General features: G+C 35.1%; 1 pseudogene; it reads left to right on the top strand.

The window, feature by feature from the left end:
* The first annotated feature begins 41,129 nt into the window (after positions 1-41,129).
* Positions 41,130-41,627, top strand: LOC125936335 (60S ribosomal protein L26-like; annotated as a pseudogene).
* Positions 41,628-144,179: the final 102,552 nt, after the last annotated feature.

Raw genomic sequence — 144,179 nt, 5'->3', positions numbered from 1 at the left:
TTTATTTAGCAGATTAATGGATGAAAGAAGCTAATATATAAAGCTTTTAAGTAAAATTAAGATACTGGCCAACTTAAGGCTATGAATATAAAACTTTTTCACGATAACATGTAGTTTTTGTGCCCTGTGTGTTATCTTTCCCCAATGCACATTCTAAGGAATAAAACATTAATATCTTATAGAATTCTTTTTGCCCATGATACAGCATAATGTTACAAAAAACTAAGTTTATTATAAAATATTTTTTTATAAAGCTCTACCCTCTTCCATTCTGGGTTCTAATAGTCTACTGTGTATCTATTAAAAACATAATACATCATAAATCAACATTATGATTTAAAGGAGTTTGGGAAGAAGTCAAAATTTTTATTATATTTCACAAATCAAAACAAATCTCTTTACTTTTTGGAATTTTTAGAAACATACCTTTGTTGTATCAAATGAAAGATAACTTCATAGTAATTCTAAACAAAGGGGTAGCATCCTGAATATCTTCAAGTTCCTATGCAATTTGGTATATTAGAACATTTGTAACCATATATGGCTGGTAAATATTCAAGACAATCATTGAGAAAAATGAATTCAAAACTGGACTGTGGAGGGAATAAGGCTGTTTATTACTGTCAAATTTCAAGTCATTACCTACAGCTTAGCCAAACTAGCACTTTGCCATATTTGTTCTTTCTTGTTGCAAGCTTCAGGAATCAGGTGAGTTTACTCATTCTTTTAAGAGGTTGCTACTAACTTTATAAGCTTTCAGATTTTATTCTCTATTTATTTTGTCTCTTCTGACTCCTAAAGCAGTATAATAAGCATGATCTAAAAGGCACAAAATTATTAAAGCTTAACCCTCCTAAACTATGGTTGTCAAGGTGATGTTTATTATTACTAGAAAATGTTTTGGTGTTATTGCAATTTATTTTAATTTAGACCATGATAAGAAAGGGATTCTTCTTTCTAAGTATCTCTTTTATTAATCCATTTGACTCTATCTTAGCCATTACCAATATAATATGAGATACTCTCCATTTATTCCAATAAAATAGCTGCCTAAATAGTTTCCCTCCATCTCCGCAAATATCTACACGGTTTTTGGATAATTAATCCTTACAGAATTTTTTTTTCTGAGCAATGCCTCAATATATAGCTTTGGTTATTATTTAAATGTATAAAAATAGATATTTAAAAGAATGAGACAAGCTAAATAGTAGCTCTATTTTTTTTCTTTTCTTCTAATATATCAGCTTGCATACCTTACTTTGTAGACCACTGCAACAAAGTGGATTCTGTTGTTAGTACAGTACTTTATTTTAAAAATAATCACGCTGCTTACTTCACTGAAATCTTTCAATACTAGTCTACTTCTCTTAGAATAAAAGGTTTAAATGCCTAACATGGCTTTAAAACCCTGAATTTTTTGATTGGTCCAAACTCTTCAGCATTGTCTACTATCACTCTACACCTTTCAGTCATTCTACCAGTGGCTTCTATCCATTTCTTGACCCTTTCATGTTCTCACCTGCCACAAAATATATCCCGCACAAGGGAATCACATCCATCTGCAGACTGCAGAATGGGTTGAGAAGAGGCTTCCATGAAGACCAGGAGACTGGTTAGGGGATGTTATTATAATGCTGGAATCAGATGGTATTGGCCTGAACTGCAATATTTGAAGGGAATGGAGAGAAGGTAAGTTTGGGAAATATTTAGGGTTTGGAGGTGTCAGAAGTTGATAGTGGGCTGAATATGGGTTGTGAAGTGAGCGTTGATTTAAGAGTGATTTTCTAATTCTAGGCTTGGGGATTTTTATTGGGGAAACAGATTTGGGGAAAAAAAGACCATGGTTAATTTTGGACATGCTGATTTTAAGATTTTTATGGCAACAATCAACTGTGTGTGAAATACAGAGGAGAGGCAAGTCCAGATATTTGGATTTTTTAACAATCAGCAGGTGATAATTGGAATTATACAAACAGATACAATTATTCCATTTGAATATTTCAAATGGCAAAAGAAGAAAGAAAGGGACATCGACTGTGGACAGATAAGAAAATGAAGAGCTTACACATGAAATTGCGGGAAGGTCTAAAAGATATGAGAAAAAGAGTGAAAAGTGTAAAAATCCTCAACAGTATGGTGCATGAAAGCCAAAGGAAGTGCCTTTTCCAAAGGTTGATGATAAGGTAAGAACTAAATATTACTGCAAGGTCAAGTAACTTTAAAATTGAGAATAGGACTTTGTTGTGACCATGGTGAGACCAGGGGCAAGAGGGTTATGGGAAAGCCCCCTGCAACCTGATATGTGCTTGTGTATGTGTTTTATATATATAATTTTTATCAAAATATAATTAAATATATATAATAATTTGACAGAAATTTACCTACCTAAATAGATGAAAAATTAGGAAAATCAAAATAGATGTAGAAAAACAAGATACAGGTGGAGTAAACCTAATGAACAAAAATTTGCAAAAATCTTTTGCTTTTGATGACATGGGCCACAAATTTGGTTCTGAGTTTCCAGAAAGCAAAAATAGACAAAAAAAATATGATAAGGTATAAGACACAATGAGTTCATTAGGTAAAAACATAAAAGAGGCTCAGGGGAAATATATATAAATAAATAGCACATATATAAATAATTAATATATATTATTTTAAATACAGACATATTTACATTTTACATATATATGATATATAATAAACCTAATTAATTATTTTAATTAATTTTTTGGTTCAGAGACTTGAGGTGTTACAGCATGATAAACCATGAAAAAATATTTCTTTTCCTTACAATATTCCTCACTGCTAAACACAAACTGAAAAAGCAATTTTATAACAACAGGCCAAATATTTTAGTGCAAGTTTGCACCATCCTCATTTTGACATTCCCTAAAGGTAAAATTTAAAATATATAGATAAATTAATGCACCTCGTATATTTTAAGCAATTCTTTTTGACATTTTCTGTCTCTCCTGAGACTTTCACAAAAAGTGGGTAGCTGAGATTTCAGATTATGTGCTTTGGCAAGAATCAGGAGTACAGGTTGCAAGTTTTCTGATTAGGAGTAGATTTATACAAATTAGTGGCAAATAGAAAGGGAGGCGAGGCCGGCATATTCCTCTACAAACTCAGGAGTCTAACCATTTGTAAATGACTGACTAGTCTGATTCATTATAGAATTGTATGCAAAGACCATTTGTGGACAGAATAGTCTTCAGAAATAATTATGGGTGATTGAAATCCCAACAGTCTATGTCGTAGAATTTGCCCATACTATCTGCCGTCTCAAGTTTTTCATAGTGGGTATTTTCTACTGCTCAGGATTCCCAAACCATGCAATTTCCTGCTAAAGGTGAGCAGATACATTTCTTAGAAAGTGCTCATCATAGACTTACTTGTCTATGACTTAAACTATTTTATAGAATTGCAATCAAATATTTAAGTCAATAACTTTGAAGGTAATGTTTGTCAAACTGTCGATGTCATTACTGAGTCACTATTTGGGAATCCTTATGTAGCCAATTGCCCCATGATGTCATTCCTGTATGTGACAATAAAATTATATCATAAGCTTGGAGAAAATAGGTTTATTCTTAGTGATAGGCTGGTATGCCTCTAGTTTATCTAAAATAAATTTTGTGTAATCAAGGCAAAAATTAAACACAGGCAGGTTTCCAAAATACATAACCATTCATACCACCTAACATTACTATTTGATTTGTCAGGATACTAGGCCTATAGATATTGACACTCAGGTGATATTAAAGTATAGGTCTTATAAAAGCACCATTAACCAGCATTGTAAAAATGGTTCATAGACTATAGACATAACCAGTTGTATTACATCCAGTTGTAATGGGAAAAATTCAATAAATTTTTCAAAATCTTACATTTATTCCTGACATATGTCTTTAACAGGTGAAAGAGAAAGTAACGGAGTTTAACAATGAAATGCCCATACTGAAAACCTGCTGACTCTTCATGAAAAACATAGGCTTCAGCATTTTAAGTTATATTTATTGAATATCCATATGTTTCAACCATCTGGAACAGATTCATGACAATGAATCAATCAAAATCTCATGTAATTTTATTAGTATTTTCAACAAGCAACTCATTTGAACAAGACACTGCACTCATTCACTCATTGATTCATTAATTCATCTATTCCATAAATAGACGGCTAAGTTTCTTACTTTGGGTCAGTGACTGGGCTGGGTGAAGTTATGGAGATACAGCAGTTAAAAGAAACTTTTCCTTAGCTCTACTGGAGCTTACAGTCTACTAAATTATTTAACTTAAAGATTTTTAGGTAATTTTTATGTGACAGGTATTGTGCTATAATTTATAAACATAAATTGCTTTGTAACTCTCTTAGTAAATCCTTCAATGGATATTATGTTTTGTGCATATTTTCTTGTTCAACATATTGAGATGCAGAGAATCTGAGTATAATTTGCTGAATTCACATAGTTTGCAAATGTCAGGGCTGGGGTTTAAACCTGAGTAGTAAGATTCTAGAGTGTTTACATTTGGTCAATTGTTATGTGCATGAGTTGAGGGCAAATCAAACAGAGCCCGTAACTCTGAAATATTCCCCTGAAACATTTTTGAGGGCAAATGATGTAACAACATACTGTAGAATTTGAAAAAGATTATTTAACGTTGTACCTCTAGATCTGGGAATTTTTTGCACTGCAACTTTAAGGATGTTGTTTAATCTTTTCAAGTTTTAACTCCATCTCCTATTAAAATTTGATAGTAAAATGTCCAAAGCAGGGTTTCTGTAGGTATGCAGTGAAATTCTAATTCAATTCTATTTAAATATCTTAAGACAAAGTAGTTCTAATTATGTTTTAACTATTCTAATTCTAATTATTATTGTAATTATTTTCTCCTTGGGAAAAAGCTATATTGGCATGGGGTCTGAAGAGGATTGGACATCTAGGTTAAAACAAACAAACAGGGGCGCCTGGGTGGCTCAGTCGGTTGGGTGACCTACTTCGGCTCAGGTCATGATCTCGCAGTTTGTGAGTTCGAGCCCCGCGTGGGGCTGTGAGCTGACAGCTCAGAGCCTGGAGCCTGCTTCGGATTCTGTGTCTCCCACCTCTCCCTAACCCTCCCCTGCTCATGCTCTGTGTCTGTCTCTCAATAATAAATAAACATAAAAATAATTTTAATAAAAACAAACAAACAAAGACACTAACGGAGGAAATTGGAAGCTACCTAAGACAAAACTTCTAACTTCTTATTTTGCTTAAGGATGGACCTGCAAATGATGATTAAATGGTCCAGGCCATTGTTAACAGATGTCTATAAAATTTTCAATTGAATTACTCTTTAGTCCAACTTGAAGTAATTTGGATATCTGGAGTTTTCTCCTGGGATATATATATTTCTATGCTTTTTTGATATTTGGAGTGGCTTTCTCACTAGGATGATGTAATATCAGTCTTCTGTGCAGTTCAGAGATCTATAACATACCTGAAAGCATTTTTAACTCTGCAGGACCAATTAAAGATGAAAGGGGATGAAGGGAGAAACTCTCATTGAAATATAAATATTTCATCTTTATTAATTCTTAAAGCAGGTAACATGAGTTTTTTAAAAAATGGTGAATTATGATATGTAAAATCTCAGTATTTCTGGTGTGAATATTTTCCCTACAGCTGGTAACTTCTAAAATTAAAAAAAAAAGTCTATGCCAGAAAATTTGTCATTTATGTTCTGAATCTTAACTGAGATGAATCAGTTTGGGATATCTTTTCAATTAGTTTAATGCAGTTAGGATTATCTCAGATTGGAAAGCTTTTGTAAGCAAGTGTCTTTGAACAATTATCTTTGCAGAAACATACTGAAAATGTTTACAGAAAGCAATAAAACACTAATATACATTCCCAGTGTTATATTCCGTTATCTTCCTACAATTGCTCACTCTCTCGTTTTATTATTAAAATTCTATAAAGGACATAACAATAACCATAACAAAAATACAAAAGCTCACAACACTAAGCTATAAAACTGATAATCAACATAATTTGAGAAATTGGAATGATGCTCTAATAAAGGTACCTGGTTTTAAAAAGAGAAAAAACCACAAATCTGTGTTTTATCTCACAAGCTGCCCAGAAATCTCTTGAAACTCTCACCATCCTGAAATAATATTGTAAATTACATTTTCCATTTGCAGACTCAGAAACCTGTGTTCTGCGGCTCTAGAAAATGGAGCAGCTATTCATTTCTGAGCCAGGTGGAGGATTGGTGCCCCCTCGTCCTCCTGCCGCCATCTGTTCATAGATACTCAGTTCTCAGAAAACAATTTGGCAGGGCACAGGGATCAAGTAAGGGCTGAATTTAAAGTTTTCCTTTTGTGTTGTGGCTCCTACAAATAGTAGGCTTTGTTACATAGGCAAGACAGAACAAAAGTCTATATTATTTCATGTACAGAACTGTAGTTTTCTAGATAGTGTAAATATGTTTGGAGTACTCTTCTCAAATTTTTGATCATCCCACTATTAAAAGGTGACTACATTTTATTATATGCATATTTATTTATAAACCTTATAGGTATGACTTTATTATATTATTTACATTATGAAATGCAGAAAATGTGAATTCAAGATCTAAACAAAATTTAAAAATTTGTTACATTGTCTAATGGTATAAAACTATTCAATAATTATAGTGAGAGAAATTTGATTAAACTTATTTTGTAATTTGACAATACTGATTGGATGCTCTGTGATATAATGGCTCTAATGTCTGGTTCTGTTAACTTAATTTCTGTGATTTACTATCTGTCATAATTGAAAATGATAGTCCATAAAGAGACATGGATCTAAAGGAAAATAATATTTCAGCCATGCTACTTAATAATTTAGATTATTGTTCTTTTTATCTATTGTGCAAAATTTTATGTAAAAATCTGTTTGGAAAACTTCTGTAATAATGTCAAGAAGCTTTTTTTTACAAAGCAAGGAAAACACATTACATTTTTACATTTTTAAAAGGTTTAAACACTGGGGTAAACTTCATTAGAAGGACCTTCAGGGGATAATTTTGAATAGATTAGAATCTTTTACCTGTTGGATGTGCAGATATGACTTTTTTAAATGATACAGTTGCTTAGTTTTTGGTAACAGAATCAGTTAACACAGAAAGATTGTCAAGCATTTGCAAACTCTGCACAGGATGGGTTTCTTTTTAAAAACTTACTTTCTTATTTGTGATAAAAATGTCACTTGAGTTAAAATAGTAGTTTCGGTGTTTTTATTTGCAAATATAACTTCTAGGAGTTAAAAAAGCACTGGCTGAAAAATGAGAGTATGTCAAAAGGACACAGAAGCCAACCTGACAGAGTTGAAGGAGTGGAATGTTTCCAGAGCTGGAACAATTTGAGTGACAAAATAAATAATGATAGCATTGGATTACAACCCATAGAATACATAAACATTCATGAGTTCATATGGATATAGACACAAAATTGAAAAGAAATAAATAAGAGGGAAGAAACACCTCTTCCTTATTTAAGAATTACAATTAATAATAAAAAAGGAATGTGGGAAGTCAAAAATTATCATTATGAGTGCCACACAATGAAAATTGCTGCAAGCAAGATCCACTGATAGACTAAAATCAGTAAGCAAAAATGGGAGGAGAAAAAGGATATATGTAGTCTCAAGGTAAATAAAGTAATATTTATCAAAAAGAAAATTGTTAACAATATAGTAGAAAAACTTGGTAGATACTATCTTAACTAGTTGGTCAAAGTAAACATCACCAGTAATAAAACACACTGACATTACATGCCACTGAAATACTGCACTAAAAAGGATATGACATTACTTCTGTTGTATACTTGACAAAAGTTCATGATATCATTCTAATCACAAGGAAACATCAGGCTAACCCAAATTGACTAATTTTCATAAAAAGTGCTGGGGTCATGAAAAGCGAGGAAAGACGGAAGAACTGTCACAGACTAGAGGTGACTAAGGCAACACGGAAACTCAACACAACATGATCCTGGATTAAATGCTGGCACAGAAAAAGTATGGCGAAAATGATTAAATTCAAATAAGATCTGTAGTTTAGTTAATACTATTGTGCTAATGTTTAACTCATTGTTTTGATAGTTTTACTACGATTATTTATCCTACATGTATACAAATATGGCTGAAAGGGATAAGAATTTCAGGTAAACTGGTGACTGTGTAAAGTAGTAACTAAGTAGAAGCTCTGTATAGATGTCTATCAAAAGTGACCACAACTGGGGTACCTGGGTGGCTCAGTTGGTTGTTTGACTTTTGATTTCAGCTGAGGTCATGATCTTGCAGTTCATGAGTTTGAGCCCCATGTCTGCTTGGGATTCTCTCTTCCTCTCTCTCTGTCCTTCCCCCACTTGTTCTCTCTAAACAAATGAATGAACAAACAAACAAACAAACTTAAAAGAAAAGTGACCCTGACCAAAGAGCTCTCAACTTATAACCAGTTTGATCCCAGGCACCATTACTCTACTCTTCCTGACAGTGAATTCTCTGCCATGTAAGCATCCATTCAGGTTTAAAGGCTTAACAACCATTCCTGGTTGTTAAAAGGATTTAAATGCTACTATTCTGGGAACCAATGGCCAATCCTAAATTCCTTTATCCATCTTCTCCCATCTTTAAAGATCTCTGCTCAGCAGGGAGCAATAGCCATGTTAGAGACCTTATCAGATAAGACCAATACTGCAGGTGTGAGCAATTATGCTCACAAATATTCCTGTTCCTATATATCCTTCCACTGCTATGCAAAGCCTTCAGGATAGCAGTGGGAAGAAATCCCAAGAATATCTTCATTTTGGAAAATGATGGAAACTTCACATTACAGAGGGAGCTTGAGGCTACAGTTTAAATCTCCTTTTTTAAATTAAACGTCTCTAGAGTATTTACGTGACATACCTAAGGTGGTGTAAGTGATTAGTAATAGACTTCCTCTAAGGACTGGGTCACTAGATTTTCTTGACACTACTAGCCCCTCCCTGCTAAAGAGCAAGTAAATTTCCTTTTGATTCCATGTTTATATTCAATCTATTCTCTTCCTTCTTTTTCTTTTCCTCCTCAGCATCTCACATGGTTTTCCTTAGGACAGCAATTCTTACAGTGTGGTGCTCACTTCAGGGGGCCTGTCAGGTCAAAACTACTTTCCTAACAATGCTAAGATGTCTTTTTCATTCATTCTTTCATGAGTGTCCAAGGAGTTATCCAGAGGCTGCATAGTGTACAAAACTGAAACACAGAGAATGCAGAAGCAGATATGAGAATTTAGAGAATCCAGAAACTTGACATTAAAGAAATTTCCAAAAATGTAAAATAATGTCACCACTTTCAGGGTTATTATTTTAGAAAATTCAGGCATTTTGCATTAAAGTGGTTTCTTTTTATTACTATGTAATGACTTATAGTGCTAATTTCAAGTGAATTTCCATGTAAATATTTTTAAAGTGCCTCAGTTTTAATTCCTAATGCGGTAAATATCAATACATATAACTGATATAAACAAAAGGTCTCTGGAGTCTTCAATACATTTAAGAATAAATGCTAGATGAAAAAGCTTAACATCACTTCCCTTAGGTAGTTATTTCCCACTTACCCCCAGAAGGAAAAGGCACATGGAAATGTGTCACAGTCATAGAAGAAACATGGCAAGTAATAAAAGGCATTTATTGATATAACTTTTAAAACAAATGTTTATTTATTTTGAGAGAGAGAAAGAGAGAGCGTGAGTGGGGGAGGGGAGAGAGCGAGAATCCCGAGCAGGCTCCATCCATGCTGTCAGCACAGAGCCCGACACGGGCTCGATCTCACAAACCGTGAGATCATGACCTGAGCCGAAACCAAGAGTTGGATGTTTAACTGACTGAGCCACCCAGACACTCCTAATATAACTTTCAATATTGTCTCACTCACTATATTTAAAGTCATTTTGTATTATTTCCTATACAATATCGTCAGCACTAGCCTATATTTTGTTACTTTGGGCAAGGTGTTTAACATAACTGGATCTGAAACATCCTATTCTGTAAATGGATAACCCTGTTGATTTCAAAGTTTTTTTTAGTAAATATTAAATAAAATAATGAATGCAAATAATACATGCCTGAGACATAACAAATGCTTGAAGTAAAAATCTGGATGACCAGGTAGTGGTCAGAGAAAACAGTAATAGCAGGGGTGTTAATGGACATGTAGTGGCAGCAGCACCAATTATTGTATGGTTGTGACAGATCTTATATGTTCAGCTCAAAAACTTGTTACATGTGTGTTTAACCACCTTATCATCACCCAGGTTAAGATACATTTTTGTTGTGTTGGCTTTGTGTATTCTTTAAAAATTGCGACATTTTGCAACAATATCAAACTCCAGAAATAGCAGTGTTGTAAAACAAATTACAGTGCTCAGTTTGGTAAATTAATGCAAACAAAGTGGTAAAAGTACATAATACGTAACATATTAAACAAATATTTAGCTTTATTTGCACAGCTAAGGCCTTCAAGTCCATCAGATCTTGATTCAAAAGTTAGTTAAAAAGTTAGCTTCTGATCTGCCTTGGTAAAATTTTAACTCTTGCTCTTATTTTTTATATAACTGTTCCCTTAATTTTTTTTTTGTCTTAACTTAAATCTATTTAATGTTTTATGTAATTGACTTATCTGCCTTGCTCATTAGTTGTAGCTGCAAGCAAGCAGACAAGAAAAAGATGTAAAAGGCATCCAAGTTAGTAGGAAGAAGTAAAACTGTCACTTATTTGCAGATGAGAAGATACTATAATAAAAAACCCTAAAGACTCCACCAAAAAGCTATTAGAAGTAATAAATGAATTTAGTAAAGTTGTAGGAAACAAAATTAACATACAGGAGTTTGTATATTAATGAAACAGCAGTATGAGAAATTAAGGGGAAAAAATCCCATTTACAATTTTACCAAAAAGAACAAAATGCCTAGGAATAAATTTAACCAAGGAGGTGAAACACTTGTATTCTAAAAACTATAAGACATTGATGAAAAAAACTGAGGGTGACACAAACAAATGGAAAGATACACCATGCTCATGGATTGCAGCAATTAATATTGTTAAAAATGTACATTCTACCCAAAGCAATCTACAGATTCTATGCAATAACAATAACTTTTGTCACAGAAGAATAAATAATTCTAAGACTTTTATGGGACACCAAAGACTCTAAATAGCCAAAGCAATCTTGAGAAAGAAGAGCAAAGCTGAACGTATCACATTCCCAGGTTCTAAGGCACACTACAAGCCTGTAGTAATCAAAACAGTATGGTACTGGCACAAAAATAGATACACAGATTAATGGAACAAAATAAGAGAGCCCACGAAAAAACTCATGATTCTATGGTCAATTAATCTATAACAAAGGAAGGCAAGAATATACAATAGGGAAAAGACTATCTCTACAGTAAATAAATGGTCCTGGGAAAACTGGATAGTTACATGCAAAAGAATGAAACTGGACCAGCTTTTTATACCAAACACAGAAACACACTCAAAATGAATTTAGGACCTAAATGTGAGACCTGAAACCATAAAACAAAGGAAACTTAGGCAGTAGTCTCTTAGACAGTGGCATTAGCAACATATTTATAGATATGTCTCTCCAGGCAAGGGAAACAAAAGCAAACATAAATGATTGAGCTTACACCAATATAAAAAGCTTTTGCACAGCAAAGGAAACCATCAACACAACAAAAAGGCAATCTACTGAATGGGAGAAGATATTTGCAAATGATACATTCAATAAAGACTTAATATCCAAAATACATAAAGATTTTATACAACTAAACCCCCCAACCCCCCCAAATAAGCCAACTTAAAAATGAGCAGAGGAAAAAAAATCTAAAAAAAAAAATGTTTACTTATTTTTGAAAGAAAATGAGGGCATGAGTTGAGGAGGGGCAGAGAGATGGAGAGAATCCCAAGCAGGCTACGCGCAGTCAGCACAGAGCCTGATGCGGGGCTCCAACTCACAAACTGTGAGATCAAGACCTGAGTGGAAACCAACAGTTCAATGCTTAACCAACTGCACCACCCAGGTTCTGCCTAAAGGGTCTTTTTAAAAAGAAGACCTATGAATGGCCAGCAGTGATGCTGAGGAGCATCACTCACCATCAAGGAAATACAAATCAAAACCACAATGAGATATCACCTCACACCAGACAAAATGGCTAGTATCAAAAAGATAAGAAATAAGTATTGGTGAAGATGTGGAGAAAAGGGACCTTGTGCATTGCTGGTAGGAATGTAAATTGTTACAATCACTGTGAAAACAGTATGAAGCCTCCTCAAAAAATTAAAAATAGAAATACCATATGATCCAGTAGTTCCCCTACTAGGTATTTACCCAAAGAAAAGGAAAACACTAATTTGAAAAGTTATATGCATACCTATCCTATGTTTATTGCAGTGTTATTTATAATAGCCAATATATGGAAGCAAGCTAACTTTCCATTCATATATAACATATATATATATTTCCATATATAACATATATATATTTCCATATATAACATATAACATATATATATATGTTACTCAACCATAAAAAAGAATGAGAGCTTGCCATTTACAATAACATGGATAGACCCAAAGGGTGTTGGTTATGCTAAGTGAAATAAGTCAGAGAGAGAAAGACAAGTACAGTATGATTTCACTTACATGTGGAATCTAAAAAAAACAAAACAAATGAGTAAACAAAAAACCAGAAATAGACTCATAAATACAGAGAATAAACTGGTGGTTGCCAGGGGGCAGGAGAGATGGGCAAAATAGGTGGAAAGGATTAAGAGGCACAAACTTCCAGTTATAAAATAAAGTCACAGAAATAAAGGGAATATACAATATAGGGAATATAGTCAACAACAATAAAAATGATGTATTATGTAAGTGACTTATCTGTCTTGCTTATTGTATGTCTTCTCCACTAGAATACCAATTAAAGAAAGAGTGGTTAATTCATGCTTTTGTGCTCAGTTCCTAGAAGATACTGTGAGATAGCAATTTGCCCATTCAAAATTTGTTAAGTATTGAAAGCCTGGTAGGTTTTAAAAATATGGATAATGTAAATGCAAAATTATGACATTACAGTTAATATTAAAATATGAATGCTGATAAAAAAATAAAGGTAATAAAATAAGAGTTGACAGTTTTCTTTCTTTTTATATTTTTGTTTGTTCTGGTCTTCTAATGCTATTTATTCAGTAAATTAAAATCAAGAGAAAGCAGTAATGAGAATATGAGAAGGAAGGCATGCAACATGATTTATCCTAGTTGTTATATGACCTTAGAATGACTGGTGACAAAAAAGACAAAAAGCCAATTTGATAATTAATCCATAGTGGTTGATCAGATATTACCAGCCATATGGTAATAATTTCTCCATGCTTCAAATGCCAATATTTCCACTGACCTTTTGGAAATATGTATTTTTTTCAACCATAAGTAAATATCTAATGAGAAGAACTTCCCATTTTATGGAATTGTTGCTGAATCCTCTTACAGACTATGTGAAACAAAATGTGCTATGTCGGGAATTTCCAAAAATGAATACGGAGGACAGATAATTTAGTAAAATAGAACTGCTCTAAGATGATGAATGATGACTCATATGAGGCTTTGATACACAATAGGAATCTATTCAACAGTAGCGAATGGAGAAAATCATGGTGAGCAAAAACATGAGACTTATCTCAAGGAATAGATGCTATTGTACAACTCCAACCGTTCATTTTCACTTAAGGATACAGACCCAAAGTCATCCTATCCTACAATTTTGGTTTTTTCCACAGAAGATAGAAACCTATGCTTTTATGTAAAGCGTTGCAAATTTCTAAATTTTAACCTTTAACATTTATTTAAAAATTTTTTAAGTTTATTTATTATTGAGAGACAGAGAGACACAGAACATGAGCAGGGGAGGGGCAGAGAGAGAGGGAGAGACACAGAATCCGAAGCAGGCTCCAGGCTCTGAGCTGTCAGCATACAGCCGAACCCGACATGGGGCTCAAACCCACAAACTGCAAGATCATAACCTGAGCCAAAGTAGGTCGCCCAACCAACTGAGCCACCCAGGGGCCCCAACATTTAATTTAAATGTAAAGTCAGGTGTAGTCAACAATTTGTTGGGAGAAAACATCCTAAAGCTGAAATGTGGTCACAGCTACCAGTTTCGACTTCTCCCATTTATCAGTGTTTACTCACAAACCCAGGTACATACCAAATGTCCATTCTGGTGAGCACAAGCTCAAAACACAGAGCACACATTTCTATATACAGTTGTATTCAGTTACTGAGTAATATATTCACACACTTGAATTATGATTTCAGAAGAGATTTTTAATTTTTTGCTTTCATTGTTCTTTACTTGAAAGGAGCTCCTAAAAGGTTAATTTTCACTGCCTCCAGTATCTCTGTCAAACAATGAATGATAGATACATTTGCTCTTAAAAGAAATCCTTTTTTTTTTTAAGTGAAGGAAACTACTATCATATTTTTTTCTGATGTCCAACTTTTGTCACATCTTTAGCGTATGCTTACAACTTTGAATTAACTTAACCCCACTTTCTTTGTATGTCTTTAGGGGACATCAAGAAAAAATGAATTATGTATCTTACATGTACACTTAATTTTACTTGGAAACACCCATTGCCATCACTCAGTCTATCGGATTCTTTTCCTTTTAACAACAGAGCCAATTTTCCAGCATCTTAATCATTTTCACTGCTTCTTCCTGGATGGTCTCCAAATTATCTGCATCCTTAAATTTGTAGAGCTTGTAAAAAAGTCTAATCTATAGAGATAATTAAAGCAAGAATTAAGTATTGCTAAGTTCTCTTTTGACAGTGATTGTGAAAGTCCGTATTTCATAAAAATGATGTAAAATGCAGTAATTTTTCACTATCATGCACTTGCCCTCTACCTTTAGAGTTATTATCTATTTAAAATAATTGGATAATTTGGACTAGCAGGAGGTCAGGATATAGTGTTCATGAGAAATGGAGGTATGAGTGGGGCAAATTGTGTCTAACAATAAGAGAACTTTCATGCGACAGAGGGAATCCACTCCACTGCAGTCACATGTTGATGCTTTTATTCTTGCTTCAACATTTTTTAGGTATGATTACTCAGACTAGGCACCTGCGGTGAAAACTTTTTGCCTCTCAAAGTGTTCCACTTGGTTTTAGGTAATTTGAAGTGTCAGAAAGCTGTTCCTTAATTTTCTTCTTGCCAATAGCACCCAGTGAATGAGGAGCAGAGTTAGGATTTGAACCCAGGGCTTTACTTTAGAACCCAAAGTTGTATGAAAATACTACAGTTCCATAGACATCTTTTCCACTTGCCATAATAAATGGGCCAAAAATTAAATAGTTCACATCATCTCAGGCGGACTTCTTACATGTTCGAGTCATATAAATGTTGAGAAATTCCAGGATTTCTGGCCGAATCTCACAACAGTGTAGTATCAGTGTACCCATAAAAATCAGAGAACTACTTGGAAAATCACAGAATAGTATCTAGAGACAATTTACTGACATACTGAATAGGTTTAATTAAAAGGAGTATCTTTTTTCCTCCCTTTGGTAAGCCAGGAGGCATAAAATAGGTGAATAGTTCAAAGCATGATATTTAATTTGCTTAAATTTGTTTCTACACTATATGCTACAAGAATAAAGACATAGGAAACAAAGTGTTTTATCAATGTAGATATTTTTTAGACTACCAAATTTTCTTCATCAATGAAAACACATAAAGAATATGTGGAAACTGACCCTTTCCCAATTTACAACATAATTCTTTAAATTGCAGTTTGCTATTATTTTCAATAATTAACAAAATAAATTCCACTGTATGTATCATTTCATATAAAAACTAGAAGCACATGATTTTATAAAGTATATTAACTTTAAAATTAAAAAAAAAAATTGAGAGAGCGAGCAAGCACAAGCGAGTGCTGGGGCGGGGGGGAGGAAAAGCGAGGGAGACACAGACTCCAAAGCAAGTTCCAGGCTCTGAGCTGTCAGCGCAGAGCCTGACCTAGGGCTCGAACTCATGAACGGTGATATCATTACGTGAACCAAAGTCGGACACTAAACTGACGGAGCCACCCAGGAGCCCCAAAGTACGTTAACTTTTATATTTTAATTATTGATTAAAATTTTAATTTCAGATACTATTCATATGAATGTGCTTGGTTAGCTTTTTAAAATACTTATCAATTAACTTATTTCTGAATGAATCAATGTAAATAATCTAGCCCAAATGTAACTTACTTTTTCTACTTCATATACATTTGAACTCGGTTTGTGGTATGGAATTTCAGGAGAAGAAAGAAACCACCTGTATTATTTCCAGGATAGACCAAAATGTTTTTTTTTTTTAATTTTTTTATTTTTTTTAACGTTTATTTATTTTTGAGACAGAGAGAGACAAAGCATGAACCGGGAAGGGTCAGAGAGAGAGGGAGACACAGAATCGGAAGCAGTCTCCAGGCTCTGAGCCATCAGCCCTGAGCCTGACGCGGGGCTCGAACTCACAGACCGTGAGATCGTGACCTGAGCCGAAGTCGGATGCTCAACCGACTGAGCCACCCAGGCGCCCCCCAAAACGTTTTTTAAAAAACAACTCGGGGCGCCTGGGTGGCTCAGTCGGTTGAGCGGCCGACTTCGGCTCGGGTCATGATCTCACGGTCAGTGAGTTCGAGCCCCGCGTCGGGCTCTGTGCTGACGGCTCAGAGCCTGGAGTCTGTTTCAGATTGTGTGTCTCCCTCTCTCTGACCCTCCCCCGTTCATGCTCTGTCTCTCTCTGTCTCAAAAATAAACGTTAAAAAAAAAAATTAAAAAAAAAAATAAAAAACAACTCAAATAGTACAAAAGTGGTATTTGGTGTTTGGGGCTGATATTGTGTCATGTTTGAGGACTAGGGTTCAGGCGACTGAGGAAATATGGTAGGGATGTTTCCACTTTATCATATGCAACACTTCATCTATGATGAATATCACTAGATGATTATATTCATCTATGATGAATATCACTACATTTCTTTGTGACTGTTGTAGAACAGTATCCTTCCTTGGAGGTATCTTTTTTGATGACTTTATTATTTTGCCAATATGTATTTTTGTATTAAGTAAATGAACACATTATCATATGTTATTTGTATAATGAAAAGCAAATAAAAACTTTAATTCAATCACTAGAATAACAAAATATGATCTATAGCTTCCTAATATTGGGGGGAAAATAAAAAATGATCTTATCTGGAGTGTTGGCTTGCCTCTCCCAGTTTATGTAGGACACAAAAGTTATCCCTGTATTGCTTGAACTTGATAGGTTTACAGAATAAACTACAGTAGATGAATAAACTGCCAGAAGTGCCTGGAAGCCAGGGAAAGACTCTAGAAGCTAATCTGCTTGTTTCTTTCACAGCCCAGAGCTCTATGGAGTCAGTGATACAATCACAGACATTAGACCAACAAGCAAGGCAGCTCCTGTTTTGAGGCAGAGAAAAATAAGCTGCCACAAATGCCTCACAACTTTATTATTGCAATTGATCACATTTATGAAGACCTCATAAAGTTGCAAACAGTTATAATACAAAAAAGCAGTTATAACAATGCAAAGTGGTCTATCATCACCTCTTGATGACAACTTTATTACTGCTGTGGACCAATATTGTACAGGGGAATCTAGTAGCCATAAGTTATTTTGAAGTGAAGCAGCACAGCAGGCTAGAGTATAACTGTATAAAATTTATTTTTTATGAGATGCAATAATTATATCAAACAGTTACCAAAATGTCTGGGAACTACAGGATCTATTAAGATACCACAACAGAGACATCTCCTTTATGTTCATTTGGAATGGCAATAAGCATTACTACTGAGTAGAGAGACAGGTTCTTGCAACTCATCCTTGATTTGCCTATAAGTTACTGTCGCAGGTGACTGGCAAAGATGAAGTTTAATAATGCGCGGTCTCATGGAGCTCAACAGAGCATGAAACTTAAGGGCCTCTAGCCACAGAAGGGATTTGGCATTCACTGGTATCTAATTAGGAGTCAGGAAGAAAAGAATTTACTATTACCTGTGGACTATTACGTCTTTATTCTTGAACATTTATAGTGTTGTTTTTTTTTTTTTAAGAGGGTAACAAGCAAAAGAAAGAACATAATTATTTTCCTGAGGAACTTTGTGCAAGCAAATCTGATTTATCAGATTAACTGGTTGATCAGAATGTCAAACTGTGAGTTTCAAATATGTTGTCTCACCTTCAGATTTAGGACCAGGACTCATTTTAGGAATCACCAAATTTCTGAGATTGTACTAAATCTGATTTGAATCACTTCAGTATTCTAGCATCTTCTATTAACCCTGAAGTCATTTATATTTTTTATTACGCATTCAGACAATGTTTATTAAATGTTTACTACGTGTCAAGATTGCTCTGGGCAAAATGGGAATCAAATTAGGATTCCAGAAAAATGTGGTCAGAGGTTGATTTGGTTTATACACTTCCTATAAAATATTTTGTTAGAATTACCCATTTGGCTATCTTCTGAATAGAGATAGCCAAGATGTAAAGAAAGCAGTGTAGTGGCCTCTGTATAACTATCATGGAAGCTCTCCATGTAACTCTGGGCATGTTAATAATAGAACTGCTTGCCAAAGGGAAGTAGTTTATCCTTGTGGTCTATGAGGCTATTTCTGAGGGACGTCTTTCCTCCATTTTACTGGGAATTCATCTCATTTTTTTATTGTTAGCCCACTAACAATTTGAAATGTCTTGATCTTGACTGGTACTCCTACATATTTGGTTCCTATCACATTTAGTTCCTACCATGCTTGGTGGTCTGTCATTTTGATTCTCACTCGGGTTGGACTCTGGCTTTCTGCAGTGTATCTGGTATGATCATCCTGCTGCCTCTGAGTTTCACAGTGTCATGAGTGAAGGCTCAGGCCTGAGGACCTGAACTATGTCCCATAATTGAGATAGTATCATGTATTACAAAATTTAGTGGTGGTTAGTTGCAGTTGTAAATACAAAATTAAAATATAAATACACTCTCAGGCTATAATGTTCAAACAAAATAGAAATACATAGATTAATAAGTCAAAGTCCCCATTCACACACATTTAAATTCCACATTCTTTCCCACTATTTTCCTATATGGCTTCTGTTCCTTATACTATTTTATAAGGACATTTGCTCTTAATTTTTATTTTGGTTTACTGAATTTTCTAATCTATCTGGAGATTTTTTTTTTTTTTTTTTTGTTATATGTTAGATAAAAAGTCGTGATGGATAGCTCCCATTTTCCTCTCCTTGTACACTTTCCATACCCTTTCCATTTTTATGCTCCAAGAAGCTGATCTCTCTGGTCTGGATCAGAATGTTCATTTATTCTCTGTTTTCCGCTTGATTTTGGACAAAGGAAGCTGTTAACAGTTCAGAGGCTGGGAGGAGAGGAAGGATGAAGTAATTACTTCTTTGGCTTTCTTCCTTCCAGGTGTCCAGGAGGTGATTGTGCACCTTTACCAGACCTCCAGTCCTGTAGGGCACCCTTTCCCATAGCTACTTTCTCAGAGTCCTGGTAAATGCTTCCTCCTTCTTCCCTGTAAGGCCAATGAGTGGTAAAGTATTTTATTGGTGCTAGCCTCCAAGGCACTTGATTATCTAAGGCTGGTTGCCTTTTATCTGCTTATACTTTCTTAATGTTTCTTCACCAATTCCTCCTCAATTATCCCAAAGCTGGAACCTTAACTGATTGATTTGTTCTCACTTTAGGACCTAATATTCCACCTGTCAGATTGAGTGGATCTCTCTTCACAGATTCCTTATCAGTTTAATCTGTAAATCAAAGAAAATAGAAGTACTAACCCCAGGCTCTTAAGTTAAATGAGCTAAAGTATGTAAAGCACTTATCTTTCTGCCTAGGGCATGGTAAAGTATCAGTAATGTCACTGTTTTTAGATGGCAATTTCTTCTTGCCACCTACTTCTTGTCGTGGTCCCCAACATCAAGAGTTTTTTTATGTTGTTTTGTTTTTATTAAGACTTTGGCGATCTATTCCCCTTAAACTCTAAATATAAAGCTAACCTGCCATTTCACAGTACGGTATTCGTCTCTCAATATCTGATTAGAATTCTGAATATTACTGGGATACAAGAATTGCATCTTACCTGGGATCCAAGTATGTGTGTGTGTGTGTGTGTGTGTGTGTGGATACATACACTCCATTATTTTAACTTTTATTGTCAAAAATAAAAGGAGTACATTGCAACATTAATTTTTATGTTTAAAATTTTATTAACAGTGTATCTGGGATCCTTTTTTTTTCCTTGGTTTTTAAACATCTCTCATTAAAGAAGCTATTAAATTTGCATATGTACTTTGCAATTTTCCACCTTATCACAATTATTTAATATTACATATAATTTTTGAGTGAATCCCTTTTGTTTCTCTTTCATAGAAACCAAATATTTCTACATTCTTTATAGCATGAAAGAATCTTTCCTAATACTTTTTTTCTGGATTCTGAAGTGCATTGTTTTGTGATGAATATACTAGATACCCAAAATAATAAATTCATTCTTTTTGTCTTTATTTTTCCATAAGCTTAACTCTGTTCATCAAAAGGCTAGATGTGGACAGTTTTTATGGTCTAGTTTCTGATCAGATTAGTGGCTTCAGGTTAAAATAATGTGCTCTGTCTCTGCATCTAGTCTAATCCTGGTTGATCGTAGCTAGCATTTGTCTGGTAGAGCTTTGCTGAGTACCATCTTGTTTGCCTTTCTCTATCTGATTCTCTTAGAGTCTAAACAAATAAGGCACATTGAAATAGATGTTTCTTAGGGTGTATTATGAACAGGGATATTTTTCTGCTCTTCCAATTCTATTTGTGACCCCAAATCATAAAGACACATGAATTTCTTTCCTCATGGAGTTTAACCACTCACTAATCTTATGAATGAAGTGCCTCAGTCACAGAGGATTTAAGCACTTGTCCAAAATTACACATCTAGTTAGTGTTAAAACTGGGAATAAAATCCAGTATAATGCACAGGAAAGAACATTGGTTTCGGAAATATGAAACTTGTGTTCACATTCTTGCTTTACATTTTTTGATCTATAGCTTGAACGATCTAATTGTCCTCCCTGTAGTTCAGCTTTTGGAATTGAAAATAAGAAGGAAAATACACTTACTATAACAGATTGTGGTGTGAATCAACTGAAAAAATGTATAGGGGAACCTGCACAAATGTCAGTCTACTGCTCCGAGAACATGCTTTTCTGTCTCTTTATACTGCTTTGTCTTTTTTCTTTTCTGTATATATAAACTTTAAGTACTTTAAGTACTACCAGTCATAAGAGCTTAATCACTTAATAGTAATACTAATTCAAACATTACTATTTGATATGTTACCTATATTACTATCTTATGGAATAATCAATCAGACAAACTGATTGACACATTTACACATTTTTATTTTGAAAAAAGGATTTCAGTTAAATAATCTATTACTGGAAACATCTCATTTCCCCCACTTTCTCATTGAATAAAGATTTAATTATAGCTCTGTTTAAATTACTTAATCTTGTTGTAGCCCGATATACTCTCAAAAACTATATTTGAAGGAATACACATATTTTTTTAAATTTAATTTAATTTTTTAATTTACATCCAAGTTAGCATATAGTGCAACAATGATTTCAGGAGTAAATTCCTTAATGCCTCTCACCCATTTAGCCCATCCCCCCTCCCACAACCCCTCCAGTAACCCTGTTTGTTCTCCATATTTAAGAGTCTTATATATTTTGTCCCCCTCCCTGTTTTTATATTATTTTTGCTTCCTTTCCCTTGTGTTCATCTGTTCTGTGTCCTAAAGTCATCATATGAGTGAAGTCATATGATATTTGTCTTTCTCTGACTAATTTCGCTTAGCATAATACCCTCTAGTCACATCCACGTAGTTGCAATTGGCAAGATTTCATTCTTTTTGATTGCCAAATAACTCTATTGTATATATATATACCACATCTTCTTTATCCATTCATCCATTGATGGACATTTGGGCTCTTTCCATATTTTGGCTATTGTCAATAGTGCTGCTATAAACACGGGGGAGCATGTATCCCTTCAAAACAGCATAAACTGTATCTCTTGGATAAATACCTAGTACTGCACTTGCTGGGTCATAGGGTAGTTCTATTTTTAATTTTTTGAGGAACCTCCATACTGTGTTTCAGAGTGGCTGCACCAGTTTGCGTTCCTACCAGCAGTGCAAAAGAGATCCTCTCTTTCCACATCCTCACCAACACCTGTTGTTGGCTGAGTTGTTAATGTTAGCCATTCTGACAGGGGTGAGGTGGTATCTCATTGTGGTTTTGATTTGTATTTCCCTAATGATGAGTGATATTGAGCATTTCTTCATGTGTTGGTTGGCCATCTGGATGTCTTCTTTGGAAAAGTGTCTATTCATGTCTTTTGCCCATTTCCTCACTGGATTATTTGTTTTTTTGGATGTTGAGTTTCATAAGTTCTTTACAGATTTTGGATAGTAACACTTTATCTGATATGTCATTTGCAAATAACTTCTCCCAATCTGTCTGTTGCCTTTCAGTTTTGCTGATTGTTTCCTTCACTGTACAGAAGCTTTTTATCTTGATGAGGTCCCAATAGTTCATTTTTGGTTTTGTTTCCTTTGCTTCTGGAGACATGTTGAGGAAGAAGTTGCTGTGGCCAAGATCAAAGAGGTTTTTGCCTGCTTTCTTCTCGAGGATTTTGATGGTTTCCTGTCTTACATTGAGGTCTTTCATCCATTTTGAGTTTATTTTTGTGTATGGTGTAAGAAAGTGGTCCAGGTTCATTTTTCTGCATGTTGCTGTCCAGTTTTCTCAGCACCACTTGATGAAGAGACTGTCTTTATCCCACTGGATATTCTTTCCTGCTTTGTCAAAGATTAGTTGGCCATATGTTTGTGGGTCCATTTCTGGGTTCTCTATTCTGTTCCATTGATCTGAGTGTCTGTTCTTGGGCCAGTACCATACTGTTTTGATGATTACAGCTTTGTAGTATAGCTTGAAGTCTGGGATGGTGATGCCTCCTGCTTTGGTTTCTTTTTCAAGATTGCTTTGACTATTCAGAGTCTTTTCTGATTCCATATAAATTTTAGCATTGTTTGTTCTAGCTCTGTGAAGAATGCTGGTGTTATTTTCATAGGGATCTCATTCAATATGTTGATTGCTTTGGGTAGTATTGACATTTTAACAATATTTGTTCTTCCTATCCAGGAGCATGGAACCTTTTTCCATTTTTTTGGTGTCTTCTTCAATGTCTTTCAAAAGCTTTCTACAGTTTTCACTGTATAGATTTTTCATGTCTTTGGTTAGATTTATTCCTAGGTATTTTATGGGTTTTTGTGCAACTGTAAATGGGGTTGATTCCTCAATTTCTCTTTCTGTTGCTTCATTGTTGGTGTATAGAATCCAACCGATTTCTGTGCATTGATTTTATATCCAGCCGCTTTGCTGAATTCATGGATCAGTTCTAGCAGTTTTTTGGTGGAATCTTTGGGTTTTCCATATAGAGTATCATGTCATCTGTTAGAGTAAAAATTTGACCTCCTCCTGGCCGATCTGGATGCCTTTTATTTCTTTGTGTTTTCTGATTGCTGAGGCTAAGACATACAATACTATGTTGAATAACAGTGGTTACAGTGGACATCCCTGTCTTTTTCCTGACTTTAGGGGAAAGCTCTCAGTTTTTACCCATCGAGGATGGTATTAGCATTGGGTCTTTCATATATGGCTTTTATGATCTCGAGGTAAGATCCTTCTATCCCTACTTCCTTGAGGGTTTTTATCAAGAAAGGACACTGTATTTTGTCAAATGCTTTCTCTGTATCTATTGAGAGGATCATGTAGTTCTTGTCCTTTCTTTTATTGATGTGATGAATCACATTGATTGTTTTGTGGGTATTGAACCAGCCCTGCATCCCAGGTATAAATCCCACTTGGTCGTGGTGAATAATCTTTTTAATGTATTGTTGGGTCTAGTTGGCTAGTATCTTGTTGAGGACTTTTGCATCCATGTTCATCAGGCAAATTGGTCTATAGTTCTCCTTTTTAGTGGGGTCTTTGTCTGGTTTTGGAATTAAGGTAATGCTGGCTTCATAGAAAGAGTTTGGAAGTTTTCCTCCCATTTCTATTTTCTGGAACAGCTTCAAGAGAATAGATGTTAACTCTTAAATGTTTGGTACTATTCCCCTGGAAAGCCATTTGGCCCTGGACTCTTGTTTTTTGGGAGATAGTTTATTACTAATTTGATTTCTTTACTGGTTAGGTGTCTGTTCAAATTTTCTATTTCTTCCTGTTTCAGTTTTGGTAGTTTATATGTTTCTAGGAATTTGTCCATTTCTTCCAGATTACCCATTTTATTGGCATATAATTGCTCATAATATTCTCTTATTATTGTTTTTATTTCTGCTGTGTTGGTTGTGATCTCTCCTCCTTCATTCTTGATTTTATTTATTTGGGTCCATTCCTTTTTCTTTTTGATTAAACTGGCTAGGGGTTTATCAATTTTGTTGATTCTTTCAAAGAACCAGCTTCTGGTTTCATTGATCTGTTCTACTGTTTGGTTTTTGTTTGTTTTTTTGTTTTAGTTTTTTTTGATTCAATAGCATTAATTTCTGCTCTAATCTTTATTATTTCCTGTATTCTGCTGGTTTTGGGTTTTATTTGCTGTTCTTTTTCCATCTCTTTGAGGTGTAAGTTTAGGTTGTGTATCTGAGACCTTTCTTCCTTCTTTAGGAAGGCCTGGATTGCTATATTCTTTCCTCTTATGACCACCTTTGCTGCATCCCAGAGGTTTTGGGCTGCAGTGTTATCATTTTCATTGGCTTCCATGTACTTTTTAATTTCCTCTTTAACCTCTTGTTTAGCCCATTCATTCTTTAGTAGGATGTTCTTAAGTCTCCAAGTATGTGTTACCTTTGCAAATTTTTTCTTGTGGTTGATTTCGAATTTCATATGTTGTGGTCTGATATGCATGGTATGATCTCGATCTTTTTGAGAATACACATATTTATTATTGATTATACCAAACAAGAAGTGATTATTTATGAAAATTGCTTGTAGTTGGAAACAATATAGCATAGGCATATAAATTCTGTTCTATTTTCATTTGGATATGATGATATAAAATTAAGCATTTTTTACTGCACCTTTCTTTAAATTTCCTCGGGGATATGTGTTAACATTAATTAAAATACAAAATAAATTTATTAAGCAGAATTACATTCTTTACAGTATCCCAAGTCTTATTACAGGGAAATATTAGAAGGAAATTTAACTTTTCAATGGTTTTTGAGGGACTGCCATTTTTAATCAATGTGACATATGTGGGAGTGACACCCTAGAATGACACCCTGGAGCCTATAGCTTTCTATTTACATTTATTCATTCGATACACTGATTGCCTCAGAAAAACAGGCACACAGATGGGCTCTTTTTTTCATTCTTCATCTTTTTTATAGAGATGAAAGTGACAACTTATTAGGTAAAAATAAGGTGTGAATAATAAAGCAAATTTATAGCTCTATTCAAGGTGAGAAGCAGGAATATAGAGTGAGGTCCTTTGTTTAAATAATTTCCTTTTTGCCCACTTTTAGCACTGTGGGAGAGCATTTTTATTTTATTTATTTAGTTTCTGAGGTCAGAAATCATTCTTGGATTTTGAGTAAACAATATATTATTTAAATTTGCAAGCATTTCCCGTGAGGGCACAAAAGCCTGGAGTATGTATAGTCAGGATGCAAGATCTTGGTTAGTTCTATTGCTTCAGACTCAGTTCCACTGAATCTCTGGAGACCAGCCATCAGTTCAAGGCCTCCTGCTTGTTCAGGTTAGAAGGAAAACATATGGCACCTGAATTTTTCAAAAACTTTTATCACTCAGGTTTCTTGATATTTTAAAGTAGAAGTGATTTATATGAAAATACATTTTTACAAAATCCTGGACACGAGGATCTAGACTGGGCTTCTAGGAGTTACTCTCAGAGCAGTATCAAACAATTGGGTTATTAAGGGATCTACATCAGAGACATAGGTCTAAGGGCTTCCAGGACACACTGTCATAGCCATTGATGCTGCTCTCACTGCCACTACCAATAATGCTAAAAATTTCCCTTCTACTCCCACAAAGTTGATGGCTAAAACGCTGCTGCAGAAACACTCAGTGCCTCTACAGCTCAGCTTTTCAAGAGCAGCAGCCAAAGCAACCAAAAGATGGCCTCTCTTGCACTTCTGACTACGTGTTGAGCGGATCGACTTTGTAGAATCAAACTCCCATTTAGAGCCGCAGCTCTAAGGGAGTCCAGGAAATATTTAATTTGGCTTTCAAGACTCTGAAACACAGGGCAACACTCCAGAAAGAAGTAAAAATGGACTCTGAGTACCAATTCTTCTTATTCAGCATGTCCTTTCAACATGGTGTCTTAGTGTCAGAGCTTCCTCAAGGACTTCTAAGTACCCCCAGTGAACTCAAGTATGCTATCAACACCACTACCTAAAGTCAGCATTATTTATAAATTTTCTATTCACAATTTTGTTGTGACTGCCACCTTATAGTCTCTTGTGGAAGATCTCTCTGCTCCAGGCACTGGATGTTTATAGTTTTAGCATCGTGTTGGAACCCATTCAGAGAAGTTAATCTTGGTATCACTTCCTTAAATGATTCCCAATCATGTTCTGTTTCACAAATAGTCTTCTATTTTTCCAGGTAAACATGCCTTCCTAGGGGTCTTTTAATACACCTAACATAAGTTTTTATTTTATTTTCAAGTATCTATCATGTGAAAGGATGCACAACTACCACTGAAGGTAAGCTGTATGTTTTATACCTTGTAAACTCAGAGATTCTGGTCTTAAGAAAAATTAAGGTAAACTTCATCTGTAGATTCTTTGATATTTTTCCCCTTATTTTATAGGCTAGGACCATAGCTCTGTGGATGTAAGATAATTCTAGAAAACAGAGATTTTTGAGGGCATTTTTTTTTCTGGGCAAAATGGGGGCAATTATGGTCAATTCTTCTAGGACATTAAAGGGGATTTCTCTGTTTAGTATTGAGATTGGCAATGGTAAGTGGTGAATCTACCATAATACACCCTGGAAATTGCAGGTTCTTCTTTGGGCTCCTCTCTACACAAGTCATGGACATTCAGCTATTTCACAAAGCTATCTGCTGTCCTTTTATAGATTGCAGTCGTCATCATTTTTCAGAATAGAAAACTACTAAAAAAAAATATCCAACACAGAATAATTATAATCAAGAAAATGTGAAGAACATTCAGGAGAGTGTGTTTTCTCAAAGATGCTGACAAGTGAAAGACAACAGCAATAATGTTAATATTATATACTTATATGTGATTGTTATGATAATGAATATTGGCACATCTTCCCACTATTAGATTTTTTTTTAAGTTTATTTATTCTTTGAAAGAAAGAAGGTGCAAGTGGGGGAGGGGCAGAGAGAGAGCGGGAGGGAGGGCATCCCAAGCAGGCTCCACACTATCAGTGTGAAGCTAAAGTTGGATACTTAATGGACAGAGCCACCCAGGTGCCCCTTCCCACTATTAGTTTTAAGGGCAAGTATATTATTCTGGGCGTCCGGAGAAAGTGAGAAATTGATTTCATTCCTAGTTCTACCACCATATCCCAATTCATGGTACTTCTCTCTTTCTAGTGGTGCATACCAGAACATTCAGTTATCCTCAGGTTCTTTCTTTCTTTACAACTCACATTCAATCCACGGAGAAACTCTTTCAGCTCTACCTTCAAAATAGATCTAGAATCTGATGACTTTTGAATACCTCAACCATGGTCTGAGTCGCTAAGATTTTTTTCTTTCTTTCTTTATTTTGAGAGAGAGAAAGAGTGTACGCACATGCAAGTGGGGGAGGATTAGAGAAAGAGGGGGAGGGATCCCAAGCAGGCTCCATGCTCGGTATGGAGCCCGACGTGAGGCTCGATTTGATTCCACAAACGAGGAGATCATGACCTCAGCAGAAATAGAGAGTTGGAGGCTTAACCCACTAAGGCACTCGGGAGCCCCTGAGGCACTTAGATTTCTTACTGGTAGTAATGCAAGAGCTTGCTAACTGGCCATCTAGCTTCCATCTGTGCCTTTCCCACTCAGCATATCAGCCAGTGATCCTTTTAATGCTTAAGTTCTATTATTTCACTTCTGTGTTCAATGTTTACTGTATTAGTTTGCTAGGACTGCTGTAACAACGTATCACAAACTTGGTGGCTTAGCCAATATACAGTTATGTTCTTACAGTTCTGGAGGCTAGAACTCTGAGATTAAACTGTTAGCAGGGCTGGTTCCTTTTGAAAGCTTTGAGAAAGAAATTGTTCCATGCATCTCTCCTAGTTTCTGATGGACTATTGGCAATATTTGGCATTTGTTTGCTTGAGAAGCATCACCCTAATCTCTGCCTTCATCTTCACCTGGTGTTTCCCCTTGTATGCATTTCTGGCTTCAAATGTTCTTTTTTTTTTAAAATAAGAATGCCAGTCACATTAGACTGGTGCCCACCCTGATGATCTCCTCTTAACTAATAGCATTTGTAATAATCTTATTTCCAAATAAGGAGGTCATATTCTCAGGGTCTGGGGGATAGGACTTCAATAGATGAGCTTTGAAGGGACATAATTCAAACCATAACACCTACCAACTCTTCACCTCTCACAGAATAGGAGTCAACAGGCTTACAGTGGCTTTAATGTGACCCATCAGGACCCGAATCCCCACTGCCTCTCTAATCATACTCTCCAACTTTATCATTTTGCTCTAGCCACCCTCTCCTCTTAGGATTATTGTACTGGTTGTTCCCTGTGCTTTATACAGTCTTTGCTCAAATTACAAATGTTGAATGTCCTGGCTTGCTTTGTATTTTTGCTTAACTGTCACTCTGGCAATGAACGTACCCTGACTACCTAAAATACACTTGACACTCCCCCTTTTTTCATACATTTCTGATATCCTTTACCCTATTTTAGCCAAGTATTACCAAGTTCTAACATACTCTATTTATTATCATTTATCTTTCAAAAAGTTTATTTCTTTTCCTTTCCACAAAAATGTAAGATTTTGGCCATTATTCTATTCTAAATATTGACTGCAATGCCTAGTATTAAAAAAAAATGGCCCAATATAAATGAATTGAATGTTTTATCAATGTAAAATTAACAGTAAGTATCACATGAGAATCTGATCAAAACAGAGCCTATATGTGGACAAGAGTGGTTCTCTCGTATCAAATCTGGATTTGGCATACAAATATAATTTGGGATTGTTTGCCAGTTATATGGGTAGAAAGAATTTCTGCAGCAGTATATGAGAATGCATCTTATTGGGTGAGGATATATTTAAATGCAGAAAAAGAAATGTACATGACAAGAAATAAAAGGTGAAACTTAATAGAAAATTCACAGAAAAAAAGATTGGTTCAGTATAATTTTCCTTTAAGGGAAATGGGATCAATTCATATGAACTCTCAATCATCAACAACTGATACAGAGTCACCTGAGAAATCTTAACAGATGGGAAAAGTGAACAAGAATTGTGGAGCTGACTCACATGATGGTAGAGCTATGTACAGAAAAATCATAACTCCTGTTGATGCAGTATCTGGAAATGTCCTATTTCCTTTTCTTCTCATGTTGTGTTTTATTGAACTGTTCCGTGAGATATTCAAATATCTTTCTAATAAATTGGCTTCCCTTCTCTTTTTTCATTTAAGTTAATCAGAGGAAACTTTTTGCTTTTTTACAATTAAAATTCAATTTTATATTAAAGATTTCACACAAACAGAAAATAATATAACACAAGCCCACATTGCTTCTTACACTCCACTATTTCATCTTGGATTCCCCTTTATTCTAATAAATATACATATGTATATATAAAATCTATAAATATTATTTATATGTAATTTACATATATAATTCAGAATTTAAAGTTGAATGTTTTTCCACAGAAATTTCATGATCTTATTCTACTATATTATGGTCTCTACTTTTTTGGAAGCCTCTGATCAGTCTAATGTTTGTTAGGGATACAATTTCTTAACTTTCTTATCATTGCTAAGATTTTTCAATCTTATTAGGATTCTAAATATTCATTATGTAGTATCTCAGAAGAGACATTAGAGTTTGAGAGTTTGTCTATAATCAATTCTAGAAAATTCTCAGCAATTGTGTCTTTAAAGGTTGCCTATCCCATTTCTCATTTTCTGTACTAACTTTTCACTTATTTTTTTCTCAGTGCCTATATTTTTGCTTTCTGTAAGTATTATCTGTTTTTTTTTTTCTTCAAATTTTCCTATTATTTTTTCCTAAGCATGTAGTTCTTTTTTAAAGGGTATCAATTAGGGGTGCCTGGGTGGCTCAGTCAGTTAAGCATCTGACTTCAGCTCAGGTCATGATCTCACAGTCTGTGGGTTCTAACCCCACGTTGAGCTCTGTGCTGACAGCCTGGAGCCTGCTTCAGATTATGTGCCTTCCTCTCTCTCTGCTCCTCCCCAACTCATGCTCTGTCTCTCAAAAATAAATAAATGTTAAAAAAATAATTTTTAAAAAAGGGTATCAATTACCTTTTGAAGTTCTTTTATACATTTTCACATTCATATCTTTTGCTCTTTATGCTTTATTACTTGAAGACCTCAGCACTCTGATCCTGCAGTGCTTTATGCCTGTGTCTTCATCACAGCAGATTATTTCCCCATATCTTTCATGATTTCATGCTGTGAAGTCATGGTTTGGATGGTGGCAGGAGACAAGCACCCCTTAGGACTGAATTCATAAAACAGATCTACTAAGGGATTAATGTTTGCTTCCTAAAAAGCACTCTGGTGATATTACCTACCTAGAACTAATCACTGTGTTAATTTCTCATGTTTAGGATTTGAATCAACATGGGTATCATAAAATCATTCCTAAAACTGATGGCTGCATGAGCTGTGGGATTACATATTTTAGGAGAAATTTTCTTTTCCAATGAGACCAGACAGAGACAGACAAGCTTCCGTGTCATCACCCTGTGGTGGAGGAGGAATTTTTTTTCTATTTCCCCATTTCTCTCTGGGAACAATCAGCTTTGTTCAGTCATCAGAGTTCCAACTGTCTACCCTCTCTCTACTCGTCACTAAGCCCAAAGCCCTCAAGTTACTAAGACATGCAATTCCCTTCACCCCTTCACTCCAGTTTGCAAGGCAGCCGCGGATTGTTTCTATACTTATTCATGTGACTTTCAGTCACCTCTTCAATTATTATTGCTATTTTTGTCTTGCCTGTAATTTCTTTCTTTGTTTTGACCTTAGCTATACTTTTAAACATTTTTATTATGTATTTCTCCAGCATTTTTTGCATGGCCTTAGTTCCCCATCGTGCTAGTTTTCATCTTGAGAATATACCGGACACAACATCATACCTAGATCTAGCATGGAGTATCTTTAACCATGCAACTTCAGATTTTACAAGTAAATAATATTTTAGAGAGATAGAGAGATGTAATGAATTCACTATTCTTTTAATATAGGAAAATATATTAATTGAGTGCCTTTATTTTCTTTCTACACACCTAACTCAGCTCAGTGTAACCAACATCTGAAACAGCCTCTTCTCCTTTAGAAGGAGTGAGCATAATTTATGTCAAAGCCCAACAAATATCCTTCTGTGCAGGTGAGACTCTAGTTACAGCTTGGCTAACAACAGATGGCATTATTTTAACACAGACAAATGCTGAGTGAGACACTGATTCTCTCTCAAGAGTAGTGACAGCCTGAGATTCTTGGCTTAAATGAGACCCTGATGATTGGAATTCATAAACCTGGACAGGAGAGAGACTCATCTACTGCCAAGTGCATAAAACACCTTTAATTACAGTCACATTGCTGAAGGTTAAATAAGCCCCATGTAAGTAAAAATAAAAAGAGAAAAATAAATATTTTATTTATAAAAATCTATTTAATTATCACCATCTTTTGCCTCAATAGTATGAAAATTCTGGGGTAAAAAATACAGAAATAAATAATAAAGAACACATTGAAGCTGAGAAAAAAAATCAAAGCAGGTTTTAAGCACATTTATTTATCTCAGTTAGTGCTATGGCTCTACCTGTAAAACGTGCCCAGAATCTGGCTCTGTCTTAATTCTCATTTCCTTGATCTGATCTGATCTAAGACATGGTCATTTCTTACTAGTACCATTGCAATAACCTCCCACTGGTCTCCTAGCAAGCCCCATTCTCTAGTCTATTTTCAACATACAATCTTTTTTCATTTTATTTTTAATTTTCAAATGTGCAAAGAAGAATATAAAATTAATCACCATGTATCCGTCATCAGCCCTCAACAATTCACATTTTGGCAATTTTGTTTCATCTACACAATCTTTCCTTCCTCCGCTTCCCAGTCCCTAGCAATTCTTTGAAACCTGGAGTCAGATCAAGTAACATGTCTTCTAACAACTTTCCAAAGGATTCCAAACTCACAGAAATGGGAGAGAAGCCCTGGCCCTGCCTGGGCTCACGTTCCTTCTCCATAACCTTCCATCACCAGCACCATCTCTCTACTCTCTTCCTTCCTCAGAGGCCACCTGCCCCCTCCTGGTGGCTGGAACACTGAGGCCTGCTCCCACCTTAGAAATCTTCATTTGTTGCCCACTCTGCTTAAAACTCTCTCTCCTCTCCCACCTCCCACCCCTCTGCAAACAAGAGTTTTTGAGACAATGTAACTTGTGAGACATTTTCTAGGTATTCCATTTAAAATGATAATCCACCCTAAACCACCCACCAGCACACCTTACCCTGTCTTGTCTGCTTTATTCTTCACCATAGCACTACTTTGTTTACTAATGTAGCTTCTATGCAGTTATATATCTAGCCTTGTATGTAAGTGGTACTTCATAAATATTTTTTGAATATTAACATTGACTACGTATATCAAAGTCTTGAGTGAATCTGAAATGCTAAGCATGTTTTAATCAATGACATAACATGCTATTTTTATATTTTTAAAAAATAGTTTAAATGTGCAGCTGTGTTATAGCCTAAGAGGCTATGTTACAGCCTAAGTGAAACCTTCTCTGTTCCTGTCAGCCATGCTAGTGACAGCATTAGATTCCCTGAGAGAAACCAACTTCTTAGGAGTGTGGTATTTTGTTCCACTTAAGAGTGCCAAAGTCTGTGCTAGGAGGGAAGCATGATATGATGGTAAATATTTAACAACCAGCTCTCTGAGGGAGAATAAACAGCATGATTTTAAAAAGTTAATTTCAAAGGCATATACACATACTACCACCATAGCCAATTCAAGCTACCAATGTGAAACCCCAGAATATGGATTTGGGAAGAGATGTCCTGCAGCATACCATTTTAGAACATTTCTACCACATACATGTGATAGATTCAAGAAACCTCAAGGATCTAGATGAGGTATCAGCAAGTGATGGGCTGTGGTCCAAATATGGCTTGTCATTTATTTTTGTAAATAAAGTTTTATTGAACACTGACAAAGCCATTCATTCATGTATTGCCTATGTGAAAGCTTTCATGCTACAAAGACAGAATTGAGTAGTTGTGATGCAGACTGTATAGCCTACAAAGCTCAAAATATTTCCTATCTGGCCCTCTACTGAAAACATTTACCACCACTGGTCTAGACTATAGAATACAGTAAAGTAATTAAGCATTGGTGGGTTTGTTTATTTGTTTTTAATATATTTGTTTACTTCTAAGTTTATATATTTTAATAATGGCTGTGTTTATCTCACAAAATTCTTAAACATTTAATAACTGGCTCTCGCAAGTCAATACTAGCCAGAGTCAACACACAACTGGGGAGCAGGACTTCTTTTTATTCTTTTTTTTTGTTTTTATTATTATTTTTTGGAGGGGCAGAGAGGGAGTGAGAGAATCTTAAACAGATTAAGCCCCAATATGGGGCTTAATGTCACTACCATGAGATCATGACCTGAGCTGAAATCAAGAGTCAGATGCTTAATGTTAATGACCAACCCAACCCGGCACCCCAAGGAGAACTTCTTAAACCCATTTTCTTTAACTAGTCCTATCAGCTAACCCAATAACATTTTGATAAGCTTAGTACAATTATATAAAATAAGTTTGCTTAGAATATACACGTTAATCCTACTAGGGGATTTAGCAATGAAAAAGAAAGACAGAAGCTAAAAGGTGTCATTTAAATGGAGAATGACTGATGAGAGGAAGGAGACACATGAAAATGTGGGAACAGATTAGTTTAATCAGAAGTAATGGCAAATGCAGAGGGCCTGAGATTGAATCCAGTTAAATATTTCTTGAATGAGAGAAGGAAAGCCATAATGACTCAAGTATGGTACGGGATAAGTGGATGACAAAAGAGATGAAGTCTGAAGGGTAAATGGGTACTCTGTACGCAATGAGTTTTAAAATTTTGCTTAGTATAATCAACAATGACTGAAAAGTTTTCAGCTGAACTACCACCTAATCTGATTTGAATCTTCCTGGCTGTGTGGAAAAGGAGCAGTGCAGGGCAACAATGATGTTAAAGAGACTCCTTCAGAAGACTGTTGACCAGCTAAGGATGAGTTGGGGTAAAGCTGTTAAAGTAGAATAGGCAAGAAATGATCAAATTCAAGATATACTCAGGTACATTTTAAAAGTTAATTTAAAGTCTTTTGTTTCAGTTATTGCCCTATGAATTCACTAAATAGTCACATTATTGTAATTACCGAACACTTCCTAGTAGTATTTTCACCTCCAAACAGTTCACGTGAGCATAGAGCAGACTCTAACCTACATGGTGGACATCAGGTCTTGTCATTGCTTTCCATTCATATAAGCCAAACCTCACCTGGCCCTGATTACGTATTTGGCAAATTCTTCCCCACAGTACCCCTTCTCAGGCCAATTCCAGAAAAAAACCCACAATATGAATTGTTTGTATGGAATACAAATATGTAACCAAGATTAAATTCCACAGGAAAATCCCCAGCTAGCCCTTTCGGCTACAGTGTGAGAACAGAGGAAGAAATGCTCCTTTTAGTTTTTATATTGCCATAATTGTAATGCAAATTGTTGGAGACAAATCTAATTTGTTGGAGGAAAGATCAGAGGGTGATTATGTACCATATATATACATATATACATATATATATGTGTATATATATATACACACATATATATGTGTGTATATATATATATATATATATATATATATTTTCTTTCCCTTATAAAGAGGTCAGCTTGCCATTATTCTTGTCTTGTGGCCTCTTCTCAAGGAAATACAGAGGAGACAGAACTTCCTTTGTTACAGACTCTCAGTTATTTATTGAATACTATGGTGCAAGCTCAGACATTCAATTTATAAAAATTTCCTAACCCCCACTGCTCAACCACAACAACTGAATTCCTTTATGTGGACAGTGAACAGTTTACTCGGAGTTATGGGTGGAGTGAATTTTAGTGGTTATGCTCCAGGGCCTCATCTACTCTGTATCTTCTCTTGTGGGCTGTTGTTGATCAATGATCTACACCACCCAGTATCATGACATAGTATTGATCAAGAGCCTAGTTAAGCATGGTTAAGTGTGGGAGACACCTAGGTTTGATTTCTAGTTCTGGTGCTTTCTAGATGCATAACCTTGCTGTGCTGCCATTTCTTTATATCCCACTTCATGGTTTTCTTATATGTATAAAATGAAATAAAAGTCACATAGTACAAGATAAATAATACATATTTTTATATTTGCTCTTAGGTAAAAGATAGGGCAAAGTCAGAGATTTCATAGATCCAATATAGAAAATATGGTCAGGTTAATTATCTTCACAAAAGTAAGGGATATAAATAATTCTGAGATAAAAGGAAAAAGCTAAAATGACAATATTAGGGGAGTGGGAAGGAGTTCAGTGTTCCTGTAATTATGTCTCCTGGCTGTCATTGTAGTTCCACTCTAAAATTATCCTCTCCAGGCGCACCTGGGTGGCTCAGTCGGTTGTGGGTCCCACTTTGGCTCAGGTCATGATCTCGCGGCTCGTGAGTTCGAGCCCCACGTCAGGCTCTGTGCTGACAGCTCAGAGCCTGGAGTCTGCTTCTGCTTCTGTGTCTCCCTCTCTCTCTGCCCCTAACCCACTCACATTCTGTCTCTGTCTCTCTCAAAAATAAATGAACATTAAAAAAATAAAATAAAATCATCCTTTCCAGTTGTTTTCAACAAAATCCCACCAAGGGAAATTCCCTATGGCTTTACTCAGCAGTGAAGATACTGGGTTCTTCTCCTGTTCTGTCTAAGAAAGTAGCTACTCAACCACATGTGGCAACTGGGCACTTGAAATGTGGCTACTGCAACTGCAAGTCTTAACATTAAAAAAAAAAGTTCTATTGAAGTTTTATTGATATACAAAGAATTACACATACTTACTGTGTACAATAATTGATGAGTTTGGACATATGCAAATGGAAGGTTTGAGTTTTAATTTTAATTACTTTGAATTATTTTACTTTATTATTTTTTTTTAAAAATGTTTATTTTGAGAGAGGGGGTGCAAGTGGGGAAGGGGCAGAGAAAGAGAGAGAGAGAGAGAGAGAGAGAGAGAGAGAGAGAGAGAATATCCCAAGCAGGCTCCACGCTCAGCACTGAACCCAATGTGGTGTTCAATGTTCAATTTCAGGACCATGAGATTAGGATGAGAACCAAAATCAAGAGTTGGAGGCTCAACCGACTGAGACATCCAGGTACCCCTTACTTTCAATTATTTTAAAAATAAATTCAAAAACTGATATTCAATTCAGTAATTGGGAAACTTTAAGCTGGGAACAACTTGGTTATGTCAATCTGCTCCAATTGTAAATTTATGAAATCTAAATGTAGATCCTTTTTAGGAAGCTATCTGTACTATTCATTCTTTTTCTTTTTGCTCCCCTGACTAGATAATGTCAAAGGATCTATGAGGTCACTAATTTTTTCTTCTGATCTAAAAATAGTCAAACTCATAGAAAAAGAGAGTACAATGGTGATTGCCAGGGGCTGAGCAGAGGAAGAAATGGGAAATTGCTGTTCAATGGGTGGAAAGTTTCAGTTATGTAAGATGAACAAGTTCAGAGAACTGCTGTACAACATTATGCCTATAGTTAACAACACTGTGTTTAAAACTTTATAAATAGGGGAGATCTTATATTAAGCACTCTTACCTCAAAAAATAAACTACATGTGGATCAAGTATTTCAATAAAAACTTAGTGTTTAAATTGAAGTGCTAAGTGTAAAATACATCACATTTTTAAGATTCAGTACAATTAATGTAACACAGCTTGATGGTATTTTAATTTTAAATGTTTATTTTTGAGAGACAGAGAGAGCATGAGCAGGGGAGGGGCAAAGAGAGAGGAAACAGAGGATCCTGAGCAGCTCTGTGCTGACAGCAGAGAGCTCAATGTGGGGCTTGAACTCATGAACTGTGAGATCATGACCTGAGCCAAAGTCGGATGCCTAACCAACTGAGCCACCCAGGCACCCTGAGGGTAGTTTTTAATGTATTGATTATTTATGGAAATAATCATAGTTTGAATACTTTAATATAAATCAAATATATTTGTAAAATTAATTTCAACTGTTTGTTTTTACTTTTTTCAATGTAGCTATTTGAAAATTTAGCATTACATTGTGGCTTACATTACATTTGTGTATATACATATATATATGTATATATATATATATATATATATATATTCTCTATTTTCCATGTGATAACACTGCTCAGCTCTTCGTAAGAAGATAATAGGGGATTTTTTATTCCATGTGCTTCAACGGGATGGACTTTTATGCCTTTTGGAATTGAAATATGAAAGCAAATCTAGTTTAAGCTGGAATTGGAATATTTTCTACACATGTTTTGTCGAATTAAACTATCTCTAAATCTGAAGAAAGGCGGAAATTACTCCATTCATACTCTGATCTAAAAAAGAAATCTGCAGCAATGCCAACAATATTCACTTTACCTTTGCTGGAACAAGCACATCAAGAGGAAAACGACCATCTCCAAAGGCAGCTCATTCTATTTTATATAAGTGTTAATTCTTAGAAATGTCTTATTTATAACAAAATATTTAATTTTTAGTTATTGCTCCTTAGTCTGGAAAAATTAGGAATTGGTTTAATTCCTATTTCATGTAGCACCCCTTTCATATAGCTATCATCCATCTGTCTCGAAGGCAAGTAATGATATTACAGCACCCTTACAAGCAGCAGCCCATTCCATCCCCAAGCATGGTGCCTTTTCCCCAAAGCTTATGTGGGCAGTCTGATCCTTTTTCATTGTAAAACTCATTTTGCAAAGCTCTCATTATTTGGAAAATCTCATTTCTAGAATTTGATGTCTCATCTTTTTCTTCCCCCCATTAGTAAATAAGAACCTTCCTAACCATAAACTATTTTATGGCTTTTTTTCCAAAATGGTTCATTCTCATAATCATTGCTGTATTTTACCTCTGAGCTGTATTGGTGATTTTTCTGTCAAGTCTTGTGGTCTTTAGCATGATTCCTATGATCCTTTTAATCTATTTTCCATTGATATTCCCCAAAATGTCCTTAGGCACGTTTGCATTATTTTGGTATATTATTTTTCTTATTTTTTTCCTTAATATGTGTTCCTTTTTTTCTTTCTTCTTTCTTTCTAACTTCCTTGGTATTAATGTTTGGTGCTCTAAAAGTCTGCCAGTACTCCATAATCATTATGGAAAACTAAAATACAACCAATAAAAGGAAACAAAGAAAAAGTATCAATAAGTCTGTAATACGGATAAAGTCATTTTTAATGTTTTAGATAATATCTAGTAAATTCTTATCTGTAGATACAATTTAACGTACATTTTAATAAATTCTAAATGAGATTTTGCTATCCCTATAACTTAGTACCAGTTTTATGTACTAATCAGACACACTAAACAACTGTAAAAACTGGTAAATGTACACTTGCAGTATTATGTACTGATTACATGACACAATGTTTTAATCTGTTCAAAATTTAGGTGGCATTTTTTCTTGTTTATAAGCAACACTGTGAGAAACATTAATTTTAACATATTTTGTGCAGTTTAAAACACCTGCCTTGGGGCGCCTGGGTGGCTCAGTTGGTTAAGCATTTGACTTTGGCTCAGGTCATGATCTTGTGGTTCGTGGGTTCTAGCCCCGCATCCGGCTCTGTGCTGACAGCTCAGAGCCTGAAGCCTGTTTCAGATTCTGTGTCTCCCTCTCTTTCTCTGCCCTTTTCCGCTTGTGCTCTCTCAAAAATAAATAAACATTAAAAAAAATAAAAACAAAACAGCCTTTAGGATGATTCCTCAAACATAAAATTGATGAGTAACAGATCTTGGAATTCTTTAGTCTTTTAATATTCACTGTTAAAATTCTCTCTAGTAAGGTTATATCAATTTCTAATCCAACCTGTTTGGTGTTGAGGCACTAAGAACACATCATATCATTCTTCTACAGCTTTACAAATCTGATAGAAAATAATGTTAGTTTGATATTGTTGTAACTAATACCATCAAACATTTTTGTTCAAATATTTGTTCGCCATGTAAAAAGGCTGTTTTGGATTTGTTTTATGACTGCACATTTTCATTTGGGTGTTTTCTAAATAGATTTGATTGAATCTTTTATTGTAAATATTATTATCAGTGGTGATTTGAATCCATAAGCCATTTGTTACTTTAATATTTTGTTATTGTTAAATTTTCACAATTTTACATGGTCAAATCTTCTCTTTTTTCCAATTCTAATGTTTTTAAAACTTTAATGAGGTAGTTGGTGAACAATGAGGATAAAGAGTGCCATTTAATAAAATGGCACAAAAATCCATACAATGGGCATATTTTATTATACAAGTAATCATCTTATTCTTGATACCTTCACTTTATTTATTTATTTTTTTAATATATTTTTTTATCAACGTTTTTTATTTATTTTTGGGACAGAGAGAGACAGAGCATGAACGGGGGAGGGGCAGAGAGAGAGGGAGACACAGAATCGGAAACAGGCTCCAGGCTCCGAGCCATCAGCCCAGAGCCTGACGCGGGGCTCGAACTCACGGACCGCGAGATCGTGACCTGGCTGAAGTGGGACGCTTAACCGACTGCGCCACCCAGGCGCCCCTTGATACCTTCACTTTAAAGTAGAAGGTGGAAGGATGTTAAGCAAATATTATAACCATCTTTTTTATCTTCTCGCATGCATTTATTAAAATTAAAGTTGTGGCCTAATTAATGTTTAACTATTAAAAATAATTTTGTTCATTTCTGTTCTTATCAAATGCATAATACAGTTTTGGGTAAACTATTATAGGTTAAATGCCTATTATTCAGATGAATCTGTATTAGCTAGGCATGAACATCTATAGGCATTGATGTTTAGAGACTGTTGAAGGTAATATATTTTTGCTATAATTACAGAAGCCAAATATCTTTGGTTATACATAAATGTGTTCTTGAAGGCCACGTGCAATAGATGAGATACCAATGAAACGTAGAACTTATAATTTCTTCTCTGGAGCATAACCTTGTTTTGCAATGCAAAAGAAATGGATACCACTGTAAAAATGTAAGTTTGACCACCTACAACTAAATGGCCCCTGTTAAATGTTTTATAATCTAAAATGCAATTGTGAAAGTTGAAATACTTAAAACAGGCAAAGGTCAATATTCTTGCAAATTTTATTTTAAAACTTGCAATTAGTCTTGCACATAATGCAATTAACTTCTATCATTGACTAGAATCTCACAAAGAGAACCAATAACCTCTTGTTATTTGTCCTGTTATTCAATATTCCTATTTTTATTACTTTCATTAAAGTCTTCATGTTTCTTATCTTTATTATTGGAAGAACCATTGAATGAAAGTGAGAAACAGTGAGATGCTCAGATATAGTGTGAGATCTAAAAAAGAGTGGTTTACAGAATCTACAGTAAAAGACTTGTATTAATAATAATGAATTTCGCTTCCCTTTTGCAGCCATTGCTGGAGCTGTAGCAGCCAACATGAAGTTCAATCTGTTTGTGACCTCTGACTGGAGCAAGAACCGTAAAAGGCATTTCAGTGCACCTTCCCACATTCTCAGGAAGATTATGTCTTACCCTCTTTCCAAAGAGCTGCGACAGAAGTACAACATTCGATCCATGCCCATCCAGAAGGACGATGAAGTACAGGTTGTGTGAGGACACTACAAAGATCAGCAAATTGGCAAGTAGTCCAGGTTTACAGGAGGAAATACGTCATCTACATTGAATGAGTACAGCGAGAGAAGGCCAATGGCACAACTGTACACGTGGGCATCCACACCAGCAAGGTGATTATCACTAGACTAAAACTGGGCAAAGACCGCAAAAAGATCCTTGAATGCAAAGCCAAATCTCGCCAAGTAGGAAAGGAAAAGGGCAAATATAAGGAAGAAACAATTGAGAAGATGCAGGAATAAAGTAATCTTCTATATGACATTAAATGAAAACTGTTACAATGATAAAAAAAATGTTGAATTTCGTAGAAATGTAATAAAAAGTAAGCACGAGGGGCGCCTGGGTGGCGCAGTCGGTTAAGCGTCCGACTTCAGCCAGGTCACGATCTCGCGGTCTGTGAGTTCGAGCCCCGCATCAGGCTCTGGGCTGATGGCTCGGAGCCTGGAGCCTGTTTCCGATTCTGTGTCTCCCTCTCTCTCTGCCCCTCCCCCGTTCATGCTCTGTCTCTCTCTGTCCCAAAAAAAAAAAAAAAAAAAAAAAAAAAAAAAAAAAAAAACGTTGAGAAAAAAAAAATTTAAAAAGTAAGCACGAGAAAGACCCCCAATATCTAAGATTTTGGTCTCTGTTCTGAGTCCAGAATTGGTCATAACTTTCATGAAAACAATCTTTTAAAAGTACAAATTTGGGGTGCCTGGGTGGCTCAGTCAGTTAACCCTCCGACTCTTGATCTCAGCTCAGGTCAGGATCTTGTGGGTTCGTGAGGTTGAGCCCACTTTTGGCTCTGTTGTCAGCACTTGGGATTCTCTCTCTCTCCCTTTCTTTGTGCCCCTCCCTTGCTTGTGCACACTCTCTCAAAATTAATAAAGTTTAAAACAATAAAAAAAATAAAAAATATATATACATTACACCTCCCCCTCCAATTAAGCCCACCAATTGTTTTCCATCTCCTCTAGAACAGTATCTGAACTCCTTACCTTTACACATAAGAACATCCCTCATTTATTCATCTCCTCAATCTTATTCATCAGCACTTTCAAGTTATACTTTTTTTCCTTCCAGTTCCATCAGAATTATGTACAACTCTCTAATTGTAATACACATGTTACTCCAAACATTTCCCCCCATTTCTAATCTTAAAAACTCATCTGTGTGACCACGCTTTAGAGAGTCCTCATCTCTAAAACATTCCCTGATATCCTCAGGCCCTAGCAGAGTTAATCACAGTTTTTTTCCACTTCCTCCTGCCACTTTCTACCCTCACCCCTCTAATTCCACTGTACTTATCATTCTTTGGTTATAGTTGTCTCTCATAACACACTGTGAACTCTTTGAGAGCAGGAACTGTGACATATTAATCTTTGTATTTACAACACTTAACACAGTGCCTGGCATATAGGAAGCATCTAATAAATATTTGTTGGATAAATAAAAAATAAATGAATGAATAAATGAATGAGAAAGTAACTGCTCTTAAAGACCTTGGGAAAATAAAATGACTTTTGAAGTAATCCAAGTTATATGAATAGCACACACAATTTGGTCTTCAATGTTCCTTTGCCACAAAATTTGATTTAATGTCAAGAGAGGAAAGTGGCTATGGTGGCTTATTTCATTGACTAAGCATTTTTGGGGCCAAAAGAAAGCAGATGTGACCATTTAGGAGGGTATTTATCTTACAAAGGGCATTAGGACTGTAGAGAAAAGGCTATGAAATCACTCTTTTCAAAGAACACAGAAGTGAATTGACGAGGGGTTTAGTAAGTGGCAATTTTGTAGCTGGCTGTGTTCCTCCAGTTTGTCATTGTCACTGGAGAAGTTGCCAAACCACAGCTCTATCCCAGGATGAAATTAAATATAATTTGGTTAACTGAAAATAGTCAATATTCACAAATGCATAGAGACACTTATAGCTATACCCCAAGTTAAAATGCCAGGTTGATTGCATTCCAATCATAAATTAACAAGTGTTATTATTAGCTGTTCCAGTAAAATAGAATTTATATCACCATACATATTAGACACTTTCTAAAGATAAGAAAGTAGCCCTTTTTCTTTTTGTTTTGTTTTTTTTTACTTTTACTCTGACACTATCATCAACAACAACAAAAACAAAATTAGGGAAGAATATACACAAAAATTTAAAATATTGATTTTATGTGAAGAATTATTATTAATATAGAAATAAAGGGACATGGCTGAAGAATACAGGGCTTCTGCATCTGTTCTCTCTCCTTTCTCATTCCAAACTAGTATCCTAACTAGTGTTCCTAACTAGATTCAGTGAAGAACTATAATGTACTGAGTGCCAAATCCTTGGTTTATTGAATTGTCCTCTTTTTCTCTTGGCTAAAAGCTTTTGTGGTGGAGCTAAAGCCCCAGCAAACTGCATTTTTCTCCTCATGAATAAGTTCAGGTAAAAGGATGCTGCATTTTCTGGGACTCCTTTCTGCTTCTTTGCCAGGAAAGGTGAGGAATAAAAATTCTTCCTATCTACATGAAAAATTGCAATGGGGGAAGATAATTTACTGAAATATTAGTGTGTATGTATTTTTTTTCTCTTACAGTTCTCTTCCCTTCCTGTCAAGAAGATGGACAGACACTTTTGTCATCCTTCCTGTAGAATTGGGTGGGTCTGACAAGGCTCAGGCATCATGCTTAAGGAGGGAAGGAACTAGACAGAAATAGAAATGTAATAGCTGGATATTTCAGAGACCAGGTGGGAACTGAGGTCTTCAAATCTGTGAACAAAGAGGTCTATATGCCAAGCCCAGGACTCTGGTGAGGAGGCACAACCTTGAAAATGCAAGGAAATCTGTTGATAACACCCTGGGGACAGGATCATAATTTTGTCTTCAAATTTATTATGGAGGTGGCACTACTTTTTAAACAAGGAAGGTCTCTTCAATGATGCCATCTTAGAAAAGGAAGGTATGTGTAGCAATTGTGGTAGGTTAGGGACATATATATATGTCCTTCCTGAAGGATGAAGTACCACTTTACAAGTTACTGAGGGTAGACAACCCATTGCTCTAATGGGATGAAGTGCTAGCGTCAGATTTACTTGATTTGAGTAAAATACAGTAATGCAACATTTCTGTGTCACCACCAAGTTTGTAGAAATGAGATTCATTCCTGAAAAATCAATTAAATAAGACTACTCATTTATAAAATGAAGGGATACTGGATACTAGGAGAACATATGCTTGAGATAGGGAGTGATGGGAAGTTTATCCCAGGGCAAGAGAAAGTTAAATCCTCACATTGGTGTTGATGAAGATGGCAGGGTGCAAGAAAACTTTGACTCAGGGCATTTTCCTTCTCCTACATCATACTTTTCTTTTTCCTTTCCAAAACTTTGTTTGTAGCTTTTCTGTGATTTTGTTCCCTCTTGGATTCTCAGATACACAGCATTTCCTTCCAACACAGTACCCAATGTCAGACCAAATGACTTTGTAAATAATTTAGAAATATGTCAGGATGATACCTGAGGAACTGCACCCAGGCATTCTGTTGCAGAACTGTCCTTAGGAGGCACATTGCCCTCTTACCTAACCTAGGACTTTGGAATATTGCTGGGCACAAGTTCTCCTCTGTGCAAGGACTGATATGTATAAATGTATAAACACTTTCAAGTAGATTACAAAAACACAAATGTGCACGTGCCTGTGAGTTGCTATCCATTGAGAAACCATAACACATACAAATTAATAAATAGTAACTATGTTGACATTAGTATTCTTATATTTGTTAATTTAAACTGTTTTTTTTAAAACAATTCCTAACACATTGAAGTTCTATAAAAAAAATCAGAATTTTAGGACAAAAATGTAGCCTCTCAAGAGCTACAGACTTTGACAAAACCAAATTATTTATCTATGTCTAGTTTATCTGGCTGTGTCCATTTGGATCACCAGAACCTCAGGACAAAAGCAGTCAGACAGGAATTTTTTTGTTTGTGAATCAATATTTCCTGAATTCTTCAAGAGTGGCTTTTTATTTTATAGACTGACAAAACTATATAGTGAGCATAATTAAGTGTGTTTTTGGTAGACTTAATTTTATTCAACATGTACGTGTACATAACTTACTATGTTCTAGGTGTTGAACTCTGTGCTGGGGCTTCAGTGGTTAAAGTCACAGATCCTTCTGGCACGGAGTTGCAAGTTTAACAAGAATTATAAATATAACTATCATCATAAATTTAATCATAATTATAAATATATGGCAATTATAACTGTGACTGTAATTATGACTATAAATATACCTACAATTATAGCATTTACTATTTAAAATTATTTATAACTACTAATAAAGGATCCACAGAAAATTTGGTGTGTGTTATCCCTCACCAAGAATTAGATATAACCCTTAATAATCGGATAAGGAATTCTAGTTAGGGGTATTCTGTTTGGAAAAAGTGTTTTTCTCCCAAAGATGGGGACTCCTCCTGTACATTCTTCATCTCCTGTCCCATGTGTCTGTGCTGGAACATTGGCCTCTTGCTTCAGAGCACATATTTCTAAACACAGATGACTTCTAGGCTCTGCTTGTTTAATTCCATGAGTAACATCATGAGCTACCATGTAATTATCTCAGAAAACAATATTTTATTTCTAGGGTCTCTGTGGAAAAATAATGTTTTTTTCATTCGGATCCACGCTACTTAGTTGTGTGATGAGAAGGATATGATAAACCCTTTTGCATGAGAAAAACTATCTCCCGCTTAAAGTCAGGGCTGAAAACTGATTGTTTCCTTGAATAAGAGTAAGATCTCTCCCATGTAGCACTGATAAGTCATCCAGGAGTATCAACCTGGATGGTATTTTTAATAATGCCTTTATTCCAAGTATTACCGAAAGTCAAAAATACCACTTGCCTTTATTTTAGACTTTATGAACACAATTTGACGTGCTTATACCCTCTGGTAAAGATGGCAGACTTCAGGTAAGTGAAACATTAGTTCGTGTGGTTTGAAAGTCAAAGCTTGATTACCACAGTATGTATACTGGAATATTTATTTGCCTCCGAGATAAAAACATGAAACGAAAGGAGGGGCAGATATATGTAACAATTGCAAGTCCAGATTTGAGTAATTAAAGTTAGAATGAGAGAAAGAAAGATAATTGTAATAATGACTTATAGTGTATAAGATGTTTTTATATAACATCCTCTTTCACGCAAAGAGCAAGAGAGTCTATGAAAAGTGGCAAGAGAAAGCATATAGGAACAGAAAAGAGATTGTGTTGGGCGGAGGTGGTCAAGGAAACACAGATAAGATTTAAGTTTAAAAGGAAGAACATATCAAGTAAAAGAGTAATGTGAACAAAACCTGAGGCAGGAAATCAAAACTGTGTATGGCAGAATGCATAGTACCGTTTACGTAGGGTTTTATAGAGTGTATAAATAATAGAATTCTGCTGTTAAAAGAGATAACTTGTAAAATATAAGCCAGAAATATTTACCTCAGATTATTTATAGCCATGAATGCCTGACTAAAGAATTCCGTTGCTACTCTCTTGGTTAATGGTTTTCAAACTTTTATTTTGTTATTCTTGCTCTTTTTTTATAGTTTTAAAGCTTCTTTTGAAAGAAAGTTTATGCAGAATTATAAACTATGAGAGAAGAAGAAAGGGAGGAAGGAACAGAGGGAGGGAGGTGGGGGGAGAAGGAGAGAGAGAGAGAAGAGAGAGTCCTGCCTTCTTAGCCACTCCTCAAGGGGCCCCACCTCACACTGATGTAACTCTAGGCTCCACAGAACAGTTTGAAAATCACTATTCTGGATAATCAAAAAGCTTTAATTTTTGTGTGTGTGAAGAAAATTTACTGTAATTAATAAAATGGAAACATAGATTTTTCTAAGACCAGTAAAGAAAGCAGAAATTCCCATTGGACTTCAAAGCTTCCTTTTCTATGGGTTAATCGTACCTACTAATGGGTCAGTCACCAGAGAGCACCAGTTATCCAACAGCTGCTCTTTACAGCCACAGCAATGGCACACACTAACTCTGCCAATTTGATACTTAATTTTACTGAGGATGAGAGTATAATGCAAGAGAAATAAATACAAAGACTATTGAAAAATCTACATGTTTAGTCTTACAAGATGTGCTCTAATTTTCTTCAGGTTATGATTTATTATGAGGACCTCTTCCTTCCTGACTCCCAGTCTTCCCACCTCCAAAAAATGGTGCCATCTGGACATCTGCTTCCCTCAAGGCACCAAGAGCTCCAAGAGACAGTGAAAGCTCCAGAGAATCAGGAAGTACGTTGCTCTACTGTGTACTTACCTTCTCAATTTCCATTTCCATCTGATACCTGAGCACTGAGAATTAATTTCACAACTGCAGGAAACCGCAGCGTTTAACAATAGCTGTTCATAACTTCATCTCAGACTAAAAATCATCTCAGTATCATTCAACATGCCCCAAATTCATTCACACCAATGTACCTTTTTATCATATAGAGGTAAGCAGAAGACAAGGAAACAGTACTCCAGGAAAGATGCCAGAGTCCAGAGAAGTTAGAGCATTAACTGATGTTGTAGCAGGAGTGGGAAGAAAAAGATAGGCAGGTTACATATCTGAGGAAGAATGGGCATATTTAGTGACTGCTGAGACATGGGTAGAGAAGGTGAAAGAAGCAAACAGATGCTCAGACCGCCAACCCTGAAGGCTGGAAGAAAGGGATGACAACTCTACAAATGAGATATTCAGAAGGGTGAAAAAGTTTGCGTGAAAGTGAGTTTAGTTTTAAATATGTTGATGACTTTGAGGTGTTGGTGAGAAGTCCACAGAGATTTGTCTTTCAAAAAATGAAAAATATGGGATTAGATTTCTTAAAATAAGGCTGGGCTGAAGATTAGTTCCCTGAGGACTTCATTTCAGAAAAGGCATTGAATGACCTCTATCTGGATCCTCTAAATAAGAACTCTATGACTCATGGTTTCAATCCATTTATATTGCCTAATTCGTAATTTTTCATATCTACTTTCCTTACTAAAACATTCAAATCATAGCTTTGAACATAGAAAGAATGAGTTTTAATTTAGTTCTTGGAAAGAACAAGGTGCACTGACCATTGAAGTCTATCTAAAAAGAGCTATAAGAACTGAGAAATTGCATGCTTTGGAGATACTAGAGAAAATTGATTTTTTACTTGCTAACGTGAAGTGCACATTTTTGCTGAAAATACCCATAGCCTTAGCAGCAGAGTGGTAGCAAATGGTTTACTCAGATTTCTAGCACTTTAGCATTCATCAAACCTAGACAGCAAATTTTCGGGAATTTCCTAGATCCTTGGCAATGCACTTCCCCATTTTAACCAGGTGTTTCTACTTCTCTCTCATTTGTGGATTCAGGATGCTTGACTCTTTAATATTAGATCTTGGAAATGATAGGGAACAAGTAGTCTCTGACATAGAAGGCTTTTATATTGGCATCCAGCTCCATTCATATCCTGGTACTTGTGATTTTTAGGTGTATTCTTGCCTGTACTTTGATGAAAATCTGAACACCGTAATCACTTATTTCTTGCTTGCTTATTGAATTACTGATTTCTGTAATAGCCTTTGAGATATTAGATTCTTACAATAGTAGCTCCTTGTGCTACATTCTTCACAATTTTGAAAAATGAAATTAAATAAAATTAGAGATTCTATTTTGGTTCTTCATACATCCATATGTACATTTTGGTTCTTCATACATCCATATGCGCATTCTGAACCCTTTACAAAGCCTTGAACAGGTTTCAGGTTCACACTGAGGAAGGCCTTGGAAATACCGTGGATTTGCTCTGGAGCAGTATTTCTTAAATTTCTGTGATAAAGGGTCAGTTTTTATTTACTTTCCAATCTGTCACAGACTGAAACTTTTATATAATACCCTGTACACAAGACAAATCTACAGATCACATGCTTGAATGACATGGCAAAGTCAGGTTGCTATATATATTTCTAAAAATTGTTCTAAATTTCTAGTTATTCATTGTGAATCAGTAACAAACTTAAAAAAATAAAACATTAGTTATTTGTTTTTGTGGACAATCCCAGCCCATGAGCCAACATTTCAGTTGCACTGCATTTAGAATATATGCAAGTGTATTAAAGTTCCATCAATCTTAGAAGTGTTTTAAGGGTAAAAGTAAAAAAAGAAAAAAAGTACACCCAAGATCCCTCAAAGCTGTATTTACCATATTATTAAATGTCATTGTTTAGCTATTCCTCTCTGTAACCTTAATCGCTAATATCTTTGAATAAAATAATAAACAATAATTATATCTTGCACTATTTACTGAATGCTTACTATACACCAGGGACCAAGATAAACAATTTAGAGATCTTATTGCATTTAATGTTCACATCAACCTTATGAGGTAAGTAATTTATAGATGAAGACTTGAGGTATAGCAAAGTTAATTATCTTTTCAAAGTCACACAAGTTCACCACTACAGAGTAAAACCAGCCAAAGCATTTGCATCCCCCCAAATAAAAATTAATTAGATTACAACCTTGTCTATTCTCCAGCTCTGAGAATATACTCTGGGTATTGGGTTGGATTCACAGTTCCCAATTATCCTGTAAAAATTATTATAGACACAAATTCCAACCTGTAGGTCATTATACCATGGTCCTCTACATACTGATTATGGGTAATAAGCTGTAATTGACTCCAGAACCCAAGCAAATGCACAGAACTACAGAAGATGCAAGGGTCATTTGTGCACATATTATTCATGAACAACCATGGAGCAAGGAAGAAACCAAAATAAGATTAATCTCACTTAGATTTATATACTTTCCCTTAGGTTGACAGAGACAGATTATGAAATATTTTATGGTAGTCTTGAAATTTGACCATATATCCTCATCTCTCCAAAAATGTGCTGAATATGATTTCTCATTTTAATAGTTGATAAAGGGTGACACTCTTAATTTCATGAACTTCCCATTACAGGAAATATTCAATATAGTGTGAGTGGAGACTCTGTTTTTTGTTCTCCTTTACACATCTCTAATTATGAGACAAAACTCAGCAGTAGTTTGGACCCCTATAGCAAATAACAAAGTTTTATAGAGAAGTTAAATCCCTATGTTGTACACCCAAAACTAATGTAACATTGTATGTCAACTATACTCAAATAAAAACAAATAATAAAAAAAAAACAAGGTTTTAACAGTATAATGGAAACCATGAAAACATTTCATCCCTCAAATTCTGTCAGGGAATCCTGGGGAGATATGCACAACTAACAAAAAACGTGCATATTTGCCAAGGTCGGTTATTATTCTGTCTGTATTTTATTAGACTCACAAAATCGTATTTTAAACTAGTGGTGACACTAGTTGTCTAGTCTCCTGGAGACACTTTATAAAAACAAAGCATTTAAAAGCAGTAATGTGTTCAGGTAACTCTGTAAGTTACTTTTGTGTTTGTTTAGGTTTTCACAGGGCAACTTTAAACTTAAAATTCACCCAGCCAACTATGTGTATTTTAAATATTTTACAGGTAGGTGGCCTCCTGTATTTATAATAGTTGGCAGACTTGCAGCTCACAATGGTGGGTGGTAGGTGCTATGCTGACATTTGCAATCATTCTCTGAGGTACTGGTTCAAGGACAAAGCGTATCGTGAGGACATGCAGTCAGCAGCTGGTAGTCATGGAAAAAAGATTTTATCTTGTATTGTGTCACTTCCTTCTGGTATGTGGGTGAATTGGAAGGTGCTGATGAATATGCAGTGGCCACTAACTGTCATCTAAATCCAGGTGTCAGGACAAGGTATAAGAGTGGAGGCAGATATGCTGATGTGTGCAATTGCATGTGCATTCATTATGATGCTCATTAATAGAGACTCCTCCTTCTCCTCTGTCTTAGTGCCAAACCTCTCCTCATTCTTCTCCTCTGTGCCCATATTTTCTTTTTTAGTTTAGTATACTTGGCATCCTTTCTGGTGTGGGGCATCAGTACATTTAGATTTCCAACTACCTCTCATAAAAATGCAAATGATCTTTAAAAAGTTCTCTACATGTGTGTATATACACATGATCCGATTCACAACTTGCAAAGACTTAGGATCTTATTGTGATTATTTAAAAACACATCCACAGATTTTTTTGATACCCTTATATTCAAAAAGAGAAGCATAATTCCCCTCTCCCTAAATGTAGGCCACATTTAGTGATTCACACTTAACAAATAGAAAGTGACAGAAAAGAGAATGTGTGATGTCCAAGATTAAGACATAAAAGACATCATGTTTTTCTCCTCACTCTCTGGGATTACTTTCCAGCTGCCATGTCATGAAGACACTCAAGCAGCCCTATGGAGAGGCGCCCTAAGCAATAACCCTATGGCAACGTACTGAGCAAGGAGCTAAGGTGTCAGGCTAACAGCCCTGTGGGTTACCATCTTGGAAGCAAATTTCCAGCACTTGTCCACCCTTCAGATGACAGCAGCCCTGGCCAACTATGTGAGATCTTTAGCTTGAATCACTTATGTAGGCCCCTCTTGGATTTTTAAAAAAATTTTTTTAAAAAACAGTAGACCCACAACATTACATTACTTTCAGGTGTACAACTTAATGATTTGACAGTTCTATACTTTATGTTATGTTCACCACAGTGCAGCTACCATCTGTCACCATACAACACTGTTACAGCATCGTTAACTACATTCTCTATGCTGTACCTTTTATCCCTGTGACTTGTTCATTCCATAACTGGAAGCCTGAACCTCCCTCTCCCTTTCACCCATCCCTCTTTTGATTTTTGACTCTCATAAAATGTTTGAGAAAGTAAACATTTATTGTTTAAAAATTTTTTAAATGTTTATTCATATTTTGAGAGAGAGAGACATAGCACAAGCAGGGAAGGGGCAGAGAAAGAGGAAAACACAGAATTTGAAGAAGGGTCCAGGCTCTGAGCTGTTAGCACACAGCCTGATGCAGGACTCAAACCCACAAACCACGAGATCATGACCTGGGCCAAAGTCAGTTGCTTAACCAACTAAGCCACCCAGGCGCCCCAGAAGATTTGTTGTTTTAAACTGAGGTAATTAATTCTAAGGTAATTTGTCTTGCAGCAATAAGTAATAGGTATGCCCATGCTTCCTTATGTAATCTGGTTGGACAGTGTCTAAGTCTATGTTATCCAGTGTGGCTAAGCCATTACAATGATTTTGACAAAACCACAAGGAAAGATGCAGAATGATGGCAAGGGCCCCCCGACACTAAAACATGCCTAACCACATGTCATAAGGTTCTGCCTGCAATGGCAATTTATTTTTGTAAATCATTCTACACTTAGTGGAATTCAATGCATAAATGTAAATACTAGGCAATGTGTCATTTGTTACTTTAGCTATTGTGTCTTGAACATCTACTATATGCCAGTATATATTCTAGATACAGTTAATCCAAAGATACAAAAACTAACATAATTGATCCCTTGCTAAAAAGATTATTTAGTTAAGGGATATGTAAACCTGCACAGTATTTCTTTTTAAAAATTTTTTTTTGATGTTTATTTATTTTTGATAGAACACAAGTGGCAGGGGAGGAGAAAACAGAGAAGGAGACACAGAATCTGAAGCAGGTTACAGGCTCTGAGCTGTCAGCACAGAGCCTGACGTGGGGCTCGAACTCACAAGTCGTGAGAACATGACCTGCGACAAAGTCAGTCACCCAACCAACTGAGCCACCCAGGTGCCCCATCCTACACAATATTTCTATTTGGAAAATGTAAAATACACCTACTGTAGAATGTATAGTAGCTCCTTCAATGGAAAATAATTGAAAGATTCAATCAATAATTGAATCTCCTTGCCTGTTTCTCTCTCCTCCTCTCTCTGTGCACGTACATGTGCGTGCGTGTGTGTGTGTGTGTGTGTGTGTGTGTGTGTGTCTGCATGTGTGTATGTATAGAGAATCATTTGTGTTCAGGAATCATCTACTCGTTTTGTCATTTCCTATTTCCTGGGGATATAATATTAGTATGGCTTCAATGCAGAAACAAGAACGATAAAACAAAATGAGCAAGATACTAGAGGTCATATACCTCAGCTATTCTCTAAATCTGCCCTTGACGAGTTATATGTCTTTGGGAGAGTCACAGTGTTTCTGGAAAACCTTTAAACAGTAATGCTGTGGTGTGTGTGTGTCTCTCTCTTGCTCCCTCAAATTATTCTTGCTGAGTAAACAAGGGCACCATTATTCATAATTCCCAGTAGTGCTGTTTCAAGGGCTTTTTGTTTGTTTAAAAGTAAGGTGCAGTTGTTCATAAATCTATGTTTTAAAGTACTTCTCTAGCTTGTCTCTTGTGGCCATAGTGCCTCCATCTTTTCTTTTTATATTGACTTGTGCAATTACTCCCTCTTCTTTTCTCCAATCTTCGTAAGAATCGCATGGGGTGGAAAAGTTAACTGAAATGTGCACATATGCCATCCTCCATGACCTTACCTAATGCCACAAGAAAAATGTCGACAGTAGTCATAAACTGTATTTCTGATTTTCAGTTTTCCATCTTTAAAATGGGGTCATGTCCTCCATGAGTCAATCAACCACTACTAAGATTAAATATTCATTGTAAATTGTCCTTACTCCTTTAAAAATTTTTTTTAAATGTTTACTTATTTTTGAGACAGAGAGAGACAGAGCATGAACGGGGGAGGGGCAGAGAGAGAGGGGGAGACACAGAATCCGAAACAGGCTCTAGGCTCTGAGCTGTCAGCACAGAGCCCAACGTGGGGCTTGAACTCACGGACTGCGAGATCATGACCTGAGCCGAAGTTGGATGCTTAACCGACTGAGCTACCCAGGTACCCCAAAATTGTCCCTATTCCTAATACTGTGCTGTGATATTATGGAAAAATCTACCCATGGGTCTGTGAAATTATGTCTTTATATGTGAAATATGAGTAGTGCTACTGGCGTCCATCATTTTAATAGATGTGTTCCTGAAAACTTCTTATAAATTTGCATATCATGTTTACTACATATTTTTGTATAATTACTGTAATTTTTTGCATTATTTTCTCACATCATTTTATATCATATTTCTTCATAGTCCATGAAGCAAATGACACCTCTCAATCTAGCAACACAATTCTCAAGAATAAAAAATCAAGGCTTAAAATACAATAAGGCACACAGGTTGCAAAGGAGGAACCATAAAGCTTATAAGCAGAAAAACAAAAAAAAAATTACTGTCATATGTTTTCTGTATAAGAAAAACTAACAGAGTCTCAAGAGAATACTCCAATGCAGATAATTATACGCATGGTAGTTAAGAAAGGGAATAAGAGACACCAGGCTAAAGTTATTGTTCTATTCTATTGGGCAGAAAGAGACTGAGGGAGTAGTCAGGGCACAATGGGCAGGAATCAACAAGTTTGTAAATTACTCCTGAATGCCTCACATGCTCGCCTCTGACAACAAATGACAAATACTCACTGCTGAGTTACTTTTTAACTGTGGAGAAATAATTCATTTGCTTGACATTGCTCTCCCACAAAGGGGGGGCTTCTGTTGTTTCACCTTTGCAATTTAAACATTTATAGTAAAATTAAATTCTATTACTTATTGTGGCTGTGTACCAACTTAAACTGCCATTAATCACAAAGGCAGAAAATACAAAGGAGTGATTTCAATGCTGTGTCTTTTAGGGATTGAAAAGGAGCAGGAAATCAAATGCACAACTGGAAAGAATAGGGACTAGACAATGGCAGAAACAGAAGAACCATGCATTTTGGGACCTTTTATGTTAAAAGTTTTAATAAATTACCCTGTAATTCAGAGCACACATATTGAATTTGTAATATGTTATTTTGGGTAACAAATACAGAACTTGATTAAGTAAATGCTGTGTTACTTCTACAGCTGGCACTACTGTGGGCAAAAGTTTTTTTTTTTTTTTTTTTTAAACTTAATAAGGAAAGTGTTTCACCTGTACTTGTTACCAAGAAGTTATGTTCTTATTTACAGTTTTCACTTTATCTTGTGATCTGAGTTGGTAACATTGAAATGGAGAAATCCTTGGCTTAGAAGCATCCTGGATTCTTAGAGACCTGGGTCTACCACCTGCTCTCTATGTGTTATGTGTACTCTCTGTGGCACTTTTTAAAAATATCCATAGATTCTTTTCATTCCTCCTATCAAGAGAAAGGATTTAGGGGCACCTGGGTGGCTCAGTTGGTTAAGCATCTGACTCTGGATTTCAGCTCAGGTCATGATCTCATGGTTTGTGAGTTCAAGCCTTGCATTGGGCTCTGTGCTTGACAGAGTGAAGCCTGCTTGAGATCCTTTCTCTCTCCCTGCCCCTCCTGCATTCTCTCTCTCTCTCAAAATAAATAAACTTAAAAAATAAAGGAGAGGGATGTACATCCACTCCCTTGAAAACGGTCAAGGCTTTGGGATGGTTTTGAGCAGCAGAGAAAAGCAATGCAGTTTCTTTATTGTTCTGCTTGAATACTCACTCTTGAAGGGTTTAGCTGTCTTGTAGGAGTTTGACTGCACTGTTATGCTGACATATTGTGGGGAAGCCCAAGTCTTCGTCTTAAGAGACAACACTGAAGAATCACAGGTAAAGAGTCTAAGACTTCACAAGAAGAGAGAGGTTCCTGGACAGTCCTGCTGGGCTATTATACCATAGTTCTAGATCTGGCCATGCTTTAGCTGCAACTGGATGAGAGAACCAAGCTCTAACTCCCCAACTGAGTGTTCTCTGAATTTCTGAATCACAGAATTCAACAGAGAGAATAAAGTAACTATTATTTTTTTAAGCCACTAAATTTTGAAGAGATTTGTTAGGTAGCATTCTCTGGACCTCAGTAAAACAAAGACAGTTGCTGTATCGCAGGGAAGACAAGAGGTGCAGATATATGTATATCATCTGACACAGAGCAGGCATTCAGTAAATTAGAGTAATTATACTACCAAAATTTTATACTTTATATAAATCCTTTATACTTTATATACTTTATACTTTATATAGAGGCTTGATAAATAGAGGAAAACTTTCTGTCAAAATTCCATCTTCCTAGAGTAACAGGCATGAAATTCTCTACAACTGAGTTGCTCAAATTGAATTTGATTTGCTTAAATCCAATTCAGTCTGTCTCAAACTATACATAAATGCCTGGATTGGGAAAGTAGTCCAGTGTCAGTCAATCTGGGCTTTCTTCCCATCTTGGATATTCCCAGAACTACAGAGAAAGTACCTTGTTCTGAAAGGAGTTTCACTCTTGATCAGGAAAGGCCCTGGGTATCATTGCTTTGTTCCTGGATGTTGTATCTCTCCTTGTGTTTCCCCACCTCTAACAGAGCTACCCAAGGCAGAATTTTGCAAGGCTCACTTATAGTGGTCCTTCCCATTCTCTGTGGGTCCTCCTTCCCCAGTGATTGCATTGAAGTAGGAATCTTTGTTGAACCTATCATTTTAGTTCCCTTCTCCACAGTGGCAGCAAAGTTATTTTTTCATACCCAACGCACCAAATATTCACACTAATCTTTGCTCCCATATAATATCCTCTAAGGAGAATTAGCTAGGAGAACTATAGTTAACTATAGTCAGGCATCAGAATGCAGAACAATGAAAGAGCCCCTTTCTAATGGAAACAATTCTAGTACCATTCTAGGGCTTTTGGTATAATATAATTTCACTTAATATTTAATAATAAGCGTTTCATGTTTTTACATTGATTTCCTAAGTACAATTTATTCCACTCTTGCATTAAAAAATAATTTTCCTATTGTTTTATTTATTGGTTTTTATATATTAAAATATAATTATAACCCCTGGACTATTCTACAGTACTTTGTTTGCATATTTTGTTGAAAAAAAGCAAAAGTAAAATGACTGATATTCTTTGATTTTGATCAAATTACCTAGCGCTTAATAACAGCTACTATTCTTCATTTTATATGCAAACATGTGTTTATATGTCTAAGTACATCTTATGTATATGTATACATGTAGGTACATAAGATATATGTACATGTATGAATACAAATTTGGCATGGTATATGCTACTGACATTGTGCTAATTACAATGAAAGACCTCAAAATATCTAACTTCTAGTGAATTTAAAACAATAGGAAATAATGCTATTTTTTATTAATTGGTTGTTCAATTCCTCGGCCAAATTAATTTTGATTTCAACCTCGTGCCATGTCACAGTTTTACTACTAAACAGCTATTAACAATGGCTTAAAAAATCTTCCACAGATTTATGAATTCATCATTACAAAATAATTCCATGTCATTAACGACTTAAAGGCAAAGTTTATCATTTCCCCAAAGCAATACAAAAATTTAAGACCTAGTTATGATTTGTTGATTGCTAGACAATTTATTCTATTTTCTGTGTTAGACTCAGGGGAAAGATATAGAAACAATTCCTATTTACTGTTATTATTCAGATCGATATATGTTTATTTAGTGTGGTTCCATGAAAAAAGAAGAGATCATAAAATGGACAATTCTGTTCTCAGAGTCCCTTTGGAAATCAAGCATTCATAGAAAATAACATTCCTACACTTAAGGAAAAGATGTCTTTCTTATTTTCCTCAAGTTTCACATTATGCACAAAACACTTGCTTAGAGTTATAGAATTTATGGGACTGTTGCCTTAAAATTCTGCCCTGACAATAACGGCTTGGAAATCATTCTGTCTGCTGCTCCCCTCAATGCAGCACACATAGCCAGTCTCCGTTTGTATTTATCGTGGTTTTCAAACATTGGTTCCCAGTAAGAATAAAAGGAGAAAAGAATAATGAGATGTGGTCACACAGACTTCTTTTGCCAACACATTATGTTTGAGTATAATATTGTGTGGAGCCTTTCTTCTCATATTGTTAAGTTCTTTAGTCACATAGGATCCTAGGGATTCGGCATCCTTTGACTTTCTGATTTTTAAAATAATATCTGTGATTTCTTTTTGTCTGTTCCCCTGGATAATGCCCACATTTTTCACTCATATGAACAGAGACCTAGAAGTAACTATGGCTGTTCTGTGGAATCATGGAATCATGGAGATGGTATAGTACAGTTTCTTATTTTACCAGGAGGCAGAAAAATGCTAACTTGCTCAAAGGCAAATGGCTAGCTGGAAGCTGAGCTGAATTTTACATTTCAAAGTTATGTCCGCCGTAAAATACTACATTTCCCACATTGGTAAAAAATAGGAAGGCTGTCACATATTTGGTAAAAGTAAATTTAAAAATATTCTTACACATTTGAAGTGTTTTCCAGATCTTGTGTAACAACATAAGAAACTGAAGAATTAACACGTGCGGAGATTGGTTGTAGCTCTAGTAACTGGAATGAAGAAATGGCCATGGGAGGGGCACAAGTCAACTTTCTCAGGTTGTATGTAATCTCCTGAAAAATGCTGTTATTTGCTAGGTTTTGATATCAAGGTTAATATAGCTTGTAAAATAAATGGAGATGTTTCTTCTCCACTCTTTGCAGTAAAACACATTAAGAACTATCGATAGTATCTGTTTCCTGATTATACTAATACTTACTTAAAAATCTTCTGAACAGACCCACCAATCTTAAGTTTGCTTTATTGCTAATTGCTAGAAATATTTGTCATTAGAACTTTTAAAATAAATTTTGAGTTAATTTTAGACATACATTTTATCAAAATTTTAAATGTTAGCATAAATCCATTTAATTTCTTTTGCTCATTAATTTCTTTGGTTTATTCATATTTTTCCCTTGCTCTCATAATCAGCTGCACTAGGTTATACATTTTAAAAAAATTCTATTTTATTAGCTTTATGTTGTGATGCCAGCTCTTTGCTTTCTGTATGCTTCACTTTTCTGTTTTAAAAATAATTTCTGCTTTTTTCTTTATTAACTTTTTCTCCCTCGCCTTAACTCATTTTGTTTGTAATTTCCTAGCCTGTTTATTTTAATATTTATTGAGTTTGCATTCTTTGTAACAATGAAAACATTTAAAACTATGAATTATATCATGTGTAATTTTTAAAAATTTGTCCAAGGATTAGATAAATGCACACTCATATGCTACATCATAGATGAATACATATTAATGCAGATATATGTTCTCAATATATGTTCAATGATGAGTAGCTTACAGAATTAAATTGCAGTTGTACAATTTGTATAGCTGGGTTATATTTGCATGCTTTTTAAGCTTAACTTTTAATTTTTAATTTTTCTATATTTAGTGTGAATTGTTCTTGTATTAAGAAATATAATGGCACTTCCTATGGGATTTTAGTTCCAGGAGGAAATAAGCTACATTTCTTTTCTCAACATCATGTACTCTGTTGGTAGCACCATGCTAACCACATAGCTGTTCCTCAAGTATCTGAAGCATCAAATTGAATTCACATACTTTTAAATACCCAATACCCAAGGCTATTCATGTTTCTCAGAGATAGGACTCTGTATCTTTGGACATTATTGATAACGCTAACTTGGCATAATCTTACTCATTTTCCTTCTAGACTCATTAATATTAGCCTACATTGGAGTTCAGAAATCCTGGCCACATGACCAAGGATGACTTTACACTGTAAGCCTAGGAATACACTCAATACATTTCCTAACAGATCTCTAAAACAGTCTTCTGGCAAACAAACTCCCTTCAATTGGTCAACTGTGAGAAAATTACACTGAGATAATATGGAAGTTGAGACTGCTACAGGGATTGACAGAAATTGTGGAAATTTTGAAAGCCTCTGAGAACTGTGAGCAAGCATGGACCCGAAGAGATACTGCCATTTCCAGCAGGGAAATTGCTACCATTTTGATATGTCAAAAATGGGGGCTAATACCTCTATCCTCTATCATTATTGGAAGCTGCTGTTCCTGAAGTTACTATATTGGATTTTCAACCACAGTTTTATTATCCTACCTCACCCTTGCCAGAGCTGCCAGAGGTTTCCAAAGCCGAGCTACTGCTGATTTTTCAACACATAGGCTAAGCTCTCCAAAGTATGACTTTGTAGTATTTCAGCAGAGTCTATTGGGATTTAATACAAATCACCATCTCTGTCACTGATCAAAAGTCACTTTCTGTCATTCACTGCATGGACTTCCTCGATCGCTGTTCTTTTTTTTTTTTTAATGTTTATTTATTTTTGAGAGAGAGCGCGCGAGAGAGAGAGCACGAACAGGGAAGGGGCAGAGAGAGAGAGAGAGGAGGACACAGAATCCGAAGAAGCTCCAGGCTCTGAGCTGTCAGCACAGAGCCAGACGCGTGTCTTGAACTCATGAGCCATGAGATCATGACCTAAGCTGAAGTTGGATGCTTAACTTACTGAGCCATCCAGGTGCCCCAATGTTGGTATTCCTAAATGTTTGTTCCTTTCCTATCTCCACTCAAAGGTGTCTAACACCCACCAACACAACAAGATTGTGGTGGCCTGACATCTCCTCAGGCTGTTTTGCTGATTGACGATGAGGTATGCATATTTGTCCTTGCACACATTAATTCTTCAATATTCTTCAGTTTCGTCTATATATTTAACTCATTTTCTGAATTGAATGTCTATTATATACTTGATTCTTTGTTAGACCGTGGGGTTGGAAAAGAGGACAAGCATGATTCCTGCCATGTTACAGTGGTAAATGTAGGGAGAAAAGAAGTACGCAAAGTGATATGAACACGTAAAAGGGGAAATTCAAAAAATTATGACTCTCTAGACCAGACATCTAGTTGGCATACTGAGAACATATGCCCAAGCATGATGAAAGAAACCTTATTATTGCTGGAAAACAGGAAAATATGCCATCTTACAAAGAAGGTTAAAAATTGAATAATTACTGAACAACAGAAAATAGGATAAAATTAGTAGATGCACCGAAGCAAAGCAAACACAAGCTCAAGAGGGTTGATAGAAGTAGCTGTTGGGTACCAAGTAAAAGGCCATTTATATGAATTAAGTTATTAAATCCTCAGTGAGGTAGATAAAAAACTTTTCATTCTAGTCTTACAGATGATGAAACTGGATCCCAGAGAGTTGATGTAACTTGCCTAAATTCAGACAGCTAAAAGTGGAGAAGATGTGCTATGGCACTCAGGGGTTCGGCTCACAGCCCATATCCCTAACCATGGCATTTTACTGAGTCCTGAGGTAAAATTTAAGCAGAAATCTAACCAATTATCTTGCATGGAAAAGCACAAATATGAAAATCAACGGATATAAAGAGCTGGAATATTTCCCCAACTTCTGCTTTGCCAATTGAGTAGGTACTCATGCTAGTCAGAAGATAAAACTCTGGAAGAGATGGATGGCTATTTTTCTTTTCTTTTTTCTTTTTCCAGATTAAGAAGAGGCTTGATTGTTTTAGCCCATATCATTTAGTTTTAAGTCCACAAAATTGAAATAATAGCAATAATAATATTTTAATGTTTGTAAACATTTTAGTGTAGTCAATTTATAGCTTTTATTACAATAAATGCCAATATCACCCAGAAATTAATTATAATAATTATTGTTACAGTGTTAATTAAAATGTTACAGGTATGAAAAAAGGTAGAGGAGGCCATTTAAGGAAGGGCCAATCATCACCATTTCCAGACCAGTTCATAGGAAGAGGAGATGCCACTCTCAAAGGATGAATTGTTCTATGATACCTTTAGTGAGTAGTCACAATGTTTCTGTGTCTCAAGTAAAGTATGCTCTATTCCATTGTACCACCTTTGTGTCCTATGTGGTGCTGGGGATACTGTAACTGTATTAAAAAATGTGAGAAATGAATAAATTAATTATAGTGTATATTTACTTAAACTAAAAATAAGGAGAGACTAGAAAGCAGACTTTATGGTTTCTATTTTGATGTCTCTCTTTAGCTTCTTAAATAAAAGATGAAATATAGTACTTTTTTTTCTTTTTTATTATCAAAAAATATTTTTTAATATTTATTTATTATTGAGAGACAGAGGGAGACAGAGCATGAGCATGGGAGGGGCAGAGACAGAGAGGGAGACACAGAATCCAAAGCAGGCTCCAGGCTCAGAGCTGTCAACACAGAACCCAATGCGGGGCTCGAACCCACAAACTGCGAGATTGTGACCTGAGCGGAGGTCGGATGCCCAAGTGACTGAGCGACCCAGGTGTCCGTTCTTTTTTTCTTTTTAAAGTCACCTTTACCATCACTAAATGAGTGAGGCTTTTAAATTATTAGTGAATCTTCTGTGCTACTTATTTAAACTTCTTTCAAGTTATTGAAATTTACTAGTAATAATCATTAAAGACATCGAATCTTTTGAGGAGCTCAAAGATTCAAGGCTTTGATATCTATATGTATGTGTAGGTACACACACACTCAAACTTGTTTCTTCTTGACATTTTCAAATGTCTTTTGATATATTAAATACTATTATGCAAGTATAAGCAACCTTTTTTTTTTTATAGAAATATACTTTAGAGAGCCTGAATGAAAATGCTTGGAATGAGGCAACTATAATTAAGGTAGTTTGATACGAGCAGGAAGTATGCCAGATATTTCTTTTCTATTATTCTAATGCTTTATTTTTAAAATTTACAAATTTGTTTCCTTTGCCAAAGAGATGGGAAACATACATTTTAAGAAGAAAACATGCAGACCATTACCAGTGAATTAATTTTGTTTCCTCAAACATTGTGAAGACATTGTGATCCAATTTAAGCAACCTGAAGGAAAAACAGGTATTCAGTTTTTCAAATCCTTGAGGATTGCATATATAGACTGAAATTTTTGAAATACAATCTGAATAGTGATTAAATCATTGCTCTGTTTATACCTGGGGTTTTTATCTTTAATAGATATTCTACCATATTAAGATATTTCAGAAATCCTTTTTATTTCCACAGCTTCTATAGGGACTATCACTTTTCTGTGACATATTAAAAGCAAATCAAAGACATATTATTTTAATATCATTTACCTTTGATTGAGGGAGTAATTAAATATATTAAGCTCACTATTTTATGATCAGGAACTAAAGTATTTATGCAAGTAGCTAACAAATGTGACTCTTCATCTTAGGATTTATCGCAAAGGCTGTCAGTCCAAAGTCCCTTTCCCCCACTTAGTGATGGCCCATTACCTACTAGTAGAGCTGCCTGTAAAATGGAGGAGGGTGATACTCGTTAGGGCTCTACATTCTTTAAAACAGTCCATGTACAGCGAACAAATGTACTTCTGTTAGGATAGAAACCCATACAGGCATCTGGAGTAAGCCAAGGGAACAAGATTAATTGTAGAAAAACAATGATCACTCAGCACTTTTTGGAAAATAAAACATTGCAAAAAGCTGTGTTTAGTGCCAGTTTTTTGTTTTTTGTTTTTTGTTTTAAGGAAATAATCTATATTTTAGACTTGGAGTCTTCTTGTAGTCTTAGCTCATAAAGCGTCAGGTATCATGAGTGGTCTTCTGGTCTACTCAATTCAGATTTGGTGTATGTTGAATTCCTAGCTCTCCAACAGACACAATCACGGAAGGACTCTTCCTACTTATTCCTCAATGCACCGCTTGATTGGGTCGAAATGACCACCGTTACCAATTTAAAGATGCTGACCTCATTCCTCCTCCTCTCCACCAAACATTTTGGTACAAAGACTGTGAACAGAATCCTATCGTTTATCTGCTCCCTGCAATAAGTGGGAGGTATTTCTCCTTGGCAGAGTCTGTGGGTGGAGCCTTGCCTCAATTCTGACTGTAATAATGAGGCAGTGTCCCTCCCACTCCTCATCTCACAGTGGCCATGGAGACTGCATGATGAATCCCTAACAACCTTCCCTACCCTGCACAAACAAGAACAGAGATCTCCTCTCCTGCCACCTACTCACTTTTTCAGAGACTGTATGGGTGGAGCCCTGTCCTCTGGGTAGCAGACAAGTAGGGTGGACTAGATTAGCACTACAAAAGTTTTGTTCAAACTGACAATGGAACCATGGCCTACAAAAACTGGCCAGGAAATGCAGTTTGATCATAAATAGGTTGGCTACCGTCTAAAGTAGAATATATAAATAGGAACAAAATTTCAATATATAATTGCCAAAGCACGTAAGATAAAATTATTTGTCAAACCCCAAACCAGGAAAATCTTAAGTTGAATGAGAAAAGTTAATTAACAGACACCAACACTGAGAATAGCACATATGTTGAAACTTGGAACATGAAGAGTGAGGAGGAGGAGTAAAAAGGGTAAATGTATTGGTAAATAGAAGACTTTTCTTCTCCTCCCGAGTTTTTAAAATTATGCTTGACAGTTAAGAACAATAATCATAAAGCTGTCTCATGTGGTTCTCAATGTAGGTAGACAACCATGTTTTAAAAAACATAGTAAAGGGAGGTGGTTAAGTGACCTAAACTCTAAGATCTAAGCTACATCTTACTCGAGGCGCAAAATACTCAAACTTCTAGGTGCTTTCCTTTTGTTGTCATCACTCACCATGTTTGTTCCCTATAGGCTTTTTTTGTTTTTTTTTTTTTAGCAAAGTTTCTTTACTCACTGGTCAATATTTCTTAATTGTCTTTAATTGATTCTAAAGTTTATTTTTATGGGAAGATTTCTTATAAAGCCACCATTAACCTGAGTACTGCTTCTTTTTTCTTTATATGCATATTATTTCTACAGAAAAGTAAACAAACATTATTTTGGTGATTCAGAAATCTGAATTACTTTGATAAAATTTAAGCATATATCCATTTCTTAAATTTCAGGATTTTTTTTATAGTACTCTTTAAACTAGAAGTCATCTTTCTTCTATAGTAATTGTATAATGGATTAAATCCAATCCTTCTAAAATTAATTGAGAATCACTACTTTAGAGATTTAAATTGAAAAATATGTTCTAACTTTCTAAAAAAAAGGTGTTGGCAACTAATGTGTATGTGCATCTCCCCTTAAAACTGCTTTCTTGATATTTGCATATTTTTCCTAGAGGAGAAGTAGCTGTGAAGAAACCGCAAATTCTCCATATAAGCTAAGGAAGGTTCTGGTTTGGAAATGGCTCAGTATTATTCTGTTAAGAGAACACTTTCATAGTACATATCAGCAAATTATAGAATTCAATAACAACCTGATAACCACAATAGTGGGAAAAGACACCCAAAGACTTGGATTAGAATTAGAATGTCTAGATGAACATAAAAACCATCTGTAAATTAGAGATATATTTGGGGCAAATGAATCAAATATGCTATTGCTAAAGATAAAGTAATTACAGTTCATATCCTACCAAAACAAAATTGATTTAATTCAAAATTAGAAAAGAAAAACATAATAGTTTTGAGCAAACAAACCATTAAAACTTAAATAACACATGCGTGTAATTATTTTAAGTCTTTGGTAGCCATGCCCAAAGAACTCCTGAATTTCATTTTAGTTGGTAAGTGTGAGAATTCACACAGGTAAGGAAATTGCCAATTACCAACTGTCTGATTCACTTTCTGTAAAAGAGAAACCTTTGTATATTATGCAAACCCAATCATAGAGCAGTTTCCTAATAAATCCACAGTGGGCAAGTAAAAACATAACTGAATCAATAAATACATGAATAAAAGTCCCGAAGCCTTCAATTCAACGGAGCAGAGCACCCTTGCAAGACAGAAACTCAGTATCCATGTTCTTTTACTATTACTAAAATAAACATGTTACTTTTACTTTTACTATTTTCTTTATGAAAACAAGCCAATAAAAGAAAAAGAAATGTATTTAATTTTTATTAAAACAAAAAACAAATGCACACCAAACAAAAAGAACAAAACCACCAAGAAGCCACCCTGTGATATGAAGCAGTTTAGAAAAACATAGTTAATAATAACTTTTATTTATTTACTTTCCACAGGGTAGCTGGTCAAATAAGCAATTAATTAAACTCAACTGGTTTATACTCCATTAAAACATTCCACTAATTTAAAAGTAACACCTATAAGTTGTGGATTATACATTTGAATTTGCTTTGTGCTTTTTTAGTCATTTTTCCCCATTTGGAGTATGCAGCTGGATTATATCTGAAGACCATTTCCCTAATACTTAAATGTTTGTATTTACTTTGTATATATTTTTGCAAATATGAGTTTTAGTGATCACAGAATAAAGGTTTACACAAAAAATAAAAATATCCTTGTTGGGCATTCATGATATTTAAAACTGACACTTTCAGAAAATTTCTGTGAATATCCTTTATATAAGTGTTTCAGAATTTTTGCCAAGTGTATACACCTGTGTCACCATCACCCAAATGAAGAAACACATGCTGCCAGTATCACAAGTAACCACTGTTCTCCCTTATTACTACATCCTTCTTTGTCAATAGGAAGCACTGTTCCAATTTCTGCCACCACAGAATAATTTTGCCTATTTTTGTATTTATTTAAATGGAATTACTTTGTGTCTAGATCCTTGGGTTCGATCCCATGTTTGGGATTCAGCCATACTGTCGTCGCCTATAGCAACAATTTTGGTTCTGCTGCTTGTAAAGTGTTACATATACAACATAGGAGCATACTTACTATCGGAGGAGGTCGTGGAGAGGACCCGACCGCCGGCTGACCCTGTGAATCAGACTCTGGCAGAGGGAGGCTCCTCACCTCCTGCCCTGTCCTCGGACTGTACCCTTCCGGCTACCGTTCCCACCCCGGAGCCGTTTCACAGACCAAGCCTTAAAATAGTAATGTGTTGTTGAGACCGACCACCTGGACCCCCGGCTGACCGGAAGCTGGACCCCGGCAACTTAGAGGTTCCTCATTCTCTTCCCTCAGCTTGGAAAGTACGTTCCGCCCTCGGTTCCCACCGCCGGAGCCGTTTTTAAGAACACAGGCGTGAGGGAGCAATGTGACTTTGAGACTATCTGCACTACTTAAGCCCGTCTTAAGGCCTTTAGATAAACTTCTGGGATGCTGGTGGGCGAATGCGGAGCCCTCCTCGACTTGCGGCCACCCAAGACAAGCCCCACTGTAAGTTCCTTTCCTTAGAAAGCCCACCACCTCCCCGTCTGGAGGGGCCTGCTTCCTTCTTCAGCTTGTCCTCGCCCTCTGTGTACACAGCCAGTTTTGAATTTTACCCGGGAAGCTCCTGGGACTGTGAAACATCCCATACATATATAATGTATTTTTCTATTTTGTTAGCGTACGTTTTGGTTGTTTAGGAACAGAATTGCTTGGCCTTAAGACCAAAGCATACTAGGCTTTAATATAAATTGCCAAAGGATTTTGCAAAGTGGTGAAATCAATTTATATTGCCACCCACAGTGCTTATTTCGTTTGGGTCATTTCCTTGCCAGTACTTTGTGTTATCTTTTTCTTTGTTTGAGTTTTATTTATTTTTTAAAGTTTATTTATTTATTTTGAGAGAGAGAGGAGAGAGAGAGCACTAGCAGGGGAGGGGCAGAGAGAGAGAGAGAGAGAGAGGATCCCAAGCAAGCTTTGCCCTATCAGCGGGGAGCCAGTCATGGGGCTCAATTCACTGAAAGGCAAGATCAAGACCTGAGCCTAAACCAAGAGTCTTAACCGAGCATCCAGGCGCCCCTGTATTTTATTTAAATCATAGCCATTATATTGCATGTATAGTGTTATATCATGGTGGTTTTAATTTAAAATTCCTTGTGATTTGATGTTGGACATTTTTAATGTATATATTTAATATGGAATATATTATTTAACATATTTGAATATGTGATTTTGTAAAATGTCCCAGTCTTTGCATATTTTCGTACTGGATTTTTTAATTTTTTAATTTATTGAAGTTTTAAATATAACATGCTTATGAATGCCTTGTCAGATACATATATTGTCCATATCTTCTTGCAATCTCTCTTACCCTTTCATTCATTCAATGTTATCTTCATTTTAATGAAGTCCAAAGCACCATTGAAAAAAAAAAAACTATATTTTGAAAGAACTGTAGAGTGAAGAGAGCCGGCAGATGCCAGATGATACAGATTAATGTCAGTAATAAGGCATATTAGCATCAGGTACCCCTAATGTGACTCACTGAATGGGAAACATCCTCTGGTGTTTTTGAGAAAAATGTATTATACAAGTTCATTAGAAGAAAACATCAAATGAACTCAAATTGAGGGGCATTATGCAAAGTAATTTATCAATATTCTTCCAAAGTGTCAAAATCATGAAAGAAAAAGAAAGTGAAAAGCTGTTTAGGCTCACTTCATGATATAATTAGTACTTTTCCATTTGTATTTAATAACTATTTTGGAGGAGATATTTTAAGATAATGCAAACATGCTGTGCTTTCACTCATCATTTTAGCATCTGTTACTAGATCTTGCCTGTAATAATTGTTATCGTGATCGTCTAAGGAGATTTTCTATTTCCCTGATTTCTTCTACATTTGTCATTTATTTGTGATTACTTCCATTTGAGACTCTGGTTAAAAATTATATGTCCTTCTTAAGCTCATGAATATATTGCCCTTTGTTATCCTCAATAAACTCGATTGTCTGATCTTTCATATTTAGACTACCAGCGAAATGTTTACCTTTTTTGTATGGTGTGAGGTATGAGTCAGAATCATTTCTTTTTCCATATGGAAATTCAATGACCCAAGACTATTTATTCGGAAGCATTTCCCCCTTATATGGCAGTGCCAACTTTGTCATAAATTCAGTATAAATGTATGTGCAGGCTTATTTCTGTTCTCTGTGTTCTATTTATATATTGGTATTGAGGTTTTTCACATCTTTCATTATATTTATTGTTTGCTCTGTAATGATTTTTGATGCTATTGAAAATGGTATCACTGTTATGATTTTGCATTCTAATTATTTGTTGCTGGTATGCAGTAACAAATTTTTATTTTTATTTTATTTTTATTTTTTTCATGGTGTGCTTTCTTTTTTTTTAATTTTTAAAAATTTTTTTTTATTTTTTCAATATATGAAATTTATTGTCAAATTGGTTTCCATACAACACCCAGTGCTCATCCCAAAAGGTGCCCTCCTCAATAGCCACCACCCATTCCCCATCAACCCTCAGTTTGTTCTCAGTTTTTAAGAGTCTCTTATGCTTTGGCTCTCTCCCACTCTAACTGCAGTAACAAATTTTTAAACTATACTGACCTTAAATCTAGCAATCTTCCTATTTCAATTTTAATAGGTTTCCTGTAGATTCTTCTACATTTTCTTCTTTTGTTTCCTTTATATAATTATTATACATTTTATTTTTTCTTTCAGTATGGTTGTGTTAGAAATTCTAGTAATATATGACTAGAACTAGTGATATGAAATTTTCCTCATTCCAATTTTGAGAGGAAAGTTTTCGTTCACTGCTAAGTATGTTGTTTGCTGCAAAGATTTGGTTTTTGTAATTATATAACTTCTACAGCTTAAGTAATATGTCTTCTTTCCTTATTTGCTAAGAGTTTTTTTCCATAAATGAGCATTAAATTGTATAAAATCTGATTAGTCTTCATACATTGAAGTGTACCTTTTTTTCCCTTTTTTGAGAATTTGGAAAATTACATTGATTTTTAAAAATAGCTTATTTATTTTTGAGAGAGAGAAAGAGAGAGAGAGAGAGAGAGAGAGAGAGAGAGAGAGAAAACAAGCGGGGGAGGGGTAGGGAGATGAGGGGACAGAGGATCTGAAGTGGAGTCTGCACTGAGAGTAGTGAGCCCAATGCAGGGCTCAAACCCATTAATCATGAGATCATGACCTGAGCTGAAGTCAGACGCTTAACTGACTGAGCCACCCAAGCACCCCTACATTGATATTTTTTTAAATTTAAATCACTTTTATACTCTGGGATTAAATTTAATTTTGTTGTCATGTATGCAATGCTTTATTATATTTTTTTAGTTGCTAACTTTTGTTACATATTTTGCATCTATTTTCATGAGTAAGATTGCTTATATAGTTTTTTTTTTTTTTCTTTTGGTGTTCTTTAAAGCTTTTGATAGCATACTTACATCATGTAGTTGGGAAATGTTTCCTATTTTTTCCACTCTCTAAAAAATATGTATAAGATTGGTATTATTTCATCCTTAAATGTTCAGAAAGATTCACCAGTTAAGCACATTTGATGTAAAGATTTTTCTTGTGGAAAATGTTTAGTTATAGATTTAATTTTTTAAGTTAAATATAAGACTAATGAGATTGTCTATTTCATTTTGAATCAATTGGGATAAGTTTATAATGTCCCTAAAGTCCATCGTGGTCTTGTTTCTGTCATTATTAATATCAATATTACATATTCTTTATTTTTAATTAGACTTTATAGGGCTCAACATATTAGTCTTTCCTTAAAAAATGTTTGATTATTGTATATGTGATTTCTACTGCAGTGTTTCATTGTTTTTTGTTCTTTTCTTTTGAAAAGTCAGGTGTCATCCTTATTGTTGCACAATTGAAGATACTATCTTTTTTTTCCTATAGCTTCACTAAGATTTTCTTTGTCCTATGTTTTTTAGTAGTGTTTCTATGATGTGCTTTGTGAGTTTTTAAAACTTATTTGTACTAGTTGGAGCTTATATTTGATGTCTTTCATCAACTTCAAGAAAATCTTAGCCTTTTTCTTTTCAAATATGGCTCTGTTCAATTCTCTTTTCTCCTCCTGAGTCTCCAATTTTATATAAGAACATAATTATATATAAAAGTGAAATGTGTATAATTTTATATGTAAAACTGATATATGTATAACATATATACATACCACTTGTGCTCTCTTGTTTCACTTTACTTTCATCTATATTTTTCCTCATGCTTTAATTAGGATGTATCCTACAACATTATTTTTCAATTTGCTGAAACTTTTCTCAACAATGTCCGGTTGGCTGATGAACACACGTGTTGAGTTCTTAAACTCAGTATTGTATTATTTATTTATTTATTAAAAACGTTTTTAGTGTTTTATTTATTTTTGAGAGAGAGAGAAAGAGAGAGACAGAGCGAGTGAGAGCGTGAGTGGAGGAGGTGCAGAGAGAGAAGGAGAATGTAAAGTAGGCTCCAAGCTCTAAGCTGTCAGCGCAGAGCCCAAGGCGGGGCTCAAAATCATGACCTGAGCCGCAGTCAGACGCTTAACTGACTGAGCCACCCAGGTGCCCCTTTATTTAAATTTTTTTTCATGTTTTATTTATTTTGCATTTTTTTCTTCCTAGAATTTCTTATTTCTTATCTTATTCAAAATTAATTCTAGTTCTTTAGTGAAATGTTCAATCTCATCATCTATTTTCTAGAATTTATAAACCATTTCATTCCAAAGCAATCCAGGGTATTAATGTATACAACTGACCATTATTACTCTGGTTGTCCATTGATATACTAGTAAATCATGCATAGCCATTACTCTGATTATGTGATTAAGCAATGCATTACTGTCGGTCATTACCTAGGGGTAAACACATTTGGTACTTGACCTTTTGAGTAATTATAAAGTTTTCAAGAGAGGTGAAATGATTTAATGGGTTACTAAGTATATGAAAGTTGGGGTTCACCTACTTATTTTCTACTTTATGAAATCATGGTTTGTTAAAATGGAGATAGAACTAGTGAAAAAAATATTATAGTAGTAATAGCTATAAATTGCTTTTATGGGTTTTGTATCTTACTCAAGTGATTAAAGCATGTTAATTTCAGATTTTGTAGTTCTCCAAGTCATTTGGAACTGAGTGTATTATTGAGTGGAAATAAATATGACTTAGTCATTAAAATTAGACCAGCAGCATTGACCTCAGACCTAACAGAGAAATAAAATTATGTATGATTTTAGTGAAACCAGTCACAGATCTATTGTTCATTAAAGAAAATCTGCTTCTCTTCCCTGCTGCTACAAATGGTAGGGTTGAGCAGTTTGACTATAATTCATTTAGAAGAAGACAGAACTTTTTATTACATGATTAGAAACAAGAAGCACAGTCCTAGGAGATATGAAAGTGACTTTAAATTCATGCTGAAATAACTGATACCATTCCCATCTTCTCAATGCAGAGTGCTAACCACTCTATTATCATAAGACCCAATTCAAAAGCAGGTTTGAATCTAAGTTATGTTACTGAGGAGAGTTTCATAGACTTCTCTTCATAATTTTTCTCTGGTAGTTTCTCTACTTTAGTCTTAAATTCATTTTAGGGGTGCTTGGGTGGCTCAGTCAGTTAAGCTTTTGATTTTGGCTCAGGTCATGATCTCACAGTTTGTGAGATCGAGCCCTGCATCAGGCTGTGCATTGTCAGCACAAAGCCTACTTGGGACTTTCTCCCTCCCTCTCTCTCTGCCCCTCTCCCACATGTGCTTTCTCTCTCTCAAAATAAGTAAACTTAAGAAGAATCAGTTTAGATGTGTGTGCTCTGTTCTTGTGAAACAATATAAAGAAAATTAAAAATTGCTGTCTGAATGTTAGCTAAACACACAGGCAGTTTGAGATGAAGAAGATATTAGTCTTGACCTGGCTATATCAATTGTATTTATGTATTTATCAGAGCTTGGCTTTAACCAAGAAAACAGTTACATATCCTCTGTCCCTGTTGTTTGTACATATTTGTCTTAATATTTAAGCAGTTATGATCATCTTTTTTTCTAGTATATTCTGTTTTCCTGTGCTATTCTTGCTGTTTATCTACATAAGTCTGCTGCATTTCCAGTTTGTCAAATAAGATTACCCAGTTAGTTGGGGTGCCTAGGTGGCTCAGTCGGTTGGGCATCCGACTTCAGCTCAGGTCATGATCTCACAGTCTGTGAGTTTGAGCCCCACATTGGGCTCTGTGCTGACAGCTCAGAGCCTGGAGCCTGCTTCAGATTCTGTGTCTCCCTCTCTCTCTGCCCCTCACCTGCTCATGCTCTGTTGCTCTCTGTCTCAAAAATAAATTTAAAAAAACATTAAAAAAAAAAAAAAGATTACCCAGTTAGCTTGGAAGGACATACTCCAACAGCTAGGACTCTTTTAGTCATCAGTATGGAAATTGGTTGATTTTCAGGAATCCATCTGATGATCCTTGTTAATGATAAAATAAATGTAGGTGAGATGAATAATGTATATTTCATCATTTCATAGAAAATGTGACTATATTAAGTTGATGTAATTCTTTCAAATCTCATTTATTTGGTGCCTCCTAAATGCTTTTTACATATTTCAATACTTATGTGACATTTTCCTTAGGTTATTTCATAGGAAAAAATGAAGAGAAAATAGAATTTAAAAGCATTTTCTCATCTGTTTGAAAGATAACTTTAGCACATTATCAGGGAACTTTAAGGGTTTGGCTTTTTTTTTTTCCTCTGAGAGAAATAAAAGAAAGATGTGGGCTGGAGGAAAAACAACTTTATCTTTTTTCATATTCTATTAGTAAAAAATACGAATCTTCCTTGTTACCATGTACTCCAAAACACCAATTTTAAGTGTCAGTTCTCTACTTGGACACACACATTTTTGGTAATTTTTCACATAGTATTCAATATATTTGCCATATTTTGGCTACTTAATTATTCCTTTCTTCCACCTGAAATAGATATTTATTCTTTCTCAGTTTATTAAATGTCTAGTTTCTGCTTAGGTTATGATCTCCTGGTTCAGGAGTTTGATCCCCACATGAGGCTCTCTGCTGTTAGCACAGATCCTGCTTCAGATCCTCTGTCTCCCCTTCCATGTCCTTCCACTGCTTGCTCTCTCTCTCTCTCAAAAATAAACATTTAAAAAATATAGTGCAAGATGTCCATATTTATATTTCTGTATATAGTGCAATAGTGTAGCCTCTTTTCCAGTAACTCATTTTTGTTTATTGAATGGGTGTAAATGTAAATATATAATTTGAAATTGAAAAATGAAATATGTAATTTGAAATTGGTTGCGTGGTGGATGCTGTGATGCTCCATGCAAACCACCCTTTGGAAATGAAATACTATATTTTTCAAGCTCCTGGACTCTTTAGCAGCAGCAAACCCTCATCTGTCAGATACCTACAAGACTTGAGTTGAAGAGAGTTGCCTTATCCATGGTCAAGTCTACTTCCTGGGTAGCCAGCATCCAGAGAGGAGGGAGTATAAAGACCTGGCCGCATTTATCCAACTCAAGAAAATGTTGAAGGGATTTTCCTGCTTCACATCTCCTATTGGGCAGGATTGGCTAAGGAGGATTTCACTGAGGGAGCATTGCAGCTTAATTTCTCCCATGGCCTAATTTTGCTTCCTTCTGTACGCTTCCCTTCCACAGGTGTTGATCCCAGAACATTCTCTAATAAGCCTCCTGCTGGCTAATTTCTCTCTGAGTCGGCTTCCTGGGGAGCCCATCACGGTAAGTTGCCATTAACAGAATAAATACTAAGAACATTTCCAAATCTGTGTCTGAGATACAACTCAGGTCATTAATTCAACAACACCTATTTAGTAAGAATACACCGCCTTTCATAAATGTAAGCTTTCCCTGTGTCTTTGTAGAATGGTTTCATTAGTTGATTTGATGGAGCTTGTTTTCTGATGTAAGTTAACAATGCAATTACTGGAGTTTATTCCTTCAGAATGTGAATTCTAGGATGCTGCAAATTGTTGAATATATCTGTACTCCTTATACTGACAAACGGGGACGTTGTCCTGGCCCCTTTTAACTACCATATTGCTAACAACACAGTGATTAATGAAAACTGAGAACAGATAATGGTGATGGTGGGAAAAAGAGTTCAGTGACATCCCACTGCCCATCCGCATGCAATTTCTCCTTTATATCTTCTCTTTGTCTTTCCTATTTTAAGTTGTAAGCATACACAGAGGGGGAAAAAAAGATTATTAGCCTAAATTCTATTTAGATTATGGTTTTGCTTAGATATTAATGATTATTGCATTCAATTTAACTGAAAATTGAAGGGTTTCACCTACTGAAATATGCAATAGAAAGGGGAAAGCTGCTTGGGAGAAAAAACACAGGTTATAATTTTTATTTCTGCTATCTTCTGACACTTTTAGTGGCTTATGCCAACTGAATGGTTTTACAAAGTAAAACTAAACAAATAAAAGTGAATGGGGATATATAGAGAAATACTTAAGTAGCCCTGTCAACAACAGACTGACAAAGTAATATAAATATTTGTCATGTTCTATAAGTATGTGACACTCAATCAAAAGCCATTTAAACCTTGAAAGGACTAGAAACATAATATAATTGAATGGAAGTATTTCGGTTTTACCTGTTTTCTTAGAATTTATTGTGTTGTATTTTTTTATTGCTTTTTTTCCAGATGTGGATTTTTAACTTCTAAATTCACATTTAAGTATTAGCTTTTAAATGTTTCGTCAGAATTTGTGCCACTGGCATATACACAAAAAGGTTTAATAGTGTTTAGATTTCTGTCCTGACTCATATAATTTACACTGGAAGCTTCTTGGTAAATCACTACTCTTTCATACCCTCATAAATAAATAGAAATTTGTCTACAATTTACTGACTGAAGTTAAATTATGTCTTTTAAGTATATATGCAATAATCTTAGAAAACTAACACTCATATGAAATGCACAGGCAGACTGGTATCATCAAAGCTTCAGGTCTGTGGTACCATTTGTTAAGTTCTTTAAAAGTTTTAATGAAATGTGTTTATTCAAAATCAAAAAGGTAAACTCAGAAAATGCTGAGATTTTGTTGAGACAAAAGTAGTCTTATTTGAAGATTGATATTTTAGCTGGCCAGGTTGTGATAGTCCTATTTAATTTTATTTCTTTTTTTAATGGATGAAGTTTCAGGACATATCTCAGAAAGAATTGTCTTGATAACTGCTACCAGATGATTAGACCAACATTATGCGATTGGGCCAAATTATTTCAGGCACATATGACTGAGAAATGGAAAATATCCCATTTAATATGCTTACACAATTTATTTAAAAACATCATCTATTTAGGGGCACCCAGGTGTCTCAGTTGGTTGAGCATCTGACTCTTGATTTCATCTTAGCTTAGGTCATGATTCCAGGGTTGTGGGATCGAGCCCCACATTGGGCTCTGTGCTGAGTGTGGAGCCTGCTTAAGATTCTCCCTCTCTCTCTCTCTCCCTTCCTCCCTCCCTCTGCCCCTTCCCCCCACTCGCTTACTCTCTTTTTTTGAAATAAAATTAAATAAATAAATAAATAAATAAGTAAATAAATAAGAAAAACATCATGTATTTATTTATTAGGCCAATGACAGGCCACTATAAGACCCTTAGCCAGATTTGTATTCTAGCAGTCAGTTTATTTTCAAATACAAGTGTTTAGCTTCTTTAAAGCAAATAAGTGAGGGAAAGAAAAAGGCTTCTAGGACATTTCTCAGTGTGGTTTGTGTGGAATATCTGTATCAATGCTTCTGCTTCTGTGTAGCTGCTAAAAATGTTGGCTATATAATATGCTGTGGTTTATTTTATTTTTTTTTAATGTTTATTTATTTTTGAGACAGAGAGAGACAGAGCATGAACGGGGGAGTGTCAGAGAGAGGGAGACACAGAATCTGAAATAGGCTCCAGGCTCTGAGCTGTCAGCACAGAGCCCGACACGGGGCTCAAATTCACCGACCGCGAGATCATGACCTGAGCCGAAGTCGGCCACTTAACCGACTGAGCCACCCAGGCGCCCCTGCTGTGGTTTCTAAATACCAACATGTAGCCTCCAAATGTAGTAGGAATAGTGGATGGGCAGAGAGTGCTGGGCATGGTGCCCCAGTGCCCAAATACTCATCACTGATGCCCCTATAGGGTGTAGATGATGATACCTTTCCCAATCCTAACATACAGGAAGCTACAACACCTCGAACAGGATAATTGGATGCTTTTTAATCCTATTTGTAACCATCAGATATTTGCAGTTTATCTGGTTTAGGTAGATTCTTAATAAGTTTTGCATTGAATGAATGGAATTCATTCTAGTCTCTGCTGGCCACTGACTCACTTAACAAGATACTTCTTCATTTCTCTGCACTTCATTTTCCTCATTTCTAGACTGAGATTGATAACAATACTTTTCCTTAGCGGTTTTTCTAAGGTGAGGTAAGATGATATATGAACTCCCTCTGGAAATGAACAACCTCCAAACAATTGTAAGAGTGAAAGATTAGAAATGTGTATGTATAAGTCTTCTTTTCTCATAAGTTCAGATATTAATATTTTAGAAATAAAAAGCAGTGCCAACTTTTTCATTGACATAGTATTAATCAATAAAGTAGGTAGTCTTGGAGAAATATTTTTATGGGACTCAATCTCCTTTTTTTTAAGTGTAGCTTATGAATACTAAATATTTTAACATCTTTTTCTCATGAAAAAAGGCATGTAAGCTGTGAAGTGGTCAGATGTCCTTGTACATTTTGGATCTTGCTTGCATATCCACATTCAACTGCATTTATTTATGTGGTATTCATTCAAAGACTGTCAAATTCTAACCTCTTCACTGAGCTCAAAACTTACAGATATAATTTCCTACTTGAATTCTCACTAGAGTATCTTGTATAAATCCCAAACTAACGATGAAAACAAATATGCATATATATAAGTAAATAATAAATTATAATATTTTAATTTTGGTGTTCCTCCCTCATATACAAATGCCTTTACCTCCCTCATTCTATTTACTGAGTAGTATTCTACTCTATGGAGGTGCCAGAGTTTGTTTTTCCATTTACCAGATAAAGGTCATTGGAGTTGCTTCTAGTTTTTAGTATTTATTGAAAAAAATACTGTAAGCATTTGCATGAACATTTTGTGTGAACAATAGCCACCCTTCCTCAAAGAAAAGAAAAGAAACAAAGGTGTTGAATGTCTTTTCTGGAGAGAGATTTGGAAAAGTTCATCAGTACCATGTACTGCACTGTCTGAATTTGGACCATGTGGTAACTTTTTATTTAAAAACAAAAAAACAAACAACCAAAAACTTATTCAATGGCCAATAACTTAGGTCAATACATGCCCTATGAAGTCTTTGTCTTCCTCTCCAATCTGATCACATTTCTCCCCTTATTTTCCATTCTCATCCCTCTATCTGTTCTTTAAATGTTAAAAAGACTTTTCAGACAAGGTTTTCATTCTTTGGAAATATATTCTCCACTTCTCCTTCTTCCCTTTAACGTGGCTCATTCTTAGACCCTTTCACATCTTGGCTTAGATATTACTACTCATAGCTAACTTTCCTTCCTTGACTCTTCAGGCCAGGTTAAGGTCTTTGGTCACATTGTCTTGGCAGCTGTAGCATTTCCTTTGCAACAGTGATGTGCTATTTAGGATACTTCCTGATGTAAGTGGGAAAACCATCTCAATAAGAAAAAAAGATACTTTAGTGTCTCCTGTAATAGGCAAGTTCAAGTTTAGGGCCTAATTCGGGTATGGCTGCATTGAGAAACAAGTTTCCAGTATGACTCCCTTGAGTTTTGTTGTCTTTCTTGGATTTCACAGAGAAATCTCTAGCAGTCATCCTTCCAACTTCAAATCTAGTGGTAATAGAGAATACCTTTCTTCACGTGTGAACTAGTCTCCTTATGACTCATTCAGTCTAGTTATGCCATATTCTCACTTCAAAAGTAATTAGTGAAATTGGGGGGATGCAATGCTTTTGGAAGGCCCATCATTGTTTGCATGAAGGTTCCCCAGCTCTTATTGGAACTGTCTCATGACAATGGACAGAAATTCCATCATTTGAGTTTGGCACATGGGTGTTTTTATAGCTGCTCTAGGGAGAGTAAGAGTAGGCTTAGAATGCAAATATTGTTTAGAGAATGTCCTCACTAAGTTTAGTAGAAAATTTTCAATAATTGTGGTAGGAAAATGGTTGAAAAAAACAAATATAAAAATATGAATGCTTTATATCTTGGCAAGTATTTTTGAAGAATGAATCCATAATGGTAAATTGAAGGAAGCATATTGAGCCTACACCAGGGCTCCTATGTACCCACAAAGTCTGGAACACTAAAGGAAAACTTTTATTAAAAATAAAATCAGGGGCGCCTGGGTGGCTCAGTTGGTTAAGCATCTGACTCTTGATTTCAGCTCAGGTCATGATCTCATGGTTTGTGAGTTGAGCTCCATGTTAGGCTCTGCACTGTTAGGGTAGAGCCTGCTTGAGATTCCCTCTCTTCCTGTCTCTTTACTCCTTCCCTGCTGTCTCCCTCTCAAAATACATAAGTAAACTTTAAAAAGAAAATCAAAATTTACATAACATATTCATTCCAGTGTGACTGAGTACACTCTTTTTTCTTTTAATGTTTATTTATTTATTTTGAGAAAGAGAGCTTTGAATGGTCAGAGAGAGAGGGAGAGAAAGGGAGATTTCCAAGTAGGCTCTGCACTATCAGCACAGTGCCCGATGCGGGGCTTGAACTCATGAACTGTAAGATCATGACCTGAGCCAAAACCAAGAGTTCGTCGCTTAACCAATTGAGACACTGGCACCCCTAACTGAATACATTCTTAATGCAGTTCAGTTATTCATTCCATTGTAAATAGCAAGTAGAAAAATCAGTATTTCCAGAAAAAAAATGACAAAGTCCAATGGTTGAATTCTTGAGAAAGTAATTTATAGATGTCCACCACAAAATTCAGTCTTGAGAAGTAAGAAGACTTTTAGAAAAGCTTTCCCTTCAAACCTTTATGTACTTTATTAAATTCAAAATTGGTGACTGAAATGATGGTTTCACAGAAATTCTATGATAACTTTCAAAGAATTAAGTAAAAGCTCAACAATACATATAATTCTTACAAGCTGTATTTGTTACCTATCAATATCACAATTACAGATTAATAAAAGATAGTTTTCTTATGACTGCTAATTATGTACACATCATTGCCTGAGTAGCTACATGAAGACAACTGGCTTTGAGGAAGCATATTGAAGTGTTTCACATACCAAAACATATAGGAATTTATGAATTGGTCTGATAATGGTCTCAAAGAAATTTCAGTCTGGTTCCCTTATCCCTATCTTACTTAAAGTGGGTATATGATTTCCACTGTATGCTTGGGTACTTTAATGAGAAAAGTCAAGATGCCCAAAGAATTTGGTATGTCTTAAGCCATCACTGGCTTAAGTGTTGCACACTTTGCACAAATTCCTAGTCTCCTTCATACATGTTCACTTCTCACATACCAGCAACTCAACTGTGCAACAATTTATTAAGCCAGTTGACTTTGATTTAAGCAAAAAGGAGACTATCCTGAATGGGCATGATAACCAATAAACCAGGTAAAATCTTTAAAATGACTTCACAGAAGTCAAAAAGATTAGAGACATTCTCCTGATGTCTTAAAGGGAAGCAAAAAAGGAAGGGAAGGAAGGCAATGTCAGACAGCCTGTAGATGCTGAATGCCTCAGTCCTGTAGACACAGGGAACTAAATTCTCCCCAAAACTAGTGAGCTTAAAATAAACTCTGAGACTTAGATGAGACACTCTAATTTCAGCCTGTTTAGACCCAGGGTAGAGGATCCAGCTAATCTGTACCCAGATAGTTGAACCGTAGAAACTGTGAGCTAATGATAAATATTGCTTTAAATCAGTAAGTTTGTGGTACTTTGTTAGGCAGCAGTAGAAAACTAATACAAGGGATTATATGAAAACCATGCTGAGCCAAATTTTATGTGTATGTCCAGATAAAATTATTTTAATACAAATAATACCCAAACCCATTGATTTTAATTGGAAAAGCAAGTAAAAAGAAATTGTCCCATATATAATAAGAAAGTCCCAATATTGACTGCATTTCCTAAAAATATTAGGATTCAATTAGCCACTGCAGTATTTGTAAAGTTGTTATTTCAGGAAGAGAAATTGCTTTGTTATGCAATATCAACATCGTAAGATAGTTCCTACTGCTTTTCCAGAGTCAAATATATGTTAAGAACTGATTTGCAGCTGTTATAAAGAAGGGAATTTACAAGCTTTTAGCTATTTTGCTATTACTTTATTGTTTAGGATATCATGGGGAAAAGGATATAAAATGGGAGTATTTTCATTCTGTTTATGATCCCCTTCTTATATGGAGAGAGAAGTCATCAGTGTGTCTGTTCTTATAGTTAAATCTTACAGGCTTTACTGAAAATCGAAGAGCAATAAAAGCAGATGGTAGTTTTACTTGAGAAATGTTTATCTTAGCTCCACTTCTCAGGTCGTGTAGACATATATGGACATAAAATAACCTAGGGCAGTACTGACTTGTCTCACTTCATTTAAATGGTGGCACTCCTGGGAAAAAAGATGGTTGTGTATACTCTCAACATCATGATTTGCACCCATTTATTTAATTCCCATTCTGGTCAAATTTTTATTTAAATATCAAATAAGTATAAGTCTTCAGGAAACATTTGTATCATCACTAGAGGACAGTAAAATCAGCGTCCACAGAAGAAAAGAAAATCCTTCAGGGTATAATAGCACAGAAAAAAGTGAGGGATAGAGGGAAAGGTTGATTTTATTCTTAACTTGTTAAAAAGAATAAACATTACAAGGTATATGCAGATGGAATTTCCAAAATTTTATTATTTTAATGTAATCTTATGATTCTCCCCAAATTTTTATTATCAGTGAACCTAAGACTACAGAGATGATATTGCATAGGCTGGTCAGGCTGGTGAAAATCTCAATGCTGAGAATACTTTTAAGAAATAAAATGAAAGCCTGCTTGTGGAAATACAATTACCCTTGCTTGAGACAAATTTCTTTCTTTCTTTTTTTAGTTTATTTATTTATTTTGAGAGAGAGAGAGAGAACACATGCACACACATGAGCAAGGGAAGGGCAGAGAGAGAATCCCAAGAAGGAATCCGTGCTGTCAGCACGGAGCCTGTTGTGGGGCTGGAAACCACCAACCATAAGATCATGACCTGAGCCAAATGATGCTTAAATGCCTGAGCCACCCAGGTGCCTGAGACAGATTTCTAAATAAAGTGGCCTCACCATAACACGGTTATGGTGCGAGCATGGTGCCTGCTACAGAAACAAATTAAGTCCTGGATACATTCAGGTTATCCCAACATAGAAAAATAATTAAAACAAAAAATAATATGTAAATAAAATATTAACAAATATATTCCAGCAGCCTAGTAGAAGATTAATTGAAAATGACCAGTTAAAGTATGGTCTCAGAATGCATGAATATTTATTTCCAAAGTACAGGTTTTCAACACAATATATTTCACCAGTGGCAAAATAGAAGCTAGTAAAACTGAGATACCTACCCATAGCAGTTGTTACACTTTGTTTAAAGTCTTCACCTACAAAATAAATCAGGTATTGAGGAGAAATCTAACTGAACATATTGCCAGGGCTCTGAATTTTTGCCTTAGCTTTGGCATGGTAACCAAGTGGACAATGAAAATACACATGAAAAGTTCATTTTGGATGTTCATGTGAAAAATGTTAAGCTTTGGTGTAATTGTTTCAATTCCCTTAGAAAGATAAACACATAGTATCTGATTATGAGTCTTTAAAAAGACTTTTATGGAAAGCCTTGGTCCATACGATCCTGGTCTTTCTGACAAATCTCATAACATGTACTCCCATGGAAGAGTTGGCATCTCCCAGAAGGCATCTAGGTCCTTGAGAAGCATGGCTTATATAATTTTTTTAATGTTTATTTTATTTTCTAGAGAGAGAGAGTTAGAGAGTGGGGGAAGGGCCGAGAGAGGGTGACAGAGGATCTCAAGTAGGCTCTGTGCTGACAGCCGAAAGCTCAATGTGGGGCTGAAACTCATGAACTGTGAGATCCTGACCAGAGCCGAAGTCAGATGCTTAACTGACTGAGCCACCCAGACAACCCTGACCTATTTCATTTTTAATTAAAAACAGCAAAACTATGCTGTCATGAACACTGTCATGAAAAGAAGGGAGCAGGGATATGATTAATGCCAGAGGCAATCAACAAATGTCCACCAAAAAATTATATTGGAGTTCTTACTTAATTTGATTTGCTGCAAATCTAGAGTATACTTTCTTTACCTTGGTAATATTGACAAAAAATTCATCAATCATATTTTACAAGAAATCCTATTTTAATAACATAAAATGTATATTGAAAAAAGGTGAGGAAAATAAATGAACTATTCAACTCAAGAATTTAAAATTAAAAAACATTCTAAGCCAGCTAAGGAAAACTAATGGGAAGGAAAAGGTTACGTTGAGACAAAACTTAGATAGCTTTAATAAGAACAGTGCAATACCAAATTGACTCAACTACCAAAATTGAATAAAATTTATGAAAATAACTGGAAATTTTAAAATTATCAAACAATTTTGAATAAAAAGAGATAGCCAACACAGTTTTACAGGTTGGATCATTCAAACATTCAAATAGTAGATAATTTCAAAATTATGTTTCCATTTTGAAAGAGAAAACATGATTGTAGATATAAAATCCTACAACCAAACACAACTCCAAAATCTAGTGTCACAGTACCCAAAATTTATTGGCACTTGGTGTATAGGCACCTCTCTCCGTGGGTATTGGTTTCAGATGGTGGTGGCTGGGACATCTGTGTTTCATTTCCATTATGATCAGCCTCCATCAGTCAGGGAATGTAAGCAGTGTCTTCCTATGAAGACTAAGTCACTTGTGGATAAAATACTGTGTTTTCAGTTTCTGTTCTCCTCCCCTTCTTCTCCAACTTGTGTCTGCAAGGTTTTGAGGAGGGATCTTAGAGAAATCTTGTGACCTTGAATCCACAAAGGAAGACTGGAGGTATTTGTATTAACCAGGTGTCCTCTGCAGACTTGCTGGACTCTGCTCTGGAATGTCTAATCTAGACTCCTCCTGGACTGGTCACTCCTGGAGGAAGACATAATAATATCTGGCTTAGGGGGAGCATGATGTGCTCTGGCAGCCCCTGGTGGCATCCCTAATCCTGGCCATTTACCTGTGTACTCAAAGTCTCCGCACCTCACACATACCCTTCTTTTTAAGCTCACGACTCTTCTGGTCCATGGGCTTTCTCAACACTTCTCTGCCATCTTTCTGGTTACTTGGACAATTCTGGGTTCCTTTCTCATGATTGCCAGTGCATGGGAATGCAGACTGGCTTCTGACTTCCCCGTCTAGCTGCTTTTTGCCGATGCTGCTGCATCGTTAACCTGGACCTTTGTGAAAAGTAAGGTCTGTGGCGCCTCCTCTAGAGGCCTGGAAGGGTGCCAGTAACCCTCAATGCTCTCAAGTTCCCCTAGATAGCTAATTATTTCTACCTCTGCCCCCATGTTTATTCTTCTGGGCAAGTTTAGAATGCAACTTATGTGCATCTGACTCTCTAATCTACCTAAATCTCCCTTCTTGAACTGTCTAGTGGAACCAGAAGTCTTAGGCTTTCCCCAAATCCTCTCAGTTTGGAGGAGGACCCACCTGATGCAATATTCCCCACTTATGTAATATTCTATGCTCATATAATCCAGAGATCTCACTTTTTATGCTTAAAGATATAATAATGGATTTCAGAAAATCCTTTTTCTCTGGACTGCTCTCTGCTTTCACAAATATGGTCTTGCTAAAGAGGTCATGCAAGTCAGCTTTATGATTCAAAGCTGATCAATGGCCTCTTTCTTTTAGGAAATAAGTAAAGATTTCAGAACATATAGATTTTCTGTGAAGATTAAATGATAAAAAGCAGGCCAAATCCTCAGCATAGTGCTCATCATATAGTGATCATTCAGTGCATGTTGGCTGCTATGATTGTTGTGGTAATTCCCCTGTCATCAAGGGGAAATTCCCAATCGTTTCTTAAAAATGAATTTCTCTGCTCAGAGAATGCCTCTGAGCATTGTTTTGGATATGGGCTTTCTCAGCAACGCTTTGCACAAACTTTTCTCTCATACCTTCCCTTTTTTCTTCTTTGTAAAATCTCTCTGGATTCCAGTGAATCTCTGTGCATGTTTCCTCTGCACACTCCCCATGGGGACTGACTCTCCTTTCATACCTTCCCTGCATTTCCCCCCTGTGCTGATCTTTCCTGTATATTCTCTGCATAGTCTGACTGCATATTCCTCCCGCGTATTTTCCCTCCTGTCCAGCATTCTCCTAAACTGAACCAACAGAAGCAGTTAAATCCCTCCGTACTCTTTTGGATTTTTTTTTCTCCTTCACTTGGTTTCAGCTCCACCTACAAGAGTTAAACCTTACTTCTAATATATGTTTCTAATTCTTTACCTCCTTTTGTGATCCTAGTATGCTTTCTGCTACATTTAAAGCTAAAAACATTTTTTTGACTTATCACATGGTCCCTCCATCTGCTTTCTCAGTGGTTTCCGTTACCAATGTGATTCTCCCACACAAAGAATTCTAGGTGACAGATTTCTTCTAATGTTCTTTGCCTTTGCATTTGAAACTATTCCCCTTGGAGATGGCAAAAACTGGGAGGCACATGACCAACCTGAAGTCAAGCACCATAGGTTACCACTGAATCTTTTCTTTTGCATTTTAGACAATTCCAATAGGCTTACTTTCAGAAGTCATTGTTGATTAAAGTCACAAACAATGAAAAATGAAAATAATATTTTCTTCAAAAAGATCCAGGGAATCCAAATGAATCATTCCTATCAAATGAACCTACTCACCAGTGTGAGGGTGGGTACCTTTAACACAAAACTGAAATAACGATCATCAGGAGAGAGTTGCCTATTATGAGATGAGATTTTCCTCATGTAGGAAATAAGTGTTCATCATGATGATGATTTTGCTGAAGGACACTGGCTACTTTGCTTCTAATACAGAAGTGGCAGTACTCCTCAGGTGTATACAGCATGTGTACCTGAGGTAAGTGAAAACATAGGAAAAACAAGGTATATTGTCTCAGAGCATCAGTATGTTCTATGGTAAGTAATTTGAAATACCTTTTAAAAATTGATCAAACCACATTATCATAAATTGAATAAAAATTAGACCATAAGGCAAAATACAAACAACTAAAGGGATTTTTTTTCTTCCTTTTGGGAAACATTGGACTCCACTCTAACATCACTCAGAGGCTTGTATTCTCTTGCCCATCCTGCAAATTAAAGTGTTAAGTTTATGTGGCTGAGAATTTTTAGGAGTCAATGGATTTAAGCATATTAAGAAGATAGAATTCAGAGACCTGATGCTGGATTTGTCTCCCATTAGTTAAAAGAAGGCTTAATATTTAGTAGATTTAGAGTAAATACACTTCATCAGCCAGAGAAAATTTAAACATGTTTTCTCTACTAGTTATTTGACATTATTTCTTTAAGTGGACTACTTCTGCAAAGGCCATATGTTTATTAAATAGATTTTATATAATTTTCAATACTAAACTAATAACTTGATATTGCCATTCAATTCTGGGAGAATGTTTGTCTTTGGTCAGCAATAGCCATCAGGTGCATAAGGTTATATAGCTTACCACACAAAAAGAATGTTGCCTTTCCTATTAAGTACAATCTAGTTAAGATATTTGAAATTATACATGGCTTATTTGGAATTTCAAAGGATGAGAAAAGGTTCCTAGATGATAACATCAAAGACCTTCCCTGGTGTCCTTTTATAGGTTGCCATGGTAATTTGCGGCAGGGCCCTAACATAGAGGAATAGACCATATTTCTCATGTATCTTCTTAAAGAGATGCAAGTGAGACAATGTGTGGCTTCCATGTCATAGTTACTGTCTGATCAATAGAATCCTTCTAAATTCTGAGGATCGATTATACTGTCTTCTTTTATAATATTCAAGACCCTAAGGCTTATGATTAGTATGGCTGGGAGTAGGCAATGGGTCAAGTTGTTGCTTATAATTTGCTGTAATATGGTATGACTAGACAAAAATATAATTGGAATAAAATTTGACTGATGAAAAATAAATCTGTGGATATTAATAACATTAGATTTTGCTGTGGCTTAAAAATGTGTATATGGTATCTGGTCCCAGTGAGTTTGGAAATTATTAGGGAAGAAATGGCTTCAGCTAATGAAGTTGTTGGTGGTAGACAGGGTTCAAGAAATTCAAGTTAGATTTATGAGGAGTCAAGAAACTTCTAATTCTGTATTCTCTGACACTGTCATATATGCTCTTGATGCAAATATCTTAGTCTTGGTGAGGTGGGGAAACAGAGCATGAATGTTGGGAAGGTATAGTATGATAAAGTACATACTTGGGTTTGTCTCTGGTTCTCTGTGCAGAGCTGCAAAAACACCAGGAATTTCCTGAGTGAAAAATTTCCTTCTAATGCCAATGTGGTGACTCATGCTAGGTTCCTGAATAGTTTCTGGATGGGAGCTAGTTATCAGAAAGATCAAGCATGTGGTTAGAATTGAGACTTTCAGCTTCCAGACCTCTGGGAGAGGGAGGAGACTAGAGATTTAGTTTATTCATGTGATTGATGATTTAATCAGCATTGACTACATAATGAAGCTTTGGTAAGAACTCTGGACACTGAAACGGATTGGAGCTTCCTAGTTTGTGAACATATTCATCTGGTTGATAAAGCCTGATTTGCCATGGGGGTGACAGGTCCTAAATCCACAGGCAAATGCTACAGAAGCTCTGCATTTGGAATGCTCTCAGATCTTGCCTTATGTATGCTATTTATTGTAAAACTATAATCTTAAGTATAGTACTTTCAGTGAGTTCTGTGAGTTCAGTGAGTTCTGTGAGTTCTAGTTAATTATTAAGCTATGAGGATAGTAAGAACATTGAAATTTGTAGCTAGCTAGTCAGACACTAATTCCAGGTGGGTAGTTAGCATTGGAATTGTATTTTAGCATCCCCATTTGATGTTATATCAGTTGGAAACAGAATAGAAGAGAAGGGGTCCTGGTACTTTGATAAATGTCTTTTGAGTAAGGATACACAGAAATTATGTATTTGAATATAAATAAATATTTTCTACCCTTATTTTCTGTCAAAGCCACTTCCCAGTATAGTTAAGAAGGATATTTTAGAAGTCTTTCTCAATGCAAGGTAAGGACAACCTAGTAACTGATGTTTTCCTGAAAGCTGACAAATAAAGTCTACAGTAAAGGAGGCTGTGTTGCTGGGATGGAATTTGAAAGGGATCACTTGTGAATAGAAATAAAGCCTGAAAGATTAAATAAGACTTTTACTCTGAGATCAGTGAGACACCACCATGTGACTTGAACAGGAAGCAAACATTTTTTAAAGGATTCCTTCAGGTGCTGTGTTGAAGCTAGGAAAAGAGGAAAGTGACAGCAGTGAGTATCAGTGACCAGTGAAGAAGCTGTTGCAATAATCTGGGTGGGAGATGACTGGACCAGGGGGTGGCCGTTGCTAAAGTTGCCAAAGGAAAAGGAAAAGGTCAAATGTCATACACAAGATTTTAAGTGAATTGTTCATGTAACTGGAACCGATCATAAACTATGCAAATTACTATAGGAAAACATATAGACACACACATGAAAATCCCCATGCATTTGTAAGAGAATGCAACCTCATGTTTTAAAACACAAAGGACACAGTATTTGGAAAGAAAATGTTAGTTAATAGAATTAGACCAAACCTATTTCTCATTAATCGATGTAAACAGGACACATTGAAGATTAAAAGAAATTTAATCACCAAGTTCTAACACAGAGTCCAACATTGAGTTTATTAGAAAAGATATAAAATGAAAATGATGCAGAAATGTCACTCATATTCTTATAGTATATAAAAAAAATGTATATCAGACAGCTGCTAACAAAAGGATAAAGGAATCTGTTATTATCAATATCCAGTATTTTGAAATCAAGTTAAAAAGGTTCAATAAGGGGAAAAGATCAGCATTAAACTATAGGGAGTAAATATACAGTGAGGTTATAACCATTATATATGTATTTATATATCAAATAACACAGGAAGGAAGAAAGCAAGAGAGTGAGGGAAGAAGAGAAGGAGGAGGAATGAGGGAAATAAGAGAGGGAGGGAGGAAGGGCAGGGCAAAACATATACATATAAAAGTATGCAAAGTACAAATACAGGATGAGCAAAGAGAATTGTCATAAAACACAACAGACATAAAGAAATTAATCTCGGGGTGCCTGGGTGGCTCAGTCAGTTAAGTGTCAGACTTCGGCGCAGGTCACGATCTTGTGGTTCGTGAGTTCAAGCCCTGTGTTGTGCTCTGTGCTGACAGCTCAGAGCCTGGAGCCTGTTTCAGATTCTGTGTCTCCCTCTCTCTCTCTGCCCCTCCCCTGCTCATGCTCTGTCTCTGTCTCTCTCTCTGAAGAATAAACATTAACAAAAAAAGAGAAATTAATCTCACGTCTTCCAGCTCTTCCTAATGAAATATCCCACATAATAATAAAATAGGGAATGTGATCATGTCATTTATACATTTGAACAAATGGACATATGAAAGTCTTTGCTTTCTTTTTGAGAAATAACACATACACTCTATAATCCTTCTGTCTTCACAAATGATTACTCAATTTGAATAATTTTTAATTCAATTAGCCTTTAATTATAACTTTTTAAAATTATTGATTTAATAATAACTTTCTTTGAATAATATTAGATATTGATACCAACAGTGAGAAAGAGACAGAAGGAAAGAAAACTGAAAATTAAATATCTCTCATAAATGACTCCTGAATAAAAGGAAAAATAAGAAAGGGCCATTGTAAATCTCTAGACTATAATGTTAGGGAAAACACAACATATCAAAATTAATCTATGACTAAAATGATGCTGGGAATAATTAATAGTCTTAAATGCTTGCACAAATAAGCACATCATGATCAATCTCAAAAATTATTATACTAATTCTCAGTTTTTACAATCAGCTCTAGTGAAAAAAAAATGGGGACAGAGTTCTTGACAATATTTCCAAAGTTGGTATCTGCCTTTATTTCTTTTAATTATTATTCTGTATTATGGGGCTGCATTATGTATTATTCTGTACATATGGGGCTTTGGTTTGAGATGCTCCAAGCTTTACACTTTCTATTTTTCTACCGTTGCCCCAGGGAAGTTGTCCTGTCTTTCTTCCTCTTCCTTTCCTTCTTTTCTTACAGATGGTAGAAGGGTGGGTTTTGTGTAGCTTCTTGGACACTTAGGTACTGTGAACTGCAGAATTCTCAAAGCCCAGCATAGGCCAGTGGGATAGCTAGAACTGGCTGAGAGGTAGAAAAGAGAGCTTTTATGATAAAAAAAAATAAAGCTTATTTGGGAAATCATTAATTAGTTAGGATATAGAGATTTAAAGTTACAGGGTCTTATTATAAGTCATAAGCAGCCCTAATATGTAAAAACATTTAATAACCTCATCTGGGAATTAAATTTTGAATCTTCTCTCCTCTGAGTTCAGCTAGTTATAGTAGCTACATTGATGAATAATGAACATTCTGTCCTCTTTTCTTGCCAGAATTACTTTTTGTGTATGTGTGTAGAGATTTTGAAATATGTTTGTATGAGACCAAGTAGGAGCCCCTATGTGTGTGGTTATGGATGAAGAAAGATGAAGAATAAATATTTTTTTTCCTATCTAGGATATAAAATTTAGGTAGTTATGGATTTTTGATATATGCTAGTGAGCATTAAGACATATTTCCTTGGTTTATTGGGGCTATAAAGGAATAAGACCAGGTCACAGAAAAGAGAATTACAAGCCTCTCACTTTGTCCCATTTCTTATGAGGATGACTTGAAACATGTTTTAATATAGAAGCCATAGCATCTTTGAGCAAATGACTCTCTTGGTATCAAGCATTAACCGGGTCATTGACTGACTCAGAATGTATGAACAATGCCAAGCAATCAATATAATCTCCCACATGTCTGTAACTGAGGATTCTGTTTTTTCCTGATATCCTGGAATCCTTTCCACCACAGCAAGATGAAAATTGGATATATTGCATTCTTCGTCTCATTCTCAAAGTGTTCTTTGATGAATATCTATTTCCAAGTGTATTATATGTTGTTTTGTAAGTAGAGATGCATATGTGGACATGATATCTTGATACATAATTCTGACTATGCTTTGGTGCCATTAACAAAAGGCAGGTGAATGAGAGCTAAGCACAGATTTGAGAGCTTGCCTCCGCATAGGCCAACGTATGTTCTTCCTATGTAAATCTCCATAAGACAATGTGATTTTGCTTCTGAGCATTCTTTAATAACAGAATGCTGTTAGGGTTTATTGGGAATAAGAACAAATACTTGAGATACTTATATTTGGGTCATTATTTATTGTACATTTTGCTGGAGAGTTTTTTTTTTCCCTTTAAATAAATACATAAATTTTTACCTGTATATTTCTATCTGGATTTTTTGTTGTTGAGATTAGAAAAATCTAGTTGCCTATATATTATAAAAATATTCTAAATATTTAAACAAGGACAAACTGTTCTATTTGAGAGGAAAATAAATACCAGCTAATTTCCAATGCAAAATTTTCCTAAAGGTGAATAAGAGAAAGACTAACACCCAAAGAGTAAACTAGTCAAAGTGTGTATGGTCAGAAGTATTTTTCCAGATGCCATCTCAAAGTATGTTTCAGTTTTTAATACACTATTCTATTGAATAATTGTAAAATTATCCACCAACAGATCATGGTTAAATGAGTGTCGGGCATGACTAAACGAGTATCTAAAAATGTAATGTTATGGAGTTAATAAGTCAAGGATTTAGATCTCTTGTTCTCTCACTTTCTTGCTCTTAAATGCTCATAAAAATGATAGGTCATGTTCTAATGGTTGGGTTGGAAAATATTCATTTTTTCGCTAATACTTTTTTGTTTACTGACGTGTGTTATAAAGTTATTTTAATTTGCTAAAAAAACAATCTTTGAAATGAGCTTTATTAATCTCATTGCAAAAATTTCCAATTTCTATATTTATGCTTTTCATACCCTATCTGAGTTCAATAAAAATATTATAACATTTACATTCAGTGTATTATTTTGTGTTTGTAAAAATTTGAGGTTCTCATTTACCTTACTCTTATTTACATAATTTAAGGTCACAAATGAAGGTTACCTTCATTTGGAATATAGATTACCAAAATAATTTTATAAATTGATTTGCTAATAAAGATTCTTTTAAGTAGAATACAAAAGCATTTTCTTTTTTTAAAATTTTTTAACGTTTATTTATTATTAAGAGACAGAGAGACACAGAGTGTGAGCAGGGGAGGGGTAGAGAGAGGGGGAGACACAGAATCTGAAGTAGGCTCCAGGCTCTGAGCTGTTCGCACGGAGCCCCACGCAGGGCTTGAAGTCACAGACTGAGAGATCATGACCTGAGCCGAAGTCAGTCGCCCAACCGAGAGCCATGCAGGTGCCCCCAAAAACATTTTCAATGGGCTGCATATTAAAACAAATACTGTTCTTAAACCTACAATGTTGAATTGTCCAAAAAAAAGGAACCCTCTGCCCCTCTCAAAACATTGGTTTTCTTTGTAACACAAAATTAACCAGAATCCAGTGACAGTGTTTAAGAGTAATTTTTTTGTTGTTGTTGCAGTTAACAGATAAAGACACATTTTATATATGAATTCAAATGTTGATTTTTATACTCATACCAGAGATTGAACTCCCTGTTTTATATCTCTCTCTGCAGGTCAGGAGTTTTCAATTTATTCATATTTCTAGTCCATGTTTATGACTTTCTGTATATGAGTAGAAATGATTTTTTTTCCAGAGGCTAGACATATTTACCATGATGACTTTCTGGGGATAAGAATCTTAAACCTCATTTTCTGCTGGGGATCATTTCAACTACACAGAGATCACCACAAGCCAAATTGTAGCATGTATATTATGAGAGAGCAGTCATTTTTGAACATTTGCAGCAGTTTGGAAGCTTTCATTTTCCAGCAGCATGTACTTTTTAGAGTTTCATTTTAGCTATTAATTTTCTAAACCTTTGCCAATCTCTTTATTGTATTATTAGGAATACTTAAGTTGTTTGTTAGGTAGAAATTCATTTTTTTGTGAATTTGTTTTGTATTTTCTTTGAAGATTCAAATCTTTAGATTTTAGAGCCTATAATTTGTCTATTAAGAGACAATGGACACATGCATAGAGTAATGATCAATTGCCATGGAGATGAGCATATCACCATAGCAACTTGTATCCTGTATACATATTGTGAAAAATGCTGAGGGGTAGGGAAGGAAGATATGTGCATGTGTGTATGTATTTTGAATTTTTAAAGGCTGAAAAAGAGTAATTTATCTTTTCCTAATTAGCAAGTATCTTACCAATTCATTGAAGAAATAGATTCACAGTCATTTTGCCAATTCCGATGTTTTGCTCCATGTCTAACACATACTGATTCTGTGTATATGGTAAATTAGTTCAACTCTTGTTGATCCACTTATAATATACTGATATTTCTGTGATGCCTTGGTGGCTCAGTTGGTTAAGCCTCTGACTCTTGATTTCAGCTCAGGTCATGATCTCAAGGTCATGAAATCCCGCCTGGTGTTGGGCTCTGTGCTGGGTGTGGAGCCTGCTTGACATTCTCTCTCTTTTCTCTCCCTCTGCTCTTCCCCTGTTTGTGTGCCATGCACACGCACTCTCTCAATTAAAAAGAAAAAAATATATATTTATATGTATATAGCTGTATATATATAGTTATATGTTTATATATATTTATATATATAGTTATGTGTATATAGTTATATATGTAGTTAAGTGTAGTTATATATATAGTTATGTATAGTTATATATATCTAGTTATATATAGTTTAGTTTTATATATATAGTTATATATAGTTAATACATATAGTCATATATAGTTATATATGTAGTTATGTATATAGTTATATATAGTTGTGTATGGTTATATATAGTTATAAATATAGCTATATAGTTATATATAGATATATTTTTATATTTATATATAGTTATATATATGTAGTATACATATATATATATACACACACACATACAGTCATACTGGTATTTCTGAATTCATAAATAGCATTTCAGTTATTTGAAAAATAGTTTAGTAATAAAAAATACTGTAGGGCATTCAGAACACTGTAGGACACAAAGAGAAGATGGTAGAGATTAAGCAATTAAGTTACTGACCTAAAACAGAGACAGTGATATAGATACAAGCCAAAAAAATCAAACTTTTCATTATATTTAATGTTTGTAGTTTATTGGTCAAAGAATCTTTTATATTAAGAAATATGAAAAGGGTAGGTTTATTATTGTTCACAATTAATGAGTGTCTCCCCTTCCCTGTCAGAGGGTTAATTATACATTCCTACCCACTTCTGTGTGACGTCATTGCAGAGAAATATACATTCCACCACTCTGACTTTGGGTTAGGTCCTTGAGCCTGTTTTAACTAATGAACTGTGAAGCATTCATCCACACTATGTGTGAGCAGGAGCTTTAAGAGGCATTGTCAATCTCTGCAAGTTCTTTTGCTCCTTTCCTCTTTACATAAAAATGACATGTCTCCAATGGAGGCTCCTCCTCAGCCTGAATTTTGGAAAGAGGAAAAATGGATCAGACCAGCTGTACCTGATGCTTAGTTACATTGTGAAACATTGATGTAAGCTGCAGGCTTGTCTCTAACCTTTGCAGACCAGACAAATATATCAATTAAAATGCACTTTCATTTTTGGTTTTGGTCATTTATTCATCTTTCATCTCTTATCCATCCCCTGTTCTTTCTATTATTACTAATTTTTTCATTGTAGTAAGAATACAACAAGAGATCTATCCTCTTAATTTTTTTTAAGGTTTATTTCTGAGGGAGTGGAGGGGCAGAGGAGGGGGAGAGAGCAAATCTCAAACAGGTTCCACACTGTCAGCGCAGAGCCTGACACGGGGCTTGAACTCACAAACTGTGAGATCATGACCTGAGCCAAAATCAAGAGTTGGACACTCAACTGACTGAGCCACCCACGCACACTATCCTCTTAAATTTTTAACTGTGCAGAATAGTAATGTTAACCATAGGCTGTACAGTTCTGTACAGAACATCTTTAGAACTTACTCAGCTGGCTTAACTGGAGCTTTATATCCACTGAAGAGCAACTTCCTACTTCCCCCTTTCCCAACCCTTGGCAACCACTATTCTACAATCTGTTTCAGTGAATTTGTGTTTTTTAGGTTTCACATAAAAGTGGAGCCATGCAGTATTTCTTCTTCTATGACTGGCTAATTGTACTTTGCAAAATATTGTCAAGGTTCATCCACACTGTTGCACATGGCAGGATTCCTTTGTTTTGTTTTTTTTAAGGCTGAATAATATTCCATTTCATGGACATACCACATTTTCTTTATCCATTTATCTTTCAGTAGACTCTTAGATTATTTCATTATCTTGGCTATTGTGAATAATACTGCATTGAACATGGGGCAGATGTATCTCTTTTAGATCCTGATTTGAATTCCTTTGAATATATACTAAAATTGGGATTGTTGGATCATTAAAAAAATTTTTTTTAACATTTATTCACTTTTGAGAGATAGAAACAGAGCGTGAGTGGGGGAAAGGCAGAGAGAGGGAGACATAGAATCCGAAGCAGGCTTCAGGCTCTGAGCTGTCAGCATAGAGCCTGATGTGGGGCTTGAACTCATGAACCAGGACATCATGACCTGAGCCGAAGTCGGATGCTTAACTGACTGGGCCACCCAGGTGCCCCTATTTTATTTTCATTTAGAGTTATTGAGTTCTATTTTGTTTGTTGTGGTCACTGTTGCTCTTATTATCTCCATTTCATTATTTTTTATCTCATCCTTAATATCTTAATTTTTTTCTTTAATTTTTGATGAGTTTAAAAAAAAAGTAAAGATTTGAGTTTTGTTTTTGATCAAAATATATTTATCTTACTAATATTTTTTATTTATTAAAATACAGTATTTTGGGGGGCTCTTGGGTGGCCCAGTTGGTTAGGCTTCAGACTTTGGATTAGGTCATGATCTCACAGCTCGTGGGTTCGAGCCCCGTGTCAGTCTCTGTGCTGATAGCTCAGGGCCTGGAGCCTGCTTTGGATTCTGTGTCTCCTTCTCTCTGCCCTTCCCCAACCTGCACACACGCGCGTGCTTGCTCTCTCTCTCTGTCTCTCTGTCTTGTAAAAATAAGTAAACATTAAAAAAATAAATAAAATACAGCATTTTTGTTTCATTTTTATTTAAATTCCAGTTACTTGACATATGGTGTAATATTAGTTTCACTTACATATAACACCCAGTGCACATCAAATTTACTAAGAACTCTTAAATGTGATTGTGTGTTGTGAGGTTGTATCTTTTTCTTTTTGGTTTCATTTATATGACTCTTTGCTGTTTCTTAAATTATACTGTGTTCATGGTTCTTTGCAATATATTTTGCCCTTTGAATAATATAAATTATCTAGTTTTATTTTTCAGTTAATTTTCTTGTCATTCTATATAAGCTCCCAACACTCAAAGTATTATTCTCCATGGTACTTTTTGGTTTTAGAAAATAAGGTGATTGTTCTTTTATATTGATAACTTCAGAGCAATATCCACATAATCATATTCATAGTTTCCTGGTAATCTGTCGTTAATCATTTTTTTACATATGTCATTTTTCCATTGATTTATTTTATTTTATTTTATTTTTTAAACATTTATTTATTTTTGAGACAGAGAGAGACAGAGCATGAATGGGGGAGGGTCAGAGAGAGGGAGACACAGAATCTGAAACAGGCTCCAGGCTCTGAGCTGTCAGCACAGAGCCTGACATGGGGCTCAAACTCACAGACCGCGAGATCATGACCTGAGCTGAAGTCGGCCGCTTAACCGACTGAGCCACCCAGGTGCCCCTCCATTGATTTATTTTAAAAGCAATGCTTTGATGAATATTTTTGGCATGGATATTTTTGTGAACTAATCTGAATATTTTTTTAATGAAAATCCCTGTAATTTTATGGGTTAAGCAGTATGAGCTATTTAAAGTCTTTGATACATATTGGTAGCTCACCCTCTGGAATGATTACACCAATATGTATATTGCCACCATTAGTCATGCACAAGCCTTTCTCCTCACATACCATTGCCCATCTGATGGGTACAAATCGTCTTAATGCTTAAACAGTGTTAACACTAATAGTTCTTTTGTCTGTATTGATAAAGACTTTCCACATAAAATTTCATTTGTACTGTCTAGAAAAAGTATAAATCCAGTGATCTAGTCTAATCCTTTTATGTTAGAGATGAGGAAACCATATCCTTTAAAGTTAATGGTCATATACAAGGTCTCAAGGCACAGTGAGACAGTCAGAATCAGAGCAGTGGTGCCCTGATGTCTGAGATCAATTTTTAGTTGTTCCATTTGTCAGAATGTGGCTGGGAATACATGCTTGCTAGTTTCTGATAGAAAGGGATTTAGAGTGTTGTCAGTGTGGGAAAAGTATGACATGTGTTTAATTTTGGCCTTCCTTTTTTATTCTATAGAGGATAAAACATAGCCACTAAACAAATGGAAAAAAGTCAAGAAATTGGTGATTTCTCTATCAGTCTTGAGACTGTGCCCAGGGACTTGATGTTTAGGGAAACCATCTGCTCTGTATCTTTATTATTGCCTTAGTTAGATTGTCTATGTCTGTCTACTCTGTCCTGGAATTTGTATAGCTGCCATATTTAGCATATATATTTTTTAAAGATCCAAGGTTTTCACTTTTTTTCCTGTTGCCTTTTACTCATATTATTATGTATAAAGTGGCTCAACTGATTTTATCATGGTCATCTTTTACTTCTTTTGTTCAGACTCTTCAAATGTAACTCCTATAGTATCTATTTTAATGTTATTTTACCTATGCTTTATCTCATCTAAATGATATTCTTATGTTTATTTTATCCTGGTTTCTTATCATTTTTACAATATTACTTTTAATTCATATTATTACTTTAGTTTTATTATGGCTCTTTTATACATTAATTATTTTATTTCATATTTTGTTACTCAGTATATTTTTAGCTTTCCATCTATTTTGTTTACTTGTAGGCTTTATCAGTGGACAAGAGGAGGCAGAGACCTAGAGAGAACTTATATGAGAATAAGTTGGTTTCCATCAATCTTCATCCAGATACTATAAAATGACTCCACATTCTCCCTCCCTCTAAGCCATATAGGCAACCCGCTATTTAATATTGTTGTTTCTGTAGATTGCCTGTTCTGTGTATTTCGTATAAATGAAACCATATAACATGTGATTCTTTGTAACCAGCTTCTTTTACTTAGCACTGTGAGCTGTTTGCAAAGTGAATCCATATTATACTTCATTTTCTTTATTGTCAAATAATATTCCACTGCATAGATATATTACATTTTATTTATCCATTCAACAATTGATGGACATTTGGATTGTTTTCACTTTTTAAATAATGCTGCTATGAACCTTCATGTACAAGATTTTATATGGATATATATTTTCATTTTTCTTAGACATTTACCTAGGGTTAAAATTGCCAGGTCATATGGTAACTCTATGTTCAAGTGTTCAATGACTCCCAGAATGTTTTTCAAAGTATCTGCATTATTTTACATTTCCACCAGCAGTGTATGAGTGTTCTGATTTCTTTATGTCTTTGCTAACAATTGTTATTACTTGTCTACTTTTATTATAGCCTTCCTGATGGATGTAGAGTGGTATCTCATTGTGGTTTTGATATACATACTCTTTTTTTTTTAAATGTTTATTTATTTTGAGAGAGAGAGAGAGAGAGAGAGAGAGAGAGAGAGAGCACGCGCACAGGAGAGGGTCAGAAGGAGAGAGAAAGAGAATCCTAAGCAGGCTCCACATTCAGTGCAGAGCCAGATGTGGGGTTCTGTCTTACGGCCATGAGATCATGACCTGAGCTGAAATCAAGAGTCAAATGCTTAACCACCTGAGCCACCCAGGTGCCTTGATTTACATAGTCTTGATGGCTAATGATTTTGAGCATCTTTTTAAGTTCTAGTTGGCTATCTCCATATCTTCCTTGGAGAACTGTGTGTCCAAATACTTTGCTTATTATTTAATTGGATTGTCTTTTTATTATTGAACTTCTTTATATATTATGGATATGTGAGAGTGCAAAACATAATCCCTTATCAGATATATGGTTTGTGAATATTTTTCTGCTCTAAATGCTTTTATAATTACCTGTACTGGAACTCTTTGTGTTTTCAAGTAAGTTTACTTGCTTTTGGCCTCAAGAATATCCTTTAGTATTTCTTATAACATGGCTCTGCTAATATCAGATTCTCTCAGTTTTTCTTTATCTGGGAAAAATTTATTTTGCCTTTATATTTGAAACAGTTTTATCCATGGCCTCCATTGTTTCTGATGAGAAGTCAACTGTTGATCTATATGGGTTTATTTGCATGTAGCAGTTCTTATCACTGCTTATTTTAAGCTATTCTCTTTGCCTTTCCCTTTCAACCTTTTTATCATGATGTGTATAGATATGGACCCTTTTCCTTTTATCTTAGTTGGAGTTCATTGAGCTTGGATTTGTAGATTAACATTTTGTTTTTCCTCAAATTAAGGAAGTTTTTAGCCATTAACTCTTTGAATTTCCTTTGTTTCTTTCTCTACCCTCTGTATAATACTTTCATATGCTCATGTTGGTATGTCCCTCATGGTGACATATGGCAACCCTTGTTTGGAAGCTGAGGGGAGAAGGAATCCTTTATTTCTCATTGCACCCACTCAGATTTGAACTTCTGTCAACCTGAGCTGGGGGGATTGGAGGAAATAAGTGGGTTGTAACTCAAATGTCACAGGTCCGGCTATTATTATGGAGTTATGGTAGATTTTCTTGAGTATATGTTTATTTACTGTATGCCCTAATAAGGATCTCTAGAGACGCTAAATGATTTTATTTTTTATAGCTTGTAACAGTTTCACTTGTTTTGCTGGTATTGAGTCTATGGAGCTCTTCATGGTACCACCCCAGAAGCTTGTTTCACATTCTAACACTTTGAGTAATGATGAGTTTACATTTAGTGATGAATTTGCATCAGTGGATCAGGACTGTTGAATCATATGCCCATGAACCAAAACTTTATCCATGTCTTCACCAAGGGTTCATGAACAACTACTATATGCCAGGTACTCTTTTAAGGGATGTAGTAGACCAAATGACCAAAAAACTTGCTTCCATGTAGTTTATATTTTAGGTAATTTTTGTGATATATATATTTATTCTGTTTTTCATGCTATCATAAAACACTTTCATCATTTCAGTGAGCTCCATAAAGATTGCCATTGTTTCGTCATTATTTGTATAATGGAATTCAAAATTACCTTCCATCTCAAGGCTCTCTGCACTCAAATCCCAAGTTGCCTTTCCAGATAAACTTCCCACTTCTCCCTTTATGAAGCCTTCCTAATAATCTCTTTCTTTAATTTACCTTTCTTAATCATAACCTGGGTAATCTCATTTGGTCATATTCATATGTGCAAACTCTTTGCAGGAACACAGTTATCCACATTTATCTTAATTCTTGATTCTTTTTATCTTGCAAAAAGCAGCTTACATAATTTACCTGTAGTCCTCAGGAACTACATCCGCCTCCAGAGAGATTATCTCTGTCTTGTATTTTCATCAAGAACTTCACAGAATCACTCCTTTGATACTTCTCTAGAGCTTTCTCATATTATTAGTCATTCCATTTTCATATCCATATGTCAACAACTAAATTTAAGATTCTTGAAGACAGAATTAATTCTTATTTATTTTTTATCCTCCAATACAAAAAGGTGAGTGTTTTGGAGGTACAGTGTACATGATAATGAAAAGTGGTGATACAAATGCGTAAGACATAAATTAATTACTTTCAAATTTTTAATTTTTATTTATTTTGATATTTTCACTTGCTAGTTTATCATCAATAGGTAACTGAGTTTTTGTTTAATATTTAAGTCAGAGAAGAAATTAAATTCATAGATTATTTAAAATCACTTTTTGTGGTATTGATTTGTGTGATACTTTTAAAAGTTTGTTGTCTAATTCCCAAGATATCACTGGTATCTGAAATTTCTCCAATCTTGATATTTACCCAAATATGTGCATACTTTTTCTTACCTTCTACTCAGGAAATAGGGAGGAAAAATGCATTGCCAAAAACAAATCTCCATGGCTTATAGTTTTGCATAAGTTCTAAACAAGGCAACAATATCATCTGATTCTGAAATTAGGATGTAAAAAATTAGAAACAATTTTGATTTGAACCAGAAGGCAAAAAATAATTTTGGAGATATATTTTTGGAAAGAACCATGTTGGAGTTTTGGTAACTCAGGCATTTATGGAGACAATAAAAATATAGACTATCTAAGAAAACTCAGGATAGATGTTAAAAATATTTATAGATCCTTCCCACTTTCCCCCTTCCCCTAAAATAATCTGATATTAGTATTTGGATTGATGTTTATAAAGTCAGTTTTATTTAAAGTAACTTTTTGCTGAATGAAATCTTTGTTACTCAATCTATTTTATATATGCTCTACCAATATTAAATGACATTTTGAAATATCAGTAAGATGCAGGCTTCAGGAAAATTTAATTTTAATCTTTAATTCAGAAAAAAATATTTTTTAACACACTAAGTCATGATTGTTTTTTATTTTGATTTTCTTGAACCCTTAATAAAAAGACATAGGTAGATACAGATAGAGGTATACAGATACAGATAGGTATTTTTGGAAGTAACAGGGTCCTTTGGAAAATACTCTCCACCTCTTGACCTTGAAGAGACATTTACTGGAACTCAATTCTGTCAGAACATTGAACTGTTGACAGAACTATTTCAGAACAAGAGTCTTCAGGACATAGTCCGTGCCCCAACAGGCTAAGGTCACATGTATAGGAAAGAAGAGACATTAACATTACCAATTCTAAAAAGGATGGCATCCAAGTATGAGAAGAGCAGCCTAGCTCACCTGCAGATGTCACATTTCTTACAGAGAAGTAGACCTCTAGGCTGACAATGATATTTTCAACATCATTAGTGCATGGAATGGAAGAAAGAACCAGCTGTGCCATGATCAGTGCTTGTGGAGGTGAGGGTCAAACTGAAAATCCTTAAGTGAATTTACATTGTCAACCAATGAAATGACAAACTTTGACACTCATTCACGCATATCTGTAGCATGTACAACAGGCTAGCTAAGGTAGGGTACTTCCAAATTTGTTCTAGATATTTGGCATTTCCTCAGATAACTTCAGGCTTAAACAAGGTAAAAGAGAAACCTTGCATCAGATGTAGATTCCTTTCTACCCTTCAAAATTAATAAAATACACAATGTAATAATAAATAAAAATAGGATATATGTATGTATGCATGTATTTCTAGCTAAAATGTCTGAAAATTAGCTCTCCAAGTTTTAATCTCTTTTAGTTCCCAATGACAGGCAAACTGTAATCTTCTAAAATTAGGGCAAACAAAAATGTGAATAGAAATAAAAAAGATGGAGTTCTTAAAAGTAGAGAAACCAACATGGTCATTTAAATAATTTTCCATATAACAGACTTAAGATATATAAGAATGTGTTAGATATTATCTTATTGTTTTAATTGATGTTTATATCTCAGTCTTGCATTACCACAAATTTACCATAACACCCGTTTATTATTTCACAGTTCTGTAGGTCAGAAATCCAGGCAGGCTTTACTGGGTTCCCTGCTTGTAACCTCACAAAGCCTAAAGTCAAGATCTTGGCTGAACTGCGCTGCTGTCTGGAGCCTCTGGGGAATAATTAGCTTCCAAGGTCTTTTGGGTATTGTAAGAATTCAGGTCTTTAGTGTTGGTTTGAGTTTCAAGTTTCTTTTTTTTTTTTTTTTTTTTTTTAACATTTATTTATTTTTGAGACAGAGACAGAGCATGAACGGGGGCGGGTCAGAGAGAGGGAGACACAGAATCCGAAACAAGCTCCAGGCTCTGAGCAGTCAGCACAGAGCCTGATGCGGGGCTCAAACTCAGGGACCGTGAGATCATGACCTGAGCCGAAGTCGGATGCCTAACCAACTGAGCCACCCAGGCGCCCCTGAGTTTCAAGTTTCTTTGATGGCTGTCACCTGGGACTACTCTTTGTTCTTAGTACTGCTCATATTCCTTCTCATGTGCTTCCTCCATTTTGAAAGGAGGCAATAGCCCATAGAACCCTTCTCATGCTTTGAATCTCTCTCCCTTGAGAAAATTCTCTGCCCTTAAAGGGCTCTTGTGATTAGATTGGGCCCACCTGATAATCTTTCTCTGCTCACAAATATGCTACATTGTCCCATAGGACTTCACTTATAAACACAAGTTGTAAGGTAAAATTATTGAATTTAATTTATTGTTTGTTTATTTTTGAGAGAGAGAGGGACAGAGCGCAAGTGGGGTAGGGGCAGAGAGAGAGGGAGACATGGAATCTGTAGCAGGCTCCGGGCTCTGAGCTGTCAGCAGAGCCTGATGCCAGGACTCAAACTCACAAATCGTGAGATCATGACTTGAGCTGAGGTCAGACGCTTAACCCACTGTGCCACCCACGTACCCCTAAAGTTTTGAACTTAAAAAGGTGAAAGCATAACATTAAATCAAGCGCAAAGCCCTTCTGACCGTGGGGCTCTGTGCAACTGCACAGGTATACAGACCCATGAAGCTGGCTTGGATAGGAGAAACAGAATAATGCTCTCTAAATTTATGTAAGAATATAGAAATTGTGTTTTGGGGTGACCAAAAAATTATAGAACACTGAATTATAAATTTCAAACCATCCAACAAAAGAAGGGTAAATGAAACTGTTTCAAAATAATTATAAAGCACTATGGACTGAAATGATTTATTCCATGTTCATGGTATTATCTCTAGAGAGGTTCAAGGTCAGAGTTGTGACTCAGGCAGTAAAAGGTGAATTTAAAATTTTTCATATTTTATTTCTTTAATTAGAAAAATCTGAACAAAAATGAGAAATAAAGTAATTATTAATGTAAATTAGTACTTGCATAGAAATAGTAGTCTTTGTAACTGTGTATAGATGCATGTGTATAAAAAATCAAAACTAATTCTCATCTCTAGTGATGTGCATTAAAAAAGAAACGAGAGGGGCGCCTGGGTGGCTCAGTCGGTTGGGCGGCCGACTTCGGCTCAGGTCATGATCTCACGGTCCGTGAGTTCAAGCCCCGCGTCAGGCTCTGTGCTGACAGCTCAGAGCCTGGAGCCTGTTTCGGATTCTGTGTCTCCCTCTCTCTGACCCTCCCCCATTCATGCTCTGTCTCTATCTCAAAAATAAATAAACGTTAAAAAAAAAATTTTTAAAAAGAAACAAGAAAGATCTCAAATATGGACTGCTATACCAAAATTAAAATGAACATTATAATTGATTATTCTTTAATACATAAAGTCATGTTATTGAGATCTAGAAATACTGCAACTGTGGCATTAATCCTAAAAGTATTTGCATAATGCAAAAAATGTAATATTAATTGAACCCCCATTTTTCAGCATTTTTAATTTAATAGCCCCAATATGGTATATAATATCCTTCATGATTATAGGAAATTAAAAAAAAATTTAATGTTTATTTATTTTTGAGAGACAGAGAGAGACACAGAGTGCGAGGAGGGGAGTGGCAGGGAGAGAGAGAGAGACGTTGAATATGAAGCAGGCTCCAGGCTCTGAGTTGTCAGCACAGAGCCCAATGCGGGTCTCGAACTCACAAAGTGCCCAGATCATGACTTGAGCTGAAATCTGACACTTAACTGACTGAGCAACCCAGGTGCCCTGATTGTAGCAAAGTTTTGATAACATTTAGCAATTATATAGGGCTGAAACAAAAATCCTGGCAGGATAGAAAAAGAGGGGACCTTTTTTTTTTCTCAGCTTTACTGAGATATAGTTGACATATAATACTGTAAGTTCAAGATGTACCGTGTATGCAGATATATTGCAAAATAATTACTACAGTAGGGTTAGTTAACCTCAATTACTTCATGTAATTATCATTTCATTTTTTATGGTGAGAACATTTCAGATTTACTCTATTAGCCACTTTTAAGTATATAATACAGTTTTATCAACTATAACCACCAAACTGTGTGTTAGATCCCCAGAACTTATTTATCTTTTACTGCAAGTTTTACCCTTTGAACAATATTTCCCTATTTTCCCCACTCCACCTCTCCTGGAAACTACCATTCTACTGTTGGTTTCTATGATTTTGGCTTTTTTAGATTCCATATATCAGTGAGTTCATACTATTTGTCTTTCTCTGTATGACTTATTTCACTTAGCACAGTGCCCACCCACAAGGTCCATTCAAGATATCACAAATAGCAAGATTTTCTTATTTCTCATGGCTTTATAATATCCCATTGTGTAGATATACTAGATTTTATTTACCCATTCATTCATAGACAACACTTAGGTTGTTAACTATATTTTGGCTATTTGAATAATGCTGCAGTGGAACATGAGAGTGCAGCTAGCTCTTCAGGATACTGATTTCATTTCCTTTGGATATACGTTCAGAAGTTGGATTGCTGGATCATATAGTAGTTCTATTTTTAATTTTTTGAGAAACCTTCATTCTGTTTCCCATAGTGGCTGCACCAATTAACATTATTGGTAAATAGTGCACAGAAGTTACCTTTTCTCTACATCCTTGCTGACACTTGTTATTTCTTTTTGATAACCAACCGTTCTAACAGGTGTGAAGTGATTATCTCATTGTGGCTTTGATGTGCATTTCCTTGAAGTTTATTGATTTTAAACATCTTTTCAGGCACCTGTTGCCTCTATGTATTCTTTGGGGGGAAAAAAGGTCATTCCTCTGCTCATTTTTTAATTGCACTGGTTTGTTTTTTGCTGTTGAGTAGTGTGAGTTCTTTATATGTTTTGGATATTAGCCTCTTATCAAATATATGGTTTGCATATATCTTCTCCTATACTGTAGGTTGCATTTTCATTGTGGTGATGATTTATTTTGATGTGCAGAAACATTTAAGTTTGAGGTACTCTCAGTTATTAATTTTTGCTTTTGGTGCCATACCCAAGAAATGGTTGCCAAGACCATTGTCAATGTCTATATATATATATATATATATATATATATATATATATTCTAGGAATTTTACAACTTCAGTTCTTAATGTTTGTCTTTAATCCATTTTGAGTTATTTTTTTGTGAGTGGTATAAGATAGGGATCCAGTTTCATTCTTTTGCATGTGATTGTACATTTTCCCCAGTGTTACTTACTAAAGAGATCATCCTTTTTATATCAGAGAAATACATCATTGGAACTTTTATAGGTATAGCATTGAATCTGTAGATGGCTTTTTATAGTACAGACATTTTCATAATATTGATTTTTTTGGTCTTTGCACACTGGATATCTTTCCCCTTATTTGTGTCTTCAATTTCTTCGTCAAAGTTGTAGAGATCTTTTTAAGTATAGAGATCTTTCACCTACTCAGTTAAATTTCTTTCTAACTATTTCCTTGGGGTTGATGATATTGTGGATGGGATTGTTTTATTTCTTTTTCAGATTGTTCACTGTTACTATGTAGGAATGCAACTGATTTCTATAATTGATTTTGGAAATCTAAGATTTTCTTTTTTTCTTTTATTTTTTTAGAAGTGTCTTATGTAAGAATATGCCATCTGCAAACAAAGAGAATTTTCCTTTCTCCTTTTTAAAAAAAATTTTAACATTAATTTATTATTGAGAGACAGAGACAGAACATGAGCAGGAGAGGGGCAGAGAGAGGGGGAGACACAGAATCTGAAGCAGGCTCCAGGCTCTGAGCGGTCAGCACAGAACCTGACACGGGGCTCAAACTCACTGCAAGATCATGATCTGAGCTGAAGTCGGATGCTTAACCAACTAAGCCAACCAGGAACCCCTCCTTTCTCCTTTTTAATTTGGATGCTTTTTTTCTTTCTTTTTCTTGTCTGATTGCTCTGCCTAGGTCTTCCAATACTTATGTTGAAGAGGAGTGGTAAGGGTGGGCATTCTTATTTTGTTTTTGATCCTAGAGTAAAAGCTTCCAACTTGTAGCCAATGGATATCATGCTAGTTGTGGGCTTGTCATATATGGCCTTTATTATGTTGAAGTACAGTGCTTCTATATCAGATTTGTTGAGAGTTTTTATCCTGAAAGGATGTTTATTTTTTTTTAAATTCTTTTTCTGCATCTATTGAGATGATCACAAGAATTTTGTCTTTCCTTCTGTGGATGTGCATATCACATGTTGAACCATGCTTACATCCCATGGATGAATTTTACTTGATCATGGTGTATGTATCTTCCAATGTGCAGTTGTGTTAGGTATGCTAATATTCTTTTGAGAAATTTTGCATCTGTATTCATTAGGATATTGGCCTATAATTTTGTAGTATAGTCCTTGTCTGGTCCTAGTATCAAAGTAATGCTGACCTCATAAATCGAGTTTGGAAGTGTGCCCTCCTCTTCAGTATTTTGGAACAGTTTGAGATGAATTTGTGTTACTTCTTTAAATGTTTGATAGGATTAGCCAGGGAAATCATGTGTTCCTGGGCTTTTATTTTTGGGAAGTTTTTGATTATGGATTCAATTTCTGTTCTGATTTTCTATTTTTTCATGATTTGGTCTTGCTAGGCTGCCTGTTTCTAGAATTCATCCATTTCTTCTGTGTTATCCAATTTATTGGCTTATACTTTTTCAAAGTAGTCTCATGGTCATTTGTATTTCTGTCATATTAGTTGTAATGTCTCCTCTTTCATTGCTGATGTTATTTGATTTCTCTTTTTTATTTGTTAGTATAACTAATGGTTTGTTAATTTTGTTTCTCTTTTAAAGAACAGCTCATCTTTTGTTGACATTTTTTATTATTTTTATTTCACTTAATCTTCTGTGATCTTTGTTATTTTCCTTCTGCTACCTTTGGGCTTAGTTTATTCTTTTTCTAGTCCTTTGGGTTGTAATGTTAGATTCCTTATTTATTTAGCATTTTCATTTGTTTTAATATCTGTTTTGATTTCCCTTTTGATATTTTCTTTGATCCATTGTTTTTTCAAGAATGTTGTTTAATTTTCACTATTTGTGAATTTTCCTAATTTTTCTCCTGTTCAAATTCTAGTTTCATATCACTGTGTTCAGAAAAGATAATTGGTATGATTTCAACTTTCTTAGATTTGTTGAGACTTGTATTGTGACCCATTACTGTCAGGAGCATGCAGAGAGGGCTGGCCACAGAGAGGGCATGTAAGTGGGTGAGACACACGGGGCACTGGGGGTGTCCATATGCTAGTTGGGGGTCCACAGGTGAGGCATCCCTAGAGGCTCCTGAGTGGGTTTCTTGATGGAGTCCACAACATAGTTACTAGGATCCACATCCCTTTAATGTTTCCAAGAGTCCATGTGGGGCTCTCCCAGATTCTTTCCACTTCCCTGTCATGAAGCTCATGACTCAGCACTCTGGGTGGGGTGAAGAGAAATACTCCTCTTTGGAACATCCCACACAGCTGGGGAGGTCAGGCACTCACATTCTCTCACTTTCCTCTGTGGGAGAAATCTCAGGGTAAGGTCTCACTTGGCACTGAACTCTGCTGCCTTGGGTAAAACATGATGTGGATAAAGTTAAACTTCCTCTTATCCTCTTCAGTGTATCCAAACTCATATATATATATATTTTTTTCTTTTTTCCTCTCATGGTGTGCTGGAATTTCTCTGCTGGAAACCTGTATTTCCACAAAAGCTGTCTTGTCTGTGGGTGATTGTTTAAGACAGTGTTTTCCAGGGGCTCACAGACTGCAGCTGGGAGGACCTGGAGCTGGTTAATGAGATGCTGAGGGCTCATAGTGGGGACCAAGTGCTGTATGCTTATTACCTGGTACGCAGGTGGGCAAGACTCCTCCTTGGTGTATGTTCCTGGATACCACAGCTGGCACAAAGACACTTTTGTCTGTGGATGGGTGCCAAATTATTTTTGGAGAGGTATGATGAGGGACATCTTCTTCAGCCATGTTGCTGATGTTACTTCCAGGGAGATTTTCTTAATTTGGCAACTGCTGTTTACTTAAATAATATTGTGTATGAGGGCAGACTTTAGGAATAGAAGAAGACAATGGTGCCTACTATCACTGCTGTGACTTAACATATGTTCAGTTCTGTCTAATTCTGTAAGAAAAGAAAAGGAAATAAGAAATGTCAGAATTGAAAAAGAAAGAAAAAACTGCCATTTTTGTCTTTAATATGCTCATCTCCTAGAAAAAGTAATAGAACCAGTAAATCATTAGCACTTATAAAAGTATTTAGTGAAGTTTCAGTTAAAATATTTTTACATAAATTGATTACTATAACAACAATAAAAACCAGAATTAAAAATAAAGATTTTTTTTGTAATAGCAACAAAACCTATAAAGCCTATTACACTTTGGCTTATAATGGATCAGAAAGGAAAGAGAGAGAGAGAGGGAGGGAAGAACAGAGGACATCAGTGGAGAAAGGTGAATAATTCAGTAGATCATTTTCCAAAAATGGCCTCAACTATATCTTCTATCCCACATGTTCTTCTGCGTTGTGACCTGTAACTATGTAATTAAAAGAGAGAAAACCTAAAGCTCTTTCAAGCATATGAAGAGATGTTCAAACTCAGTAATTAAAGACAAATTAAAGTAATAATGAAGTATCACACTCTACCTGTCCAATTGGCATTGAGTGCAAAGTTGCATAGCCCCATTTGGTGGGGGAGTGGGCACAGAGAAGCTCTCCGTTCATGGTGGGAGGCAGGCATATCCAGTGAATATGGCAGCCCAGAGTCAGATTAACCATATGGAAACTCTTTTTTATTGGATAATTCTACCCCCACACAAGGATTCAAAAGGAAACAAGTATAAAGATGTTTGTTGCAGTTTTGTTTGTGGAAGTGGGCATTTGGAGGCAATGGGTAGAATATCATTAGGGCTTGCTTAAGTAGAATGTGGAGGATACACTCTATAGAACATTAAACAGCAAGCAGTTGGGTGCATGGCAATGTAAACAGACCTAAAAACAGTGAATTTTTTTTAAGAAACTGAATAGGATGTTAGGCAAATATCATTCATGTAGAATAAAAATACATGCCTGCAAAGCTCTTATGTACATTTTACAGAAGGCAATTTTAAAATTAATTATATTAAATATATTAGAATGTTTGCACAGGGAAATTGAAGTAGAAAATGGGGATATTGATCAGAAATAAACAAAACAAGACTGAACCATGATAAAATTTAGATATAAGGTGAGAGGGTGAATTAATCTATTGCTTATGAGATTAACAACAAATTTATGTATTTCTCTCAAGGCTAAGCAAATATTAATTAGCAAAGAAGATAAACACTCAGTTCTTTCTGACTATAAAATTTATTTAACTGCTAAGTTGTGCCTCATTTTCTTGTTGTGATCACTAACTCAGGGGGATAATAGATTTGTGCTTTGAGATCGCAGGCCTGAAGTGACCCAGCACTGTTTCAAGATATTGGCCAAGGTAAAGCTTCACAGACTTCCCAAAGCTACCCAGACCAGGCCCTGTTTCTTAGGTGTTTTTGTCCTCTACATCTAGCAATTGCATTTGGCCCAGCACTAGAGCAGAGTGGAACCCATTGTTCTTGTTCAGTCATTTATATCATCTCTCGTACTATTTTTGAGGATGAGGACATCCCTAGCATACTAGGAAAATGGATTCTAGTCACCTTCATAAAATGCTAAAATTGGAAGAAACATCAATGAATACCAAAAAAGAGCCAAAGCTTTTCAAATTGTAGCTCTGCAGATAAACAGGGGATTCAGTAACCCTCCAGCCCCACCTTTACAGAGATCAGTTTCTTATATTGTACCTACTGGATTACATGTACAGTTTTGCTAAAAAATGTCTGTTTCTACAAATATATTAGGGCATTTACTTTGTGCTAGAAACTGTGTAAGTAGACATAACCCTTTCTATTTTGAGAGAGCATTTAAAAATTATGTAATATCCCTCTTCCTCTCTTCTTTTACCTATCATTCACTGAGTGTCTTATAATGTACCTGGCTCTTTATTAAGTGGTAGCAACACATTTTTAATACTATGCAGATGCTTGGCCATCAAGACTGAGAAAAACACACAAATTATTATGATTAATCTTTTGAGCATGTCTGGTTACAGAGGTGCAAATATGGAGTCAGGGGCTGTGGATTTTCACATCAGGGTCCTGACACCATTCAATTCTTCGTAATAATAAACATACCAATGTTCTCATAAGTCCTCTAACAAAATGATCAGAACTTTAAGCAATAAAAGAATAAAAAATAGAGATTAGATAGGTAGGTAGGTAGGTAAATAGGAAGAGAGGTGTCAGGGGAGACAGAGAAAAAAAATCATTGTTAAATGCCTATCTCATTTCAGTTACCATGTCAAAGTTCATGCTGTTATCTTTTTTTTTTCTTTCATACATGAGCAAATCTTTAAGACTCTAGGGGGCTCCATAATTTGGCTATTGTTGATAGCGCTGCTATAAATATTGGGCATTAAGGAGGGCACTTGTTGAGGTGAGCCCTGGGTGTTATCTGTAAGTGATGAATCACTAAATTCTACGCCTGAAATCAGTACTATATGTTAACTGTCTTGAATTTAAATAAAAAAAAAAGACTCTAGGGGGTTCAGCAACATTCTGAGAGTTACAAAACACATGAGTGGAAGAACAGTGTTCTCCACAGCTACTTACAGCATTTCTCATGGGCCAGCAGCAATAGCAGCATCTGGGAGATTGTTACAAATGAGAATTTCAGGCCTTAATCCTAACCTCCTGCATCAGAATCTGTGGGATTGGGTCCAGAAAACTGTGTTTTAACAAAATTTCCATATGATGTTTATGCACACAAAATTTTGAAATTCTCTTCTCTAAAACTATACTGATTTTCCTTTTATGTGGTCTCTCCAGTATGTTAAAAAAAATTCTACAAGCCGCCTTTGTGTTCTTTCTAGAATAATTTAAACATTTCTAACCTGTAAAGCATTGTGAGGACACGACAGACCAACGAAGACTAGAAATATCTCATATGGTATTATTTTTTCATTGATTTTTCTAAAGATGAAAAAAGTACTGCTTGAATAACTTACTTTATTATGCAGGGAAGTCCAATGCATGTTTGTATTAGAAAGCATAGGAAATTATATTTTTTAAATGATTGTCATTTAAGGAGAAATATCCTGAATCCACTTAAGCCAAAGTTGGGATTGAAAATTCAGTATGTTTCTTATATGAACTGATGTGGTTGCCCACCTCTCATTAGTCCATTAGTTCCAGGATTAATTGTGCCTTCAAGTTCTCTGTTAAGTAGTGAATGTTTAATGTTCAGCTGCATGTGAAGTGCAATTCCATCTGCAGCAGTTGCCAGTGTGATATTAGTCTTCTTGTTCATGAATTTCTCTTTAGCTATGGTCATATTTTTAGTGTGATACATTGGATTTTCATATGCTCATGTAAGATACTGAAATCTTTAACAGCTGATTACTGAGAATTTGCTATAAGTAATTGTTGGTCACATCACACATTGGCTTTAACATAGTGAGGCTGAGCTACTACCAAATTTGGGAGGCTGACTAAGATTTTTAAAGACTTTCTCAAAGTAAATATAGAGAAACAAAAGCATTGTAATTTGAATGGACACTAGTCCACTATGAACTCTAATCTACTGACTTATACTCCATTCAAGTTGACCCAGTACACAAATCATTACTATGTTTTAATTATGCTGAAATGTTATAGTCATTGCAGTTTTAATGAGTGATGGTCTATATAACATCCTTCACAATTTCAAGATTGTAATGCCAAAAATTTATTTTATACTTCCAGATATCAAAGTCAAGTTCCTTGAAAAAATATAGTCACAGAGTCCATTTAATAGCCTATGAATATTCCTATAATAATATATCTGATCCCATTTTGTCAAAACTTCTGCTTAATTGATAGTGTGTATGTATATCTATCATCTATCTATCTACCTACCTACCTACCTACCTGTCAGATTTCTGTCATAATCCATATATATATATATATATATATATATGTCACAAAATATACACGTATATGTTGTTTTCCTATCTTGTTTTATTTTTCTTTAAACAGAAAAAAATTGTATTTAAAGTTTTTGAACTTGACTTCTTACATAATAATAAATATTAAAATATTTCCAGCTTAATGAAGTATGATTGACAAATAAAAGTAGTGTATTTGTTGTTCTGTACCATGATTGTTTTAAGTGCACAATGTGATGATTTAATATATGTATACATTGTGAAATAATTACCACAATAAAACTAATTAACACATCCATCACCTCACATAGTTACCATTTTTTTAATGGCAGTAACACTTAAGGTCTCCTCTCTAAGCAAATTTCTAGCATACAATGCAGTATTATTAAGTTAGGCACCATGGTATACATTCGATTCCTAGAATTTATTCATGTTATTACTGAAAGTTTGTATCCTTTGAATAACATCTCCCTATTCGCCTCCCTTCTCAGTCTCCCAACTATAGTTTTATTGTCTGGTACTATGGGTTCAACTTTTTAGATTCTGCATGTAAATTGAGATTGTGCATTATTTGTCTTTCTGAGTCAGGCCTTATTTCATTTGGCACAATGAAGAATCTTCTATATCAATACATTTAGGTTGTCTTATGGGATAAAGCAGGAATTATGTTTTAATTTTTATTTCTGATTATCTAATAAAGATTAGGATTTAAAAAGTAGAATTGGTAATAGTCTGTCCACTTTCTTTTCTTTTTTTAAAAATTAAATGCAGTTAAGTTTTTCTCCCCTTTAAAAATGTTTAGGATTAACTTATGTTTAGGGTTTACACAGTGTATAGAATTTCATTCAAAGATATAGTGATTTGAAAGATACAATTTAAATAGTCAATATGACTTAAGTAGAAGATGTTATGACATTATAATTCTCTCTCTGTGGTATAGTAGGTGAGTACATTGTAATTAAAGCTCTCCCTTTGCCATTGTATTAGTAGGTGAAAGACAAACCTCTACTTCTGATCACTAAAAAAGAAAAAGACTAATGGGAAATTGTTTATTTCTGTGAAATGGGTAACATTTGGAAGTAAGTCACTTTCTGTATTCTGATAAGCTTATGTAGCACATTTGACATTAACATTATCATAAACTCTTTAACTTGTTATATCCTGAACCCCATACCTGTTTCTTCAGCTTTCCCTACAGTCCTGAGTATAAAACCCCCAGATCCATGCTAGGGTTCAGAGGGAGCCATTAACAAGTATCTGGTATCAGTCTATTTAATTGAAAAGGAAAGTGGCCAGATCTGGGAAAATATTTTGTGCTAGGACCAACTATGCATGTAGAGAGGAGGACTAAGGAAGATTGATTTGTGCCATATCTGTATTTTCCCTTTTGTGCACATCAATAAATGGGCCTCTTGTGGTGCTCAGTGTTAAGTATTTAATTTGATGGAGCAATGTGGATCATCTAGGATGGTGGTCAGCAAACTTTCCATTAAAGTCTGGAGAGTAGACATTTTAGGCCTGCCAGGCAGTCTCTTTGGCAACTACTCACCTCTGCATTGTGGCATGAAAAGAGCTACAGACAGTACATAAATGAATGGGCATGGCTGCATTCCAATGCAACTTTGCTTATGGACACAGAGATTTTAATTTCATGTAATTTTCTATTGCCATGAAATATTATTCTCTTTTGATATTTTTTATTATTTAAAAATGTAGAAACTATTCTCAGCTCATGGACCATACAAAAGTTTAAATATATGAAGTTTAAATATATAAAGTTTAAATATATAAACTTTAGTTTCAGTAAGTTTAAATATATAAAATGTTTGGCTTTAGTCCAAGGACTATATTATGAAAGAAACACATTCTTTAAAAGAGTTTATGGCTTAGGAGTACCTGGGTGGCTCTGTCGGTTAAGCATCCGACTCTTGATTCCTGCTCAAGTCATGATCTCACAGTTGTGAGTTCGAGCCTCACATCAGGCTCTGTGCTGATAGCACAGAGCCTGCTTGGGATTCTCTCCGCACCCCCCCCCGCCCCTCCCCCGCTTGTACTGTCTCTCTTTCTGAAAATACATAAATTAAAAAAAAGAATTTATGGCTTAGATTGAAAAAAAGTGACACATATCTGATAGGTACCTTAGGTAAGATATAGGTAGGTATATTATGTCACATACAAAACAATATTTTTTCATGAAACATTTACTGATATGGACTTTGGAGGAAAAATGCAAGATAAAATCACAAGCCCTCAAGTATTTCACAATTTGATCTGAAGATCAGAAATAAATAGGAATGTCAGAGCAAATGTGATGATACGTATGGTAAAAGATGCACAAATTATTTTCAAATATAAGAAAGACAGATTATGGGTTAATTTTGACTGATTGTAAGGCAATGCTTTATAGAGATGGTAGCATATGAATTTTAACAAATGCATAGAACTTCAGAATTAAAAAAAAGTATTTTAGTCAGATCAAATAAGAGAAAAGCATTGAAATTTTTGAAATGTATAGATACTACAAGTGGAATAAGGAGATTGTTGTTTGCAGTCTTGAGAATTGAAGATGATGCAGTATAAAATAATCTGAAATGAGTCATTGACATTTGTGAATGAAAAATTAAATATAGACATAAGTCATTGGTGGGTGCATCAAAAATAAATTAGAAGGATTGTGATTTTTAAGAAAGACCTAAATAGAAAAATATTAAATCAGTCTTGGCAAGAGATAGGTGCTTAGAGTAGGACATTGTCAGGAGAAATGGAGAGGTTAGCTTAAAGAAATGTTTTGGAGATATTGTTTATTCCATAGACAGAGGCAAATAAATGGCGACTAAATCAGCTTTCAGCCTTAGTGACAGGAGGTATTAACACCGTTAATGGCAGGTGTTTCAACTTTGCAGGTCAAATGCACTTTACGTGTCAATATTTCCTTTATCTTGTAAGAAAATTTAAGTTCAGTTAAATAAAATATTGGATGCAAGGTACAATATTGGCAGATAAATACAAATAGTGTGTTTGAATCAAACTCCACTATCTTTTTCCATCATTTGAATGTTCCCTAACAATATAAACTTTAGGTCCATTCAGCCTAGCAGGTTAAAGAGAGTTCCTGAAAGTTAAAAATGTGAAAAATCTGAGATATAGATTTTAATGCATGCTATCACAGAGGTAGTAGCAGAAGTAGGGAGAATGAATGAAATTCCCCCTGGGCAGAAAGTCTAAAGTTATAAGAATACTAAAAACTTGAATGGTTTTTTTCAGTGTTTGTGGTGTGAAGTAAAAATGAAGTGAAAATGTAGAGTGATGAGTGCCAAGGCAGTTGCCTGGTTATTGGCTTGGGGCACTGCATGATAAAATCCCTGATGAACACTGTATTATCCAAGTAGCATTTATGTGATCAGATGAGATAGGCACAAGCCAAGCGGGAGACTAAGAAGAAACAACCACAAGCAAAAACAACGTAAAGTAATTTTCTGTAGCTGTAGGGAACTGGAGAGGGCAGAAGCAGGCCAGTTAGCCTTACATGCTACCATCAGCAATAGGGGAAGCTCTCAAAGACAGCTGTATGTCTCAGATAATACTACAAACATCTTTATTTTATCATATCTAATATAGCAGTTTTTGTAAACTAGTAAGACAAAAACAGCTGCTAATTAAATGCTAACAATATTTTTTTTTCACATGGAATTTTATTTTATACTTAATGAAAGAGGTCTTTTGATAAACCTTGATTTATATATCGTTTGCGTGCATATATAAGTAGAAAGCATAAATACAGTAAATGTAAGATAGCATTCAAATGATTTCCCATTCATGGTCTGATCTGCTGAGTCACTTTGTAACTTAGAGTCATCTGTGGAAATAGCATCCTGTATGCTATTAAGAAAGTTCATGATGCAGCATTTCATTGAAAAAAAATTGAGAGTATGTATGTGACACACTCTCAAATGGTGCAGGAATAGATAGATTATGATAGGTGGACGATTGATAGATAATAGAATGACAAAACAATTGTGGCATAGAGTTACCAATAAATGAATCTGGGTGCAGTGTGTTTGCGAGTTCTTTGACATTACTAACCCCTTTTGTATATATTTGAAACTACACATTTTGAATAATGGAATGAACTCAGATTTAGTAGGATTTGCGAAGTAGTATGGATCCTGAATTTCATCAGATCCTCTAAACAATGTAGAAAGTAATGAGGAAAGATAACAAAAGAACACATGGATCTCATCTCCAACACAATAATTAGCAAGATATGTCTACAATCAAAATATGTGTGGTTGTTGCCAAGCCAGCAATGACTGAACAGTTGTGAATTACCACTATATGGACTGAGTGGGAGGATTAAAAATGGGGGGAAGGAAGAACTGATTTGGGCTATGAGAAGTAGAGCCCAGAAATCACAAACAAATACTCAGTTCCCAAAGGTGAGAAAATAAATAAATAAATAAAATGGAGGAGACGATGTGTGGATCTGAGAACACTGGTAAAGTTGAAAGGAAATTTTTATTGTTTCTAACTGTAGATGACCAATGAAGCACAATTACTCATAACTCACAAAGGTATAAAAAAGTGTTGTATGATTTTAATTACTTGGGGATCCATAAATATCTAAAAAAATATACTTCCTTCTAGAAATTCAAGATCTCATACTGAGGAGTCACTTCAGGAAGACTTATCTCTGTTGGTCAGGGCAAGAAAACTGAGGTCAACGGAGAGTGTAAAGGACAGGAAAGAGGAATGTGTTAAATGATAACAACAAGAAATAGATATGTAATGAATATATATCAGTTAATGAGTATGTTTGAAATATATCATATTAAAATTTTTTTAAATAAAAAATTTTAGCATCCAATACCTTTTCAAGACAGATTAGATTTAGATACTATGAAAAATTGTTAGAAGAATGGGAGAATGAATTAAAAAGTTGAAGACAAAAAAAGATGCTATGACAAAAGTTCATGCAGCTTTGTAGAAGAATGAAGAAATGAGAATTGTGGTAATTTAAATATTCAGTACTTTCAAAAGATCCTAAGGAGACGCTTAGTGAATGGATGAGAAAACTGAAGAATTTTGGTATTGAATGCAAGAAAACAGAAAGAAAATATGAAAGAGAAGCCAAATGATATAAAGTGTAAAAGGAGAATGTTTAAAATCAATTTAGTATAAATTCTAGAAGAGACAAGATGGGGGGTTACTCAAACAATGTCTAGAAATTTTCAAAATTGGCAAAAGATATGCATCTTCAGATTCAAGTAGCATTATTATGCATAATTAGGATAAATTCATAGCTAGTCACAGTATCATGAAACAAACACCAAAGACAAGGGAAGCCAAGAAATACAATTTGTTTTTAAAGAAATAGCAACTATTCTGACAACTGTATACTCACTGCAACTTAAGAACAAGATACTGAACAGTATCTTCAAGGGAATGGCAAAAATTACCCCAAAACTAAAATTATGCAATTACCCAAGTAATCCATTAAGAATTAAGAAAATTAAGGGGCACCTGGGTGGCTCAATCAGTTAAGGTCATGATTTCATGGATGGTGGGTTCAAGCCCCACATTGGGCTCTGCGCTGATGGTCCAGAGCCTGCTTGGGATTCTCTCTCCCTCTCTTCCCCTCCCCCACTCACTCTGTCTCTCTCTGTGTCTCTCTGTTTCTCTCTCTCAAAATAAATAAACTTAAAAAAATTAAGAAAAAAATAATAACAGATAAGAATAAAACAAACCTTAGAGTTTAGTATCAATTCTTTAGTATCAGATTCTTAATAAAGGAACAATGTTTCATTCAACTTAAGATTTAATTAATTTTAATATTGTATTTTATGTTCATTATGAAGGAGAAAAGCTGCCTATTAAACTGTGACATACAAACAATTGCAAAATTAATTATGGTTTAAATATTAAACAGGTGTATCTGGGCTAAATAAAATACAGTATTCTAAGTAAAAGAAAAAATCTCTCTGAAGGATGATTTGAGATATAAGAAAGAATGGTGCCTATTTGTTTCCTTTTTTTTATGTTTATTTTTGAGAGAGAGAGAGAGAGAGTGTGTGCGAGAGAGAGCATGAATGGGGACAGGGAAGAGAGAGGAGACACAGATCCAAAGCAGGCTCCAGGCTCTGAGCTGTCAGCATAGAGCCTGATGCAGGGGCTCAAACTCACAAACCTTGAGATCATGACCTGAACCCAAGTCGGATGTTTAACTGACTGAGCCACTCAGGGACCCCAGACTGGTGCTTATTTCAAAAATAAAATGTCAGTTATGTATAACCTATTATTCCATATTTGATTTTATATATGCATGTAAATACATATATAAACATCTGCACACTTAAAGAGGGCATATAAAAACATATACATGTGTATACAGTTACATGGGGAGATAGATAAGTGAATATATGAAACAGGACAAAAATATCATGTCTCTACATAACATTCAAAAAATGTTTCATATTAAAAATTTTAGAATAGATTCAGACTTACAGAAATATTGGGAAGATAGAGTTTTCATGTATCTCACACCCAGTAGTCCCTACTGTCATTATCTTACATCAGTATAGTGTGTTTGTTATAAATAAGAATATAAATAAAACCAATATTGATACATGATTATTAACCCAACTCTGATTTTAATCCATATTTTCTAAGATTTTACCTAATGTTCTTTCCCTTCCTCCCTCCCTCCCTCCTTAACCTTCCTTCCTCCCTTTCTTCCTATTTATTTATTTATTTATTTATTTAAATTTATTGTCAAATTAGTTTCCATTTTTTTTTAAGTTTATGTATATATTTATTTTTAGAGAGAGAGAGAGAGCCAGGGAGCGCTGGTGGAGGAAGGGTCAGAGAGAGTGCTAGAGAGAGAGAATCCCAAGCAGGGAGTGCAGAGCCTTATGCGGGGCTCAAACCCTGAGCCAACGTTGAGTCAAGACACTTAATCCACTGAGCCACCCGGGCACCCCTCTTTTGTCTTTTGTTGTTGTTGTTCCAGGATCCCAAGTAAAACACATTATATTTAGTTTTTAGTCTTTAGTCCTTTTTGTTTTTCTTAGACTTTCCTTGTTTTGATAATCTGGACATATTGGGGTTATTACTGAGGATGACAATATTATACACAATGCTTGGCTAGCTAAAATGTAACATGGAGATTTTGGGTGGGCTGCAGTTAAGCTTGGGAAGGGCATGGGTCTCTTGGAATGCTGTAGGCCCATTTAACCACCCTCACTGTGGAATGAGGGGCCATGCACCCCTCCCAGGTGTTTCTGCAGTCCTTGGGGTACTCCATTATCTATACATTGTATGCAAAGTTTAGCAAAACAATAGGACACAGTGACCCTTGTTGTATATCTCTGATTTGATTAATCTCTTGTGATTGTTCACCCTTAAGTCATGTGCCCTTTGTTTTTGCATGACTGAAATGTTATAGCCCTCTGTACACAACAAGGCAACTGAGATTTGTGATTGGCCTGAACTGCAATAAATAAGAATACACATGAGGCAAATGAAGTCTTTGTCAGTGAACTTTGACCCCCATGTCTTCTTGTCTCTTTCTTAGCCAAGTGTGGAGTAATTTTTCATCTGTTGGTCCAGGATTTGAGGAATACTGGTCAGGTAGTTTTGTACACTATCCCCTAATATGAGTTTGTCTGTTTTTTTTTTTTTTTTTAAGATAAAACCACAGATGTGAAATACAATTTTTATCATATCATATCCTGAGTGCATACTGTCAACATGACTCATCACTGTTGATGTTGACCTTGATTACCTAATTTAGTTATTCTTTGTCAGATTTCTCTGTAACATTGTGAAATTCTCCCTGCTCCCCTTCATACTGTACTCTTTGGAAGGAAGTCACTGTGTGAAGCTCAAACTCCTTAAGTGGGAGGTTTGTCTGTCTCCTCCAGGGCAGATTATCTTCGTAAATTGCACAGAGATCTTTGGGATGAAATGGTGCTTATTCTCTCCCATTTATTTATTTATGCAGTCATTTATGTTATCAGTATGGATTCCTGGGTGTTAATTTTATAATCTAGATTATAACAAACTTACTATTTATTATTATTTGTTGCCAAAATTTTCCAGCTTTGGACTTTGAGAACTCTTTCAGTTGACTCTTGTTTCTTCGACACAGCCCCTTTTGTTTGTTTTGCACTTCCTTTTTTTTTGTTGGCAATATAAGATGCTCCAGCCTCATCTTGTATATTTTCTTTACCAACCTTAGAAGCATTTGTTTCTCTGAGGTATCCTACTTCTCTTTAACGGAAAATAGCATTAGAAACTAAGATCTAGGCAATGGGTATGCTCATTGTTTGGGGGAATCTATTATAATGTATATATACATTTATCCAATATAATATTTTCTTTTTTTACTCTTAAATGCTTTCTCTTAATTAACTTCAAAATTCAGTTCATAATCAGACTTTTTTTCTTCTACCTCATGGTACATAGGCTGAATAGAAAGTGTATATTTATATTGATCGTATTGAATGTCCGTTTGTGAGTATGGAGTTTTTTTCTCTACTTGAAAGTTGCTTTCAATGTACATATGCTGAGTGCTCCATCAGAATCAAAGTCTAGAGGAAAATTATTTCTTTACTTGGATATTCCTACAGTGTAGTATAAATTTGGACTCACCACCTGCATGTGGTAAGTAAGGATATGGCTTTTTTAAGAACATGTTTATTTATTTATTTTTGAGAGGAAGGAGAAAGAGAGCATGAGCAGGGAAGGGGTAGAGAGACAGGGAGAGAGAGAATCCCAAGCTGACTCTGTGCTGTCAGCACAGAACCCGACATGAAGCTCCACCTTACCAACTGTGAGATCATGAGCCAGAACCAAGAGTCAGATGCTTAACTAACTGAGCCATCTAGGTGCCCCACCCCAGTTTTTGTTTTTTTATAGCAGATCTAGCCACCATTTTTTCTTACTCTCATCTCTGAACCACTGAATTGGCTCTGCATATCTACTTCCTTGACTTCAATTTTCCCTCTCATTATTTCGTCTCTAAATTTACCTTTGTTTGGTTTAAGAACAAATATATCCTTTTTAATATTTCTCCCCAACTCCTGCAAAATTTATAATTTGTAATAAGGAGAGTTTCAAGTTACTTTGCTTGCTCTGTTTTTAGAACCAGAAATCTCTATTCTAATAATTTATAGATTCTCATTGTAATTCAGTAAACTGATATTGCAGCTAATGAGAATGATAGAGAATAAGAGGAAATTCCATTTGAATTAAAAAAAATATGGAAATGTAAAGTAGTTTGTGAATTACTTAAAAATTCTAAAAATCAGACTGAATAACACGCACTTTTTTTCTCCACAATAAACTATCCAAGGTATCTAATTGTTATTTTATGGATTTGTTGAGGATGTCTTTAGTTCTTTATCTAGATACACACACAAAAAAGTAGTGAAATGCACATCTCACAGAATGCAATTCCGTTATCAATTATAAATAAGATTAGCAAATAATTTTCAACTCCAGTTTTTTTTAAGTGAAAGAGGACAATATAAATGATTAAAATTTTAGATATATGTTTTAAAATGTTTTATATGTGTGTATGTATGAATATAATGTGCATGTCCAAATATGTATATACATGTATATTTGGTTTACTGACTGAAAATATTTTATTATATTTGTAGACCAATAAAATATTTCTTACAAAATATTTTCAATATTTTATTTTAATTTTTCCCCAAAATATGCATGATGAGGTTGAAATGAAATAGCTTTTACTATTATTTCCACCATACTTGGTAACTTGAAGAAATTATATCACCTTACCAACTGTGTCGTCACTCTGTTTTCCTAAGTACCGTATAGACTGGCCTTGAAAAAGAGGTCTTAGAGACACACAGAAAGTATTTGAAAATAAATAAAAAGCTATTCTTTTTGATTTAACTATGCATTGAAGTATGCTTTCTTACCATTTTAAGAACAGTTATATTTTATCAAAGAAGAGAACTTTAGAATGAAATGTATGTTGGCTTTTACTTTTAACTTTATGGCTTAACCCTTATATATGGGAAATAATTTATTTTAAATAGTATTTGACTTTTTGTAAAAGGGATATTCATTTTTAATGGTGAATGTTTATAATTAAAAAAAATCCCCATTCAGTCTGATGAGATCTTCAGGTTGGTGGAGTTTTAATAGTACTTTCCTTAAGAATCACTCAGTAACCGGATCTACCTCATGATGGAGAGATAATTGCCTTGGTTCCATAGTGGAAGCAAATCACATCTATTTTTTTTAACATATGATGTTTCAATTCATTTGAAATAAAAAAAAAGTATCCCGTATGGCTTTTAAGAAACTTTATTTTTTTGTGAGATATTATTGTCAATATCCAAAATGCTAAACAGAAGACAATAAATCATATGATGGGTTTTAGGGGTAAATCAGTTAATCTTTCATTCCAAGTGGAAATGTTTTTCACATATATAATTTTTTTTATTTTACTTTTTGGAATTATTTTGTTTTAAATATATTTTTAGCAAGAAATATTATACACATAAACACATAAAAATATTTTTTTCTTAACCCAATATCTGAATTTAATAAGTTTAGGGTATTTTAATCCATTTATAAAATTGTGATAAATTATATTTTGAATTTTACATCTCTCCTTTCATAGATTAATTAAAATGTCTTGCTATATATTTGTTATACATTTTAACATATTAATTTCGTATTATTTCTTATGTTAATGGGTTAAAACAATACACTTATCTTAAATGATGCCAACAGTATTTGATCAATTTAAATGGACATTTCTGCCCAAACAAATGGGAATTGAATTAATCAACATCTAAATAATAGATATCATTAGGAGTCAAAACCAGCAAATATTTATTGAAAGACTTTTAAAAGAAAGACTTTTACACTAAATTGAAGAAAACAAAGGAATTATACTTTAAAATATTACTATATATATATATATACATATATATGTGTGTGTATATATATATATATATATATATATATGTATATATATGAATCATTTGGAAAGATCTACCTAAAACTAGAAAATAATTAAAAAAGAAATAGATTATTGTTAAAGAGCAAGTGATTACAGATGTGCAGGACGATGGACAAACATTCCCTGTCTGGAGAGACCAGGGCAGCCAGTAGTGGAGAGAATGTTGAAGCATTCCCTCATAAGCCCTCTTTGGAGGCCAGTGAGCTGGAGATCCAGCTGGACCAGACCAAAAATGAGCTCTATCTCTACTTCCTAGAGTAGGTTTAAGAAATATTTACCTATAACAGAGTTTTTTTATTTATTTATTTTTTTTTAATTTTTTTTTTTAAATTTTTTTTTTTCAACATTTTTTATTTATTTTTGGGACAGAGAGAGACAGAGCATGAACGGGGGAGGGGCAGAGAGAGAGGGAGACACAGAATCGGAAACAGGCTCCAGGCTCCGAGCCATCAGCCCAGAGCCTGACGCGGGGCTCGAACTCACGGACCGCGAGATCGTGACCTGGCTGAAGTCGGACGCTTAACCGACTGCGCCACCCAGGCGCCCCTAACAGAGTTTTTTAGAAGTGCATCAAGATTCATAAACATTTAATAAAAAATTTTAAATCATATATAATTATTTTAAACTGTGTTTGAAAAATTAAACACACTCAAATATTTTTAATACCAAGTTATGTAGCAAAGACTTCAAATTTATTATAAAATTTCCTGACTTGTTAACTTGGGTTGCCTTGAATTTGTTATAATTTGTCTGCCACTACCATGACATTTGCTCTGATTCTTATTCATTAGATATTTATTAGAAATGTTGTAGATCTCTACAGAAATTTTTCTAAAAATAATTTCTATTTATCTTCATTCATAGAAAATAATACAAGTATGATAAACATATAGCCCATATATGCAAAACTCAAATCAAAGCATTCTGGGGTTTGGTGGATATTTGTTTGTTAATTGTGCTTTCCAGGTTCCAGAATACTATTCTGTAAATATTTGTGCTCAAGAAATATCTGTTAAAAAAAAGAATGAAAATTTGGGCAAGGCTCAGTTTCTCCAGCTATTACGATATCTTCTTCTTCTAGTATAATAGGGGTACGATAAATGGATTCATAATGTATTGAAGTATGATACTACCAAAATATACATGTCTTAAGGGCTTGTCATAACATTTGGTGCTTCTGGCATAACTTTTATATTTCTAAATGGTGTGATTTTCCTGGTGTACTAAATGATTAGATAGAAATTTGGAGAAGGATGACTTAGTATAAAATTTAAAAAGAAATTGAAAAATGGAAACTGGATGTTTGAAGTACAACTTAATCAAGCTCAAGATAAAATGACAAGTCATTTTATTTCTTCATCTAGTTTAGATCTCTCTGATAATGCCATTCAAAATTAAAAACAACATTATCAAAACTTCTCACACAAAAAGATAAGAAAGTAAAGATTATTAGAGCATAATAATAGCTAATTGGTCTTCATTGTTATGAATATGTTTCCAATTTATTACAGTGCTTCAATTAAATTTAGAATTTAAGCTTAGAGTCAGAAGTGGAAAAGAGGAATAAATGCAGAAACAAAACTTCAATAAGAGTTAGAGAATTTATGAGATTTTTAGATTTTGAGTTTTTCCATTTCTGTTATGTTGGTCTTTTTCCCAGAAGTGGTGTGATGGGTCTGTAGGAGTAGCACTTGAGGGGTGATCATAGGCAAATGCAATCAACTCTGTGTCTGGGCTTGGTGAGTATTGGAGCTTCATTGGTAGAGGGGTTCATTGCAATTTCCCATGGATAAAGGAAGCTTAGCTTACTTTATAGGTATACACCAAGGAATATAGAAGAACATGGGAAGGCAGACTGACCCAAGTAAAGTGCATTATTTGTTTAAATTCTATTTTATATTGGTTTTGATTTGAGAGAGAGAGAGAGAGAGCACGTGAGCATGAGTGGGGAAGAGGGGGAGAGAGAGAGAGAGGAGAGAGAGAGAGAGAGAGAGAGAGAGAGAGAGAGAAAGAATCCTAAGCAGGCTCCAGTCTCAGTGTGGAGCCTGATGGGGGGGCTTGATCCCACGATTGGGATCATGACCAGAGCTGAAATCAAGAGTTCAGCGCTCAACCAACTGAGCCACCCAGGCACCCCCAGAGTAAAGTGAATTCTATTGAGTTATGGTGTTGTGAGAGAAGATTTAAAAAAAAAAAATTAATGTTTATTTTATTTTTGACAGAGAGAGACAGAGCACGAGTGGGGGAGGGGCAGAGAGAGAGGGAGACACAGAATCCAAAGCAGGCTCCAGGCTCCAGACTCTGAGCTGTCAGCACAGAGCCCAAGGCGGGGCTCCTCGAACTCATAGGCTGTGAGATCATGACCTGAGCAGAAGTTGGACGCTCAACCCACTGATCCACCCAGGTGCCCTGAAGATTTTTTTTTAATTAAAATAATTTTACTCAAGGCAATTCAATATGTTTTTTAAAAGAAATACTATATTCATCATATGGTAATTGGAAATTTCCAAGTATAAAAAGAAAAAGTTTAATTGTTCTAAAAGTGCTCTACATAGTTTAAATGTATTTCAACTTATCTACACAGAGAATGTGCTCTCTTTCAGACAACTTTATATGGTATCAGAGACAAACATGACACACCCAATTAAAATATTGATTTTTAAATCAACTGTATTAGTAAGCACTTTTCTCAGTTTATAATTGGTGCCTTGAGAACTTGTATTTTTATATGACTTATAATGGCAGTCTTGTATTCCATGGCGGCAATTATGTTTCTTAATACCAAGTTTCCCCTTTTAAATTTTTAACAAAATCACCATCAAAGACACTAATGGATTATTATCTTCTCTTTTCAGACTAGTTCTAGGACTTTAATAGCTTCCATTCCTTTGACTATTATTATTTTTTTCTCACTGACAAGAAAAATAATCAAACAATTATTTGTGAAGACATCTCTCTCTCTCTCTCTCTCTCTCTCTCTCTCTCTCTCTTTTAGCTTCCTATTTAGAATGTCCTCTAAATTTAGATAAAGGACAGTCTCCCAATTTGAAATGATTCTCAATATTAATTTATTTCTCTCTTCCCCTCCTTTTATTATTGCTCCCATTCCCTAACTTCAAGAATTCTTTATGAATATTTTCATTCTAAATGCCTTAAAAATTCAAGTGTAAAGAGTGGTACTTCTGGGACAAGACATTTGGCTCCCTTGGATTGCTAAATTTTACTTTGAAATAACTCAGTCAATATAAAAAGGAGTCTATATCATCACTGGAAACTAGAAAAGTTTCTTCTAGCTGTTTGAAATTTAAAGGAGTATTTTCCAAAAGAAAAGACACAGGGTGAATTGGGAAAAATGGAGCATAAACCAAATATATTTCAGCGGATACCTAAGGGAATTCCACTAGGATAATAAGTGAAATCCTCCCATCTTCTCTCACAGTGCTCTCTAGAATGCTACCCACTTGCATTCTATCAGAGCAGGAACCAGAGAGGACAGGGTACAGTGAGCTCAGTGGGGAGAAGTAAATTTTACTACCGTCAGAACTTCCAACCTACCTCACAGACTGTGGCAAGTGGTGACCCTGGAATCTGCACACAGTTTGTTATCCACTCCCACCCCCACCCCATGGGACTTTCCTTTTAATCTGTCATTTTCCTCTGTCCCCTTTGTCATACAAAACAGGGCTTCTTCTTCTGCTTCAGCAAACACTTAGTATGGATCAAGTCCGTCTGTCCTGTGGTCTAAGAGTATATTGCATCTCCCCTTAGCAACATTGTTGAGAGTTATTCTGTTTGTTGGCATAATTATTTGGTAAATGTCTGTCTCTTGCACTAGAATGAAGTTCATGAAGGTAGGGTTTTCATGTGCTTTTGCTCACCGTTTTGTAGCCAACATAGGCTGAGTATTTAATAGACAATCAATAAATATATGCTGAAGGAAGAAAGGATAGAGATAGATTCTGAGATAACAGAGGGTAAGTACACTATAACAAACAACTTGGAACTGAGAATTATTGACCACTGTAATTCCTTGCCACAGGCAATTTTTTCATTGTGTTATTCTTAGACTGAGGATTTTTGCAAGCTCATTCATCCTTTCTTCCCACAGCTACCTTAGGTTTTAGTCTGCCAAATCTTCTTCCTTGTGGAGTAAATAATCGGTATTTACTTTGCTTTTTGTTTGTTTATTTTTTGCTTTTGGATCTTCTTATTGTGACATGGCTGTTAGGTGAGAAGTGTTTCTCATTTACACTCATGATTATCACAAACCTATTTCCTAAATTTAGTTCTCTATTACCCTGATATAAATAATGTTGACAAAATGTAAAATCAGAGCAATAGTTTTTATAAACAGAATATATATACATTTAAAAACATTTATATACGTATAGATATAAATATATTTAAAATATATTTTATAGGGCTGCCTGGGTGTCTCACCTAGTTAGGCGTCTGACTCTTGATTTTGGCTCAGGTCATGATCTCGAGGTTCATGGTTTTGAGCCCCACCTTGGGCTCTGTACTGATAGCGCATAGATCCTGCTTGAGATTCTCTCTCCCTTTCTCTCTGTCATGCCCCTATGCTCTCTCAAAATAAATAAAAAAACATTAAAAATAAAATAAAATATATTTAATAATATATAGGTATGAAATTAAGAGCAGTTATCTCTGAATGGTGAATATTTTATTGTTATGGATACCTACAGTGTTTTTTTTAACTTTTTACAAAATGTTTTGTTTTTTTTTTAACGTTTATTTATTTTTGAGACAGAGAGAGACAGAGCATGAACAGGGGAGGAGCAGAGAGAGAGGGAGACACAGAATCTGAAACAGGCTCCAGGCTCTGAGCTGTCAGCACAGAGCCCGACGCGGGGCTCGAACTCACGGACTGTGAGATCATGACCTAAGCCGAAGTCGGACGCTTAACCGACCAAGCCACCCAGGTGCCCTTTTTTTTTTAGTTTTGAGAGACAGAAAGAGACAGAGTGTGAGTGGGGGAGAGGCAGAGAGATAGGGAGGCACAGAATCTGAAACAAGCTCCAGGCTCTGAGCTGACAGCACAGAGCCAGACGTGGGGCTCAAACTCATGGACCACAAGATCATGACCTGAGCCAAGGTCAGATGCTTAACCGACTGAGCCACCCAGGCGTCCCCTGGATATCTACAGTTTTTTAAATTCCTATGATGTGATACTTACGTAATAATCAAAGTTACATTAAAAAAAAGGTTTTTGGAAAACTAAATTTTGATAATGATCTCTTTTTCCTCTTATTTTTTGATTTTTTTTTTCACCAAAGTGATCCAAGTATATCTAGTTTGGTACAGATTTTTAAACATGACCTCACATTATGTGAATTTTGAGTTGTTAATAGATAAATCAAACATTAAAGGAGGTAAGACAAGATGTTTTTCCATCCTTAGATTAGTCTGTTTACTAATGAAATTATTCTATAAGCTCATACTAACTGGAACCTCCATACCTCTGTCTTATCTAAAATAGGGAGGCCTTTTTCCACATAGATCCTCTATGGGGCAGTGGATTGTTCATGCTTTGCTGTGTCATTCACTGAATCTGCGCTAGATCTTCTTTCTATAGCCCTGGTATTGACTAGATATTTCTAACTTAATGCCTAACTAGATTTTTCTAACCTTCTATGAGGGATGGGGGTGGTGAGAGGGGGTTTGCATGTCTGCTTCAAAGATAGATTGCAATGAATAAAAAAACCATGAGGTGAAAGCCAATGTCTAAAGTAGGGGTTATAAGTAACTAATTTCTTCCAACCTAGTAAAATAAAATTTTATTAAATGAATTTTTGTTAATGAATTTTTATTAAAACAAAACGTCAAACACCAAATTCAGAAGTGTACCTTTGGCTGCATTTGTGAGAGGAATATGCAATTGGTAACATATTGGTGATATTTTATTTCTTAATCCATGTAGAATGGCCATATTGTGCTTTGTTAGATTATTCTTTCAATCTTTTTATATACCTGGAGTGTCTTTAATAATTTAAATTTTAAATAAAAATCTAGTTAAGCACTTTGGTGACACTCTAAATGCATCAAAAGACATAATGAGAAAAACTAGTATTTTCCATAAGAATTTAAAATAATTGTTTATATTTTAACTAAAAAATAAATGAGAATCAGAATAATATTTGTGCCATATAAGGAAAAATGATTAATATTCATGATTTTATTTTGATTTTATTTTAAATTTTATTTGTTTTTAAATTATGCTCACCTGTTTTTTATTTTATTTTATTTTTTTTTAAAGAATTTTTTTTTTTTTCAACGTTTTTTTTATTTATTTTTGGGACAGAGAGAGACAGAGCATGAACGGGGGAGGGGCAGAGAGAGAGGGAGACACAGAATCGGAAACAGGCTCCAGGCTCCGAGCCATCAGCCCAGAGCCTGACGCGGGGCTCGAACTCACGGACCGCGAGATCGTGACCTGGCTGAAGTCGGACGCTTAACCGACTGCGCCACCCAGGCGCCCCTCACCTGTTTTTTAAATTGGTGATACATTCATGTGGTACAAAACTCAAAAAGTACAAAAGGAATAGTTATCTTAAAAGACTATATAGTACATAACTGATTTATGGAACTTGCTGATAATGAATGGAGAAAAAAATGAATAAACAATTTGCGAAAGAAGGTATAATGGTTGATATGCTCATGAAACTGACATGCATATTAGGTTTAAATAGGTCAACCTTTTGTCCTCTCTGGTGAGTTTAGAAATATGACATCATAATGAATTACAAAAATTAGAATAAATGGTTGTTATTCAGTTTAGTATTTAGTGTTCAGCATTATGAATTCAGGAAGTGCCTGAAGTTTTATTTAGCCTGGAGCAAAGACTCATAGTTGTGTCCCTATCTGGTCCTCTTTGACTTTTGTTACATCTTCTGCCCCAAAAGAGAAATACTCATATCTTACATTGCTTCTTTGCTTCTCATTATTTGTTTGCAAGGTCTTTCAAGGTTTCTGGTCCTTTCCATTTTAATATTCCTAGAATTTGAAAACATATGTGAACATTCCTCTGGTACTGCAGAAGCTATTCTGGTTATTGCTTGAGGTTTTTTTCTTGTCCTTCAGATTCTTGAATATTAGTGCACTGTATCTTTCTTTGTTGAAGTTGGTTTCTTCATTCTTCCTTTTTCAAAATGTTCTCCTTTGCTCATATTTCTCTTGGTGCACTAAGAGACTCCTTCCCCTACTGCACGAGCAGACAGAGGTATGAGGAGAGCACAGTGGGTAAAAATGTGAATGCTGGGGCCATTTTGCTGCAGATGAGCTCCATCTATGTCTCCATTTCTTCATACATAAAAAGCATATAAATTGACACATATCTCATCATATGGTTTTGAGGATTAAATTGGTTTGCCCATTTAAGAGTTAACTAGTAATAAGAGTAGTAATAGAAATTATAATGGTATTTCATACTGGTGTAATAAGCTCTTTAGCCCTCGCTTCTAATTCTCCCGGTCACCTTGTATAAACTGGTTATATGCTGCAAGGATTAACTACTTACTAAACAGATCTCAGAGGCAGAATGGGGCTTCCATTGATTTCAAATCATTTCTATTGACATTGCAGTCAAAGGAAATATTGTTTCCTTATTTTAAAAATGAAAACAAATGGCCTTTGCTAAAAACAAAACTTAGGAATTATACAGTTATATTTTATTGTGGTTGATGATTTTTTTTGGAATGTTAATAACTTAAGAGATATTTGCACACATGGCGAAGATTTTGATTCATACAGGATATCTCAAAGTTTTATAAAGTTTGGGAGGATCAACTATTAACATTTTTCATAACTACTATTTTATGGAAGATTTTTTGGCACATGTTTCTTCAGCTCACATACTATTAAGCCTATTTCTTAATTTTGTAAAAAGTTCAGAAAATATATTGAAGGAATAGGAACATACATGCAGCTAGTCCATTTAAAGTCAAATGAAACAATAAGATTTAGAATATAGGAAAGTTAAATATACACACACATGCACACACATGATTTTATTCTCTATTACGAACAACAAATATATTCTTATATTTTGTATGTTAGTATATAAAAAATAATCAAACTTAGTATTTGTATTATGACTACCATTATAAGTCCTAAAATTTAGCATGTGGAACAACATTGCTTATGTTTTGAAATAAAAAAAAAAAAAAGATAAACTATGTCTGCCTTTTTCCTTAAGGCATCTTATAAGATCAAGATGTTTTATTTCCATTTCCCCCCATTTTCTAATTCTTTGTGCTCAAATTACTTTTCTCATTAAAAGCAAATTAAATCATAATTCCTTCCAGGCAAAAATACATATACACATAAAAAAGCATGATTTGCATTACAATTAGAAATCTTCCCACATTAGTCAAAGAAAATGAGAGTAAAAGGATTTGCACACTGGATAATATTTGAAATCATAATTCAAAATATGAATCAATGTACCCAGAGAGTATTAAACATTCATTTTAAATATCAGCCCAAACTGTCAGGTAATTAAGCTACCGTTTTATTATATGGCATGATGATAGAGACCTTTGCATTCTTTGCTTTTCTGAATGTCTTGACAACATGTTTACTGAAAGTAACTGCCAGCAGAAGAAAAGTTTAAAAAAAAAAGTCTGTTAAAAAACTCTTTCAACTTAATCAATAATGTTTCAAACAATAATTTTCAAAGTAGTTTAATATTAAATTTATTGTATATGCGATGCTGTATAGTTTTGAGAATATTTTTATGAGCATTAATTGAATTGATCATCCCAGGGCCCATGCTCATAGCAATGTGACCATAGTTATTTGTAGGAAGATGAGTAAACAGATAACAATCAAATATTAACAGATATAATAAGTTAGATAAGTGATAAACTATTTAATGACAAAAATGCAAAAAAAAAGTGTAGTGAGAATGAAGCTCAATAATTCTGAGACCAAACTGTTTTGCATCATCTGAAGTTCACTTCATTTTAGTCTTAATGTACTGGTAGATAGAAAAGGAATAGGGAGTTTTGAATGCGAAGCTAATTTAATTTTTTTACTGGGCTAAAATGTAGAGGATACTTACACATTCTGAGCCCATTTTTAATGTGTATTTCAGATTAAAAATTTTTTTAATGTTTATTTATTTTTGAGAGAGAGAGACAGCACATGAGCAGGGAGGGGCAGAGAGAGAGGGAGACACAGAAACCGAAGCACGTTCCAGGCTCTGAGCTGTTGGCACAGAGCCTGACATGGGGTTTGAACTCACAAACACTGAGATCATGACCTGAGCTGAAGTCGGATGCTTAACCAACTGAGCCACCCAGGCACCCCATGTTTCAGATTTTAAATGATAAAAATCTAACTTGAATCAGTTTTCAAATACATTTAAAAACATATTTAAAATTTTAAATAGAGAGTGAATAGGGGAGAGGGGCTGAGGGGGGGAGAGAGACAGAGAGAGATAGAGAAAGAGAGACAGAGAGAGAGAGAGAGAGACAGAGACAGAGAGGCAGAGAGACAGAGAGAGAATCTCAAGCAGGCTCCAGGCTCAGTGTGGGGCTCAATCCCTTGACACTGGGATCATGGCCTGATCCAAAATCAAGAGTTGGATGCTCAATTGACTGAGTCACGCAGGGACCCCTCAAATACATTATTTAGAAGGAGGTAAGATTTATTGGATTTTGACATTTGGAAGGACATGGAATGCTAATTTAAAATATGGCTGGATTTGGACTTTGAGGACTCATCTAGCCCGGGTCTTTCTCTCTGCTCTTGATTTGTTCTTCCATAGAAAATCAACTTCATTCCTAGAAGGGCTCTTCTATATAAGGAATATAATCATAACTAGTACTTTATCTCTTAAAATAAAAAAATAATTTAAGAAAATGGGATACTCAAGCTCTGCCAGTGATCCATGGAAGATCACAAGAACACTCTGCTTGCCCCTGCTTTGCTTTATCTTTGAAGTAATCATTAGGCATGGCCGCAGGTATTCTGATTGGCCAGCTTGAGCCAAATCTCTTCTTCATGTGGTTGAGCAGCAGCATCTCTGTATGATTACTGGCTCCTTAAATTATGATAGTGGAAGAGGATGAATCACATCAGACCCATTGCTTGACAAATATTACACTAATACCACATTTTCCTCCTGACTGGGAGCATCTATCTACACACTTTTTTTCCTACGTATACATATATATACAAAAACTCTGCCTCCTATATCCTGTTATACTATGTATTCTCATCAAAAGAAGCTATCTTCATCAAAAGAAACTATCAAGATTTTCAAGTTCCTCAGCTCAGTTTCAAATATAGGCTGTCTTGGGGATGTCAGTTCTTGTCAATCTTTCTTAGCAAGTAACTGGTAAGAGATAAATATCATCAACCCTGATATACCCAGCACAATGAACAAAGTAAAACAAAAGAAAACAAAACAAAAACAAAACCCCTATTTAAATATTAGATATAAAACACATATTTAGTAGAGACAGGAAGAAAAACTTTGGTGGGCATGTATTTTGATTTGCAAACTTGGGTTTGCAAGATATTTCACATTCTTTATTTTCTATGAATCAAATGAATTTTTATTTCAAGCCTCCATCACCCCAGATAGTAAGAAATCTTCCTATAGTCACAGTTATGCCCCTTACTAATAGGTATGGGATGCATAGAGTGCCAAGATAGTGGAGGTGAGATGGGGAAGAACTGGTTGTAGGGGTAGAGACTCCCATTGATGATTATGGAGACGTACAATGTTCCTTGCCTTTCCCCCAAAATATTACAAATTTGTGTTCTAACCACTCTTTATCCCCCAAATGGAGATTCTGCCAATGTCTTTTTACATGCAGTGCAAACTCAGATTTTGATGGTAATTCTCCCAGGATACCAAAATCATAGGTGGCTGGATCTGTACACAGATTACTTTGTGAAACAAAAGGTGAGAAATTTCTCATCTTTGGAGAAACTTTCTCTACCTTTTTTTTGTGACACATATGTCTGAGAACTTTACTTTGTTATTGTATTTTTAAAGGACTATTTTAAGATTATAGGCTAATTTTCAAAGTAATACCAGAGGAATATGCAAACCACACTGTTTCCTATAATTATTTTGACAAAGAAAAAATTAGTAATTACTCAGCTAAGATACTTATGGATTTTGGAACATTTACCTTAGCTTTACATTTCTTCCATTACTGCCCAATAATTCTGAACCCAGTCTAATCTTAGAATTTTGCAACATTAAAACCATAAACTATCTTCATTAGGACAGAGGTCAGACCCTACAGTGTAGCCAGAAGAGGAGTTAAGTCAGCAAGCAGAAGTATTAGTTTAATATGAATGTGTTGCAAACCATAGTTCTTTCTTTAGAGTACTCTCTGATTCAGACATTGTAGAAGGTCATATGAATTATAAAGTGATACTGCTTCTGAAAACAACCAACTAGAAATTAGATTCTATATTCTTACATTTGTTATCCAAATTTTTTATAGGCAGAAACTTAATAATGTTAGTGGGAAGGGTTGTGTTTAACCCAATATGAACAGTCAAATAGTTATGTCTGTCAAAAGCATCCTTTGTCATACCTTTATTCATCATTTTTTCTTTATGTTGAAGTCCTTGATGAACACCTGCTGTTTGGAGAAATAAAGTGACTTTCTTCTCCATTCCACTCAAACATGTGCTGCTTTATTATGACAATTGAAGGGAATTTTTCAACTGTCAAGGGAATTTGTGTAGGTATTTAATAAAAATACATGTTAGCTTTTTCGCAGAATCAAGGAATGGGAAATACCTGGGGAGGATTTGTCATGTGTGATTTATGGTTTCTTGAGTGTGTTTTGTTGATGATAATGGGAATTACACATAATTAAATTAGTCTTGGGAAATGAGAAATTAAAGAAAGACAGATTCACTTCTGTCATACTTTTCAAAAATTTTCATAGGCTAGGGTACAACTTGAGTCTCCAAGAGGAGCAGATGGAATTTCTGTGTATCTCAGACTATTTGATAATAAGCCATTTAAAAAATGTTTAATGTTTTTGTTTATTTTTGAGAGAGAGACAGAGACAGAGACAGAGGCAGAGCATGATTTGGGCAGGGGCAGAGAGAGAAAGAGGGAGACACAGAATCCAAAGCAGGCTCCAGGCTCTTAGCTGTCAGCACAGAGCCCCATGCAGGGCTCGAACTGGCTAGCCACGAGATCATGATCTGAGCTAACGTCGGACACTTAACCAACTGAGCCACCCAGGAGCCCCATATAATGAGCCATTTTTGATCGCATACTCCACTGAACAATCTTGGGAAATTTCAGTATAGATTTGCATTATATTATATTGCAGTTGTAAGTATTCTTACAAATTATCTGACTGACCACATTTGTTTTATAGATGAGGAAACTGAGGCCCAGAAAGAGCTCCAAACTTTCCTAAGTTCTACTTAATGGTAGATAGAATAAAGAATTCATATTCATATTCCAGATCAGAGATTTTTTTCCTAATACATTATGCTCAGTTTTAGAAATTAACTTCAGTGCCTTAAAATATTCAATTATTGGCTGAGAGTGAATTTAATAAATATTAGCTTTAGTATCCAGGTAAGGATAACAAATGAAGCAAAATATTGAAGATTCTATTGTCAATCATTACAGCCTGTCCATAGACTAGAGAAAGGTGACCTTTACATTCTCAAACCTTGGAATAATTTCAGCAAGACATGCAACAGGTGAGAAAAGCCTAGAGTACACTTCCTATAGTGGTCATGCTCACTTGAGAAATAAAGAATGGAACTTTAGCAGAACTCCAATAACATCAAGCAGCAGAGAAAAGGTGCTAAGAGGTACACAAAGAAGCAATTTAAAGGGAACTGATTTCCCTAGACTCTGAATGATGTATCATCAACTAAAGCATTCATTGTTGTGAAGCAGGGAGAATTCCTGCTGTAGCTAATTCTTAATGAGGGTTGACTTACCAATTTGTAGTTTCTGTACTGGGTAAATAAACTCTTTATAATTTATGTCTTTGTCCTGGAAAGAATTTGCAAGAAATTTGGAATACAGAACCCTAAATCCTATGCCCCTGTGGCCACTGATCTATGTGATGTCACCGAGAAATAGCACTGAAGAGAGGTTAGACATTTCAGTATTTTTATGAAGGTGAACAAGGACAAGAGAAAGAACGTGGATTGATTTTCTTTTCTTCTCTAATGCAATGTGTGGTCAGGCCCAGAGTCTACCAGAGATATTTCTGTAATCTCTTGCTTCTGCCGATGATTTCATGGTACACCTTCCAATAAATCCACCTGGTATCAATTCAATGGGAAATTGAGTCTCTCAAGGACATTTTAGAATCTCTTTGATTTTCCTCAGAAACCTCTGAAACGCATCAAGATTCAATATTACTTCAATTCACTTTTAAGGCATCTAAACACTAGGTCAATAAGCCAGTCACTTTATTCTTTTTTTCACTTTCCAACCATACCTACAAAACACATTAACATGGCATGCTGTATGTGCATTTACTACAATATCAGTGAGAAAAATTCCCCAAATTTGCTATCATCCTTTATAAAGGAAGTCTCTTGAATCCCACAGAAAATAGCCCTTTCCTCAAGTAAATCTGTCATTCATTTTCTCAAAGAGGAATTGTTTTGTATTAAAAAAAACAAACAACTTCCCTTGTTCTTGCTTTTTCCTTCTCTCTCTCTCTTGCTTTTTCCTTCTCTCTCTCTCTTGCTTTTTCCTTCTCTCTCTCATTATGTTTCCTGAAAGGTCCTTATCTGGATCTTTCAACAATGGGAACTAATGGAACTTTTTTAGCATATTTATTTCTCTAAACCAAAGCATCCTAGAGATCATGACTTATCAAGTTCTAGAATATCAACACATTGTTAGTCCCACAGAACCTCAACTTATAAGCAAATCCTTAGCATCAAATATGTGACTGTCTTATGCTGTGACATGTAAATATTACAGCCATTGATGCTCTACTAAAACTTATACAATAGCATCATCCTCAAAGCATAGTTATGCCATGAGAGTCAATACTTTGTATAGTGTACACAAACAATGCTCCTAGCCTAGACGTGGTGTTATTTGAGGAGAAAAAAAGAGAAAAAAAAGATAAAGTTTATATTTTCAGGCAGTATATGCAAATTCTCCAAAGTTCCACTAATGAACATATTCTTCAAGATGTTAATTGCGACATTAAAATTTTCTTATACTAGGCAAATTTTGTAATAATTACAAAATTTCTTTTTCTCTGAAATCAAATCTTGCACAATTTACAAATTTGTAAAATGTCAGCAATAGTCTGATCTTTCTTGACTCCACCATCTTCATTTTTGTTTAAATCTTTAGATATACATTTTCATGTCTACTTTGGGGAGACCATCTTCCATTAATGAACTAAAAGGATCTCTGTCACTCAGACCTTTTCAGACCTTGCTTTTTTCTTGGATCCAGCATTACTAATGAAAAGTCTGATATCGATCAGATTTTCCTTTCATGTTATTTTTTTCTTTATATGCTTTTATGATCTTCTCTTTAACCTTACTATTTTTGTTATTACAAAGTTGCTCTTTCTTTTTCTCTTTCTCTTCCTTCCTTTCTCTTTCTTTCCTTCCTTCTCTCTTTCTTTCATGTATATGTATCCCATCATCTCTGACACATTTGTTTGATTTATCTCTTTAATCATTTCCTCCCCTTTGTTTTCTCTGCAGTCTCTTTCTAGAACACCTAATAGTTTATTATTAGACTTTGTATTATGTTTCTTTACATCTTCTCTCTTTTATTTAAGATTTTTATCTCTTACTCTTCTGTTCCTTACTTTCAGACTTTTCTGAATTTAATTTTCAACAGTTTATTGATTTCAATAATGGAAATCATATTTTAACTTATAACAATATGTCTTATTTTTTTTTTTTTTAATTCCTTTCAGATCTCATTCTAGTTGTGTTTAAGAGATGTTCAGTTCGAGCCCCATGTCAGGCTCTGTGCTGACAGCTCAGAGTCTGGAGCCTGCTTTGGATTCTGTGTCTCCCTCTCTCTCTGCCCCTCCCCTACTCACACTCTGTCTGTCTGTCTGTCTTTCTCTCAAAAGTAAATAAACATTGAAAAAAAAAAAAAAGATGTGCTAAATTCTTTAGTCTTCTTTTATTCACCAATAAGAAAGGTTTATCTTTTCCACCTTTGGCCAATATTTCTCTTTATTTAGACATTTGTTTGCCATGATTTTGGCTTTTCAGAAATAGATGATAATTCATTGTTTCCATTCATTCTTTAAAATGTGGAAACAAGAAATCTGCCTTATATTTTAGCTGGAATTTTCATTTCTGTAGGCAAAAATCTTTTGTTTTTTTTCTGCCTGAAAGCCTATATTTTCATCTGCTATATATCTCATTTTAAAACTGTTTCTTGTATTATTTTTATCTAAATTGGATTTTAGGTTTCTTATTTTTTCCTCTGTATTTGTAGCTCTCTCTCTCTTTATGCCTTTGGTATAGACATGCTTGGCTTTTGTATTTTACATAGCCCCAGGGTGTTTTCTTGCCATCTCACTGTGGTTAGTGTGTTTAATTATATCACAAACTTGAATTTATTCTGCTATGGAGTAAATGGATTTTATCTCTTGACCTCCTTGTGAGCCTCACCACAGTGAATAGGTATTGTAGAATCTTATCTTTCTATCACCTGAGTTAATATGAGTAGAGAATGGAGGATTTCAGCTGTGAATGGTAGACCTGAACTATGATCTTCCCTTTGAATTTTTACGGAGTCTCTTAAAACAGAACTCATTCCATCTTGGTGGGAAATACTCTAGAGGATACAATCTTTCTTTGAACTGTTCTCAGAAACAGTTTGTTTTTCACAACTGTACTTGTTATTACTTGAAGTCTGTTCCCATTTGTGCTTTTATTAGAGAATAAATAAGAAATTTTCTTTTTTGGGGGCAGAGTGGTTTGACCATACTAAAACATCATTAACAAAAAAAGTATAAATGGTGTTATAAACAAGTAAGGCAAAAATTCTTTTTGTGTTCCACTTTTGCCACTTTTCACACATATACCAATTTTCTAGTAAATCTTAATTTATAGTTTTGCCATTAGCTCTGTTAATTAATTTATCATCAAAGTTATTCCTGGGTAATATAGTCTTTCTGCTTTTCCTTTATATCTTTGCTCCTATATCTTTAGTTTTTATTTCCTTTCTTTGAAGAGCTACTGAAGGTAGAAAAAATGGACTTTTATCCTCATGGAAAAAATTTTCCATGATTTTTTTCAGATTTAGATATTTACCTGTTTTCCATTACCAGCTATAGCAACCATATGAAGAGGCCCTGGTTTTTACTTCTGGTTCTCTGTATATGGAGGACCAAGGAAGCATTGAGCCAACACACTTATTTCAGCACTCTAAGACTAAGGTTTTCAACCCATTTAGAGGAAATACTAGCGTTATCTACTTCATGGGGTTGTCATTATGATTACATAGTTCATGTACTGCAGTGTAATGCCTTATCATTTAAAAAACTTGAGGCCAATGTGATTTTTAAAATTTACTCATTTTTGGTAGTGAGTACATAAGGATTTACTGTATTCCTATATTTATATTTAAACAATTTTTTTTAACATTTATTTATTTTTGAGACACAGAGAGCATGAACAGGGGAGGGTCAGAGAGAGAGGGAGACACAGAATCTGAAACAGGCTCCAGGCTCTGAGCTGTCAGCACAGAGCCGGATGCAGGGCTCAAACCCACGGACTGTGATATCATGACCTGAGCCGAAGTTGGACACTTAACTGACTGAGCCACCCAGGCACCCCCCTATATTTACATTTTTAAACTAAAACAAAAGAGATACATCAAAATATCTGATTAAAGGGTTTAAAATGATATTCAGTATTTACATCTTAATATTTTTCTGGGTTGCATTTATTATATTTTAATCAGAAAATGTAAAAAAATAGTACTGATTGCCTGTCTTTAATGTTCAGTAATATGTAATCATATACTTCAGCTCAGTTGCATAGTACACCCCTTTTGAATTTATGTATGATCAAAACAGAGAGAATGTACCTGTTTTTAAACAGAAGTTACCTGAATCAATTTTCAAATCAAAAGCATTTTCCTAAAAAGCTAGTATCAAATATTTTAAGACGTAGACAAAAAGAATGTGAATTAAGAGCATATCTGTTTTAAAGATTAAAAAAGAAAATCCAAAGTGAAATTATTTCCAGTGAAATGCTAGATTTCGCTCCATAGCTAAAGTTCTGCTACACACAGGTTTCATAAAATTTACTCAGATTATTCTGGAGATAGCTGAAATGGGGGAGGCCTTAGATTCATTTCCCTCACTCAGTATCATTAGTATGTTTTATAAGCATGTTTCTTCCCAGCTGTGTATGAAATTTAATCAATATTTCTTGTGTTATATACAAAGGAAATAGAACAATATATTACAAAATGAATCTTTAAGTGGGAAAGAGTAAGGAAAAATTGTAATCTTTACCGGTTCTGCCAAGTTCATACAGGAAAATCTTAGACATTAGATAAAACTTTAGAGCTAAAGGCTCCTGATCTTCTAGTTCTCCTTATAAATCTCGCTAACTTTAACTGAATATCCTACTAGTACAGAGCTCTGTGCTATGCTGCATGACATAAAGGTTAACGTATGTTACCCTCCCCTCACCTTTTCAGGAAGATTTTTATTATCCCCATGTAACAAAGGAAAATGGAGGAGTTTGGGTACTCAATCAAACTACCCGAGGGATTACAGTGCAGAAGTTTAAAGTGGAGAATGTCACCTCAAACCGTATTCTGTGATCCCAAGGTTAGTGCTGGTTTTATTATACCTTGATACTTCTAATTTTGTAATTCATGCTGAAGAGAGATGAGTGACTTGCCCAGTGTGTATTTTAAAAAGGGCAGGTGAGATTAAAATAGGCACTTTCTCATTCCCGGGCCAAGTTTATTTCATTGTATGTCAAACAACCGAACAGCCTAGATCACAATGGAGGCAGGAGAATTGTAAAGGAGACTGGCATTGAAAATTAACTATAGGAAATCATATCATACCTCTCTATGCCTTGAAATTAGGTAAAGTTTAAGTGCTCGGTCACAAAGCCAAATATTTTCAGTTCTATACATTTTAGCCAGCCTGTTTGTGGTATTTTACTGCAACTATAATAGGAACTGTAGCAGATGGGATGAAAAGTTGATAACCAAGGATGGCAGATCCAGTTATCCCTAAGGAAATGTGATTTAAAAAGCATCTTGATAAAGACAGGAAGACTAACTGAGCTAAAACAGCTGCAGCTGCAAAGTAAAGTAACAACTCAGATGTACCCTTTTTTGGATGTGCATTCTCTTGACAGTATAACTGTCCACAGAAGGGATAGAAGGAAGTGTGTGTGTGTGTGTGTGTGTGTGTGTGTGTGTGTGTTCGTGTGTGTCCTCTTTAGAGGTGGAAGAAACAAGTAATAATGACAGTGATAATAATATTAATAATAATAAATATGTATACATATATATATACACACACACATATACATATATTCATTCTGCAGATTTTAGGCAAAGTTTGCACAAAGGAGATCAGCAGCAACCTCTCTTCCAAAGAAACTGAATAGTAAGTCTTTTTCATTGTTATTCCTTCTTCAAGTCTCCCAATCTTACAGAAAACATATTGGCTAACTTTATTGTGAGCATATGGTTAAAGAGTGCCTCTTCATGAGGATGAATTAATTTATGTCTGCACCTGTTAAGAGCAGCTAGAGAATCTTCTGCTTAACAAAAAAGTTGGCTAGACTAATAGCAATGGAAACTAATGTTCAACATTGTTTGATAAAGCAAGACTATTATTAATAGATATTAATCAGAACCTTCGAACAGAAGGAAACTTTTAGCTACCTAAATATTGTTAATAAAAAACAAACAAAAAACACCCCACAAAAGACACTCTTCTTCATTGCCAACTGTTCGCAGAATAAAATGGCCAAATACTGACAAGGAAATTTGCCAGACTTCAAGGTCTGAATGTACCAGAGACATATCTATATCACTTTAAGATGTCCTCCATAAACAGATAGTAGAGGATCATTTTCCCCCATATGTCATTTTACACGCCAACATACCTGACCTTAGATCAGGCACGCTGTATCAGAAATTTGAGAGAAAAGGTCAAACTTGCATAGTAATCTTGTCAGCAAACTGCCCATAGGGGATATTGAAGGTATGTTTTCATTAAACTTCCGGATCCCTTATACATTAACTTGCTACTCAAGTTTGTCTTCTGATTAGAAAACCCAATAAAAGGTAGAATGGTATTTTAATAGATAATTATGGATGAAAATAGTTCTATTTCAACGAATCTTAGCTGAGTCAACAGTTTTCAGAAAATTTATGTTCAAAAAATATAATGTGAAATGGAATGGGAGGCATAAAATGAATAGACAATATAAGAAAATGCTTTGCACATGCATTACCCAGGAGACAAGATGTCTTGAAAAAGTTTTATATCTGTCTGTATAATATAGAAAATGCAAAGGATATTTTACTCCCTACTCTTTGCATCTCTTCAGTGTCACTCCCAAGTCAACACTTCAAATCTCTCTGTGGAATTACACTATAGAATTTTTATATTTGCTGTTACCTTTGCTGGAATTATTTAAAAAGTTAGAAGAAGTTGCTCTGTATTGTAAAAGTAAAGAACATTGTAATTGAGAGCAATATTCTAAACTTTTCCTACCTTTTGATGCTGTAGATGGATTCAGGGGTAGTGATTGAAAATGATATTCACCTATATCCCTAACAAAGTGTGGTGATGACATTTTCAGAATTCGTTTACTTTTAGAACTATTACTTTGGGGCGACTGGGTGGCTCAGTCGGTGTAATGTCCGACTTCAGCTCAGGTTATGATCTCGTGCTCTGTGAGTTCGAGTCCTGCGTCGGGCTCTGTGCTGACAGCTCAGAGCCTACAGCCTGCTTCAGATTCTGTCTCTTCCCCTCTGTCTCTCTCTGTGCCCCTCCCATGCTCATGCTCTGTCTCTGTCTGTCTCTCAGTAA

Source organism: Panthera uncia, assembly GCF_023721935.1.
Source record: "Panthera uncia isolate 11264 chromosome A3 unlocalized genomic scaffold, Puncia_PCG_1.0 HiC_scaffold_11, whole genome shotgun sequence".
Classification (NCBI taxonomy): domain Eukaryota; kingdom Metazoa; phylum Chordata; class Mammalia; order Carnivora; family Felidae; genus Panthera; species Panthera uncia.
This window is presented reverse-complemented; position numbering and strand designations above follow the sequence as displayed.